At 43.2% G+C, this 139,605-nt stretch overlaps 2 protein-coding genes and 1 long non-coding RNA gene across 16 annotated transcripts in view; 1 reads left to right on the top strand and 2 right to left on the bottom strand.

The window, feature by feature from the left end:
- The window catches only part of LOC138067536 (uncharacterized), a 19,802-nt gene extending 16,689 nt beyond the window's left edge, over positions 1-3,113 (bottom strand). The window contains exons 1-2 of the long non-coding RNA XR_011141679.1: positions 2,919-3,113; positions 906-1,180 (exon numbers count right to left, since the gene is read on the bottom strand). This is a non-coding gene — a long non-coding RNA (uncharacterized lncRNA). The remainder of the gene's footprint in view (positions 1-905; positions 1,181-2,918) is intronic.
- Positions 3,114-14,185: 11,072 nt separating this feature from the next.
- On the bottom strand, positions 14,186-20,689 carry ZBTB42 (zinc finger and BTB domain containing 42). 3 transcript variants are annotated; one of them, XM_068947247.1, is made up of 2 exons: positions 20,622-20,689; positions 14,186-19,157 (listed from the first exon to the last, which is right to left on the bottom strand). In XM_068947247.1, exon 2 carries the CDS (start codon positions 19,141-19,143, stop codon positions 17,713-17,715), a length of 1,431 nt encoding a protein of 476 aa, XP_068803348.1. In that variant the 5' UTR covers positions 19,144-19,157; positions 20,622-20,689; the 3' UTR covers positions 14,186-17,712. The 3 variants fall into 3 exon arrangements, with proteins under 3 accessions (XP_068803348.1, XP_068803352.1, XP_068803351.1); XM_068947251.1 differs by lacking the exon at positions 20,622-20,689 and adding an exon at positions 20,376-20,500; XM_068947250.1 differs by lacking the exon at positions 20,622-20,689 and adding an exon at positions 19,945-20,003.
- Positions 20,690-52,483: 31,794 nt separating this feature from the next.
- Positions 52,484-128,652, top strand: AKT1 (AKT serine/threonine kinase 1). Of its 12 annotated transcripts, none has more exons than XM_068947270.1 (15): positions 52,952-52,972; positions 54,466-54,540; positions 59,730-59,910; positions 92,512-92,640; positions 99,396-99,507; positions 102,601-102,748; positions 104,551-104,682; positions 104,848-104,913; positions 106,618-106,686; positions 107,361-107,486; positions 108,723-108,851; positions 113,243-113,457; positions 121,275-121,362; positions 126,240-126,342; positions 127,034-128,652. In XM_068947270.1, exons 3-15 carry the CDS (start codon positions 59,865-59,867, stop codon positions 127,111-127,113), a joined length of 1,443 nt encoding a protein of 480 aa, XP_068803371.1. In that variant the 5' UTR covers positions 52,952-52,972; positions 54,466-54,540; positions 59,730-59,864; the 3' UTR covers positions 127,114-128,652. The 12 variants fall into 12 exon arrangements, with proteins under 12 accessions (XP_068803373.1, XP_068803370.1, XP_068803371.1 ...); XM_068947265.1 differs by lacking the exon at positions 52,952-52,972 and adding an exon at positions 53,184-53,305; XM_068947266.1 differs by lacking the exon at positions 52,952-52,972 and adding an exon at positions 53,227-53,340.
- Positions 128,653-139,605: the final 10,953 nt, after the last annotated feature.

The following is a 139,605-nucleotide window of genomic DNA, read 5'->3' as shown; positions in this document are numbered from 1 at the left end:
GAGCTGGTGAAAGGTAGAAGTGGAGCAAGGCATCGAACGCTTGAAAACAGTCCAGGGACAATTTTATACTGAGAAGGGAGCTGTTCTAGCCTAAAGGAGCAGAAAAAGAAATTGAAAACACTAGCAGAAGTGCAGGCAGATGCGAAGGCAGCCTTTGAATACAGAGGGGGAGACGAGGGAGGAAACTGAACTGCAGGTTCTGCTTGTTGTCAGCTAAAAACAGCTAAAAACAGACAGGCAATTTTCCCATCCCATTTTATTTCCCTTTCTTTATGCTTATGATGCAAGTACATATTAGCACGATTTTAAACAAAACTCAAATTGTTGCATAAACGCAAGTTCTGCACATAGTCCAGAGGAAAAAAAAGGGGGGGAAAGGAGTATATGAAAATCCAATATTTATACAACTGGTTTGTTTAGGAGTATAGAGGTGATTTTGCTACCTTTCTCTCTAACAAACAGCTGAAAAGATATTATTCCCTCATACCTCAAAGGGTAAAAACTTGACCAGAATTAGCTCGAGGATGAGAGAAGAATCTACATTCTGTGAACATTCATTTCAAAGATATCTTCGAACTAATTTTCCATCTATTTTCCCATCCTTTTTTCCCAACTTCCGTGTATAAAGATGGCTGTGGTGATGGTACCCCGATACTTGGGCAGGAGGGTTCATCTTGGCTTGCTAATAACCAGCTGTCCTTTCTACGCTGGAGGAACAGCTTTTAGTTTTAGTTCAGCTTGTTGCATAGCTTTACACACGCACAAATACACAAGGTTTCAGGAACTGCACAGTAGGCCTAGTTTGATTTTTAAGGGGTAGGAGACGATATGGAAAACAGCACATCAAGAACCTTACGCGACCCAAGTTTCCTCTTCCCACATCCCACGCGACAAATGTTTCATACCCTCAATTTGGTTTCTGGGTCGTTCTGGCCTCAGTTTCAACAATGGGAGAAACGGTGAGGGCTGGCGAGGAGTTTTGCAGCTTGACGATCTAGACCCTGATCCACACCACTTCGGCCCCCTTAACACCCACACGGTGCCTGATTTGAGGTGAGCCGACCTCACGCAGGAAACGCATCCACCCCGCCTCCAGTTGCTCGCAGCAGCTTTCGGTACAGAGCCAAAGCACTTCCCAGCTGGGTCGGCAGGGTGAGATGCTGCAAGGCGACATCCCATCCTGTTGAAAGAAACAGCAAAATTCTCCTTAATTTCACCATTTCACCCAAATATTTTCCATTGTTTGTTGTTCTAGAGAGAGGGGGCTTTATATAGGAGATCACAGCATTACCGAAATAAATTTATTGCTATTGGCACTATCACAGTCAAGAGACAAACACTTTCTGTTATTTACCCTTCAAACTCCAGTCAATATTTACTGCATTGTCTTCATTGCATTAGTGATGATGTTCAGCTCTGCTGCCTGCCAAAAAGCAAGTTAATTTAGCTCGCTGATACAACTGAAAGCAGTTTGAACTCATCTACATCCCTGTCTATCGGTGTCCAAGCAGACACCACATCCATCCTCACATGCATTAATAAAGACTTTAAAAAAAAAAAAAAAGAAAAGAAAAAGACCATCAGTTCCTTCAGACCTGAAATAACATGCATCTGATCCCCTGAAAGCAAAGGGACAGATAGGAACGACCTCGGCTGAGGAGGCACAACGCAGAGCATCTTCCCAACGGATCCCCAGGTCGTGACAGAGTCCTCGCGCTCCCCTGGAGCTGGGCCGGGGGCAGCAGGAGACACCGGAGACTTTACTCCAGCAGTTCCCGCACAGCCCTCTCTGGCAAACTTACGTGCTGAAGAGAGGTGGATCAATTATTCATAAGTTCAAATGCACACTTTTATTACACCAGATGTTTCTCCGAATGTTTGACACTGCCCATTAACTCACCCTTTAATTTTAATTGCTTAACTAATGGCTATATCCAAGGTTAAATGAGTTTAAATCTTCATTCTTTTCTTATGTCATTTAATATAAAGATGCTCTCTGACATAATGGGAGAAGGAACTGAACCAAGTATAATTTCTGACAGAGTACAAACAAGTGGCCAGTTAATCCTCCCTGGGCCTGCCCAGGGGCAGATGCACCACACGGATGGGATTTTCTCTACAAACAGCCAACGCTGCTTGGCTGGGCGCAACGCGGGGCCTCGCGCTGCCAGGAAGCGGCGTGGCGCGAGCGCCGTTCCCGCGGTCGGTCCGTAGGCACGACGCGCTGCGGAAGCGCTCGCTGAACGCGGTAGGAAGCGTTTCTTTCCAGCAAACTCTATCGGTAGCTTCCAAACCGAGAACTCGAGTTACATGAGTAATTCGTGTTTATACGTTAAAGTGATGCTCGCCCGGCACGGTGCTCCTATCCTTCCTGTTATAAATATTTATAACATCAGAAAAACAGAGCCCACGGGCCGACCGGGGAAGGAGTTCCTGTGGAACAAGTGAGTTTCATTTTTCTATTTGAGATAGCGGGGAGAAATTCATCTCTGGGAGGATGCTACTCCGAAGACGTGCCGGGCTGCAGGGCAGGAAAGCGCCCAGCGCTCCCTTGCTGCTGGGATCACATTTTTCCAGCTGATTTCTCCACTTGTTTTATACCAGGCAGGGCTATTAGCCGGTGCCCAGCGTCTCAGCGCTCGTACTAGTTTCTGTGGCGCACGTAGCTGGGCTCCTGCTCTCTGCCAAGCCCGTACACGCCAGGCTCGCTAGCTCCACGAGCTGGGATCCCCCAGGCATTAGCAACACAGGTGCCACTAAGGCTGCCGAAAGGAGCGTGCCCCTTGCCCCTCACCCCGATTCACTCGCTTAGTCGCAGCGGTTTGCCACCAGGATCGCCCCCTCAGCTCGCATGGCACCCGGCAGGAGACAAGACCAAGACTTTTCTGCAGCACGGAGAGGCATAAGATAGCGCTCACCATCACATGGGTAAGTCACGGCCACGTTCCACCGTTCTTCTAGCAGAGACGAGATCTTAATGGAATTAGTCTAAGTAGTTCAGTCCTGATCTGCCCAAAGGAAAAAAAATACGAGTACCAGTGGGATTAGCAGAGAAGATCTAGAGGCGGAGACATCCCTTCCCTGCCACCAGGAACTGCGAGCGCCTCGGCACATCTGTCCCCCAAGAGCCCGCGAGGCAGACACCTTTTCTTCAGCATCTCACCGCAATAACGGCATGAGGGAAGGAAAGGGGAAGCAGGCAGAAAAATAAGTGACTTTTTGCCAACGCAGAGGAGAAAAGGAAGCATGTATCTTTCCTTTCTGGCTTTCTTGCCTTCCTCTTTCAAGAAGTAAGAGAGCATAGACTAACGTATACCATGCTCAGTCCAGATGCCAAATGTCTCTGTTGATGCACTCTGTGGAGACTGCGAGGTGAACACAAGTGCAAGGGCTACAGGAGGCTAATCTCAGCTTAACAATCTGGTCCCCCTGTTGAACTATGGCCAGCCATGATCTCAACGTACCTTCGTGGAAAGAGCTACTGCATCTTCCCTGTCAAAGTCTACTCCACCCCAAAATGGCACCAAGGAGAGACGGCTAAAAACTTGTGACCTTCCAATTTTGCATGCGTCAGGTATGTTTCCTAGCCCCAACACTTCTTACCAGCTGAACAAGTCTACAGGAAACAGAGCTCTTTCATTTCTAAGCTGAAAAAAAAGTTCTTAAGTTTCTTTCTTTTCTTTTCTTTCTTTCTCTTTTTCTTTCTTTCTTTTTTTTTTTTTTTTTTGTGCAAACAGGCTCACGAGGACTTCCACTCATTTGGATTTGGCTCTGGTTCAGCAGCGTTCGGTAGTGACAACCATCAATCCTGCCAGACAGCCGATGGCACAGACTGCTAGGAGTGGGCGATCTCAATTTTGCAGCTACACTGCAATTTGCGTGCGTTTCAACGATAGCTGGCAGGCAGCCAGGCGTTTAACATCGTCCTCCCACCCAGAAAGGTGTCTCTACAGAACAAGGTGCCGGGATACGCGAAGGCTGCCAAGACCACGGTGCGAACCGTGCCAGTCCTGCAAATAGATGCAGGATCTCAGAGCTGTTAATCCTACACATTTCGGTGTCACAGAGTTCACTGGTGAGATTTTTCCCACCCACCAAGTTCAGCCTGAGTGGTATTAAGTTTAATTTTACGGATGGTTCAGTTCATCCCAATTTTTGGCAGAAAAGGGAAAGGTTGCATGAAGTATTCCCTTCCCTTCAGCCTGCAATTTCAAGGTCCGGCTGAGGACAGGCTACCAGCTAGCCCATACCCTTTTGTGAATATCAGATTTCTGAGCACAGAACTGAGGATTTCATTCTTTGTTCTTGAACTCATTCTTTCCATCACAGGGTCCAGAGGAATGTAATCTCTCCAGATGCCAGCACCTCTTAGGAAATTGTAATATAGCAGCTATGCACTTTAAGTGGCTTATTCATACACAGAGAAAAGAATAGTACTATCCTAGGGGGAAGGTTTTGAAATGGTGCACGGCGACACAGTCCCCAGGACAGGCAGGATTTACTTCAGCTGAGGATCTGTCCCCAAACACGCTCATTTTCAAGAGGAGCAGCAGAGCTTGCATTGATATTTCACTCTCGGTTTGTTTAAAGTCTTTTCTTGCTGTTTAAAACAACCGGTGCTTCCTTCCTGGGGAGGGAGGCAATGCTTTTAGGGTTACTGTAAATAACCTGAGGCAGAACAATTGGCTGAGTAAATTATCCTGTCTGCTCACACTAACAGACTCCACTGAGCTACTAGGAACTTGATCATCTCTTTTTCTTCTTACTGCTGTTAAAATGAAATAAAGATTTGCCCAAATGCCCTGTTTGGGACAAACCCAAATAAATGCCTCAGAGAGAGCAATTCCAAGGAGCATTTTCAAAAATCTCATTTAACAACGCAGAATTAAGAGGTTTGTCGAGAAGAGAAAAGCACGCAGGAGAACAAGGGAGCCCAGAGAGCCGACTGACAGATTACCACCCGACAAAGCTAACAGGCAACTCCGAACGCTGCCAACGCAACTGCCCGCCGAGCCTGCCAAGAGCCAGATGCTGCTGCCGGCTTAATATCCTCTGGCGCTCGGTAACCAGGCCTCCACACCGGTCAGCCTACGAAGATGGAAAAAAGGGGATGCAGGGGTAGTCGGGCCCCTGAGAGGCGACCACCAGACCTCGTGTTGGGCATGGCATGCAATGACAAGAAAAGGCCTAGAGAGAAGCATGGGCAGTTCTCTTTGGCAAAGAAAGAAAACACAGCGTGTCTACTTCTTATCCCGAAAGTCCTCCGGAATCACCTCCAACAATTTCTGAGTCTGTTGGGGAAGCGTCTTCCCTCAGTATGCAACACAAACAGCAACTCTCAATGGGGGGATAGCAAATAGGTCAGACGGGAAGAAGTTACACCTAAGCAAGGGGGTAAAGCAGCGCATTTTGCGGCATTAGGAACCAAACCGCGTGTAGTCAAGAGCTCACCGCTCACCTCCCCCAAACCAGAATTTGATTAGTATCTAGCTCCAGCGCTCTGACTGCTCTGCAGCCCCCATTACGCTGAGAAAAGGGCGAGTTAACACAAAAGCACCGATGTTAACATTACCCTGGAATGGAAGTAGCATAAATACAAAATATTTGTTTCACTGCTACTGTGCAACATCTGTTCTCAGCAACTTAGTCATTTTCCTCTCTGCCTCCCTCGGGGTTTCAAAGTACATAAGGAAGTGGGAGAGACTCGCAGGTAGCCAAGGCTGCTGCGCCCGCCTGAAAGTTGTGCAATAGCAGAGCCCATTCAGCAGCCTTTACATAGGCAAAAGTCTTTGCTAGGGCAATGCCGTTTGCCTTATCAGCTTCGCAGGATGCTACGAATTAACCAGACATGAACCAGCTCAACTGTGTGCAGGCATGAAAAAGCTCAGGGGATGGCAAACCCAAAGAGTTTCACGTAAAAGGGTGCGAATCTAAAACTGTGCTTAGATTTCTTTTTTTTTTTAACGCCATGAACCAGACAGTTTTGGCTACAATGCGGAAACCCAGCAGTACAGTGAGAACACTTGTTCACTACATCTATTTTCCTTCCACAAAACCCGTCAACACAATGCAGTTGTAAAAGGTAAGTGAGTTTGTGCCAGGTCGTGATGTGGAGACAGGCTCTCCAAGGAAAATTCCCAGCACTGCCATTTTAGCAACAAGACTTATAGATATGTCAGCTTGAGATGGCTATTAAGAGATCCAGATAGCATGACTGTGCACAGCACCATCCTGTGGGACACATTCAGGGTTTTTTTCCTTCATTCTTGATATCCCTCTTCCCTGCCTTCCATCAAGTACATACAGCCACGCTGCATATCCTGAAGACCTAGTAAACAGATACACACACACACAGAGAAAAGTCATATTCTGAAGAACAATTTATCAAGACAGATCTCTTAGGCTTCCTATTCTGAAAGCAGTTGATATTTGTGTTGGGTCTGGAAAAAAGGAAGAAATAAAGAGCTATCACCTTTTATTTGAAGGTGAATAATAAAGTTTTGCAAGAACCCGCAAGGATGCTACTGGAGGCATAGTGAAACGCCACAAGAAAGTTTGCTGTGCTCATACTGTACTTCAGAGCAGCATTCAGTACGTTTTGGCATTTGTCAATGTTTGCAAATACTGTAGAATAAAGCGTTGTCTGATTTTTTAAATTCTAGTTCTAAAAGCAGCAAGGCTTAAAAAAAAAAAAAAAAAAAAGAAGCCCCCAAAACAGGTGGCTTTTGTTGCTGAAAGTCTCAGGCGACTTTTTAGAGGTAACAAGAGTTTCTGACTCTGCCGATCATGAGGAGTTAAGTTCAGCGCTCAGGAAGTATCGCAGTTTCTCTGCCGTGCTGGAACACAGTGCTACCGAGAGCCAGAGTACCTCGTGCCCTGTCACTACCAGGAACAATAGGAAGCAGTGCTATTATCTTCGTTTTATGGCGAGATCAAGGCCCAGAGCCTTGCACTCTGCTCCAAAGCCCAATTGCTCCTTTTGTGTTTGAGCCTGGAAAAAGGACTCTTCCTTTCCAGAAGCTGTCCTTGTGCCCTGGGTGCAGCACCGGGCTCCTGTGGACCTGCCAGCTTTGGTCTTCTAGCTGCACCAGGGCTGCTGACAGCAGGACAGGATGCGTGCAAATATTGCTGGCTTGGGCCTCAGCAAATCAGGCATCCTTCGAAGTTGGGAAGAGCAAGTTCAAATCCTGGCAGGCGGTGAAAGGCCTAAAGCTCTGGCTTCCTCCCTTCTGGACAATAACTCACTGGCGCTGAGTTATTGCGCCAAATGGTACTGCAGACCACAGCTCCTTTCGTTCCCCAGCTGTGACAAGGTATAGACGAAGCAAGGTCTGATGCATAAGGCAGCACCACCTCTGGACATGTGGAGCTGGAGAGCTTTTGGCCCTCAAGTCTTGTGGTAGGAACTAGGATCAGGCAGCAGCTGAGCTCCCAGGCAGTGCTCCATCAGACCTGCTTATCAGCTAGAGTGAAACTCAAACTCAGATTTACCCAGGGTTTTAAGTAAACTTGCCATGCTCATTCTGAGTCAAGGAGCTGCAACTTGTCTCCCTGGGTGTAGGAGATGCACCAGGAAACAAAGCCCTGCCCAGACTTGGCAATGACAGTGCACAAGTAATAGTGTCATAGTCACATGCCACCTCTCCATCAGCCTGCGGTACAGTGGCAATAAGGGTCCTTGCAGTGGTAGGCAGACCAGTTCTTGCAGACCAGGTGCTTCCTGTAACCCCTTCTTAGAGTCACTGGATCCATCCCTCTCCAGCAGTGAGTTTTTCCATCAAGCACTCAACATACATCAGCTGAAGCACCCAGACACTGCAAAGCAGACTGCAGGAGGGACTATAACATTCACTGACCAACTTCAGCACACCAGTGTCCTGCACTGGCACTGCTGCAGTCTTACAGGGTTAGTAACCGCTGGAGGAGTTTGCTTCCACCCAGCTCTCCATTTTCCTTGCATGGTATATTTCAACACCCTCCCTCAGATTTGCTGCAAGAAAAACGAGTTTCATTAGTTGGAGGCTAAGTGGGTTATTTCCAAAGTCAGAATTTGAAAATTCAGTTTGAAAGTTACAGAGAGGAAGGAGGAGGCTACCGCGTTTGGCTGCCCCCTTGAAAAACGTCAGTGGTATTCATTAAAAAGAGACAAGTAACAAGAGAACACAACCTACTTTTGGTCAAGTAAAACTAGGCTCATAAAAGTTTCCTGGAGAACAAACACATCGTTAAGGTCTTAACCTTGCAAATTTTACAGAAAGGCAAATCACTTTTGCATGTATTGACTCAACAGCTCATTTCTCATTTTGTCCACCTACAGCCAGTGCTTATGTCCCAGGGCCTTCTGTATCTTTGCTGGCTGTGAAATAAAACACTCAAAGGCACTTTAGAATAAATTCGTTCCACAGTTTGGCTGCTTTGCTCAAGACTCTGCATCAGAGTCTTTCTATTCAAAAGAAAGTTTGGTCAGTTCCCCAAATAAGCTCCTTTTTACAGCTGAGTCATCACACTGTCAGTAGAGCCTCCTTTCTTAGCCACATAGGAAGACAAGAGTATCAGAGTTTATTATCTGAGCTAGATGCTAGGGGAAGGGGGAAAAAAAAAGAAAAAAAAAAGCACCCTTCAGGCTAAGGGACAGGGGTAGACTCTGCAACAGACTGCCTGAGGAGGTTCTCACAAACAGGTTAGTCACACATCTGTCAGGAACAACTTATGCCAAGTTGAGCCTGCCCAGAACTAGGAGGACAGAGTAGATGCCCGGACAAGGTGTCTCTCAGTCCTATTCCAAGGATTTTGCGTATGCTTTTTGAAAGTACCAGTCTGAAAGGGCTTGCTTGCAAGACATTTCCAGAAACAAAACTGTTAAACATGTAAGAGCATCTCTAAGGAAATGATTAAAAGGAAGCCAGCTTCTTCTGACATCTCGTTAGACAGCAGAAGCGTTGAGCTCCTAGGCATTGTGACTACTCCTGGTCTACAAAGACTAAGATGTTTTATCTAGTTTACAAAGTGGGAGAAGAAGCTTCTGCTCCCTCCAAATGTCATTGGTCCTCCATAAAACATAGCTTCTGGTACATGAAAAATGTAGGCACCCATTCCTGTTTCTTGTTCAGTTTATTGCCTTAGCCTGTTGCACAGATGTGATGTTTTTTTTGAACACAGGATCTATTATGTTTCTTGCCAGAGGCTCAGATCTGTACAGGCTTTCAAAACACCTTGCCAGGTAGTTACTTTTTATACTGACTCAGTATTTGCCAGCAGTCACTGCCAAGCATTAGTTTGAGTCTTACCAATAGGATGGGAAGTCAGTACTGCTAATGAAATTCTTTATACCACCTGAAAGATCATCCTTCCCCGCCCCTCCCATCCTGGAGCAAAACTCAAGCGATTCTCACCCAGGAGTACCTACCTAAGGAAATTAACCGGAAGTCATGATATCTAACCCCTGTTGCATTACCCTTTCTCCCTCTTGCAAGCACGTTCCTACCTACAGTTCCACTCTGTATTGAATTTGTTTTGGTCGCATTCCAGTGGGTGCAAAACATACTGGACTAGAGCTGACTTACTGTTCTATACAGGCATTCAGTGTCTTATTTCCTTCACCTTGGGACCATGCATTTATAGACTTGTGCTTCTGAGTCAAAGCTCTTTTAGTATGACCTTGGGTACCAGACAACGCAAAGCTTGGAAGATGGCACTGTCTAGTTCACTTCTTGTACCATCCAGCAAGACCACCAAGCGTGCCAAGTACTGGACAGACACTGAAGAACATTACAAAGTGCAACGGAGGCTCTTTACTTGTATGGCAGAAGCCAAGACAGCCATTTGATAATTAACCACTTGGACTAAGCCAGACAAGCCATGATGATTAAGTTGAAGACAGCTGTATTCCACTGCCAGTCTCCATGGACTTGGCTCGCTTTGCTTTACACTCCAGAAGTGGACACCAGGCAGCAGACATTCCACATCAGTGTTTTTTCTGCACATTGAGCAGCCCACATGGTAGCTGAGAAGAGGCATGGGGCTGAATGGTTGACCCCAAACCTCATTCGCAGATACTGCAACAGATGTGCTGGGCTTCCCCCCAATCTCCCCCTTGCCTAGCAGATGCTGGCCTCTCTGGAAGAGTGCTAAATGGATTCTGCTGAATCACTGCACCAGATGGTTCATAACACCACCTGGATAGGATAGAAAAAAAAAGAGAGAGATAAGGAAGACTGTCGGGGAACAGAGAGTACCTAGTGCATGGGCTGAGTTATCCCGAGGGAGAAGCAACCTGTGGATAAGGTTGTCATTTGAACCTTTGTTCCCCTAAAACTCCTATGTTATTGAGTCTGATATCATCACTTTCCTGGGCAATTTTGTCCCGAGGTCTACAACATACATTGCTTCAGAAGCACTTGGGAAGAGTCTGCTCCCAGACTGTCTCCCAAAGAATTTGAGCAAATCAGCTGTGTGTGGGACCTCTGGGAAGACAACAATTTTTCCCCACAAATACTCCTATAAACTGCAGGACTGAATGAGGCCACGGCATTAACCAGTTTCCAGAAGGGATTAGATGCTTATACGGACATCAAGACAAACTCATTACCAGAGTGAGCTCCTAGTTACTGGGCTGAGATGTTAACTGCTGTCCCCCAACCTTAACTTCCAAGTCCCACCTTCCTCTCCGTTGTAGCTGGTTTACTTTGAGCTCTGAGCATCAGCTGGAGAGAGTACGCAGCATTAAACGAGACTCTCCTTTGGGTCAGTCCAGTAACCCTCGTACTCCCCTGTCAGCTGCCACAGACCCTGCCCCACCGTGAAGTTACCATCGTGTCAGCAGATGCCTGGGGTGGAAGAGAGAGCGGGCACACCTCGCCGCACGAACACAACGCCGCGGCCGGGAGGAGAAGTTTCACTCTCACAAACCGTTCGACTCGGTCTGCCACACCAGCACGAGTTACTAAAACCAAAACCGGGAAGAGGGTGGGCGAAGGCGCAAAGGCCCAGCAGGGAGAGCTCGGGGCGGCGACTCAAGTGGGTGGCTGGATGCTGGCTCGCCAGGGCCGACCCTCTGCCTCTGGGAAACGCTGGCAGCGCCGCCCGGCGCGGACTGCTTTGGCTGGCAGCCTGCGGCCGCGCCAGCCTTCGCCCCTGCCAAACTCCTCTTACTCAGATAGCGCAGGACTGTCGCTTTGATGCATATAAAAGCCCCAAGAATATTAAGGGTTTTTGTGTGTGTGGCTTTTTTTTTTTTTTTTCGGCCAGGTTGGCAAGTACTTTTATTTTCTGTGACAGATTGTTTGAAAGGGCACAAGAGCCAGCTGTGTGCAGAAGCATGCAGCTGTATGAAAGAGCACAACAAACAGGAAAAGGTAACAATAACCAAATTGTTTGCTCTCTCTCCTCCCATTAAACAAATTTTTTTTCCCCCCCCCTCTAATTGGGATGAAAAGAGCTAGTCAAGAAGATCTCGGCAGCGCGCACGTGGAGAGTGCAAGTCTGGGGAGAGCTCTGCATTCCTCTGCTGCGGCTCATCCCCACTTTGTCCGCACTTAGAACAAGCGAGTAGGAAACCAGGATCCCTCGGTCACGTTATTATGAAAGACACCTCTCTGCACAAAGTTGCTCAATCCGCGACATTTCCAGCCAGGTCCTCCCCAGCACAAAACATCAGTAATTTGAGACAAAAATGTTCTTTGAGCAGGTCGCTTGCAGCCCTGCTCATAATTCCTCCTCCTTCCCGTACAAGGCGTTTTCACACACCAACTGCACTGTGCACTTGACTCCATTTTGCTTGAGCCCAGCTTTGTCCTACATACGCTGTTTTTGCTGGGTCACACCTGCCATTGATTTCCTTAGATAACAGCTGCTGTTTCACATTCGGCTGCGTGCGTTCCTCGGCAGAGAGGCACACAAAAACGCTCACCCGCAACGGTAGCTCGAGGTGGCAGGATCTAAACCTGACAAGCAGTCAAAGTTGGAGGACAACAGTGCCCCGCTTGGCGATACAAAGACGCCCTCAACTCTCCTTCCCCCAGCTTCTTCCCATGGGGGACTTCCCTCAGCACAGACTTGGATGCTCATTTCACCTGAAGAAAAATCTGTTTTAAACAACACGGCCTGTTAACACCACGTGTCTCACAAGGAGGATCCCAGAGCACCAGGGACCTCGCTGGGCGCCATCCAAAAGAGCCTGTATGTTTTCCTCCGTGATTTGGAGGCGCTCAGTCCAAACCCATGCCCCGCCATCCAACCGAGGACACTAGGTTTACCCAGTGGCATTAAGTGCCATTAAGATACTTACTGCTTCAAAACCAAAGCCGAAAAAAAAACCCACAAACTTTTTACAGCGCTCGCCCCCAAGAGAACCAGGCTTTTGGAGAGGAGCAGGAATCCAGGCCACTTGGATTTACACCATTCACCCTTTCTCACTTTAAGGGACCTGGTACATATCTTAACCATGAAGGACCAAGACGTGCGCGCACCCCTTGCCGCCCAGTCGAGATGTGGTTGGGACAGCGGATGCCCGTGGCTGACCGCCCTCTCTCGTGCAGTGAAGACGAGCGGCTCCCCCAGCGTACCTGTAAGCCAGCAAGCGGGAAAGCCTGCCCAGAGCGATCCCATTCCTTATTCAGTCTGTACACCCCCTCCCCCCTTTGCAGTACCCATTCAGCAGCTTGGTTTCTTCTCCAAGCTTTTTATATTTTGCATTCCTAAGATTTAATTATGCTATCAAAACAACAGGCATCAAGACCTGGAGTGCCGGAATTCACATTAGCAATTGTTATCAACAAAGAAAACGGGCACAGCATGCCCATGCCAGAGGAGATGTGGGCTGCTCTCCTCAAGCTACAAATGGTTATTTATAGCCTCTTTGCAAACCATCTAGCCCACAGGTCTAGCTTCGAGCTCACTTCTTCCTGAGTGCATGAGCCCTTGAAGGAAAGCTTTCCAGTGTGTGTCCCCCCCCAGCTCCCCCAAGCATAGCACAGCACTGAGATTTAGATATGTTTAGCTGGCTCCTGGGGAACCTCTGAGGCTCCTTCCATGTATCCAGAACAGTAGAAGGGAGTGAGAGCAGAGCGCGACAGAGATAAGCAGCTGCAGAAGAGCCCCCCCTCCTCCTCCAACAGGAGACACACTACAGAAAAGAATATATGTATTATTGTTTCCAACACTTCACTGCATCGGAGCCGGACGCTGCAGGAACGTCGCGTGTCTCCAGCAGCTTTCCAGCCTCCCTGCAGCAGCGGATGGAGGCACAAGCTCTGCAAGGCAGGCAGCATGCTTGGGTGCAATACATACATACACTTCTTGAGATCATCGCAATGAAGCAACTACGTGGTAGCAGGAGGGGGAAAAATAACCATGCCTCCACACCAACGTTAAATATTTGTCCTTGCCTAAAACAGCACCATTTCCAGACATCCTGACTCCGCCAGGATCCTTTGCCTCGCAACAATCAAGAAATACTTACAGCCGATGCAGCGTGCATAGTACAGCTGCAAAACCATACACCAGGACACTTATTTTCCACCCTCCGAGCAGCAGCTGGCGCACACTGCTTTGCACGTCCCCCTTCCTAATCCCAGCCCCTGCTAAACTCAACAGAGGTTTTAGCATAGGCTCTAGCGGGAGTTGGGTCGGAGTCGGTGAACGTCGAGGCGCTTAGCAAGACCCCGTTCACACAAGTTAGTCGCCCGAGCTTCAGCGGGGCTTTGCCGGACCATTCTCGCACGTTGAGTCACTTCAGCGCTCAGAGGCTTGTGACCCGGTCCCGGCACGCGCTTCTGTATGAGGTGGGGTTTTTTGTTTTGTTTTTTGTTTGCAAGCGTAAAGCAGGATTGCTCATACCAAGCCTGAGCCAAAGCTCGTTCGAGTCAGCGGAGAGATGCTCGAGCCCATTCAAACCTGCCTGATACCACGGTTAAAATACAGAAGTGGGGCAGTTTAAGTCCTGTCCAGGGACTACGGAAATGCTCTTTCTGCACTGAGATACGGTTACTCCTCAGATGTCTACACTTCCAAGGGGCCCTGAAAGAGAGAGAGAGATGTCAGACTGCATTTATTTTTTTCTAATTTAGAGAGAGAAGGGGGGGAAAAAAGGCAAAAGAAACCCCCCCCCCAACCACCTGTGGGTAATCCCTGCACACTGCACCGCAGGGGGACAAGGGCGGGGAAGAGGAGGCTCAAGTTTACAACTCTAGCACGTTTTATTTTGTGTAAATTTATAAAGACAACAATCCTAGTCACGATTGTCACATTTTACAGCACATACCAATACAGTTGCAAACAGAACTCCACGCAAAACTAAGCGCTAACAATACCTTAAATCACTCTTTCTGCGATTGTCATATCTAGACTAACAGTATTACGCTAACACTGAAGGAAAAAAATAGTTCACTATAAAACAGTGATAGAACATTTTTATAAAATATATTCCATTCCAATAGCTTTTCTACATACTGTATACTATAAAACTCTCCCACAAAAATTAGTGTCTTTAAATATACATATTTAATCTGAACTGCACCAAGATTAAAAACAATTAAAAATATCAATGATTTTTTTTTTTTTACATTAACTTCACAGTATTTGTTTGTAGTAGAAGACAAATCCAGTGTTTAAAATGCAGAGCAGGACTATCCCCTACAGAGACAGTAACTGCCCCACAGTGAAATAGTTTATGAAAAGACAAGCTTAAGTGTGCAATGTTTTTAGTACTTCTCTGTAGAGTCATGAACCATTTTGAAGACACGCTCAGAGCTATTGCAACTTAAAAATAAAGAGACACAGAGAGATAGCCAAAAAAAGTCACCTTAAGAACAAAAATAAGTGCAAACATCTTTACTTTAGAAATTCAAGCTATGAGGAGTGGGAACACAAATACCAGACTATGAAAAGAGAACAGTGTTTTTATGATGTAGCAAAGAATAAAAAAAACTTTGAACTTTTGCCCCATATTCACTGCAGTACAGAGCATGCTCATAGCATCAGTTTAATGAATTATTTCTATACTAGTATCAGACACAAACTTGTTTAAACTTCTCCTTGCTCCATACACTAATGATGTCTTACGGCACATCCTATTTTATGATCTTCTTAAAAAAAAGTAACTGAAGACTGAAATGCAAAAGAAAGTGTCACAAGAAAGCAAAATTAAAATATTACCAGCTTCAGTAATGCCTGACTCTACATTAAACTGTTTACATGTTGAACAACATGCAAAACCATTGCTATAAAATTTAAAGTGAAGTGTAAATTAACTAGTTTTGAAATAGATTAACAGTAATAATTCCACTTCAAAAAAAAAATCTAATAAATACTATATCAAGTATCTTCAGGAGAAAAAAATAACTTAATTTTAGTAGAAAGAAAAATAACTTAATTTTAGTAGATTTTGTTCAGTGCTATTTCCAATCACAGCAAAAAGAAAGAGGAAAAAAAGTGATTAAGTAGAATAAGACCACAGTACCAAAGCCACTTATGTTCAAGATACAGTACTCTCCCACAACTTTCATATGTAACAGGTTCAGCAAAAATATTTTACAGTAGAGAAATTAAACTAAAAAAACTATAAATAAAAATTCACATTACATGTACATTCATAGTTTAAGAGATGAATAATAAGAGGAGGCTGTAACAAGTATATCCTGATTTTTTTTTTTTTTTAAGAAGTAGTAGTACTTAAAAAAAAAAAAGTCTATATTATCTATGTAGGTAGTGCTCAGTTTTTGGACCAGAGGGGGAAGGCATTGGACAACTCTTTCTTAAGATGAAATGCAGTATTTTAAGCACAACTGAAAAAGAATTTAACTTAGTGTTTTACATTCATTTAAAGAAAAATAAAATAAAGGCATATGTTTTGAGAAACAATTCCAGGAGTGTCAGGAAAGCTAGTGAAGTAACGCTAGTGCTAGCGCAGCACAACATCATCTAAAACCCTCAGCTATTATTATTGTAATTCAGCCTTGTGTACATGTACCTTAAATAGATAATCCAACTGGAAAGGAAGAGTCTGATATTCACTGCCATGCGCAAACCAAAAGATGCTCTACTAGGCAGGTAACTGAGTTACTGCATTTGGGATGAAACTAGCTATAACTGCAGGCAGCCTCAGTTAAAAAAAAAAAAGAAGAAGGAAAAGAGAGAGAGAGAGAGAGAGAGAGAGAGAGAGAGAGAGAGAGAGAGAGAAAGGAAAAAAAGAGGTCTGAAAATGGTTGGTAAGTAACTTGGCAGGAGAAAGTTAGTCAGGCCAAATTTTCCCCAATTGGTTTATCCTCACACAACCCCTTCGAAATGAAGGGGAGGGCACAGAATTTGGCCCAGAGGGATCACCAACTTCAAAACCAGAGAGAGAGAGAGAGAGAGAGAGAGAGAGAGAGAGAGAGAGAGAGAGAGAGAAAATTCCAGGCTGCTCATTTTCGAAAAAGCAGCAAACTTCTCCAAGGAGACAGCAGTGCATCTCCCAACCTACTCGGTATCAATTACCTTGAACTCGGAAATCCCAGTAGCCCGATATCAAGAAAATAAATCGATTAACCACTTATCACAATGCTGACCCGTTTCCTCGGAAGGAACCGGATCAGTTCCTACGCAGCTGTGCATCCCATCCGCTTCCTTCAGCGGCATCTGCACTTTTGGTACATCCCCTTTCCAAGCGTCGCACGCTCCGGAGCCCGTCTCACACCCCATCATACGTTGACTCACTAAAGCAATTTTTCCAAGGCAAACGGGATTAGTCTTCGCATGTTGGCGTGGGAATGAAAATATTCACAGATCATATGATTTTTGTCCTACATACTAGCACACGTCCCTCAACATTTAAGGAGGGAACACGCTGCAGACAGAAATATTTTTTCTATCCACGCTTGAAGCTCAAAAGCCGTTCAGAGCTTTTCAGTAGGTTAGTCCAAGGAGGAGGATGGGTGGGAGAGGAAAAATTTAAGTACACTCAGACGGAAAACTCGTCTTTAGGCAAAAAACCTTTCATTCAGATTTTAGGACTGACTGTAAACTATTCCAATATAATAATTTTTTTTTTTTTTTCTAAATACCAGTACCCAAGACATATCCAGGAATTCTCAACTGCCTTTGTGATTCGGGCCAATTTAAGGTCTCTTCTAGTTCTGTAAAATAAGAGTACAGCCTGTTACTCTGGGATACACAGACAAGTTTTTCTACACTGAAATGTATTTAAATCATAGTTCATCTCTTTGAATGTTTGTATGCAACATGCAGATGGCACTAGGGGGGCTTAACAGAACCCAAGTATTTCTCCAGGATTCACTTGCAATCAATCTTTTTTCAAACTACCAAAAACAAAACAAAAAGAACAAACAGGAAAAAAAAACCCTGACCACAAAGCAAGTACTTCCAGCATGAAAACAGAAGCTAAATCATTGCAGAATTACTTAGATCATTTCACATTAATAATGTAACACGAGTGCACATGAAAAGACCTAAAGGACAGGGCTGGGAAAGGGAAGGCGGCAGGGAAAAGGTGGGGGAGATGGAGAGGTCGACGGATTGCATTAAAAGGCCTCTGGAGTGTATACCTCTGCATCTTTTAAAGATCATATACCTGAAGTGAATATCACCAAAATAAATGAAGGAAAAAAGAAGGGGGGGGGGGAAAGAGATGCTGCCTTTTTTTTTCCTGTTTTGTTTTAAAAGGGGTGAGAGGGGAAAAAAAATTAAGAATAAGAGACAAGGTAATAAGAATGCGTCTCAGACAACCAAGGACTTTACAAGGCCACAATGAAATTTGCGGATATGTCTGTACAAATCCCCCGACTGCGTAAACCGTCTCTCACACCACTTGCACCCATGGGGCTTCTCCCTGGTGTGCACGACCGCGTGACGGCTCAGATTGTGGGAATACTGGAAGCTCTTTCCGCACTGGCCGCACGTATAGGGCTTCTCGCCCGAGTGGGTCCTTTCGTGTCTCTTTAAGGTATACATGCAGGAAAATGTCTTTCCGCAGAGCGTGCAAGTGGGCACCGACCCGTCCGGCGACAGCCTGGTCCGTGAGCCGTCCTTATCTCGGAAGTGGGAGCTCAGGTGCAGCTGCAGGATGTGCGGGCTCGGAAACACTTTGCTACAGAGGGGGCAAATGCAGATATGCCCCGGCGGCACGAGCACACCTGAGGAGGAGATGTCCGACGAATCCATGTCGTCCTCGCTCTCGTCTCGCTCTTGATCTAGATCCTCCTCCCGCGCATGAGAACTGCCATTCCCCGCGAACATGTGTCCTAACCCTGTCACTAAGCTTCTGGCTGAATTCCCAAAATGCTGACTCTCCGGACTCCTGGCTTCGCCGTCCTCCTGATCTGACAGCAAGTCTTGTTCATCTTTAACAAGTGGCTCGGTACCCTGCTGCTGGCTGTCGGAAGCCAGCTGTCCAAAGACATAGGAGGGGTGTAAGGAATCTCTCCCAGGCACAGGCTTGAAAGACAAATCCAGAGCACAGTCCACATCGCTCGGAGCCAGGCTATGGTTAACAGACCTTTGGGACAAAGGTCCTGCAGAACTATTGACATTAGCCTTTGTTTTTCCAGCTGCTGCGGCGCACGATTCTGCCTCTGTCGGCACAGAGCTGACACTTAGATGATCGGAGGACCAGGCGGGGTGACTGCTGACCTTTTCTTTGCCTGCCGCTCTGTCGTATTCTGCGACGCCGAATTTCTGTTTGTTTCCCGGGTCGAACTCGCGGACCAGGGGCACCCCCACGTCTAGGAAATGCTCTGCTTTCTCCAAAGTAGCCACCTCATCGCTCATCTTCTCCTCCGGACATAATTCTTTATCTTTCAACTTGCCCTTGCAGACTTTCACAATGTCATACATGTGAAGGTAGCTCGCCGCAGCCAGCACATCTTCGACCGGGAGGCTGTTGAATTCCAGCTTTCCCTCGTACATGAATTCGAGCAGCAGGCTGAAGGCAGGGGCTGTGACAATGTCACTGTTCAGATGCACAATATCCCTTTTGTCTAACTGGTCCCTGTAGAAAAGATGGAAGTACATACTGCAAGAGGCAAGAACGGCTCTGTGAGCTCTGAATTGAGCTTCTCCAACTAAAACAGTACAGTCACACAGGAAGCCCTGGTGACGCTGCTGACTCAGACACTGCAGCAACTGGCGGCTATGGTCTGGAAACTCCATTCTTCCTTCATAACCTGTTCAAAACAGGAAAAACTTGAATGCTACTGTAAACTAAAGCCTCCTAGCAGCTGTAACAAACAGATCAGCTTTTTGGTAACACAAGCCAAAGAAACAGCCTTGGAGATAACGTTTACTGTTAATTGTCTGTAATAGTTTTATTAAAGGAGGGGGGGGAAGGGGAAAAAAAAAAAAACACCCAACAAAAAACACAACATGCTTCTCATCTTTTCGCACCTGCTCCGAACAGGAAAAACTTGATTGTAAGTAAACAAAAGCTAGTAAAGCAGCAGCCCCTCCAACCTTTGTTTCTCCCACTAAGAGCTTTAATAAAATTAAGACAAGAAAAGGAGGAAAGAAAAAAAAAAGAGAAAAGCGTAAACTCCTAGGTTGTCTTCTCAGCAACGCTAACTCGAGGCATCTCTTAATAAAGCACATAACCCACGTCACACACACACACACGCATTTAAACTTTATCCTCAGTCGTTCTGCACGGAACCACAACAAAACACTCACAGCTCGTGCTGGGAAAGCGGCATTTTCACGGCTACGGAGGAGGGCTGGGGAGGGAGGGAGAGCGAGCAGCAGGACCCACGACCCCAGGAGACGCATGCAAAAAAAAAAAAAGAAAAAAGAGAGAAAAAAAGAAAAGAGGAGGAAGAAAGGAACAAAAAAAATGAAAGAAAGTTTCCCTCTAAGTTATAACAGGCGGAGGAGGAAAATAAGAGGCATAAAGGCAGCGCGGGCAGGGCCGGGGCTGCAGCCGGCTACCTGCCGGCGGGGCGCGGCGCGGCGGGCGCTTACCTGGCCGCGGGGCCGGGGCCGGGGCGCGGCGGGCGGCCGCGGCCGCGGAGCCGGGCGGGCGGGCGGGCGGCAGCGCGGCGCGGCGCGGGTGCGTGCGCGAGTGCGAGCCAGGCGAGGAGGGAGGCGGGCAGGCAGGCAGGCGGGGAGAGAGGGAGGGAGGGAGGGAAGGAGGAGTGCTCGGTTTGCTAATTACACCGCAAGCTGGAGAGTCAGCTGCTCTGACTTCACCGCGATGGAAATGCTACCTCCAGCTGTGCTCCTTTTAATGCCATATGTTCCTCCAAATCTCGCTACCAGCCAACCACAGCTTGCTGCCTTTTAAAGTTCCAGCAGCCCCATTTATAGCCAGCGATTAAATCCTACAAACTTGCCCCGAGCCCGCCCCCCCCACCCTCACTCCCCCCCCCAACCTTCCCCGGCTCCGACCCCACCTCCCGCCGCAAAGTTGCTCCCCGCAGCCCGGTGGCCGCGCAGCGCCGCCGTGACCTTCGCCGGCTCCGCGGCGGGGGCGGGGGGGGGAACCCGCGGAGCGGCTCCGCGCTGCTTCCCCCCGGCCCCCGCTGCCCAACTTTGCAGGGAGGAGTTTCCCCGAAGGGGAGGGGAGGGGAGGGGGGGGCGGCGGCGGCGGACACCCCCCCCCTCCCGCCCCTCTCCGCCGGGGGCTGCGCGGTACTCACCGGCGGGCGGCGGCGCGGCGCGGCGTGGGCATGTGCGCGCTGCGCGCCCCTGCGCGGCCGCGGCGCGGGTGCGGGCGCGGCGCGGGGCCGGCGGCGCGGCGGTGTGCCGGAGCAGGTTGTTGGCCGGCCGCTCTCGCGATACTTTCTCTCCGAGCCGTGTGCGTGTGCGGGGTGTGTGTGTGTGTGTAGTGTGAGTGTGAGAGTGTGTGTGTAGTGAGAGTGTGAGTGTGTGTGTGTGTCCCCGTCTGGTGCACACAATAGCCCCCGCCGCCCTGGCCAGCCCCGGTGCCGATTGCGCGCTGCCTCCTCCCCACTGCTCCTTCCTCCTCCTCCTCCCGTCCCGCTCCCAACTCCGCGCCGGGGCTGCGCCGCCGCGCAGCGGGCGCGCACAGCCGCGGGGCGCTGCAGCCGGACGTGCCGCCGCCGGAGGAGGAGGAGGAGGAGGAGGAAGGCGCCGGGCTCCGCTGCCCTCAAGCGAACCGCTCGCCCCGGCAGCGCGCCCGGGGCCGGGGTGCAGCGCTGCGCGCCCGCGGAAGTCGCCCCGCGCGGGCGTCCCCCTCCCCGCGCGGCTTTCGGCGGGGATGGAGTGAAAGGCGACACTGGGAAAGGTGGCATGCTTCCTCGGATTTATCTTTAGTTGTGTGTCAGCTGATAAATACCAGATGCCTACGGATTTTCAAGATGACCTTTTCGATAGTTAATTTGAATTTTAAATTTTAATTAGCTGTAATCCCATCAAAAGTGAACTCCTTTAGAGTAAAAAGTGTTGTAGCACGCTCCGCTCCGGGCCTGCTGGGGCCCATCCACAGTTCCCACCGGAGCACGCAGGGTGAAATCTGGGCGCCGCTGAAATCCGTGGCAAAACTCCCACTGGCTTCGCTGGAGCGCAGGATTTCTCCCTTACGCTGCTGAAAGTTGGACTTGGGCCGACAGGGAATTAATATCCCTGTTGTGAATTGTCCTCGGAGCCTGTGGGCTACGAACATGTGTAACAGTGGGGATCGGAGGTAAAGATGGCCTCAGATCTGCAGCACTGCGTTAGGATACCCGATCTAGATTGGTTTTACATATATATTTTGCTATGCTTAAGAACAAAAGGGATGAGTTGTACAATATTGTTAGGTCTGAGCAAGCGGAGAGAGGACCCGAACGTGTAAGGTCACTTCAGAGCTCTGCTGCAAGCACCCTGTGTGATTTCGGTCAGGAATCTGGTCCATGCTTTAGCTTCCAGCAAGTGAAGCAGAGAAAGTCCTTTCTTTTCCTTCGTTTAGGTTGTCTGGATTATGGCATCTGCAGGACAGGAACTTTTTTATGTACATACATCTCTTACAGTGCACAATGGTAGCATTAGCACCTTAAAACGTCAGTTTTATTGATTGAAATATTTATTGCTAATTCAATCCACTTTGATATTTTACCTGTAGGCTCTTTTCACAGAAGCGTGGATCTATATCGCTGGCAACCGCTTTTCTCTTACGAACCGGATTCACCTCGATTAGTTAACTGAATTGGCACTAATTGCCAAGACATTTGGCAACTGGGTGGTTTTTGAGTATTAATGATGGCATCCTCATAAGGCTCTTCTCTGGTGTTTGGTAATATTGTTTTCCGTGCTGTTAAACTGGGAAACTTGGGCCTAAGAACGTGGAGGTGCCCTACTCCAGCAAGAGAATTAGAGGTCCTGGGGTTAAATTTGTCCCTGCTCAGGAAAGCCGAGAGCTTTATCTGTTTGTCCACAGTCACAGACACAATCTGGGAATGGGAACTCTCAGTGCTTTTTAAAGACAAGTCTTATTCCTTAGTCACAGCCTGATAACACAGACTCTTCCAAAAGTGAAGTGTTTTCTTCCCAGAAGTGCGAGCACAGTTCCCCTGAAGTTATTCTGCGTGGATGTGTTGACTCGCAGAGTTTCTCTGTCTTTGTACACTGGCAGTATTAATTAGTCTCTTGTATTTATAAGAGCTATGACGCTCGGCATAAATCCCTTATTTTGTGTAAATCGTTGTTCTTTCCCCCCCCTCTTCTTTAATAATACAGGGAGGAAAAAGAAAATGAAAAAAGAACCAAGGATTTAATTCCTATTTGCTTTCTAAAAGCTAGTAATAATCATCTACAATCCAACAGTATTTTATTTTTAGTAAACCAATTACAATTTTACAGTAACTATAGTTGTTGCCGAGTATGAAATGTCACAAAAAATGCAACAGCATTCCCGTTTTCTTTAGGTCTCTATTTTGCACGTTGTTTGCTTGCTTTTTGTAAGGGCTCCAGAAACCCTGCACTCGCCTTCACGCCAAGGTAACGATAGATACAATACAATTGTTGTACTGATTTAACTACAGTTGTATAAAATACTGGTAGTGCGACTCTAATGTAAACAAGCCCTCAATGATTACTGGAGGCAAGGCAACAGGAAGAACTACCCCAGAAACTTTACTCTGAAAGCACCTGCGTTTCTGAAGGCCCTCATGAAAGCACGAAATCATAACCAAACGATCCCCTTTCATCTCTGCCCTCTGAACCCTTGGCCGTCTGCAGATTCTCCTAGTATTAAGCTGAGAAGGAGGCTCCGTTTTCAGTCCTTCCCCGAGGGAAAGGTGCCAGGCGGCAGCTGCCTGACTGCTCCAGCCAACACGAAACTCTCTGGCCGGCGTCCGCGCGCGAGGGGGAGACGGCGACCACCCCGTCACCGAGCGTGGGGATGGCTCTCGCCGCTACGTGAACGGGTACCGCGAGAGAAAACGTCGGGGGCGACCGTGTCCGGGGTCGTCGCGCGGTGACGTGCTTAGCTGTCCAGCCAAAACCCTCCTAGGTGCCAGCGAGCGTTTTAGGGCTGAGGAAAGAATACAAGTTTAGGAGAGCAGATTGAGGGCAGAAATCGGTGGTGATGGCAGGGCTTTTATTTGCCACGCAAGGCTAGCCGTGGACTGGGTTGGTTGTGCTGCCTGGATGCTAGCCAAAGCCCACAGAAATTAGTCGAAAAACCAACTGGATCAGCTCCATGCAGCCTGAGGACTCGCTTCCATTCTTACCCCTTTGATCCAACAAGAGTATATGTTTACCAAGTGGGGCCTCTCTATCCCTCTTTGCTGGCCAAATGCAGAAGTGGCAGCAACAGGTTTTTCATGTGATTTAATCGTTTTTTCTCTCACCTCATTGGGTAGAAGCCTCCTTGTGTTTGCTTCCACGTGGTTTCAGTGCTTTAATGTTCTTTTTTTGTATGGCTTCAACTTTGTGGTAGTCCAGTCGCGTTTCAGAGGGAGAGGCAGGGACTGAGATGGTTTATGACTTGCGGGAATTGAAGTTTTATTAAGCGTATTGGTCACAGCAAGGTTTATTTGCAGAAGTTCTTCCAAACTTTCTCAAAGGTTCATTTCTCCCATGCAGAGTGCAGCACACCTTAGAAGGACTGAATGCTTCATTCCCCACTCAGAAACAGGGAGGAATTTAACCCCAAAGGACGCTGAACCACATGGGGCCAAGTGAAGGAGCTGCCACCGGCATCTGTGGAGCTATCCCAATTTGAAGTCTATTCCAGTACTTACATTCCAGTCACATCCGAGGTCAGCGTGCAGTCAAGCCATAAAGCTTGGGCATGACCTTCCCAAAGATCCTTTGCAAGCCCATCATACAAGGCTCAAGGAAGCAATACCTTGCACTGTTGCAATTCCACGCGTTACTCGGAGCATACATTGCAGCCATCCGCCTAAGCAGCGTGCCTAGGAGAGTGCTATTTGTTTTAGGCCTGTCCTGGTGATTTCTCCCTGATCACGAGACCCTGCATGCACTGGTCTATTCGTGAGCACATACTGTGTCAGCCAGGAGCTTACATCTCCACTGTCGAATCATCCTGTTGTTGTCAAATGGACAGGCTCCCTGTATTACATATTATGTATTTACTTGTTGTATTTTCTCCACCATGGCTATCAGTCAGGACACACCAATCTAGAAGCATGTGTCAGGGGCACAAAGGACTCTGTAGAGGTACCGCTGGCGTAGGTCATGTTCTGCTACCCAATAAGGTCTAGCAACATCCATACCCGAACCAGGCAGGCATTCCTGTCACATCTGTACCGTATCTCTCTTGCTAACACTGGAAGACGGGTACCTCTTAGCCATCCTTCGTAGTTTCACTCTCAGCTTACCTCACCCTCAACTTCTGGTTGCTTTGGTTACATGCAAACTGCTGTGTTTCGGAGTTCTAGAAATTGTAAATGAAGGTACTTTTTCCGCCTTTAAAAATGTATTGTTTTTTCCTTAGAGGGCACACACTTCTTGGCTTGTAGCGGTAAAGGAAATTTGCATGGCATTGATAAGGCACACTCTCCTCTTTGGGAGTTTTTTTCCTCTTTCACCCTTGCTCATCATCCTGGCCGCCATGTTTTAATGTTGCTGTGGTTTCATTGCTTGCATTCCAAATATCATGTACATTTACTGTAAAAACATCTAATACAGTTAGGCAAATTGTTTCCTTTTTAATATTCAATTTATTTATTTATCCATCCATCCACCCCCAGGAAGGAAATATAGGAGCCTATGTTATAAAGAAACAAGTGGATGGAAGTTTGTAGTAGAGTATATAGAAAATGACAATGAAAAACCGTAAGTAACAGTGAATAGTAAAAGATAAAATTGGTGTCTGTTTTGGGACCAGGCACAAAATTTATCAGGCCCAGACAAAACTCTTTAAATCAGAAACTGATGTATTCTCCGATAAGCTAAGTAGCACAGCTAGGGTCCAGGCTATTTACAATCAATCTGCCAAGGAGTTGCAGATATATTATTAAGAAGTTTTTAACTGGCATTGTTCTATTTGCGAGCAAATAATATATTGTGTCAACAAGGCACTTTATTTTAGTAACTGCCCAAAGAAAACAGGGCTAAATATTGCAGAAGTGTTTTGCTATGTTAGAATCGGGAAATCTTACAATGGAAATACTTGCTAGGCAAAAATATAACCTATAATAAGAAGGTTTAGTCCTAGTGACCTTCTGGTGCCAACTTAGCTTTAGCAGCAATTGCTCAGAAAATGTTTTGTCCCGGGATAAGTCAACATTACCTCCAACTATTACCCTGGGTTTTGTAAGGCAGAGAGGTGATACACCTATCTTGCCGTCCATAAAAGGTCTCTTAGGTGGGATCAGTTCCTCTCTTGTGACTTGCAGGGCTGGCCACACATTTGCTTAGAGTACTGGCTGTGATCCTTGTTAGATAAATCTGCAGTCCCTCGGGTCATAAAGACTCCATCTTTCCACATGTGGGGTCTGAGAAGTGGCACATAATAATCTCTGGTCCTCCCTTGATTTTTGCTTTTCCACAGGGGCTCCAAATCAACCTAGCTGAGCAAATATAAATATACATAAGCACCTAGATGCAAGTCAAAAAAAAAAAAAAACCAAACATCTCACTTTCTCCATTCCCCATGCAAAAACTTTCACTCACATGCTACACAGTTCACACCATGGGTGCTACAGTCTCTTCATAGATGGCTTTAATGAAGCACACGTTTACTCTCTCTAATCCATCCAGATGGCTGCAGCAATCACCTTTACTACTACTTCATACTTTTGTCTTTTCCTGAATCAAATCCAAGCTCCTTGCTTCCACCTTCAAGACCCTCAGTAATTTGGAGGGCTCCCCATGGCACTGTCTCCCCCAAATCTCCCTGGACCTTTTCTTCTTCCCCCCCTTTTCTTCTTCCCCCCCCCTTCTTCTTTTTCTTCGCACCATCCCTTGGGACTAGACCTTCCTCCTTGGCTCATGGAGCCACGCTTCTTCCATTAAAAAGCTGATTTCTCTGTCCGGATAGGTAAGCTGCCAGTTTTTAAACATACTTAGCTGCTTCAGCCCAGGCATCTGTCCTTTTCACCATACATCTCAACCTTTCTTTGCGGCCACCCCGCTCAGTTTAGTCAGAGGAGGTGGGAGGAAGATTTGGGGGAAGCAGCACAGGATGGGAATGATTTTGGGGTGGTTGTGGGAGCTCTGTGCAGAGAGGAGCTGGCCTCTCACCCAGCCTCTGCTTGACGTCCGTAGGAGCCTGGGTGCCAAACGTGCACTTCTGAGAGAAGTTCAGCATCTGGGCAGCGAAGAGAGAAACAGGAGGCTGGGAATGGGGAGAGCAAGACAGACTGTTTTTCTAGGCACAAAGAGCTGCTGTTGTCTTAGGCCTGTGTAGTAGCCATCACACTGGTCTCTTTACTTTCCTCTAATGTATTCCAGGTGGAGGGAAAGTCCTAAGAAATGCAAATAAAAATATCTTTCTAGACTTCCTTCTCTTACGCACTGCCTGCCAAAGCTCTTGTTCTCCTCCTTCACTGTTTTGCCTGTGGATGTGTTTTATGCTTTTATCTTGTTTTTCTGGTAAAAGAAGAAGTACTTGCTGTGAGTTTACATAACTTGCCTTTTACTGCTCTGGAAATGAATGTGGAACTTGGGTCTCAATTAGACTCTCAGTATTAAGTCCTGGTCTAATGAATCACTAAAATATATGAACAGCATTAAGCCTAGGAGTATGTCTGCTGAGTTGCTGCTCTGCTGAGTCCACCAGTGTTGGATACTCAGAGCTGATTGTATTGCTGGGCCTATGGGGAGTTGAATACTTAGCACCCAGGTAAAGGGGCGGTAACAGGGAAGGGACCCTATGAAGCTATGGAGTAGGTTTAAATTTAGTTGTAGGTAGACCCTCCACCTGTGGAAGACAAAGAGCTTTGATCTGAGGTCCTGTACTTGTTGTATACTGGACACTTTGCTCCTGCATCGAGACTTCACCGCTTAGCTAAGTGACAGACCTCAGGGCATCAGGGGTTCAGGCTGCAATTTAAGATCTAGTGAATTCCTTGTGTTACTGAGCTTCTCCTGCAACATGTTGGAGAGCCTTAACCCTACCAGCTTCTGTGGAGGAGAAGGTTTTTAGTAGTTTGCCCTTGGAAACCAAATGCCTCAAAATATGGGATCGTAGAGATGTTAGGAAATGTGTGAAACCTTTTGGAAAAATATCGGTTCATTAAGAAGTACTCTTCATGCTTTTGTGAAGCGTCAGTCTTGTCTGGCAAACCTGGTAACACTTCTTAAAGAGCATTTGGAAAAAGGGTTTCCAAAAGACATTCAACACTGTGCTTAACTGGAGGTCAGCCTCTAATAGTTAATCAGTGAAAGGAAATGACCTGGAATACTAATCACCTGTTGGGGACCTGCAGACTTTACTGGTAGGATGTTACCCAGTCAAAGGAGGAAGGGATGAATGGATCATTGTCATGGAAATGGTGCTGGTGACAATATTTTTCATTCTGTATACAAAGGGTTTTCACAGCAGTTGACACTAATGCGGAGAGTTCATTGCAGAAAACTAAAAATGGATTGAACTAAAAATAAATCTAAATGCACTAGGAAATTTTGTGGAAGAAATAGCAGTGGGCCAAAACCCCATGGTTTTTACATCTCTGCTAGTTGGACTAACCTTCAGGTCCTGGACTTGAGGATGGGCCTAGCCAGTCCATGCGCTAGCACGAGTATAGGACCTTAGTTTCTGTAGCCAGCAGCATACACAAGAATGATGTGCTGCTCTTCGTAAAGGCACCTGGTTTTAATTCCATAGTCCAAATGGCTAAGTACTCATTTTCAGCTGGGTGAAGCAGAGGCAGCCTCCAGCTCAAGTCCGGAGCAGTGTTCAAACTACATCTTTGTAACTAAGACCCTCCTGAGCTCTGGGCTGTGTCTTAGCAGTGAATAGGGAGAAGGATTTGTGCCTACTTGCATTTAGACTAAACTTGTGAGAACGCAGTGAAAGGAAAGAAAAGCAGATGTCCTTTTGAGATCAGCTAGTTTTTGTTTGGATATTGTGAGTTACATCTGAACTTTCCTCTTCTGATGCTGCATTTGATTCAGAATCAATACAGGGAAGACAGGTCCTGATGCAGAAACAGAAATCCAAACAATCTCTGTCTGCCTCCCAGCTGGGAGATCAGCCTGGTGATTTAACTCCTCTCTACAAGTGAGGTGGACAAATGTAGAGAGATTTAGATTGAGGAGAGATTGGACAGAAAAAAATTGCAAGTTAAACGGTGCTTGAAGCGATAGGGAACTCTGGGGATATAGACAACATCTAGAAGAGCAGCAAAAGGATAAAAATGGTGACGTTCTGTAGAGGCTGAAAAAAGTACATTTTATTTACTGGAAAAATAAGATGGGTAAAAGCTAAATCCCGCAATCCCTTACTCATGCAAGGAATCCTGTTGACTTGAATACTTGTCTAAAAGTATTTCTGTGGGTAAAGATTTGTTGGACTGCATCCAGAAATGGGTTAAGGTTGATGTTTTCACAGAGACGGCAGTCTTCCGTAATGCCACCCCGGGGTAGTAAATGACAATCATGGGACAGATTTTAGTGGAAGAACAAAATAAATAAAAAACCCCTTGCCTAAGTGTGTGGGAGGTTTAGGGTAGCAGAGGGATAACAGGAAGGTGACTCAATGAGCTGGGAGGCAGGGTAGGTAGTTATGACTCTTCAGCCCTGCTGAACGCAGACCCTCTGCCTGAGAACACTGTTGCCAGCACAAACTTGCACAAGTTGTTTTGGCTTGTGGCCTAGAACAACACGGGGCTGTTTTTTCCCTTTTGTGCTAGACTCTGTTGCTCTGGGACAATGTGGGGTTTTTAATTTTATGGGCAGAAGGAAGAAAGAATACAACTTTTTTTTTTTTTTCCTCTGCTATTCTTATTTTGGTGCATGGCGGTGTTACAAAGTCAAGTCAGCAAATATTTTATTCACATTTTATTCTGGCAACAAGTTTTTGTGTAAAGGGCAAAAGAGACAGCTGTGAGTGACCAGGGCACCTGTAATGGTCATGGACAAAAGAGAAAATCCATGGTGCGCTGACACCAACTTTAACTTTGTGCAACGAGTTCTTCCTAAAAAGGTGCCAGAGCCAGCTGCATGCTGCAAGGTTCAGCTGAGGCAAAACGAACGAGCGCACAGCAAGCGGAGCAGGAGGATGGGTTTTTTAGGTGCTTGAAGTCTGATAAATGAGATATTAAATTCCTGTCTGCCCCACACACTGCTTGTAGCACCAAGTATTCAGGAAGCAGAGCTGCAATCCTTGACTTGTTCAGGTGCGTCTGCATGGATATGAGTAAATCTGGCCGTGCACAAACTTTTCCACATCTTAAACACAGCCAATGGAGTGACCCATGTGCGTAACCACCCACCAGGAGCAGGAAGAGGCTCCACTCCGCCTGGAGGAGCCCAGCCCATTTCCCAGGGGAAGGATTGGTGGGAAGCAGCCCACAGCGCCAGGCCCTAATGCTCCTCGGACACTTTGCAGAAGGTGCCGTGAACGTGTGCAGCCCCAGTGTCACTGAGGCTACTCACGTGCTTAACACCAAGCAGGTGCCTGCTGGATCGGGACCTAAATGGTTAATTTTCAAGTGGCTTCTTAGAGCAGATGTTCCCATGTGTATCCCCTCCTTCCCTCTTCTGACACATTTCCTACACAAACAGCAGATTGCGTTGCTGCTGTCCTTTTGATCTGCGGGAGGGGGAGGAAAATCCCACACAAATGATATTAGTTCTCTTTTCAGGCAGCTTGGTGACGGTGCGTACGGGCATGTGCCTCCCTCCCACCTCTCACTGCCCAGATGTCTTTTCTGGGACTTTCTTCCTCAGTCCCCACACACTTCTGGAGCTTCTTTTAAGGTCGCTTACGTTAACGCCTGTAATGAGCAGGTTATGGGGGGCAATTTGTGGAAAAATTGTTGTTGCGAAACATTACTGTCTTTGTAAATACATGCAGAGTGGTGGTGTAAGGGCTGATCTGTCTGCCTGATACACTGCTGGCGTTCATGTGGTGCCTAGCTCTTGCGTATCTGAGCTCCTCACGGGCTCTGAGGAGTTAAACCAGACTGACTGGGTGAGGCTCACGACTATAACAAACAGGAGGCTGTTCTTAAGTTTGTGTCCTGGACCATGCCAGATCCAAGACCTAGTGTCCAAACTCATAGGCTGTAGACCTGCACGCTGACATAGCCTCCAGGGGATCGCACAGCAGCAGCTCTTAGAGCCTCAGCGCGAGGGGGCTCAGGGAGATAGCTACAGGATTGGGATCAGGGTGGGGAGTTCAATCCTCTCCTCTCTCTTCCGGTAGAAGGAAGGACCAGGGACATCAGATAAATTTAGCAAGGCAGCAGGTTCAAGATTTATGAAAGGAGGCAGTCCTTTAGAGAACCATTGCTAAGCTGTGGCTCTCCTTGCCACAGGACCTTCTGAGTGCTGAAACTATGCATGGTCTTGTAGGGCCACTAGAAAATATCATGGTCAATAAGTTCACCAAAGGTTGTTAAAATACGATGCAACGTTTTTGGCTTAGAAAGCCACAAAGTGCTGGCCATGTGAAGAATATTCAAGTATCAAGTATCACTGTTTGCTTGCCCTCTTATATTCATCCCTCCCTGTCCCCATTGTTTTTGTTGAGATAAAATATTGGATGAGGTGAACCTTTCGTCTGACCCAGGATGGCCCTTTTTTATATTCTTATCTCTACATCGTGATAGGGGAGAGAGCTTGCTTTGTGTCTTCTTCTGGTGGCAGTTCCAGAAGCTCTCTACGTGTATGGTGGAGATCATGGAGACAGGTGTGGTAGCCACTGATTTTTCTAGCGTCTTCCTCATAATGCCTTGCTGTGACTTAACTGGTCTGGAAAAAGGAAACAATTCTTCCTAGGCTTTTTCCTAGAAAGACCAGTCACCTTTCTTTGGGAGGAGACTTTGGCATTGCTGGGATGCTTAAAGTTGCCTGTGTTGTTGGCTTTGCTACAGCAGCCATGTGGCTGCACCGACATGGGGCAGGAAGCATGTGTGAACTAGCCTAACATAGGGCTGGCCACCACTGAGAAATCTAAACACAACCAGTGGAGCTTCAGAAATCGGATCTTTTTCTTCATTTAATTTTTGACATCTAACCCTGCTCTGGTATCATCCTGATTTCTAACCCCCAGCAGTAGGTTTATAGCGTCAGAGTTCTCTCCTGTTGTCTTTGGAGGTTTCTGTAGAAAACACCTGATTATTGTAAGAACGATATTTCTCAAGGCAGGGGATGGAGAGGCTCAGACGTGACATTGTGACCAGCCAAAGCAGCAAACGAGGGTGTGACTTATTGAAATACTGTAAATAACGAATTCTTTCAAACCAAAAACAATTCCAAAGACTCTCAGTGTATTTGCAGATGTTATTCATATAGAAGGAGAGTCAAATATCATCAAATAACCCATTAAGTCTGAATTGCTCTCTTGCTTAGGGAGGATACGCTAAGCCTCGCTTTCTTGAGCTTATAACTAGAACCTGACAAGCTGCAGCAGTCAGCTCGTGTGTCCAATTTAGCTCTTTCTTCTGTAGTTAAAATTGTTAAAATTGCTCAAGCATATGTAATGAAACCATATTTGTGTGGTTGTTCACCAGCATTTGTACAGTGGCATAAATACGTATTTAAGTAAATACGTAAATAGAGCAGCGTGTGTCGCTGGGAAGCTGCGTGCAGCACGGGCGCTGGAAAAGGGCAGTGCCGGGGCCTCCACCCTCCCAGCGCCAGTACGTCTGTCCCTGGGACGTGAAGCCCACCTCGAGCCGATCTGTTCTCCCACTGGAGGAGTCTGGACCTTTGCATCAGTTGTGAAAAAATATGCTTAGCAGCAACAGACAGCAGTGGAAAAAGGAAAGTACACACTTTTCGCACTTCTGAAAAGCAATGCGCAGGTTGTTTTCCTCTCCTGGCGTTTCAAACGCAGCAGCTTTTCCAGCACTGTTTGTGACATTTCTTAAATTGTAATTTTCTGATATTGTTGCGTTTCCTGAATTTCTGATGTTTAGTGTTTCCTTCACTCCTGGGAAAAAAAAGAGAGTTGCCTAGTTCTCTGTTTCCCCCATTTACATTTTCTCATTATTTTTCTATTCTAACTCATCAAGCCAACTCTTATTTCAAAATGTGCAAGGGTAGAAAAGCTAGAATTCTGCTGTGCTTTCATCTCCCTGTAACTTTTCCAAAGTTGATGAAATGCTGAGAAGTTAGAGGGTGAAAAGAAAAGCAAGCAGTAGGGAAGACGGGGACAAATGAGTCCTTCCCGCCCTGGTATTTCCCCGACATCTTTCATTTCGTGTTGTTTGGCATTAAGAACAATAGGAAACAGAATTAATTTTCAGGTAATCAAATGTCCTTTGTGAATGCTTAAAAAAGCTCATTTTGAGCTAGTTTCCACAAGTATTGGGTTTAATTGCTACTATATTGTTAGGACCATTAAAAATGGGGTAGAGTGCCGCTGAGACCCGGGGACCGTACAATGCAGCCCACCGTGTTTTGGCTTTGCCCTTTGGGTCGACGTACCCTGCCGTGCACGTGTTACGCAGCCACAGAGCCAAAAGCAAGGAGGTGCTTCTCTGCTGGTAGAACAAGCGTGGCTGCCCCATGTGTAAGGAAGTGTTTCTACCTCGGCCTGAAAAGATAATGCTATCAGGCTCACTGCATTGTTTGTAATATGCATTTATGCAGTGGGTGTCCATATAATTTCTACCTTTTCTGAGCTTATAACCCTGTGGCAGCCCTTAGGCTTAGTAAACTTACATGCAGCAAGACTCAAATTCTTTCCCTTTAACATCAAATCATTCGTTACTGTGTGATTTATTCAAAGGCTGTAGCATGGAAAGTAAGAAATGCCTGCTGTTGCCAATAATATAATCACGTGTGGGGCTTAATCCTGTAAACATGTAAAAGCGAAGTTACTTACCTATCTCAGTCTTTGCTGCAGACAGCCATTTGAATGTAAACTCTCAGCCTGAACGTGCATCTGTACAGTGTTTAATGCAAAGGGTTTGATCCAGCCTGGGGTCTTTCTGCTAAATATATAATCATTATTATAATGAGGGTATTAATGATTTGTTTGTGTGCTGTTCTTACATCTAGTGCCAAATGCTGTATGGAATGTGTATCTGGGAAGAATTTAGCCCTCAGTATTTTATATCTGTAATAATCCATGACTGAGTTGCTGGATTCCATCTCATTTGTATATGCCATATTTTTTTCCAGAACATCTGTTTAAACCCACACTGGATAGCTGCCAGATTAGTGGAAAGGATATGGTATAAAGAAGACTTTTGTTTCCTCTGAGCAAAGAGGAAAAATAAGTTACAAGTCGGTGCATATTGCTGAGAAGAAGCAACTTTTTCTCTCCAGAAGCAGATGTCCTGTAGTGTTTGAAAATGAAATGTTTTTGTATCTCGCAGGCAAAGGTTCTGCGTTTCAACAATATTGATTGTCAGTTAGTACAGGCTGCCAGCCTGCCGTGGTTAACCTACCAGTTGTTTGAGAGACAATCATGAGCAATTAAGAATCACATTTCGCAGTTTCAAATGCATCCATATTGCCACTTTATTCAAAATCCTTTCTTTCATGTTAGAAAGTGCACTGGTGAGAGAGAAGGAGTTTTCTTTTTTTCTCCCTGCCAACCATATTTTCATTGCTGGACAAATTAAGAGAGATATATACTGCTCATAAACTTGCTGCAGTTTCCTGATTAGAATCTTACATGGAGCACTCCTTTCACCATCAATCTATAATAATAAGGAGGGAGCATGTTGCATTCCATTTCTGGGTATTGCGCCTGAGATGCGAAGCGCTAGGCAAACATCAGGGCAAGACTCAGCTGCAGAACAAGCAGTAGCACAGTGAGAAAAAGACTGTCCTTCGCGAGGACAAAACTTTGTGATTTGAAACAGGGAAGAGAATAGAAAAATTAAAAACAAGAAGAGCCAAGCGCTTGACAGCTGAAGCTAAAAGAGTGCTGGCTATGCAGGGAATATGACAACAGATGACAGTAGCAAGGTAATGGAGTTAAGTGCTGAAATCAGCCCGTTACACCAAAAGGCTTTGCTAGCTGGTGGCCTGTTGGAGGGGAAGATCAGTGACGCTGAGTCTGGGTATTCTCCCATGGGTAAATCCATGTGTTACAGTGCCTATGCCAGGCACTGCACAGAAGCGGTCACAAACACCTTGACTGGTGGTTTCAGTCCAAATGCCCAGGAGCCATCTCAGCCTCGTGAGCCGACGTGAGTTAGAAGGACTTTAGACAAAGATGAATCCTGCTTTCTTTGCTAGAACTTTTCCAAACAAAAAAATTTTTTCAAAAAGACAACAAAATCCATCCATTCCTACGAGGGAGCACACCACTGACAGCCTCGGAAGAGATTTTCGTGGCCGTATGCAACTCTGCACCATCTGATGATGGCTCCCTCCAGAGGGTTTCTCGGAGGGGAAAGCCTTCCTACACACCTCTGCCAGCCACATCCCCGTGCAATCCGGGCATGGTCTGGGTCCAAAAGGCTGGTAGGAACGGGACCTGGAGCAATGCAGGGTTATTGCTGGGCATACACACTTTGCAGAACCCATTGAATTCTGCTTTATACACAGAGAAGGTTAAAAAGCATAAACACCGAAGCAAAACAATATAAATCAATCAGAAAGTGTCAGATTTTCTACAAGAGCAACTAGTAGAAAAGGTCTACACAAATCTCAGAGCTCAGTTTAAGAGAATCAGCAGGGTTCCTGGGTGCAACACGTGGGCTACCTGTGACCCTGTCTACAGAAGCAGTTTCTTTCCCACTCTGCGTTCCCCTCTGTCCTGTCATCATTTTTAAAAAGCCCTGGACAACATCAAAACAGAACAAACCAGCAATGTGACAGTCAGCTCAGACAGGAATATTTGCTGTTGGAGTCTAACAGCTGAGCTAATTAAGTGGAGTGATTTGAATGTTCCAAACAATACCCAAAAAAGAGAGAAACCAGAGGTTCTCTCCTCAAAAGACCAGCTCACTTTTCCAATGTTTAAAACAGAAAATGGTGTCTTAAGTGAAAGCGGTTGGTCTTAGCACTGTTCCCAATGATCCGCACAACCTTACAGCACTTCCTTGATGAGCTTGTTGGCAACCAAAGGACTGAAAGGTGCACTGACTATGGGCCTTGAAGCGACTGGACTATGGCCAACCTCTCTAAGTCATCACCGAAAGAGATTGGTCGCGTATTTTGGAGGAGCTTGCCTTACCACTGCTAGTTCGGTCCTCTGGAGAAAGACACAACCTAATTCTGTAACGCCACCGACCCGGTGTCTCCCAGAGGCTTTGCTGCTTTCCACTTCCACCCCTCAACCAATTCCTTCCCTCTTTTGTCTCACTGACATTTTGCACAGGTGTGGCCTCTATGGTTCAAATCACTGCTCCATGCTAGGGCACATCATGGGTAAAGCCCCTTAACAGCTTTTGTTTCAGGTGCTTTCAGCATGAAGAAGATACAGTGAGGAGACAGGAGCGTTATCCATGTTGCTCATGAACCAGCAAAAATTGGTAGCTGCAGGACTCGATGTTTTTGTTACAACAGAAAGTTATTTCTATCCCGGCATTGCAGCATTGGAGAATTAATAAAGTGAAATCTTCCTGGTTTAGGATCTCACCAGAAGTACTTCAGAAATGATCAACAATTCTGGGCAGCAATACCAGGAAATGAAAGGTGATGAAAATGGGGAATCACAAGAAAAAATAGAAATTATGCAGCTGAATAATATTGAGAAACCAACTCACACGCTCAAATATGTACGTGTTATGATACAGAGATTGGTATGACTATAAAAGTGAAGAGTTTCATCTTTGGTAAGATTTTGTCAATTCAAAACTTAGATTAAAGGGATTGCTGTGCAGCACCTCTCTCTGACCCTCCTCACCTCTCCTCTGCACAAAACACGAGTTTGTGGTTTCACAATCACATTTTCCTATTTTTAAAACATGTTTTCTCTGCCGTCTTGCTTCGCGAGAAAGACACTGAAACTGCAAGAGAAACTAGCTGTCTTGACAGAGGAGACTGAAATGGCTTTACATATGACATGTGAGCAACGGAGCAAAGTAAACACCAACAAGAATAGAAAGTAGTATTTTATTTGCTCTTGGATCTTTCATTTTTAGGTGATATTTGTGATTAAGCGGAGCTTCCAACATTTCAGAGAGAAAGAGGATTTTTAACCAACTGATGTATTAGACTTCAGGAATTAGCATGCAATGAAACAATCTCTTACTCTTCCTGACAGCAGGATATGAAGATTTGTTGTATTTCGGACTCTACCCCGAAACAAGCAAGGACTATGGATAAATGCCTTTGTTGAAATGGACTGCAGAAGATCTTTGCACATGCTCGATAGCTAAATGTTCTACCTCTTGGAAACTGATTCTTCTGAGATTAAACACTCAGGAAAACAAAATATTGCTTTTTTGCCCCCTCTCCTGTTTTTGTCTTTGACTTGAAAAGCTTTCTATCAAGTGATTTAAGCTGTGGGAAATGTCAAATAACCCGAGAACATTACTATAATGTATGATCCCTAAAATCTTGATTCTGGTATCAGACACAAAACACTTAGGTCTGTTTCCAGAAAATGGCTTGGTCTCGTGCTAATCTCAATCAAAATGTTGACGCTGACTTTAAGCAAACATACTAGGGTATAATTACATTTTACACTGATCTATAAAATATTCATGTAATAATAATGACTACATACATGCAATCATACAATATCATCATAATAAACTGCGGTCAAATATGTACAATATTTGCAATGCTTATACCTTGTGCATATAAATAAACATTCATTAGAGCTGGACGTAATTGCGACATAGTCTACGACAGCTGAGAATATTAAGGGCCACTACTGAATTATGCCTTCAAAGACAATTTTTAAATGACATTCGTTTTCAAACTGTGGGTCAGCTTATTTGTCCAGCTATGATAATATTTTTTCCCCATGAAAAGAATAATGTTTATACTAATTGTCATGAGACTGTCTAAGCATTTTCTGTGACTAGTAATCAAATTAGGGAGTTGAAAGTGTTTTTAGCTATACCAATGTTAGTCTATTTTCATATTTGAAATTGGCCTTTCCCACAGCTCATTCAAGTTTATGTTCTAGCCACATGTCCCACAGATAAATAAACAGATGCTCTGTATAAAGAGTTAGATCATATTCTGAATGAGTGAGGAACATATGTCATCATTAAGGAAAGTTTCAGCGCCAGTGCTGGCATTAAGGTAGCGGAAAGAAAACAAGGAAGAACTTGAAACAGAGCAACACAATCCCAAGGAAATTGTCAAAAACTGAAGGGAGGTTATTTTCATAAGAATTGGCAAGAAAAAGTTGTTTGGCAATTTTTTTCTGAGAAATAGAAGAATAGCAAGAGACATTTTTTATTTTTATTAAAAAAATGTCCTCTGTGGTTGGCAGTTTTAGTCTGAAACCAAAATCAATATTTTTCACCTCAACCTGCCAAAACTCTAAGTTTTGTTTTGAAAAGAGGTTTTTGTGAGGGATTTTAGGTGCCTAGTTTTCCAGTTAAAACACTGACAAAATGGGTAAAACTGAAAATTCCCCAGAATATCTTTCTATGTTGAAAATCCAATTCTTTTAAGTAAAATTTTCCATGGACTTTTTTTCACCCACCATTGAGGAAAGAAGGATATCCAGATATAGCTGGTAATAGATATTTGCTGTCTGAATAAAACTAGATGACATTGTTTTTATTGTTACTATTGTGATGTGTTTCATATATATAGAATAGACAGACAGTTGAGGCCCAAGAGATCATTGTAATCCAAATATAAGTCTAGGGATTTTATTTATAAAACGTATAGCATCAGGGTTTTTTTTAACTAAATGCAGAGATGTTTTTTTCGGAGAAAAATACTGTACAGACATCGAAAAGAACATTAGTTCCCAGGATTTAAGCAAAACCATAAATGAAAAATCATGCTGTAAGTGAAAAAACAAAAAAGTTATCTGCAAATGCCTTGATGAATTTTTCTGGTGATTTAATCGTAGCAGATGAGCAAAGGAGTCATACAGAAAGTGTGGCAAAGAGATCTCTGAAACAGCAGAAGAAGGAAAGATTCTGTGATGGACAGAGCGAAGATCCCGGACTCCGTTAGCAGGTTTAGGTAGGAAACTGTTTCGGGGTGACAGCTGACCTCCTAACTCACGAACCTCCTAGGATACGGCTGAAGGTGCAGTGAGTTATATTGATGAGCAAAGCCCTGCAAGGTCAGCCGTCTTTGAGAGAGATGCCGTAACCAAGTTTTTTACCTTTAAATTCTCTAAAATAGGGTTTATATCTTGGATGAAGATATAAAGAAGATACGAAGAACTGGCGGATCCCAGGGTAGGGTGGAAGAAAATGTCCCAGGAAAGGAGAAGACTCATTTCTCTGCTATTGGCGCAGTATAGTAAGATCAGGAAATCTGGCTGCCGGGCTGGGGAGTTTTCTGGCCGCTTGCTACCGCGACGAGGTGAGCGGTTCTGTGCCTGTGGGTCCTGCGCTGGCTCCGGAGGAGGCTACCGAATTCAGCTTGCCCCTTCCGTCTGCCGGTTGCGTTGGTCAGCGGCAACGCGCAACGATTCGGCAGTGCGTAGCCAGACCTGCGTGAGACTTAGCTACCTTGTAGAGAGGTTTTCTGTATTTGATTTGAAAAACGAATACACGATAGAGATTTCTGGTGACCTGATACAATAGAAAATATCTAGCGCGCTCTAAGCAGAACAGGTCCTGCATAGCCCCAGATTCAAGTGTAGTCTTATCTAAGGGAAATACCAGACTGGCACTCCCGATTTAGGAGAGAAGCTTTGCAGCGGAAGTTGTAGGAAGGGTTTCTGGAGCAGGATCATTCATACCAGCGAGTTCTGGGCTGTTTCTTGCCAGCGATTGTGCAACCGCCCAGGCCCTGTCCTCCGTTCTGCGCCGAGTGAGGCTGCTGTCTTGCTAAAAGATCCCCCCCATGGACCAGTCCCTGCCTATGGGTCATGAACGCTTGGGCTTGAAGGAAAGAGGAAAAAGTACAGCCTCTTCTAGTGGGAACTACGAGACTCCCGTGCTGCCCTGCGCGTTGCCAGGTGGCTGCCTACTTCCTCTGGCCTCGCAAATGATCCACAAGGATCAGTCCCGAGGAGCAGAGAGAGAAACGGGCAGCTAGGTAGGATGTGCAGTGGTCTGATTCTGCTGTCTCCCAGCTCCAAAACACCGCGAGGTTGCCTGCAAGCAGGGGAGAGCCTCGCTTGGTCGAAGGCAGCCAGCGAGCGCTGGCAGCGGCTCTGCAATTGGGTACGTTCCTACCTCGCTCAGACTCCTTCGTTTATGTGACAGTTTGTGGGAAACATCTGGCACGGCATGCGACTGACGTGTCTCCAGCTATAGAAAACTGAGAACTATCAAAGCAGGGATAACAAAATGCTTTTTTAGATATCGCCAAGCCTCATTCTCTTCTCTCAGCTACTAGACCCGAGTGAGGAGCAATTTCAGTTAAAGCTAATGAAAGTCAGGCTAAAGATAGTATAAAAGCTGGTAAAAAAGATCACTGCCTCAAGACAAGATCAGCGAACCAGGCCTCTGGCAATTCACCTCTTCACTCCATCACTGCTTTTGCCTGTGACTCTGGGCAAAGTTATTTTTCTTGCCTTTGCCTCAGTTTCTCTCGGCAGAAGAGAGGAACAGTACACTGCTTTGGTCGTGCATTTTGATATCTGTCAATACAGTCTAGAAGAGCTAAACATAATTATGGACATTCTGGCTCTGATGACCATATGTAACTGTTGATGATAATACAATAGCCAAAATTAAAGCAAGACCAGAATTTGGAAATGGAAACTTGCCCGGTTCAGGCTAGAAGTATTGATTATGATTTTAAGGGCAGATGACAAACCACTGCAACAACTTACCAGTGACCATGGTGGATTCTCCATAGCAAAATATCTGCAGGAGGTCTGAGTGATTTTCCGACACAAAAAGTACAGGTTCTAGAGGACTAAAGCTGTATCTTAATATTTGATTTTCCTTCATCCAACTCCTGACCCTTTGCCACTATGAAATAAAGGTAATACTATTAGGTGAGGGAGAATCTGGTCTTTGTAGGGATCAGATACACGATCCAGTTCCTGGAGGTGAACAAGCTACCTCATGTCAGGTGAGATGTGGTAACTATGTGGGTACTCGCTCTTACAAGCAGTGACAATAGCTGCCTACAGCAAGTGTGAGCGATTGCAGCCTCGCTTTCCCCGCCACAAGAAGTGCCATACCATTGCAGTTGCCAGGGACAAAGTGTGCACGCGGCGGTGACTGTTACACGGCTCGGCTCAGCCAACAAGTTCTAGCTTGTCCAACGGCAGTAACTCGATCGAATGTCTGAGCACTAATAGTGAAACTCTGCTGAAAATGAAAAGGCCTTTTTGGAGATGCGCTCATTCTTAAGACGTGGTAAAAGTGGATGTGGTTGTAAGCCAAAGAAGCTGTAGCAGGGAGCCTACAATGTTCTCCCCAAGTCTACGTGAAGGGCTGCAGCCTCATAACCAGCAACGAACGCTGCTGCTATCCAAACTCGCTGCTTAAAATCCTCCCTGCTGCTGGAATACACCAGGAGAAGAGCTCTCCTCCCACATGCAGAACGGTCTAAGAGTTAAAGAAATGACAAAAAGAGTGATTTTGGAAATAATTAGGTCAATTAAAATGTAACAAGGAGAGTGGTCTAGACAGCATTTAAATTAGCAACAAACTGCTCTGTTTGGGCTCTTCAGTTTGCTCGCCTGTTCAATCATCAATTCATCTACACGAATTCCTAGCAAATTAGAAAATTTACTAAATTAACGTACCCTGAAGGTGGTGACTAAATTATGTATCAATGTCACCAGTGCCTGTTTTGTCTAAAACGTAAGAGAAACTTAACCAAGGCTGTTCAGAGAAGGGTCTCCTGGAAGTCAGCTGAGCTTTGCTGTTACATGCTTCCCAAGAATCACACAAAATGCTGCATTTTAGAAAGGTCTGTAAGGTAAGGAAAATCACTTTCATTCTATCTAGCCAATTGGATTTTGATTTAAAAATTCCTAGGCCAAACCTGAAGCGCGTGTACAAAGCCACTGATAAAGGAGAGGGAACTGAAATACATGTCATTCTCAGTGTGTACTCCAAAACTGCCGATGGCCGTTATGATGCCAAAGGTAATGAATGGTTTTCTAAGTGATAGAATATTAGCAGATCTAAAAGTGGGAGATGATGGAGGAAACCACGGTGTCCTCTTATACGATATTCTGACTGTGTATGAAACGAGTCCTTTGGCTTGTAGAGTAGCTCCCTGCTGCCATGCAAGATGCCATCAGTTTCTCCTAGTGGGGCCAGTTCTTACCTGGAGGGAAACCGGCCCCACGGAAAGCTTGCACAAGGATTATCCTTCACTTAAGTTGCTCCTCCCAGTAAGAGATAAAATAGAATTGCAAGTGGCGCTTAAAAAATACTGTTCTGGCTTTTTAATTGATGCCCTGCCAGAAGCCAGTGTCCTGTCCCTAGGGTGCAAACATGATTCACTTGTGTCCTTCTTCACATCTCACGCTGACTTCAGGAGGATGGAAATCAGGCTCTGAAAACAAGTATATGGTGCTTCTGCAAAAGGAATCTTTGAAGAAAACATGGGTGGAGAGGGAATGGAAGATGAGGAAGTGGGGCGGGGAGCAAATTTTAGAGGAAAACAAACCTGGAAGCAAAGCTATATTTGAAAACTTTAATTTTATGCCGCACAACCTGCACCTTGTTCTCTAGCTCGCTTTCATTTCAGCCTCTGCAGCTTGAGGAAGTCCTTACTATGTAGTCAGTAACAGATTGCATATTCAGTCTCAGGCTGTGCCTAAAGCAAAAAAGATTATATTCCTTTGTCACATACAGTAGCTGTGCTTAAACCTCCCCTAGAAAAAGCATGCTCCTCTCTGACGGGACCGGGCTGACGGTCCAAGAAACCCTGTCAGGTATTGTGGACGGCGTAGTACCTCTACAGGTAAGAGGCAGCATCGTTCCAAAGCGATGTGCATTTTATGAGTGAACCGTCATCTTTAATGGGCAAATGATAGTTCCTGATTCGTTACATGGAGACTTGAAAAGAGGCTTAGTGTCAAAGAGTTCAGATACAACTCGAGTCGTATTCAAATGCCTAAAGATACAGGGATGGGCGCAGCCTTGGCAAGATTTTAAAAGCAAGATAAGGAGAAAGGCGTAATTAGGCATCTGAGTCGAGCTGAAAATTCACATCTCTCCTCAGGATTGGTGAACTGCGTTGGCTAAAGCAAGATGCAATTTGAATCTTTGCCAGTTGCCTGTATTAAACTGAAGCATTTTTTTTTTCCTTAAGATCAGAGATTGCTTTGTTCAGTGTTGGAGCACGTCAGAAATTCTTCTGTGATCCTTGGAAGTATAAGTGTGGGGGGGGGGAGGTAGAGAAGAAGGAGTTACCATATTGCTGGATTTGGCACGGGTGCAACTGAATGAATGCTGCCTCCAGCTCTGGGTCTGTGATTCAGCGTGAATTTTTGACATACTAAAGTGGCTGCCGGTATGCAGGTACCTACCTAGGTACCCATCTGTGCCTGTTTCAGGGCATTCGGCTTGACTAAGTAACAGTCCTAAAGACAGGGTGCCTCTGCTTACCTAACCAGGGCTGACCGTTCCCAGAGAGGTTTGCCCTTGGGACTGACTGCAGGACCTTTCGTAGAGACCGGCTTTCTTCCTTAACCGCTTGCTGGCTTTAAAATTACGTGCTCCCTTCGCAGATGGGTCCGATAACGCCGCAGAGCCGGTTGGCCCCGGGCTTTAAAAGGCCAAGCCACACTCTTACAGCACAGAGGAGAACCAGGAGACTGGTTAAAAGAAAGGCTCCCTTTAACTGCAGCAGAGAGCTTATTTGGGCAATAAACTGTATACAGCAAGTATATGCCATACCGGCCAAATCTAAAATGAAAATAGAGGCAATTTTAGCATTCCTTTACTTTACAATGCCTGATTGAAGAATTTGGTCACATGGCAGGAAAGAAGGTCATTTAAGAGAGCTGTTTCAACAGAAGCTCATTCGTGTTTTAAACCGGTCACATGCCTTTTCATTTGTGCTTGCTCTGATGTGAATCTCTTCTTCCTTCATCTTTATTTACATTGATCTATTTTCATATTTTGCTTTGAATTGTAACCAGACTTTTATCTAATAGCCGGTTTGAAAGGGTGGCTGGGGCATCCCCGTTCACCTACTGTTTGCGCTGTCTACAAGAGGAATCATTTTTCCTAATGAGAGAGCATTATGGCAATCGCATTGACATGGTGCATTTTATGCTGACTGGTCAAGATCAATTTTATAAAGAAACTGTAGCATGCAAGTGTTTCTATGTTTTCATTTGTCTCTGCAGTCAGGCACACAATAAATACATCCCATGTCACATTTCAGACCAGAACAAAGGGTTATCTCTAAAACAGTAGGACTCATTAGACAACATTAGCAGAAGTACTGCAGAGCGATGCAACTGTACGGAAATACTCATTTCAATCAGAGGCTGAGAAACATATATCCTGCTCATAAAAACAGCAGTGTTTGTAAAAGCATGCAGTACATAGCAAGGAGAATTTCATCATGCAGAGCAGGGAGATGTGTTGGCTGCTTCAAAGAAAGAGATTTAATTCATACCTGGAAACAATGTGATCTTCAGTTTTCCTCCACGCTACTTACTATGTCCAAACAGCGCATATGAGCTATTGGCAGGCAGAAATTGTCAGGGAGTTATGGCTTTTTAAGATCTGACTTTCTCAGCAGTTGCAAATACGAGACCGGAATGCAGATTAGCTCTAAGATGACATGTGAATGAAAAAAAGGACCTCAAGAACATACTAATTCAGGGCTACTTAAAATGAAATGTGTTTTTGTAAACATTACGCAAACAGTGATTTGGGGAATCTGAGTCCCAAGCAGACAGCCAGGCTGAATACGTTTTCAGAGAATATATCTCCAGTGCGGCAAGATTACGGTGAGGGTTTTTGACTATTGCAAACTCCCAACAGAAATTTGAGTGTGGGTCAACGTGGTGACTCAGCAACCGAAGTTACTTAGTCTTCCTGCAGGCAGAGGACGGCAGCTGGGTTTCCAGCACCGCGTTTGTGATTTCCAGGGGGAGCAGGAGATGAGTCAGGGAATCGGAACAACCTTGCGTCGCTGAACCAGCGCTCGTGGCTTGATCGATGGCACTGGGAGGGCGCTGCCGTAGGGAGCCCCTGCAACAGTGTCGCAGTGAGCTCGCGGGTACGGCGCGCTGGGGAGGCTGCCGCCGCTCTCCAACGTGCTGGGAGCGAAAGAAGCGGGGTGGGGAGGGGGAGGAAAAAAAAAACGTGGGAGAGAAATAGCGTGAGAATTCCCTGTGGCGTCACGTGGCAGGTAATATTTATGCTGTTGCGCATGAACCAGCACATGCTGTATCCCAGCTGTGATGCAGGTAGACACAAAACTTGATATCTCGTAGCTCAGAAATAACGTTATTTTCAAGGTGCAGCCAATCGGTGGCAAACTGGAAGGCAGACGAGAAGCACTACGTTCCTAGGGCAGGAGCGTGTCCTCCCCAGTCAGCTGCAGCATCAGGCAGGTAATCAATGAGCGCCTGGATAAGATGAGCGAGGTCTTGTTTATCAATCAACATGGTATTAATTATCTCGTGTGTCAATTTTAATTGAAATAATTTGTATTAATAAAGGTGGTTCGCGCAACTCGTATGGCATACCTGCAGGGATATGGGTTTGCTCTTAGGCATAGCTTTTGGCAAATATTTGAACCTAGCAAATAGCTTCGCAATTTCAAAGTATAAATTTTTTTTAGAGATAACTAGCTATGTAATTAGTGGCTATTTATTAACAGAACTTATACTTGGAAACCCCCCATCTAACAACACCTATGTCTAAAACAAAAAAAAGAATAACACTATTGTGTAAGAAGCTGTCTAACTGAAGACTTGTCATAAAAAAGCTCCAATGGCACACATAAAGGGGGTAACATTATTTGAAAATTATAATAATAGCTTTCCACATCTGTTCTCATCAAGAGGAAAAGCTGTGTGGCTGATGGCATTTTATTCAAGGTTTGAATCCAACCATATTGCGTTGCGTTTTTTAAAAATTCTATAACTCTCTTTATTTGACTTTTTCTTACTTCATTAGAGGAACTGTTGTAGTTCAGGTTCCTCTGTGACTGTCATACTCCTAGCATCACGTTGAGCCTACTCTGGGACTAGAGTCTGCTTTCAGTCTAAAAGTGACTCTACGAGGAGAAATATTAAGGTAATCACAGCTGTTTCAGTGCTACTGAACATTATTCTTATTTTAGCATTTATAGTGTTGCCACAGCTCCCTTGTGCTAGGTGGTGTCCAGGCACCTCACAAGAGATGATATCTGCCCCAAAGATCCTATAATCCAGAGACACAAAAGAGAGAATGGGCTGGGGGAAGGGCATTAATCAGTTATTGACTTTCCTTGTATTTAATTCAGGTATCTGAGATACAGAGATTAAATGACTTGGCTAGGTTATGCAGAGGGTCTATAGAAGAACTGGGAATTGAAAGTTGCCATCTTCCATCTAAATGCAGACGTGTTGAGTCATCAGTCAATAACAAGACTGATTTCCATGGCAGTAGTGTTTGGAGGCTTTAATCAGGTTTCACATCCTATTATGCTGGGTACTATGTAAACAAAATAACAGACGGTCTCTGCAGGCATGTGCTTAAACGGATCCCCACTGACTTCAGGGGACCTCTACACGTTCAGAAGGGTACCGTGGGGTAGGTCTGACTTTCTTAAGAGGGACAAGGTGCAGAAGGTGGTGCAGGATTTATGGGGAACAGATTAGAAGTGAGAGGATCACAGGAATGCCTGCATAAGGTCTGAAGTGTGGAGACTTTGATGATTACTTATTTTATTTTGAAAGAGGGTAAATGAAATAAGGAAAACCATAAACTTTTTTCAGTGGGACTCTGGTACCTACGTGCTTTGAAGTATCTGAGTCCTGCTGTTCTACTAAACTGGACTGTTTTCCTGCTCAAGAATAACTCAGAAACGTTTAAAACAACTGCAGCAAAGCTCTTTCCCATCCATTTTTTCACATAAATAGTCTTTAGCAAAGAGCAGCCTCTTTGCTAACTTAAAAGCTGGAAGGCTGAAGGGTAAAGGGAAAACAAAGATGCTATGAAGGGAAGAACCACGAGCACATTCGGAGGACATCTGCTGAGATGTTATGGGCGGCAAAGAAGCCCTGACGAGCCGGTGACATAATTTTCTACAACTTCCAGCTTGTCCTGGCAGGCTCAGGGGCTGCAGCGGGAACACTGCACAAAAGCCAGGCTGGATGCAGCAGGAGAATACAGGGGGCCCAATTGCCCACAGCCTGGCAATGAGTGTTGGCTGAAGAGCTTCAATGCAGTCCTCCATCCAAATGCAGATGACAAGCCGGAGGGCCGGAAATACTGCAAGGCAGGTCAAGGCAGGTTGCTTTCTTTTGCAGTTACCTTTATTGTTTTGATATTCAGCACGCATGTCGCGAGGCACTTTGAAGCTCCTTCTGAGCCTGTGCTAGGTGCTGTACCTAGGTGTGTTAGAGGCAGTTCTTGTCCCAAACAATCCTGTGCTGCACATGCTCTTAGCGCTCCCAGCTTTACTGTGTGAGCTGCTCCGTTCAGGGCTTGAACAGGAAATTAAGCAGACAGGGAATATTTGCAGACTCAGAGTCTGAGAAAACCGGTGTTACGCGCAGAATATAGTGGGGATGAGGCATCATCTGAATAGACACTTTCGGAATAAGTACGCGTGCAGGTTTTTTAGCCTGGATTTTGCAGTGTTTGTGTGTGTGCCTGTTTCTCACTCCTGATATTTTTTTAAACTTCTGGACACTTTCATTTGACAGCAGGGTTTTCAATGGCTGTGTCTACACAGCATTTTAGGCTAGATCAGGAATGTGTTTTTGAAGCTAATCTCCTGATCCTGCCGACTCACTGTGCTTTGATTCATATCATGGACCAGTCTTGGAGTCCATGAACTGGACTCCTTTCCAGTCGATCTAAATCAGAAGCTGCCCTCTGGAGTAGTTCATGCGGACTCCAGGTACTGCTCGGCATTTAGCCCGTGGGACATAATTACAGCTCAGCTGAAGCTTTCCTACTTCACTGGGACAAAGATGGGGTCCTCAGCACCATCTGAATTGCTCAAGAAATCCACTCCCCTTGGGAAACTCACTTGCCAATGCAGACAGAGCGCATCTCGGTCAGCTTGTTGTCCACATGAAACTTCAGGCGAGGAAGAGAGAGGAAGAGGACTCGTGCTTGGAGTGGAGCCCTGCCCCTAAAAGCAGCGTGGACTTAACTGGTTCTGGCCACAGGGCAGAACAGCCACAAACCCACATGTAGTCACAGCCGACAGAAACAGTGTAGATGTGACCAAAGACTAGTAAAAGCACTCCAAAAAGTTCTGTGACACCAGAAAGTCAGGCTGAAGAGCAGATATCAATGATTCCCCTGAAGGCAAGTGGTAGCACGAGCTCAAACCCGGTTAGACACCGGAGAAGCACATGAGATGCCCAAACTGCAGAGAAAGCTTTGAACAGCATTTGTGCTCATTAGACACCCACAAATGCAACCAACGCAACACAGTTGCATAGGGAATTGTATTATCAGGGTTCTTTCACAGGACAACTTGTATTATAAATAAAGCAGAAACTATACTCTGCTGTCGCTCCCCAAGCTGTTGGTTTTTGGCAGGTTTCTGACTGGCATGACTGCAGAACTGAGGCTGCAGCTGAGCACTGAAGTAAAGAAAACACTGAAGATATGAATTTGACTTTCCTCTCCCTTCCCCTTTGCCTGCTTTTATTCGGTTCATGGTAGTGTCATCTCTTTTACATATGAGGTGTGAATACAGATGATGACATGACTAAATGCAATTTTATGGCTGCAGTATCCAGGGGGTCAGACCAGAATGATATTGGAACGGTCACTTCTGGCTTTAAAAGTTTCCAAACTATAAAATTTTGATGAGGTGATTCAAATGCTAGCAGATTTTTGTGTGCATGCAGATGCCATTAAAAATGCACTGAAGAAATTAAAAGCAATCCCTTCTCTGCTAGCATTCATGCACAAATAATAAAAAAATCTGTCAGTGCAGTGGTTAAATGTCATGTGTAGATATATTTTAAAGGATTTAGGAAGCCTCTGTCATCATAATACCGGAAATCTTAACAGCTAGATTAAGGCTCTTGATCTCAAGGAAATTGTAAAGATCATGAGAAAGACTGCGTTTTTCTGTACTGGCTTCCACCTGGAGCTCAGTTCATCTAGACTGCAGCGCTCCGAAAGATCTACTGCTGTGCCTATGCCTGGCAGCAGAGCTGCTGCTCCTTCCACTTTTCCATAGGGAGATTTGCAAGGGCAGTCACTAATACTGCACTCAAGTTCATTTGCCCACCTTGTGCTTAACCATATAATTTTAGATCAATATAGCATAATGAGCATTGGGTGTGTGAGTTGAGAATGCAAGAGACCTGATTTTGTTTTTAATGGGTATAGAACATGTGTATACAACTTCATTATTTCAGTGTCAGAGGATTTTCCTTTTCGAATATAGTTAAGATTGTGATGTTTCTTTAAGCAGGTTATTGCAGTTTCAGCATTTTCAGGTATCTTCCCAGAACTAAGAACTCACGAAATGTTGTTTTACAAACAAGGAGGGGAAAAAATCAGCAATTTGGAGTAGACTTTGCTTCCTTAAGATCAAAGACTGTTTCTTCTGCTGTGTCTGTGCAGTGCCTAACATTTCCTGGTCCAAAATGGGACTTGTGGTTACTACTGTAACAACAAAAACAGCCGTGGTTGGCGTATGCGACAGAACTGATATATTTGCTATTTTTGTACATTCTATATCTAACTAGTGCATTTTCTGTGCAAACCAATTCAGTTCCTGTTTATTTACTGAATTCCCCCTAGCGTGTTTGCTGCCCTGTGGCTATCATTATTCCAGAGGAAGAGAACTGCATGGTTCTCGCTTTGGAGTTTGTCAGCACCATTCATTACGGAGCCAGAAAAGCTCTTGGAAGGACTGTGAAGTATGCCCTCTTCCTCCTTTTCCAGCTGGAGAAGGCACACTGCCACCCCAGCGCTGCCCAGCCTGAGCATGCTGGCAGCTGGGAAACAGAAGCTCCTGTAGGTCTCCTGTCTGACCTCTGGGAGGGTCTGTAATAAACCCTGAAGAAGAGCTCCCAAAAGATGTTTTAGCAAACAGGGACAACTCAGATCTCTGGTCTTCCAGTTATCAATTTAGCTAACACTTGAATAGTCTTTCATCGAATTCAGCACAGAAGTACAAACTAAATCATACATGTATTTATTCACAGTATAACTTTCTAAAAAGCAGAATGACAATGTTTCAGTATGATTACATTTATTCTTTTTTTTTCCAGATAGCCTACCTTTGTTTTGCTCTTGAGAAAACGTCTTCAATCATTGGATTTTTTTTCAATTTTAGAAGTGCAGCTATGTTTATTATATTTGGCAGCATGAAATGAATGCACTTTTAAAAAAGTTTGTATTTTTATTAAACTAGACTTTCATCTTAGACCAAACATGAGCTGTTTCTTTAAAAGTTACAAATGCCTAGACTGAGACACTAGTGCCACAACTCTAATAGGACTTCGCATAGCTTTTTTTTTTTTTGAGCCCTGTTTGAGTAGAGCCCACCTTTCAAAAAGGGAGGAATAAATTCACTGTTAGCACCAAAAGGCACTGTCAGCACTTGCAGTCATGGAGCACAACTTGTTCTACTGGGGTGAACTCAGTAATTCCACTCCATCTTACCATACTAGTCTTTCCTTTTATGCCTGACTGAATAAAAACGTTTTTTATCCAAAGCTGCATAATTTCAGTGTTTTAAAATAAAGTCTTAAAAGTTAGATCAGATTATTTGTTACTTCCATATTTGTTAAAAATGGGTGAGAACATGAGTGTCTGTTCTTCCGGTACAGTATTGATATATTGTCTGGCAATCGACCATTCTTTGCCTCCAACCCCTACGTTCAGTATTTTATGGTAACATAATACCAAGGAACAGTTGATGCACCTTATCCCATATCAGTTACTAAATTAGAGTAAACAGATGTGAAATTTGAGGAAGCGCTTAGGGAAATCTAGGGACTTCCCTGAAAATTAGGGTTTATAGACTATAATCCCATTGATGATAACTGAATGACAAAACCCCCATTGTTTGCATTTATAACAATTCTTGAGTGATTTCATTGTTCTCAGAGGAAAAAAAGGCCTGCTTTTGTTCATTGTTGTTACAAAGTCACCCTTGCTGTTGCAGACCAGGCACTTCCTACTTTACCTGGGTATTTTTATCCACATGACTTTTCTGTGTTTCGGAGATAAGCCTTATTCCAAACCCCAAATCTAAGTGTTGTCCCCCCCCTCCCCTCCCCTCCTGCCCACCATTTGGGGAATGTCAGATCTGGATCCAAACTTTCTAGTTTGGGCCTGTCGTTCATCATTGTAAATCAACAGTTTGCAAATCTAAACAATGTGCTCGTGTTGATTTTGGGTTTTTTTACTGTATTTCCTTTTTAGCAAACAATGGAGGTTTATTTTCTTCTCTTTGGGACTGAAAACTATGCTTGCTGTATGACCTTATTTTTTAAACTGCTGCTTCATTTGCAGGGGAAGTCCTAATGACCTTGCTCACGATGACAACCCGGGAGCTTATCAATCAGAACAAGGTTTGGCAGAGAGGCAAGAAAGCTCTCCTGCAATCAGATCTATTACCAGAGATCCCTCTGCCTATACAGAAGTTTCCTACAGCCAGTGAAGTCCTCTGCTTACACATGCTCTTTATTGCTCGGTGTAATCACAGGCTCAAGAGTCAAAATTAGTTTCTAAATGAATTTTCTTCTTTATTTTTGGTTAGTTTCTACACATGTCCCCTCAATATGCTGCAAGCCTCTCACACTGATGACTAATTTCCTTCGAAAGATATCTTTACTACCTAAATGCATTTTAATCTATGCTAAATATTCTGGACTTAATGTACAGTATGTAGAAATGGGACGACAGTCCCAGAGAGTCTGTTGCAGGTTTCTCTTTTCCTTTTTTTTTGCCCTTGTACATCAGCATGGGAACAGTTCTCCTGCCCGTTTCATTCTCCTCTTGTATAAACCGAAATTTTTCCACTGCATCACTAGGTGAGGATCTAACCCTAAACTAGGTACTCCTGTAACACAGGGTACGCTTCTTCTCCTAACTTGGCTGGTAGTATATTTTTAAACCCGCTTAAAGGCCCCAGTACTCCTAAAGGAGAGCCATAGAAATACAATACCGGCTTAGCACTTCCACGGGGAGGAACTGGCCTGCCCAGTGATGGAAAAGGAGGTCTCGTTCTCCCTCCCTCCATCCTGAGCGAATGTGAACCCTTTCCTCCTCGTTCCCATTCCTGCCTCCTCCAGAGCACTGATGTACACAAAACCCAATGATCCGTTTGACACCTGGGCACCCAAGAGGCAGTCAGAATTATTTAGACAGACCTAGATGCTCAGAATGGAAGAGGAAAGTATATAAGCCGTGAATTTTGGTAAACGTGTACAGTCATTCAAAGGACATGGTAGAAATGCCTCTTACTACCCAACAAAATAGATTTGTTACCAGCGTGAATGCAAGGTCATATTCCCCGGCTTTACTGCTGTAAATGCACTTCATGCACCGTGAGTCTATTAACACTGCAAAGCTATGGGAAGGTTTTCCAACTTCTAACCAGCTTCCGGTTACAGAAACGTGACCATCCGCCGCTGTCGGCTTCCGAACAGACCAAATCACTTCTTGCAGCCCGGTCAGAGCTGCCGGCACTGTCAATGAGAAAACAAACAAAATCCTTAAATTAGCAAAGAGGGCAAAACTAGCTACTGGGAGCGCCGAGAAACACCAACTCCGTCAAAGGCACTTCCACAACACGGTTGTCCAGAGCGCAGCGGCCCTCAAACCCTGAGGAAGCGGGGCGAGGCGGCGGGCGGCCGCGCTCCGCGCCTCACGGCCTCCCCGCTCCGGACAGGGCCGCCGAGGTGTTCTCACAGGCACCGTCGCGCCCAAGTATTTAAGCAGCCGGTCGCGGGGAGGTGTGAGGGAGGTCCGTGGCCGTGGGGCTCTGCCTGCCTCGACGGCTTTGGGGCGGCTCGCTCCCGCCGAAGGCGCCCAACGGCTTCCTCAGGTACTTCCGAGCGGTGCGGCGCGGCCTGCGCCCTGCCGCCGGGCGGGACGGCGGTTCCGCGGGAGCCGGGCGACGCGGTCCTCCCCCGCCTCCCGCCGCCGAGGGGGGCCGCGGCGGGGCTGCGCGGGGCGGGCGGCGCTGACAGGGCCCGGCGGGCGCTGCCTGCCCTCCCCGCTGCCGGAGGGGCGGCGGCGAGCGGCGCTAGGACCCGGCGGCGGCGGAGGATGTGAGCGAGCGCGGCGGCGGCGGCGCGTGTGGGGCGAGCGCGGCGGCGGCGGGAGCGCGGCCCCGTGGCGTGGCGGGGGGAGGCGGCGGCGGCGGCGCGGGCATCCGCCGCCTCGGCGGCTGCCGGCAGGGGGGCGGCTCGATCGCGCGGCGGGCAGGCGGGCAGCCTCCGCCTCCCGGCCGGAGGCAGGGCGGCAGCGGCGGGAGCGAGGCGGAGCGGAGCGGCGGGCGGGCGAAGGCAGGCCGGCAGCCGGAGCGGGTGTGGGAGCCCCATGGGCCGAGCGCCCGCCAGAGGGGGAGGAGGAGCCGCCCCACCGCCAGCCGCCCGGCGACGGTGAGGAGGAGGCGGCGGCGGCTGCCGTGAGCCCGGTTAGGCCTTAGCTCGGGAGCGTCCGCCTCGCACCCCCCCCCTCCACCTCCCTTCCTCCCGCCCTCTTCCCTTCCCCGGCAGCCGCCACCCTCTCCCATCACCTCCTCTCCCCGGGCTCCAGGCACGTAAGTGACCCGGTCCCCGGCTGGCAAGGGCTGCGGGAAGGAAGCGCCGGGGCCTGCTCCGCCGCGCCGCGCCGTGCGGGGCCGGGAGGGCAGCGCGGGGCCCGGGCGGCGGCCGCCGGTTCGCCCGCTGACCCGCCTAGGCCGCGGCCGGCGGGGGTGGTGGTGGTGGTAGTGGGGGGGGGCTCCCCCGCCGCGCCCCCCCCCCCCAACGCGGCCGGGCTGCGGCGCCCCCCGGGCCGAGGAGGAAGGTGGGGTGGGGGGGAGAGGCGGGCTGCGGCCGGCCCCCGGCGGGCGTCCTGCCGGGCGAGCGGGCTCGGGGCGAGCAGGAAGCTGTTGGCTTCCCCGGGATGCGGTAAATGGAAAGTGCTGCGGGCGGGGGGGGGGGGGGGGTGTCCGGCCTCCCGGCCCCCGCGGGGGGCGCGGGCTGGTGTGAACACCGTGCGGCAAACGAAGTAGCCGAGGCAGCTTTCCCCGTCTTCCCCCCCTTCTTCATCTTCTGCCGCCGCGTTGCGGAGCCCTTTCTGGCTGGCGGAGCAGCGAGGGTTTGCTGCGGGGGGTGTGCTGCTGCGCGGGGGCGTCTGCCGTGCGGAGGCTGCTGCGCAGCGTCGGCGGACTTGGTCTGTGCAGTCGTGCTTCGCAGACCGCTGTCTGTCTGCAGATGCCCCCTTCTCCCCCCCTTTCCTCCCCCCCGGGTGAAATTCTGCAACTGTTGAAATGTTCTTGGGGGGGGGGGGCTTCTAGCACTTTTGCTTCTGTTTCTTTGTAAAAACACGTAGTGTAATCCAGGATGTGAAGATACTGGGACTTCTTTTTTAATATATGTCTTACTGGCAATACGGTATTGATGCTAGTGTGTTTGTACCTTATCAGTATTCCCCTCCCCCCCCCCTTGGGGAAAGTGTTTAACTGTTTTCTTTTTGCTTTGTTTTTCTGCCATCCCTAATATATAATGAGAAGCAAATCCCTGATTTGCCCTTGTTTGTTTTATTTATACCACAGGAGGGATGTACATTTCAAAATACAGTTATAAAGGGGAGTTACTAACACTTAATTCAGAAGAATATTTGTTTACAGGTAAATAAATTTGACGTACTGCATGACTAGTAATTACTTTTATGTAGGAATTAATTTCCTTATGACAGCCACAACATTTGTCTGAGTTAATAGATTTAAAGACACTGTGGAGCTAGCTTTCATTTTTTTTAAATAGGAGGGTTTTCATTGTGTACAGTGTTTATAGAACTGCTTTTTGATGTGCAGCAATGGTAAATCAAATTGACCTAATGTCTGCATGTAACCTGTAGCTCCAGCATTCACTTTCTGGCTTATATAATGCCCTTATTACAGTAAGAATTAAATAGGATCATGACTGACTTCGTTTGTTTGGTGGACAGAGCAAAACTTTTGTTATGAGCACTTTAAAATGGAATTTGATTAAAATGCTTCTTAAATTAGTACAAAAATTCTGTGCAGCACAGTTCTTATGTGAGCGTAAACTGCAGAAGGACTTGTTCTTGTTTGGGAGCATAAAGAGGATTTTGTCTAGCCTGTGTCTCTGACACAGTATGAAGAAGTTGTCTCTTTTCTACCGTCACTCCGTTTTGAAATAAGTAGCTTAGTTTGTCCTATCAAACTTTAGCTGTGGTTGCAGCTTGGACAGCTGAATGTTGTAATCCGGGCCCCTCACCTGAACAAAATTAACCTCCTGTCTATTGATCAGTAGAGACACAAGAGCACAAGGCATTTCAAACTGCTGTTTTGTAAACCGAGGTTACGCCCATAGACTGAAAGAAGGTGGGCCTGGTTTTAGAGATTTGTCTTTTACCCTCAAATTACGGTTTTTCCGATCGCTCTCAGTATTAGGGAAGTGTTTCCATTCCTGGTGATAAGCCGCATGTGCCGTCATGAAATACCTGTTTAGATGTGGTGTTATTCTTAATCGAACATCACATGGGCCAATAGCAGATGTTAGTGGCCTGTCTCAAGGCCCACAATGCATTTTGTAAAGTAAGCGAAGATGCTGGAACAGACTGGTCTTCCTATGCTTTTGTGAAAGTTTTCTGCCTGGATGTGGCGAGCGGGTCATGCTGCAAAGCTACCAGGGGTTTGTACTGGAACCACTGCTTCTCCTGTGAAACACTGAAGGTAGGATTTGCATATTGCAGGAGATGTGCTTCACTGGTCAAAGCCTGGTGGGGAAACCTATCTATACACTCTACTTAAAATGTTGGCTGGAGCCCAACTTTGTTGTGTCCATGCTGTTTACGTGCAATTGGCTGTCAGCTGTGAGCTTAAAATGAGATCTGGGATGTACTGCAGAAAGAGAGCTTAGGTTGGTCATGATATCCCTTGTCATGGGCCCAAGCGCACGTGTTTCTGCTTCCAGTTGGCTATTTATCTTGTCTGCGCTTGTGACGCTGTCATGTGACCCAGGTAGGAAACAAAGGGCTGCTAGGCCCTTTTTGGAGGGGTCCTGGTGTTGTGCGTTATAAGAACGTGTAGGACGTTAGGGCGCAGGGTGCCCTGGGAACGTTATGACCGTGCCACACCAGAGCAGTGGGTGTGCACTGACGGGCACGGTGATGGGGCAACGTGTTAGTCCAGGAACACGCTTTGCTTTAAACTGCTTTCTGATCCAGGCTAACTGGTACGGTCTAGACACAGCCTAACATGCCAGGTGAGGCAGGGACAGGACTGAAGTTGGGGGATGTGTTACTCATAAAATCTCTTGCTCACCTTCCCTCATGAAGGTGAGGTGGTAGTCATAGATGCTTCTGCATCCTGTAAGCTAAAGTTTCAGCTTCGGTGTTATGGAAGAATTCATTTTCTTCCTGCTCCGCTTTAGAGTGCGCATAGAAGCGAATATAAAATTTCACCTTGGAAAGAGGGCAAAGAGGACAGATTCCTCTCTTGATTTTTTTTTTGTTCGGGTTTGGAGACAGAAGAAGGTGAGCGTATTAGGAAGAAGAAGGTAAGATAAAGTACTCTAATGTGGCTATCCCAAATACGGAAAAGACAGTTCTGGTCCACCTTTTATTGGAAGGTCAGTTTGGTGGATTCTTTAAGGTGAGTTTCAGTGGTGCAGTGCATAGGGAAGTGAGTTACCTATTATTTATAAAGTATTTAATAACCTTTAAGGAAGTAATATATGCATAATGATTTATTGCACTTTAGCCTTATAAGGAATATTTTGTTATTGGAAAGGGTATTACAGAAATGCATACTGAAAAACAAGCAAGCAAATGGGTTTGAATGCTAAGAGAAAGACAGAGTTGTTTAGCTTTTGACAGCGTTCAGTCATGTGCAGAGACAAGCTGGAGCAGTCAGGTCATACTTACCTCAGATGCCCTCTGTTCACTGGGAACCATTCCTAGATGGCCATAAATGAGGACTGTAATCATTCCTTCTTCCCCCCCCCCCCCCTTCAGGATTTTGTGCAAAAAGAACTTTCTCTGGTTTACCCATCTTCAGTAATACATTGACCTGTAGTTATTTTTCCATTACAAGAAATTACTGTTACTTGCTGCCACTGTATTCAACACTATCCTTTATTAAAATACATATTCAAATTGTGCCTAATATATTTTAAAATATACCAGATAGAGTGGGTTTGCTGCTGTTGGAGCTGTGTGTATGGACATCTTATTGCACAGTGAGAAGAGGTTTCTGGCCCTTCGTACTGTGAAGGAAAACTACCTTAAGAAAAGTCCTCCCTCATGAAATAACACTCCCGCATAGCTGACTGCAGGACCACGCAGGAGCCCGTATTGTGGGTTGGCGTTAGGGCATGTTTAGGGTTTCCCCGCTTAGGTGTGCACAGCGCAATCATCTGCTGTGCGCGACTGCTTCGTTGCATCCCCTTTGCCTCCCCTTTCCCCCCTGAAGGAGGTGAGCAGGTAAAGATGCATCCCTGGTAGCAGGGTTACAGCAGTAAATTGGGGGAATACTTGTTGCATAGAAATTGCACAGAGAAGTCAGGCCAAACTTATTGGGACACCACAAAGGCTAGAAAAAGTAGTTCCTCTGAACTTGGGTTTTCTTTGCTGATCTACTTTCTGGGCTATGTTGTTGTTCTAATTCAGATTATGAGATGACAGTTTAGCCTGTGACAAGCGAGAGGTTGCTAAGTGAAAGTCTAGGCCAATGTTACCTCAGAGCTGGAGAAATTTAGCTTGTGATTCCAGAATTTTGTGCTCCCTCCCTTTTTTCTGTTTTTAATAGTGGGATTGTCCTTTCTTCTACAAATCAGTTTTGCTCATAGCTTTCTTTTTTTACATGTGATTATTGAAAAGGATCTTGACTGTTTAATGCAGTTAAGTTGTTGAAGTCAAAACACAAAGGTAGGTTACACAGTCCCCATGTTCTGTTATGGCACAACGTTATAAGCGTTAACTTTCACACCGTGGTGTTTCATTTTCAGACTCGAGCTGTGATAATCTTAAGGGGGGGGGGGTTGTTCAACACTTTACAAGTTGCTCGATGCTTAAGAGAAGCCTTTAAATGAGGCCTAGTCTCCTGTTGACGTGAACAAGTAAGCCTAGCTAGCATGACCATTGCGCTTGCATTTCTGAAGGGAGAATGAAAGCCTGCCATGTTTTTCAAGTTGTATTTTAGTTGCTCATCTGAAAGAGTTTGTTCTGAGGCAACTCTGGTAGCTGTAGGTTAATGATCTCCCTTCTGCAACATATGGTATTCTCCAGTTTGGTTGTGAAATTAAAGCATTCTTACGTGCCTGTTCCAATGCTATTGTGTGTGTGTGTGTGTGTTTTCCCTTCCTCAGGCAAACCTTTTATCTGTTCTGTGGAGCTGATAATTTTAAGCAGTAAGACATGGCAGACTCTAACTTGGAAAAAACCAGCCTATTTCTGGGGAAAAAAGAGGAAAAAAAAAAAAGAAAAATATTTATCTTCTTCGCTTGGAAGGCTTTCTCTTTTAGACCACTGGCAATGAAATGTGCAGCCCCCTCTCCCTCTCTGCTGGAGGTTCAGTTTTAGGCTGGAGTCATTGTGGCCACCTGTTGCTTCCATCCGAGGTTGTCTTAGTGAGTTACGTGGGATTAGGTGCTTTCAATCTCGTTTCTGATGGATGGATATCAACTGTGTACTTACAGATAATTGATGCACGTGTGCCAAATCCATGCAGAGATGGCATATATTTGTTGGGGGAAACATGGTCTCTCCGTGTTTGGAGAGAGACCCCAATAGAAGCTAGGGGTTTGGCTGAGGGAGGGAAGGGTGTTACGATTGCTGTTAGGGTCATTTATATAAACTTCTTAATTGCTTACAACAATTAACTGAAACAACTTGGCACCAATTGCATTTTTTGATCACGCAAGTAATTCCAAATGGAATGGAGGTATGGGCACTTCTGAGAGCACAGAAGTCATTTAAAAAAACAAGCAAACAAAAATTTACACTGCAGGCAGAAAAATGATCAGATTCAATTTAGAAAAATAATAAAAGCTAATGCATTGGGGAAGAAATTACTTTCATTGAGGGAAGAGAAATGTGAAGAACGTTTCTGTGGTAGTCAGCCACAAACTAAAGTAAGATGCAACAATTTTGAGCTGTTTAAACAGGGACTTCATCTCATAAAGCAGAGTGGTAAAAATCTTAAGTTGTGTTGAGGTGCATGCATTTCATTGCAGTTTGCTGTTGTCTTTCTAGCATTGTGCTCAGAGAAGAGCAGTAAAATTGATGTAGGTGCTGATTTTTGACAAGAAGGTTACATGAGCTTATCTGAAGTTCTTTGTATATGTTTAAGACAGATGGAAGTTATAATATCAAAGACAATTTTTGTGGGAAGTCCGGGAGATTTGAGCGGGGTTAACAGGATGAGACTGAAGCTAGGAAAATTTGAAGCAGAGTATTGGGAATTCTTACTGTCAGAAGTGTATCTCTAAGGTGCGCTGTGTATTAGTTGTTTTTTTTTTGATTTTGGAAAGAATTTGATGTTGCTAGAGGGATGGAAAAAATCTACTGGGTAAAGTCTCGCATCCACCTCTGATCTAGTGTGAGCGATACTGTGAGCGTGTCTACGATCAACCTGTTTGGGGAAGAAGCAAGACTTTAGCAGGCACTTATTTCAGCACCTCCGCCCTCTGAGATATAAAAATCCTTGTGAAGAGCAAGGCCCTCATTTAGTATTTGTAATAATAATAATAATAAAAAAAAAGCAATGAAAGCTACTCCCTGTTGTATCCATTACTGTAAGTATGTGACAAGCTTCAAAATGTTGATGCGCTCTTCTTTTCATCCTTTTAGAAATAGCTGAGGAGCAGAAAAAGGAAAAAAAAAAAAAGCTCATCCTTTTGGTGGACCCTTCTGCTGGAGTTCTGAAATTTCAACAGAGTGATCTTTTTGACGTAAACTGATATTTCAAGAGACATTCCTGTCATTATGAATGAAGTAGCAATAGTGAAGGAAGGGTGGCTTCACAAACGAGGTAAGTGTTTGTCCCTCGTGGGAATACTGGGTGTTTGGTCATTCAGGAAATTAGCTTTCTGTGCGATCTCTCATTTAGTAACGTATCCTTAAGGAGTGCGTTCTTATTTTCCTGTTCACCGTAATTGGAAACTGTACGTAAGGAACGTGCATGACTTTCTCTCAAGTTTGGGAAAACACAGATATAAGGGGTTTTCTCTGGGTACGTGCATGTGCACAGAAAACTGTGCCAACTCTTTAGTTTGAAAATGATTTCAAAGACAGCAGCTGAAGGAGTTGCTATGTGGAGAGTTGAACTGTAGCAAACTATTTTGATTTAAATGGAGGTTTGTAACTTTTCTGTTTGCGTGCATACACACTGCTAGAAGGTAGAATTGTCTTGAGGTAAATCCTAGTTTGAACAGGGAGAAATATGCCTGTATTTTGTGAGCGGTGCTGTGCTCTTGCAGAGACATGCTAGAGAATGCGTTGTTTTGTTTGTGACTGAGCCACTCTTGGTACCAGTGTCCCAGACGTGAAGAATAGCTTTGAGTTTGTGCACTCTGTGCATTTCTGTTTTACTGCTAATGAAATCTGATTTTTATAAAAAGTCTTTATTCTTGGCTTGGCAGGAAAACTGAAATAAGGTAGTCACATGTATCGTTATGCTTTTTGCATTCTTAGATGTTTTATTACCAAAACACTGGGTGGGTTTGTTTGAGGGTTTTTTTTTTTCCAGTTTGTTTCGAGTGCTATTACACTGCTTCTATAGGGTACTTGGCTTACCTGTTTCTTTATATTGTACTATCACTCCTTGGAAACGAGAGCGCGATGTTAGGTACTTTCCATAATCTCATCATTTTTTTGGACCAAAAACAGAATTTGTGTGCTCCAACAGTATGGAAGCTTGCTGGTTTCGCAGACTCAGGATTTTTCTAGAGGGTTTGCAACAGCTTGCCTGAAGGTGCAAAGGTACAGCATGATTATTTTTGGAAGAAAATGGAAGTATGTTATCCTAACCTTGATAAAGGCTGAAGGTTCTTCTGCAAGAAGAATAAAATTGATAATCTAGGTTTTAAAAGGGTGGAAGTGCATATTTCTGGCAGTTGGGTATACAGTTTAGTTTTGCAAATTGTCTCATGCTCCATTTTAAAAACATTTTGATATCATTGCTGAAGTTTTTTTCAGTTTTCTTCTTCTGATCTGTTTCAGGCAGAAACTAGGATAGGCATGTCCATTTCCATTGGTTATTCTAAATAACTCGTTGGATAATTCTGGTAAAGCCAGGCTACCTTATTCTGATAATGTATTTGATGAAATTGCACTATGTTTGGATAAAACAGGAGAAAGAAACATAGAACTGTTTCCCGTTTAAAATTCTAGAAACTCTTTAAATCAAAGAGAGATTTTAGATTTAAATCATGTTTTTGGCCTGGAGTTTTTTTAACCTTCTATGGTTATAATTCTTTCCATATTTATCTGTAACTGAAAGATAGGAGGGACGTTTTAGATTATTTTGTTATTTTGAGCAGCACTGTACATAATTTTGGGGGAGATGTTTATTTTAAAAAGCATGAAAATAGAACTGGAAAGCCACATATATTGTCAGTATGATTCAGAGGCAGATGTGTCTGAACAATTTAAAACAGTCTTGTTATATTTCAAACTTGTTTGCATTTCCTCTTGAGACTTCTAATTTTCTGTGTTTCTAGGATTACCATGTAACTGTTTTCAAGTAAAGAGATCTCTGGAAGAGGTTTTTGTAAAAGTTGCCTGATCTCCGTGTGTGTGGTTGTTTGTGTGTGTTTTTTTAAATTACCTTGAAGAAATGTATGATCTATGATGGCTTGCTGATAGTATTATGACAAGATTATCTGCTGACCATATTTCCATTTCTGTCATCCAACATGGTACCGTGCATGTTCTGCCTATTTGAGATTGAAAATTTGTACTCAAAATCATTAATTGCATCTTGGTGTTTTTTGGATGCCAGTAAGCCCTGTCTTTTCAGCCTGTTCCCCAAAGCTTGTCCCTTTTCTGCCTTCTTGACACATGCGGTAACACCTATTTCGTTCCACTGCATTGATTTTTTTTTTTTTTTTTTTTTTTTTGCAACTGTTAATTTGATATTGCCCATGTGAGGTTTCAGAAAGCGATGCTGTTTCTCCTTCTCGGCTTGCCCGAGACTATCCGTGTCAGCTCTGTCACCCTCTTTAGTTTTCTTAGCTGTTTTCAGATTAGGTGGGAAATTCCATCCTCTTGCTTGAGGTGTGGGGGGGAGACCGATCCACTTGTGTGTGTTTATCTGCTTTGTAAAGGATTTTTTTTCTTTTGTCATCTGTATTTATTGTTGGATAGATCCGCACTTGAAAAAGACCCTATCAGTTTGCTAGCCCTGCAAGATTAAGTGCTTCAACCACAGGATGTTTCTAAAACTGATGCCTGATACTGTGCGCTTCTGAAGTAAGGCATAAACAATAATTACTACAAGGAGGGACTGCTGAAGGAGGATTTCAGAGCTTGGAAATGTGTATTGTTTTTCGTTTGGATAACTTATAAAACTGAGGATTAGATTGCTTGTGGCCTTTAAAGATCCTAGGGCTTTCCACAGGCAAATGTTTTAAGTAGTGACTGGCCAAAATCCAGATTGGACGATTACGTTCTGTCTACCTAAAATTCCCCCTGTAGCTTCAGTTGGATACGATATCTGTTAGTTCCTGTCCTGAGCAGCTGAACGGTGTGAATGCGCGCAGTTAGACATTTGCTACATCTCACCTCAGCAGTGGCTTAATTTTGGTGATTTTAATGATTTGTGTACATTTAAATGAGCTTGCAAAGTGCTCTGGAGCCCTTCTGGATGGCAAGTGTATATAAGCATAAAGCCATCATTATCAAGAGCAGGTGTTTTGGCCTAGCAGGGAAATAGCAGGGCTTTCTAGAGTTCTGGGTTGTTTTCTTCTATCAGCTTGCTTTAGATTTGTTGTTGTTTCCAAGATTAAAAATACAAATGGAGAAATGAAATTAAACATCTCTGCCTGGCCGACAGTTCTTGGCAGTCCTGTAAGTCGATCGCTTAAAGGAAGTTCTACTTCCAGTAGCACAGATGTTTGTTTGTGCAGAGGCCAGAGTCATCTCCATGACATGTCTAACCTCAAGCAGGCAGAAATGTAAGAATTCATGAATGAACTTTTTTTTTTTCTTTTCCCAGTTGGCAGCACTTGGTGCTGTTACTCTAATCACAGTGAGGCGATAGACTCTTACATGCAGACAAAAGCAGCAGTTAAAATCCTAACTGCTTTTTTTCAGAACTGCATAGCTGAAGTGGTTACACAAACCCACTGAAAACTTGGGGTGAGGGAACTCCGTTTTGGGGTTGGTGTACCGTATATGTGTGACTGGCCTTTGTAGTCCCTGTGTTACGTTGGAAGATTGTTGGGAATGTGGGGGGGAAGAGGGGTAGCTGCAGAGATGCCATAATCGTGATTGAACCTGAAGCGAGGAGAAAATTATTTGTTCTAATTGCTGCTTTTCGAAAGTCTGAGGTTATTGATTTTTCTCTGTGTCTGTCCTGAGCATCCTGACTTCTGGGCCTCTGATACCTTTTTTAATCTAAAAAAAATCAGTAAATTAAAATACATTCAGGTATACGGATTCATTTTAAAGGTCTCTTTGGATTTCTCACATCTTTCTGCTCTGATCCCAGTTCTATAAAGGTCCTTCTATTGTCTTCAGTCTTCATCCTGTTTTTTTTTTTTTTTTTTTGCCTTTCTGCAAGGCTAACAAAGAGTGGGATTGTGCATTTTGATACTCTGTCATCTCTGTCTTCTCTAGTACGTCCGGTTTTCTTATTAGGGCATAAACTCTTATAGAAAGAAGAGTCTTTTGGGAGGGAGAGAGCGAGGGGGAGGGAAAAATGTATGCTGACCTTTTAAAAAAAGGAAATGGAAATCTAGATTTCTGACTCCGAGAACTCTGAAGCAATTACGAGCAACGGAAGGGACCTGTATGTTCATCCATTGATATTTAGCAGCAAATGTGGAACTGCTTGGGGGAGCAGAGTTGTTTTGTTTTAATTCTTTTTTTTTTAAGTAGTATGTAAACACTGCACAGTAATTTAAACCGTGAAAACCAGAACATGCCCTCCACATGTCCCTTAGTGTGGACTTTAGGCAGATATAGTTATTTACCTTATTTGAAGTCTAGCTGCCTGACAGATGAAAATTGCTAGAAGTTTTTACATGAGAAATTTATATAAAAGATAGTTATTCCACTGCTGGAAAAAACACTAATTTTTGTTCAAGAATTATGTCTGTAATGAAATGGAGTTATACAGATGTTCTAATACACAACTGGTAGTCCTTGGTGATTGCAACGATCCAGACTTCTTTTGTCTTCTGTAGCTTCATTGCGTAAAATGAATGCAGGATCCATATATAAAATACAAGTGAAGAATTAAATGCTGATTGCTGCTCTTCTAACTTTCTCTAGCAGAATAACATAGACTGTGAACTTTAGTTTTGTTATTTTGAGCACTGGTTCATATTTTCAGTATTCTGTTAGTATGGATCAAAACAGGGTTGTATGATATATGACAAGGAGTTAACATTTGAGGTTTTTTCCCAAGTCAGTGGGTCTCTTGTGTTGCTGTTTTCTTTCACCTCTTCTTTCTTTTCTGTTCTGACCATGTCCCCTACCTCTCTTTGTGTGTATATTTGTTTTATTTGGGGGTTGGTGGGTGGGTGTGTTTTTTTTTTTTTAAGTTTGTCTTCTGGCTGTCCCTGGGATGTAGCAATGCACTTTCTTGATGACCTATGTAACCAGAACCTTCAAGGTTCAGATTAGCTCAAGGATTGTCTGGCTTTCATGGTATTTCAAAGGAGTGACTGTGGCATTTGATACAAAGGATCCTAAGACACATCTGAACTCTGAAGATGCCAGCAATAGAGGACACAGCTACTTCAGAGGAAAAACTAGGGGGAAGAGGAAAGGTAAGAAAACAAGATAGGGGCTAGGCAAAGAATGGGAGGGAAGTCTGTCATGGAGGAAAAGAAGTTGATGCTACTTCCGAAGTTGAAGGTTTGGGTTTACAGGGAAATCTGTTGCTGTTCTGATTGAAAGTAAAAGAAACTCTTGTGCGTCTCTTTTTCAACGCAAGGGGCAATAGTTTTGCAATGCTAGCTCTGGATTGCTTTCATTTTGCTTGTCCTGTTCTGGGAAAAGGGAATTGGGGAGGAACCAGGAAATCATAGACCAATAAATCTGACCTTGGTGGTAGGCAAGATGCTAGAGACATTAAGAAAGGATGAGATCACAAAACATCTGGAGAAATGTGAGCTGATAATGGCTAGTCAGCTAGACTGTTTTGGAGGGTAAATCTCATCTGATGGAATTGTTTGTGAAGAGATCATAGGAAATAGGCTGGATACAGTGTACTGTAGAAAATCTGCTGCCGACAACAAGGGAATGCTGAGAAATACCTAGTACAATATTACTGTACTGTACTACATCTCTGAATGCTGAAAAAGCAAGTTTAGACTAGAAATTGCTCATCTTCCTTCCAGTGAGCAGACTACTGAAGTTTTTGCCTCTCTGCTACTTTCCAGTGTCCTTCCTGAAAAGTCTTTCTGACCAGAGCATTTTTTGTGAATGAAAACTTTTCCTTTAAGCTGCAGGTTCACATTTTTCAAGGATGAAGTCCTCATGTGTTTTTTTCAGTAAAAATTACAAAAAAAAAAAAAAGGTATTCTAACTTTTTTCCTAACTTTTTTTGTAAAATACTTTAATCAATTCTTTAGAGAAGTCGTGCTAGGTTACATAGTTTTCTCTCTGTTTATAAACAGATTATCTGGAAGTGATACTTGAGCGATACCAAACACGTTCTCTGTTTGAATGACAAAGAGGAAGAGCTCAGATGTAGATGCCCAGATTGGTTATGTCAGATCTGGAAGTTTACTTTCATATTCTGTTTTATTGTACATCACAAGCCAAACAAAGTAGGTCTCAAATTTATCTTTAAAAGTGATTTAACATCATAAATGACTCTGTTACTTGTTGTTTAAAAGAGATTTGGCAATGAGGGATCCTAGGACATTGCAAACCTTGTTTAAAGTGAGCTGGCAATGCTTTATACAGTGGATTATGCAGAATCTGCCTGTGTTGTCTTTGAGCCTCTCTTTCATGGTTCCTTCATTTTAGAAGAGAAGGGGAAAAAATAGGCCTGTATAAGTCCTCCCCCCCCTTCCCCCCCCCCCCCCAAAAGGTTGTCCTTATGTGTTGTTTGTGGTTTTCTGTCCCCCCGGCCGCCCCCCCTCCCCCCCCCTCCCCCCCCCGGGTAAGCTTATTGAGAAGTCATCAGATTAAGATTTAGGAAGAAACATGTATTATGTTTGTGAGCACGTTATCTCGAGATAAACAGACAAACCTATGCTTGTTGTTCTGGCAGGAACGTTTTTGAGCGAGGTGCTGTGCTGCGCCTTTTACGTTTGGCGCCTTGTCCTCACTTTAAAACTTCTTCCCCTGCAGCCCCTAGGTGAATGCCAGAAGCTTCTTTCCCATCCACCGTTTCGGTTGCGCTCCCTCCCTGTGCCCCAGGCTTCCCCTGCCTAAACTTGCTTTGGTTTAGCACCAGTAGCGCTAGACCTCGCCATCTGAAAAAGCTGGCAAGGACTTTGACACTTAGAGCAGCGCATGGTGACATGTAGTAGATCTCCTTTTAACCCACAGAGTTTGTCGTAGTGGCCAGTTCCCTTAAAAGTTGCTAGGGTGTTTGGCGGTCTTTGAAACGTTCAGGAAACAAACCTTAACACGTGCTGGGAAGGCAGGATTGTGTACCGTTTGAACATACCATCTGACTGCACTTTTAAGTAACAGAGCGTTGTTGAAAAAATAATTCTCAGCCTTGTGTTCTTTTTCCTTTTGCATGTACGCTGCAGTAACCGATTTACTGAGGGGGGAAAATGAATTAAGTCTTATTTTTTAAAAAAAGATCATCTCTCAGGGTTGGGGGGGGGAGACAGAGGAGGGATTATTATTTTAAAATGCATTATATTGCAGGTACAATGTGCTCCTTAAAGAGGGAACAAAAACCAGGAAACTATGTGAGGAAAGAGGAAGAAAAAGAATGGAGAAAGAAAAGCACCATATTAGGTGTGAAGTAGTCGGCTTCTGTGAGAAATACTTAGCTGCAACTGAAAGGGGGAAATACGAAAGACTGACTTTTAGAGTGCTGCTGGAAAAAATGCCCTGCAACTCTTGGATTATTCTCCCACCTCTCCAAGTTGAGCCAAAAATGTAAAAAGATAGCTGGTCAAACAATATTGTGAAATTTGTCAATTTATTCAGAAGCGCGCGGTCGTATTTGAGGACAGCTGAGGTAAACAGTCGTCAGAGACCGCGGGCAAAGGAAGCGAGCTGGCAGTTGCTGTTTTCCCGAGCCTCTTGGGTAAGTTAGGAGAGCGTCTTTTGAAGTGCTGTCCAAAGCCCAGGCCTTTGGTGAACTGCGTGTGGAAACGCACCTGGGAGTCAGCGGTTCTGTGCGTGACTGCAGTGGTATGTCGTGTTCTTGGCCACGGAGTGCAGCATCTGAATCCTTTGCAGGGCTATCGAATCAATCTGGCTTTGGGCTTTATTGAAGTATTCTTAATGACGATTACAGAACACGCGTGCCAGGGAAGCGGGTTTCGTAGCGGTCGTGAACCGCGGCCTTCGGGGAAATACCTGTTTTGGGAGTGCTTTAAGACAAGCATTATTTTTTTGGATGCTGGAGTCTCACTCATGAGGTTGACGCTGCTGTTTGAATGGACTTCAGGTGCTGGTAGGGGTTGTGGCTGCTTGCACTGTTTGTCGCACTTAAAATTTGAGCGTTAGCCTTGTGTCTGTTGTGGCTTCCTAAGTCAGTTCCCACCTGTGAAAGCTGCAGGATTTGACAATTTCATCCTCTGTCCTTCTTGAAACAGAGGAGTTCGCTAATCCTGACCATGCAGAAGGAAAACTGGAAAACGCAACCAGAGTGTTTTTTTAACGCTTCAGAGTAAGAGGAAGAAAAAGGACTGTTTGTTAATGAAAAAAATCTCAAAAAATTACATAAATTAAAATAATTTAGATGTGATTTTTATTTTTGATTTTTCTGAATTCTTAGACCTAGCAGTATACCTCAACATTTCTGCAATTCAGTGAGAGCACCTGGAGATCGAGAAGTGTATCCAGATTACGCTTCGGAAAGCTAGTATTATGGAAGAGTAGCTTTTGCATTTCCTGCAAGAGGCTTGAGTGGTCTAATGAATAACAGAAACAGATAATGAAAGTTTGTATATATATGAAATAGTTTGAAAATATATATATAAAATCCGTCAAACTCCAGTTAAATTAAGCCTCAATATTTGATGGGGGGAAAAAAAAAATTATTTTCAAAGTTTTGCCCTGTGTTTTCCATGTGAGCCTTTGTACATGCAGTGTTACATCAGCCAACATAATGCCGCTCCATACAGGTGCAGTTATATTGATATGAAGGTATTTACACTAAGTAGCGCTTATACCCTGAAACACAGGGATGCACAGTATTTTATATATTCATGCTGCTGTGCCTGAGTTGGAGTTTCGTAGTTCTAATGTCAGTAAAAAGTTACACCCTTGAACAAAGTAGTTAAACAGTTCAAAATCTATGGCTTTTTAGGCCTTTTCACATCTGCAGGTGGGAATGCCACCTTATATTTTGCCTGCTGCATTTTGAGACCCTCCAGGCATGGGTTGTCTGGATTGTTTCTTTGTGTGTCATGTACAGAGTCCCAGGTCCTGCCTGTGTTCTGTAAGCCTTCCAGTAATTTAAATAACAGTCAGATACATAAATAAAAATGTTGTTATTGTATTGCTGTATTTTTTTTTCTTTAAACTTGCCATCAGGTAATTGCCTTCCTTTCCCCCCACCTAATGGAAATGAGACTTTGGTAACACCAAGACAAACAATCACTTTCAACTGAAGACATTTTATTTCTTAATTCAAGACTTGACTAAATGTGTGTTTGTATATTTTAGCTATGTTATATCCCTCTAACTCTACTGCAAGTTTATGCATGGGCCAGACTAGAATCTAGCTGTGATAATTTATGATGACAATGTTGGTTGTGAGGCTTGGGAGTAGTTTTATAGGTTGAAATTGATTTCTGGATATAGGATATGAATTGTTTGCCACTATGAATTCAGTAATCAAGTCATTCTGTGATAAATGTTCTTTGTGCTGTTGGTACTTTGGCAGTATCTCAAGAAGACTGTTTTAGAGTAGTAGGTTAAGCACCCCGAATCATTGTGGTTATTCCATCAATAAAAGTTAATTTTTAAGAAACCTTGCCTTTTAAAGAGACCTTTAGCAGAAAAATTGTTTCACTGATTTACTACTGCTTTTATTAATACATTTCAGAGATTGAAGGAGTAGGATGATAGTTGATTTTCAACCTGGAATTTTCTTTGCAGCAGAGAGATTTGTAGTTCTCGGTCTAGTTTCACTGGTACAGATAATTTTTTACTATAATGTGAACGTATGAAGATATAAAACTGATTTATCTTCTGCTCTGGAAGTTTAGGTTGCCTTGTTCCTTGTGTGATAGGAAGAGTATTTATTTTAAATGAGAACTGGGAAAAATAGTTTTTCATAGATGGAAAATCACTGAAAACTTGTCAGTAACAGCCTTCAGTTGACTTGCAGAGAGAGAGATGCTGCCTATTGAACACTATTGTGACAGCTTGTTTCTGTTGCTTTCGGTAAAGTTTAGGCTGTAAAGTCAAGATATCTTGATCCAAGAGAAGGGGAGAGGTGGGGAGATAGTTAAATTACATCATCATGGAAGAATACCAGAATACTTAGCTTTAAAGCCATTCAAGACTACATTGGCACCCCTTTGTTATACAGTGTAGCTGAAAACGAACTGCAGCAATAATGAACCAATCCATCTAAATCACAGCAGCTGAACAACTGACTGTTCTATCTCAAAATGCAAATGTGTTGTGCAGAATGGATTTAATTGTAAATGTTTGCTTAGTAGGGAATATGAGCCTTTTAGTTTGCGACAATAATCATGAATACAAAGACTGACAGAATTTTAGGGTTTACATAGCTCGTCCCTGTTCTCATAAACGATATTTCAAAGTCAATTTTTTTTTTTAAAGTACCATTTGGCTTTCTTCTAGCTGGTGAATAGAACTCTAAATGCCCAATCGCTAAGCAGTGCTTTGAAAACTGAGAGATGAATTTAGCTACGTGTGTTTAGATCAGGCAGGACTTTCTGTAGTATTTCTTTTGAATCTATGTTAGTGCTTTTTAATAGCTTAAGATAAAAAGAGGAAAAAGTGCTGACTCTCAAAGCTTAGATTTGTTTTTACAGTGCAGTAATACTAAGTGTTACTGAGAGTATTAGCATTTTCTTCTGGGTTCTAGCAAGGTGCCTCTTGAACAATTGAAAAATTACTGTTAAAAATTTCTACTCAGCTTGAAACATCTCTCTGTTAAAATCTATTTTCCTCTGTTAAAATTCTTGGAACCTGACTGCTGAATGCAACTCCCGAGAATGAATCTTTGTCACTGATTTGAATTTTTGATTAAAATAAAATAGCATTGCAGTCTTTTGGGGAAAGGGAAAGCTTTCACTAGTAAAAAGAGAGGAAGCAGAAATATTTGCCTCCTGACTGTTACTAGGTATCTTTCTTTGTAGGAAAAGACAGATATAACTTTGAAAATACCAAAAAAAAGTGCATGCATGTTTGTGCTTCTGCTGACATCTTGTATTTGTGTTCTTTAGTAATATACTTCACATGCAGATTAGTCCCTCTGAAAAAGAGGCAACAAACCCCCCTGAAGAATAGGCCTTTGTGACACTAGAAAAGTTTACTGTGCCAAAGTTATGGTAAGAATTTGTAAATTTTGGCTGCTGGAGTACTTCCTTCCCCTGCTATGTTTTTAATGTTGGAAACTTAAGTGTGGAATAGGGTGGGTTTTTTGTTGTTTTTTAACTGACAATGCAAACATTCATTTCACAAACTAAACCATCCGTTCACATGACACTGCTGGCGGTATATAAACACCCTGTTGATCTTGTTCTGCAGAAGTCGTCTTTGGACTTCCTGAGTTATACAGAAATGGTCGTCTGCTGTTTTCTGGGCTGTAGTGTGGACTTTGAGTATCTCTGCTCAGGTTTAGTTTTGCCAAATTAGTGTTCCTGTAAGAAATGTTGTTACTTGGAAGAGAGCCTTCAAAGCCTGGGTGTTTTTCTGTCTCTTTTTCTCTGTGTGTTTAAAATATTTCATTTGTGGTATCTTGAGATTTGTTTCGTTTTGCCAGTATTGCTTGGATGAAGCTGAACCTACTGGGGAGATGTCTAGTATTTCTTAGTTGGAAAACGATCTTCCTCTTAAAGATGATGTTGTTTCTTTGTGGGGTGTATGTGTGTGGTGTGTGGGGGGGGTTGTTTTGTTTTTTATTTTTGTGGGTTGTTTTTTTTTTAAGCGTTTTAGTTTGAGTGGCGAAATGACTTGGGATCAAACAGAACTTGCAGGGCTGAGAGGATGCAGATATTTGCCCTGAAAGGCGAACCTTCCTGAAGGCCCGAGAACTCGTAGGTGTGAGCTGTGCAACACAATTGACTGCACGGGTTTCATGGAGTAACCAAGGGCAGAATTCAAGTCCAAGGTTGGACTGTCATGGTGACAAAATATTTAGAAAACATTTTCTTGCCTGAAACAAAAGCTTGGATTGTGCAACATAAAGTACAGTCCCAGTATAATAAATGACTTTGTGTATTTTTAAAGGGTTCTGAGTGTTCCATGACTGTCAGCTGTTTCCAGATTCACTGTTTGCAGTCTGCAGGTAAAATGAGACATTTTTCCCCTGTCTTTGCAAGCTGGGTTAATTCTCTCCCTTTACACCGTGGGACTGCAAAGATGTAGCAGCCGGACTTGGCCTGACGTTTTGAACACAGTGGACAGTCCTGTTGAGCACAGATGCAACAGAGCAGCTCATTCTCTTCAGCCGTGGTGGCTCTGCTGCATTAAGAGGAGTTGCTTAAAACTTTAACCTCGTCATTGACATAAACAGGTCTGTTCTGCATAAACTGTAGACCTGGTAAATTCTTTTACTGGGTCAGAATATGCTGTCCTTGCTGGAGTAGGAGCCCTTTGTTCTGCAAGTGTTTCATCCTTTCATAATAAGTAGTATTACTTTTTTTTTAATGCTTGCAATTCTGAGATGTTCCACCTTTTCTGATATGCGCTCCCTGACTTCAAAGAGAGCCAAAGGTCTAAAATGCAGTAGATCGTTCATCAGGAATAATATTAAAAATATGTTAAGATAGGCAAAATGCGTGACAAAGACAGGAAGACTATTAGCCAGCCATGTGCAATTCGATTCATGATCACAGCTGCACCGTTTGGAGTTTATGCACTTTGCCCAGTCTGGTCGGCCTTCCTGTGTAGTATCAGCTGTAATTTCAGAGGAAGGCATGATTTTTCCCTGTATCACCTTCTCTGCTCAGAAGAGGAGGTGGCCCAATTTATTTCTGGATAGTGGCTTCTCTCAGTTGTACAGCAACTTTAACCAGTTTGTCTGCAGAGCAGGTATTTTTTGATCTTCAAAGAAAATGATGGTTTCAAAGTTGCTGTAGTTGAAATACGCTGTTATTCATGGAAATGAAAACCAAAAGGAAACCATGGGTTTTGCAGGGGGATTATACTTTTCTTAGGTTTGCATTATCTTGCATTTTTATGTGCTCGAGAAGTAACCTTGCCCTGCTCTGAGTGCTGCTGCGAAGCTCATTTTCTTGGGCTCCTGCTTTGTTGCCATCCGCTAGTTCCTCTATAGCACTGAATGTGAGCAGCTGCTTTGCTTTCCATACCTATTTTTACCATCTCTAATTTGCTATTAAGATGTTAACTTCTGCCATCAGTTACCCTAGGAAGTTTCTCTATACTGGGACTATAATGTGGGCAAGCAAGTACCTCTGGGCCTTCCTCTTGTGCTGCCCTTACACACTTGGGAAATGTTCGCTGTAAACATCTGCAGTACCACCTTATTGTCCTCTCTGAAAGCTCTCGCTTCTTGTGTTGCTTACAAAAGGCCTTGACGAGCTTTCACTGTGTATGCGCTGAGACTGCGGTTCACTGGGATGCCTGGGATTTGTCCCCCCTTTTTTTCTTGTCTGTCTAGCCTTCCATTGTCCCTGTCTTATGATCAGTAAACTCTGCAGAACAGGGACTGTCTCTTTGTTTTATTTGTACAGCAGGTGGCTCAACTCCAGATGTGCACCTGAAATTGCAGTGTACTGCAGTGATACAAATGATTATGTTATAGAAAGCTTTAGAATAGGATTAAAAAAAATAGATTTACTGTTTTATTTTTGTTTGCGTGTGTGAAGGTTTTCATCTGTTGAGCATTAATGTTCTGGCTAACAGGTGACTGGCAAGAATGTGCAAAAATCACTGTATTGGAAGTTTCCCTCCCACTTGAGGGGAATGCTCTACTCTAAAGCTAGAGTAAAGCTCTCGTCTTGGCACCAGCTCCAGGCTATTAGGAGCGGGCTATTTCAGAACAGTACTTTTTGGTTTCTTGAAGTTTGTTTACTCCCTCGGCTAGACTGGGTGTGATTGTGGCAAAACCTCATGTTTCTGGAGACTTTTCTCTTTTCAGACACCATTTTAGAAGTGGAATGACACACAACAGGATGTGTGGTTGTAGATGTATGTATTCACACTTCAGAGGCTGTGCATGCCTTTTGCACCATGTACTATCCTGTGCTATTTCTCTCACGATTCATGTGGTGAAATAAAACATGGGAGAACACAGAACTCATTTCTCTTTTTTTTATGTCCACTACACACAGGGAGTATTTATGGATGTTCATCTTTCTGCTGACTCTCGCAGTCCTCAAACCAGTTAGTTACTGGAGGCAAAAAGATTAAAATGTGGGCAAATGGCCAAGCAGACTTGAGGTTTTGTTGCTTAAATTTGATTTGAACATTGGAGTTCGATAAAGTTTTTTTTTTTTCCCCTCCTTGTAATTTTATGGTTCCCCTGGATTGCCTACGTGTAGTATTAGTGCTGAGGTTTTTTGCAGCATTTTGTATGGCTCTGCTTTGAGTGATAGTTTAGACCAGATCACCTAAATTATTCTGTGATTCTATGATTTTTTTGGCCCCATTGGAACTAGAGATCTCTTGCAAAGCTGAGTCTGATTTTTGAAGGAGAATAAGAATTGTTTTCTGGATGAGAGCTATTTGGTGTTAGTTTTGATGTTTCCTGTGATGTTCATCAAACAGAAAATAAATAGCAGTTCCTCTGTTGTCAACAGACCTTATTCTTTGTCAGTTTTGTCTGATCTGGGAAGTTGAGATTTTTAAAGGAAAAAGGTTCAAACCATGTAATAATAAACACACCTCATTAGTTCACTACTTGTTATTAGTGAACTACTAGGTTTGTGCTTTGGATACAAAAATTGCTTTTTGCTTTAATTACTGGCGTGTCTCATTGACTAAGTATGCTAGGTAGCTTTAAAGCTGCTGGGATTTCTACACTAGTGTTGTTGTGAGGCTCGGTGGTTAGAAAGTAGAAATGTTTCTAACCTCATGCTGTATTTTCTCTCTCTCCTTTCTGTAGCCCTGGTGTGAAAGAAGAGGGAGAAGCGTTTTCCCAGGGTGAAATACAGGGAGTGAGATGTATGATTGGGCCAGCTCAGTTCTTTCTGATCCTCTCCAAGCTTGACTTCAATTATTTTATGTCACTGGTGGAAGTTAAATTAGGTGCCTTTATCACCACCTTCAGCTATAGCTGGTTGGCTGCAGCTCCTTGAGTCTCCGACCATGGCTGAAGCAAGCAGAGGAGGTGTGGTCTAGGTTCACGTTGTGTTGACGGTGGTTGAAGTTTACAACAACGACCTGTTATAAAAGTAGAAGCCTGAGCCGTAAGGTCCAGTTTATCAGCAAAGATTGACAGGCTAGTTTACTGATAGCAGAGGTGACCTGGAAGTTGGGCATGGCTGATACTGATGACTCGCACCCTGTGCCCTCAGATAATATCGACCTAAGAATTTCCTCCTTTGCCCCAACCAGAACAGTGTCGATGTCCTTCATCAAGGCCTGTTGGTGACAGTGCAGTAGCAGTCTGTGTTCCTTTGGCTGCTCCTCCTGTGCTGAGGAGCCCCCTTTTGGAGTGAGACTTGATAAGCTAGATGATCCGCAGGGTCCTATGTCCCTGCTGTTTATACCAGGATAATAGTGACCTCAGTTGTTGTTAAACGGCATTCTGTGAATTCGTTTATGTTGTAGAAGTTCGTTTCACAACTGGTGCTCTGGATGACTGCAACTGGAGTCCCAAAGCACAGAGTAAATGTTGGACCTGAGGTGCCACTTCACTTGGAAAAGAGAGCCTTTTGAGGGCAAGGTTGAAGGCTGACTGTGCCAAAAATAAGAAACCTTGAGTAGTCTGCAGCTTCTGCAATCTGTTTTATCTGAGACAAGATTGTAGGGTGAAGCCAGGCTCTCTGTATGGAGTTACATCAGATCTGCATTTAGATCTGTGTCTGAAAAGAGATAGCTCTAGTCCCAAAGGGGATTTTTTTTTCATTTCTTATTGTTTTATGATCTGCAGAGCAGGGAGGTGCTTGAAGCATGCACGTGTAATATCAGCTTCCTATTAAAACTTTCACTAATTATTTTAAAATTGTTCTTATGACCTGCCATGGATTATTTTATTTTTCTGCTTTGAAAACTTGATGCCTCTTCCTTCCTTTTCCCACAATACCAGGATAGTGCTGACTATTTTGGAAATGGTTTTCTTTGTTCAGGTTTGGACTCCTGAATGCAAACAGTGCCTGCATCTGTTACCCCTTCTATTTATGCTGGAGTGGAAATGTTGTTTAACAAAATAAGCAGGCTTTCCCCGTGCCTTCTTGCCCAGGGAAGATAGGTAGGCCAAACTGAAGGCAGAGCATCTCGTAGCTGAATAGGTGCCTGGTGTTTTTGAGTACTGTCCTGGAACTAACAATCAAAGCCAGTCATCCCCTGATCTGCCACAAACTTCCTCCTTAAGGTTTTTTTTTTTTTTTTTTTAAGTCTCTGTGCCCCAGTTCCCTCTCTGTAACATGGTGATAAGAGCACTTCCCTGCTTCACAGGGCTGTTGGGAGGACAAATGCAGTTAAGACGGTGGGGCTCTTGGATACTGTGGTAACTGGGACGCAGATGGAAGAAGGGAAATGTTCTGCATAAAAGGGTGGGTGTTTTTTTAAGCCCAGCTGTAGGTTACAGCACTGATGTGACTGACACTTCTATTTGTGCCATGACTTGACTGGTACCATGTCTCTTCCCCGAACGTGTTTCCTTTCCCATGCTTCGTTGCTTGAATACCATGTGCATACCGACGCAGCAATTAACGTCCTTACTAAATGTTAATGTTTGCATCGCTGGCTGCAGGATCTGAGAGCCCAAGAGCCTGTGTAAGACTGACTACTCATGTTTGCCCATCAGGGCTACTCACGGTGACTGAACAGATAACCGCTTCTGGTAACGTCCACCCAGTGCATTTCACAGACTAGCTCAGACGCTGAAAGGAGTTAAAAATGTGCGAGAATGGTTTTTTACTTGTGGAATTCAGACTAATCTAGCAGCTCCTCTGGGCAAGGCATGGACTGCAGCCTGACCAGAATAAAGCAATTGTCCTTGGCAATAACTGGTTAAATTTCATAGAAACAACATCCTTTGTGTTGCCACTGACAACATAACATTCCTTAACGTTTGATTTCAAGTGGGGCTTTATTACCCAGATGTACATGCAAACATTTTCTTCTGAAGAGTTTCTGACCGATGACACCACAGAAGGTGCAAAACTTTTTCCATTTTTACATGGGCTTCATAGTGCCTATTTATATATATATAGTACAAGCAGGTAAGAGACAGGAAACCTGTCTGCTTACCACTTATACTGTCACATGTCCAAAGGGAAGGCTGCAGCAAGTTGAGCATTAGTTCAATCAAATCTTGCACAAGCAAAAAGGAAATGTGTTTTTGGGGGGGATATGTGGGCTGGGAAGTAGGAGGGTGCTTCATTTATTGCCTGCTTGTTGAAACCTGTGGCTCGTGTCATCTTTCTTGTTCACCTGCTTTGGTGAATTCTATATTTAGTTGTCTCTGCCTATCCACTTGAACAAGATAAAAATAACTTTAATGTAATCCTGCCTCTCTGTCCTTTCCTCTCCACCCCTTCCCTCCCCTCTCCTTTCCTGCTGCTGGGTTTAGGGCATTCAGTTGTTTGGGAAGTGGTAGTGGTGGGGGGTTGTTCTGTTTGGTTGTGTGTTGTTGTTTTTTTTTTTTTTTTTTTTTTTTACAAGAAGAGAGTGGGGGTGAGAGAAAACATTTATATCCTGCAATAAAATTGTCGTGAAGAGTATGCAAACTCTCAGAAACACTTCCTCCTCTATTATAACATTTGCTGCGAGGTCAGAGTGTGTGCAGAGTGCGTGGAGGGAGGTGGAGCGGCGAGGTTGGGAAATGACTTGCATGCGGCATGCATCTGTCTGACAAAGAGCCAACCGTGCCAGGGGATTAATGGACAAACAAATAGCATTTCAGTTCTGAACTCGGAGGTTGAACCTAACATTTGCACAGGAGCAAGTCTTCAGATAAGTTTCCGATGGACCTTGACTCCTGTTGTGCAAGTGCTGTGTAGTATTTAGCAGAGAGGGGAATGTTCCTGTAGATCCCTGCTCAGGAGGGAGCCTGCACATGGTCTGTGCTTTATGCTGCTTCTCCTCTGTCCCAGCATCGCCGCGTTTCATCGTAACGTCTGTGACAAATTAACATTGGCCAAAATCCTCAGAAGCGTTCAAGCACCTAACCCGTTGACTTTAGCATGAGTTCAGCACCGAAGTGCATTTGTTAATCTGACTTTGGATGTTGACTGGGTTTTTTAATCTGCAAACTGAGTAAAGAGTGTCCACTGAACTTGCCGAAGCGTTTGCTGCCTATGTTACCGGAAATATTGTTGTCTTCCACAATTAAGGTGATAGTGATTTGAGGGAAACTGTATTGTTTTGATGAAGCTGCTTTGAGATGCAGCCTGCCAAGTTTTTTGTATCTTGAGCGGAGCGTTCGGTATGCTGTTATTCCGAACAGACACGTTGTCTAGAGTTGGGGGGGAAGTGTTTGTTCCCACAAAAAAAAAAAAATCAGTTTTTTTACCTTAAGCAATTTTTAGGTTGTACTTAAAGGTGGTGATGGGGAACAGAGAGACTGAGGAGGGGAGAAAACCCTTAATTGTTGCCTAACGTAGAATTGAAATTGTCTTGCGAAAGGAAACTTTTCTTCCAGAATCTGCTTTTTGAAAGAAAGTAGAATGTTTATAGTTGCCTTTTTTTTTAGCATTGATAGAATTATTACCGGGCAGGAGGTAGGAAGGATTGTTTTTCATTACCGATCAGTTTTACATATTGCTTTCTTCCCTTTCCTTTGCGTACGCGCCGCTGAAGAGCGAGCCTGGGCGCTTGTGGCGGTGGCTCCCGGCTTCCCCGGGCAGCGCCGGCGGAGCCGCCCCGCCGCGACTCGCAGCGTGCTCGCTAGCGCGGGCTTGGGAGCCAGCTAGCGAGAGGAGGCCAGTTGTCAGACCACGCAGCGGCTTCTCTGATGCGTGCAGTCTGTTGGACAGTAAAGTGAAACCAGTGACCGAGCGCGGCTTTCACTTGGGAACCTAAATCCGGATCTGAACCCCCAGGCTACAGGTTTTTAAAAGGACTTGCTACCCCGGCCTGCTTTACCGCCGCCCTTCTGCGGCGCCGGATCCGATTGCGCCGGATCCGATCCGCTCCGCGCGGCTTTTAAATCGAAGGTGGCTGTAGTTTGAGGAATGTGAATTCCTTACTCTGTAAACACAAACGTGCGTTCTGAGCGTTTTAAGAGGAGCGGGCCCTGAACTGAAGGTGCGCCTCTTACGCTTCAAGGCGTAGCGTAATCCTTTTAGTAGTTTGGATTGCCAAGATTGTGCGGGGCAGGCCAGGATGCCTCACAGACATCTGCTTTTCTGTCTATTCAGTCAAGTCCATATCCTCCAAACTGTAATTTTCACTGTAATGATGGATTACGCCTGTCACAGTTTATAGAATTTTGTCTGGTGTGTTTAATAAAGGAAAACAGCCTCTAATGCTTATTATTTCTGAAGTCAAACGCATCTGAACTAAAGCTCAGCGTACGCAAGACAAACTACGCTTTAATTTTACAATTGTCTGATGGGACTTTGCGATTTATTTGTTGTTACTTCCTTAATGATGTTGCAGTCAGAGGCACTGTTTTGCTAAATGTTGTGTAAAAAGTAAATTGTAGCGCAGCAGATGTTGGTATTTGGATGGATGTCGGTGCAATGGGGGGACAGCAACAGTCATCTCTGTCAGCTGTCTTCAGGCTCCACAGGCCTGCTGTGTGGTTACTTTGGTGTGTAAAAACAGCTCGTTTTGCAACTGGGAAGTTTGGCATTACATTTGGCGCTGAGCCATTTCGCTGGGTTAACACAAGTGTTTATCCAGCGATTTTCTTAAAATTGGTAACTCGGAGAAAATGTTTATTAAACTTCAGCACAAAGGAAGAGGATGTAGCTGGATCTCTTCTTTTTAAAAGAAACTAACACTTGTAATGCTGCAATCTTTTTTTATTATTATTTTTATGTCTTCCCCCCCCCCCTCTTTTTTTCTTTGGCTGCTGTTTTATCATCAATCATTTTGCAACTTACTGTTTAGAATTCCCTTCCTGCAGATTGGAAGGGGAAGCCTACCTTGTAGGGTATATAGCGAGTGCTGTGACTACCTTTCTGTTCCTTCTGTGCTTTATCACAAAGTAGGTGCAAAGAGGGCTGCAAACGTAGCTGTTGAATTACCCTCCCTTCTGCAGAAATTGCAGCTAAAGCACCGAACTTGAGCCCTAATCTGCAAAGCAGCTGATTTTTTTTTTTTTTTTAATGATAAATTACTGTAGATTTTACCTTTTGGCTAAGTACAAGAGTCCCTGCAGGCTGTCAAGAATTTTTCATAAGACTTCTGTCAATATTGGAGATATTTCTTTATGGAAATAGCAATTTGGATTGCCTTTTTAATAAGGAGGGGCCGGGAAGAGAGGTAGTTTTCACAAAGCAACCGCGGTTTTAATCAGACTTTACACTGGGAATCTTTTGATTTAAGCTTCATTAGGAAACTTCATCATATTGGAGACATTTAGTTTGGATTAATCTTTGTAATCCATTTTAATCTTTTATTGCCCCTGTGATTAAATAATTAAATGTCTTCATTGTTTGAAAAAGCTCCCGTTTCTTCTGGAAAAGGGAAGACGATTAAACAAGGAGGAAAAGTATGTAAAGAAGTATAGTTTCAAGCTAATGACAGTGACCCAGAAGCAGACTGTGTGCTCAGTTGATTGTTTAGTTGAACTGCAGTTTTATTACCAAGTAGAATATCAATATAAATTTTCATGCGAGTCCTTTATCCTTTTTTAAATAAAAAAAAAGGGGGGGGAGGGAGGGGGCAAAAAAGGAAGTGTTCAGTGTTACCTGTACATCCAACTTCTGTGCCTAAGTGTAGCTTAATTTGGAAAACTAATTTGTAAGGTCTGCTCACTACAAAAATTAACTTGGTGTGCTGTAGATAAGTGAGCATTGCAGATGAGCTCCCACAAGTGTGCAGTGAGTGCTTTTCAGGAAAACTTTTTTTGTCTCTTGGTGTGATCCTGATCTAAAAATGCTCTGCCTGCAGAATGGAGGAGGAGGAAATAAATGCAATAAAGCATTGATTTGGGAATAATCTAAACCGAAGCTCCCCCAAACAAGAGGGTGGGCTGAGGCCTCGTGGCCAACCCGCCCTTTGGAAGATTTCACAGCGAGCGTTGGCTCTGCTTGCCTGGGGGGGGGGGGGGGTTAGGTCAGCGCAGCAACGTCGTGTGCTCACGCGCAGGCTGTGCGCTCGCTTATTTACGTATGTATTTTTTTTGAACTTGTGCTTGTGTGTTCAAAGAACGTAGCTTTGCTGTTTCAAGTTCTTTGTCAGGTTTTGCTACGTTCCAAGGGACGAGGTCCTGAATGCAGAGCGATACCGTCCCCGTCGGCGGGGCAAAACCAGCCCTTCCCTCCGCCCCGTTGCAAGGGCGACAGGCGCAGCCGGCATCGTGGGGCGCGCGGGTCCCTCCTGGCCCTGCCGCTGCTCCAGCAACCCAGCGCCACCCTCTCCTGAGCAGCAGAGACCCGGCTCCAGGGACAGCCCCAGCTCGTCCTTTTGTCAGCAGCATCCTCTCCGACGCAGCGGATGGCAGCCGGCATTGCCGCAGCCGGATCGTTGGGGCTGATCTGTGCCACGCTTCCCCTCGCACCTTCCCTCTGTCCCCACCACCCCCTCACTTCCCTCCCACCTTGCTGGCAGCAGAGGATTTTCAGGGTGGCCTTTCTTGGCTTTGACCCCTGCGGCAGCAGAGAAACTCCTGGCAGCTGCTGCATGAGATGATAGTATCAGATCAGGGACTAGTGGAAGAAAATGCCGCATCTAGAGCGCATGCTAAGCAGTGAACTGCAAAGTGGGGTTTGCACGTGGGGTTTTCTGTATGCGTGCGTGCTCCTCCCCTTGCAGAAGTCCTTGAGGCATGAACGTAGCCCCAGATGACCACCTTCAGGAGTGTTGCCCCAGGTGACCTTCAGTTTTAAGAAAACACAAACAGGAGGAGGGGGAAGTGGGCAAAGAAAATGAGTTTTGAGCTTTATTTAGGGCTCTCTGGTGTTTTCACACTTACAGTATGGGTATCAAACTCCCCTGGACAGCTGGTATAGTTATTACAGGTTCTGCTACCAACCTGAATAGTGGCTATAACCTTGTTAGGCAAGGGATGCGTTTCGGTGTTTGTTTTGCTCCCATGTTTTGGGGACATGTTACAATTCTTACAAGGAGCAGGCAAGGGAGCTAGAGGAACTGGACTCTGGTGAGGGGTAGGAAGAAGCTCTTTGGACAGAGGCCGGTGGCAGAGGGACGTGTGCAGTGAGGAGCAGTCCTGCGTGGTGCACTGCGCTTGGAAAATCAGGCGCTAGCGAAAGGTGGAGCTGATGCAGCAGTCCCTGACCTCTGAAAATCCCATGGGGGACATGCCTGGTCTGATACCCACTGAAACTGGTGTGAGCTTAGGGGATGACTGGTGGTGGGGATGATGTATGTTTGTTTGTTTTTCTGGCAATATGAACAATGTTGAGAGGAGCCTGGCGTTTTTGCCACATATCCGTAAAATAACAGGATAGGACACTGCAGTCTGGAGGTATAATTCTCATACCCATCTTCCTGTGCCCATCTGCTTTTGCTTCTGTGTGTACAACTTTCGTTAATTAAAAGCATCAAAAATACAAAGTGGCTTTGGCATACTAAGATGCTGCTGTATCATGCGAATTAATTCATGATAACAGTATTAAGATAGGTGGGTCTTTGTTCAGTTGCATCAGGTATTTTTTATTTCTCCTTGTGTAAGAAACAAATTCCATTCAGTCTCATGAGAACTTACCTCTCCTGGAGCTTGGAGCCCTTAGGGAGAAGTATGAGCCTGTCTATTAGCCATCTATTAGAACAGATGATTTTGAGGTTAAAAACATGCTTGTATTATGTGTATGTGCTACTAAAAATATGCTGTTGCCTTATTACAAGGCTAAGTTCTGGTACCGTTGTAATCCAGTAGGAATTTTGCTGTTTGGTAATAGCGAGAGTCAATATTTTTGCTGCATGTTGTAAAGTAAATTAATTTTAATAGCGTTTAAGGTGGTAAAGTGCATCTGCCTTAGCCTGCGACCCTGATGCAGCAGCAGCATGGATTCTGCCCCGCTCTACAGCGACGACACACCTCAGCCCCAGCTGCAGAACGGGCCTTAGCAGATACTCCGTGTCCTTTCGTTCCTTGATTTCTCTCATCAATTTGGCGACAAAGCTGTGAAGGAGTAGTGAGGATTGTTTAAAAATACATGTTATTCAAGCAGAACGCTGTTAATTTACCAAAAAAAAAAAAAAGTGAAATGATAAATTTTCTGTGCCAGTACCTTCTGAATGCGGCTCTACTGAGTTTGGAGGAGTCGTGGAGCAACTCCTCTGTTCGCCGGTGCTGCTGGGCAGGCTGTGCCCTGCTGTCCCGCTCAGGAGGTGGGCTCCAGGTAGGGCTGCTTCAGCCTGGGCTACTCGGCTGAGCTTAGCGCCAAAGTGAGGGTGTCTGTTTGGTCTCGTATCATCCGGTAACAAACTCGCTTTAATAAAATCTCTGCATGCAGTTAAGTTGCTTCGCAAAATTCCTCCAAAATGAGCAAGGCGCTGCTGTGGCTTATCTGAAGGAGACTTTCATTGCTGAGTTTGGGGTAGTGACTCAATAGAGGTTATCTGTAGAGTACTAAATTTGGAGGCAAAACAGGAGGGTTGCCACGATAGCAAATGTTAGAACTCACTCTTTTTTGGAATGTGCTTGTAACTTTCCAGTGATGGCCATTAAATGGCTAAAGTTAACTGAAACTGGGTTAGGGCTAACGTGGTCTCCGTGTGGTGCTTTTCCAGGATTTTGCAGACTTCCTAGTGAGCGAATGGAGAGGGGGAATCTAAATTAGCCTTGACCATCTACACAGCTACCCCTTTTTAATGTTGCTTCTTATTTTGCATCATTGAAATATTTGTCGAACTTGACTTTTATGTATCTTTCTATGAAGTATTTAGTCTGTAACTGTTCTGTTTGCATAAACAAGTTTAAACTTCTGCATTGGTTTTTTTTCCCCCTTAATTCTTTAAAGAAATTTTCTGATGCACAACATAGTCAGACAATTACTGGCAGAGTTTTTACTGTTAGAGGCTTGAAACAACTCTATGTATTGATAGTGAAAATTAGTACTCAAACACAGAAGCTAAAGGATAACAGTCCGATGTGTTAATAAGCAATTTATGGAGGGTAAGAAATTTATACAAGTCTACCCCTCTGCAGTCTAGTTTTTAGAAATACAACTTATTTTCTGTAAGACTGTGAAGTTTGCCTATATCATCTGTTTTAGGGAAGCTGTTGTTTCCATAAATCTCTTCTAACATCCTTTTAGGGTGTGTTGTGTGTGGTGGTGTGTGTGTGTTTTTTTTTTTTTATTTTTACTATTTCTTTGCAATTCCCCAAGGTTTGGATTTGCTTTGTGAGTGACACAATGATCTAGTGATGCGAGCCTAGGAGAGCGAGCCAGGGACTCGTGAGTCCTTGCTGTGGTGGTTTCGTGTGTGGCTGCATCCTTCCTTGTGCCTTCCTGGCCTTGCTTTCCCGTACACGCGCACCTCGGTGCTAACAAATCGCCCCGCTCAGCTTCGCTAACTTTGGGAGTCTAATGGTGTGCCTCTGTGCAGCAGTTTCCAGGTTTAATGTTCACAAAGCAAATAAATGCATCGTCAAATCACTCTCACCCGAGTCTTTGACTCCCCTAATCTTTTTTTAATGGGGCGGGGGGGGGGGGGGAAGAAGAGACCAGAATCAATTTTTATTCAATTAATGTTGCTTTTCTTGCACATCCTTCATGTGTTATGTGTAGACAGTCTTAGAAACGCAAGCTAAAATTGTGCCTTTTGAGTTTGTTCTGTTTAATTTATGGAAAAGGCTTTGGTTTTTGTGTGTTTCTTTTTGCTTTGTCACCTCTTTCACTGTCTGTTAAGTCTCTAGACAGGATTTTGCTGAAGAACAAAACTGGATATGCCATGTTCACATAGGTGCAAGAGTCACGGCTAAGGGTGCTTCTGCTGGTATGTTATTCTAAGGAGTAAAATAATTAGGTCAACTTTTAGATGATATCTGGAAAAGCCCTTTCTTGTTCAACTATACCAGGGCATGGTGTATATGTTGTTGTTGTGTTTTTTTTTTTAACTTTATATTTTTTAATATAGATCATGAAGTCTTTTGGAAGACTATATCACACCCTTAATGTAAAAAATATCCAGTGTATTTAAGAGCCTGATTTGCGAAAATAGTGATTATATTAACTTCAGATTAAGCCCAGGGAAGAATGGTAGGTATGCCTTTCCTCGAAGGGGGGATACTTAAGCTAATAAGCTTCCTTAACTTTTTAAGTGCCTTGTTAGCTGCTTGTGCTATTGTCCATCATAGTGTCAAGGTAAACATTACTTGGGGAACAGTAATTGTTCTAAATGTGTTTTAATTCAGTTTAGTCATTCTAACATAGCTTCTGTCATTTTTATTGTATCAATAAGGGAGAGTGGGGCACCTGTCAACAGCGGAGGAATACATGCTAGTGTTTTCTGTTTGTTACTGGAACGTTTTATTTTGCTAAAATGCTGTATCTGCTTGTAAGCATGTTAGAGAAAAGATTTCTCAAATTGTGTTGGACACCTCATGGTAGTTTTAGGTCCTTTTGCTCCCACCATGAGGTAATGGAGATGAAGTTCACTTTGGGATTGCTTGCAGCATAGCTTAAGAAATCATTTTATACTTTCCCATAACTTAGGTAGCTATCCTTAAAACTGCTGTTTTTAATGAAACTTCATTTACATCTTCTCCCACTGGAGACAGCTGTAGGTTAGGACTAGCCTGACTAAGCTGTGCCAAAGGTAGGAGTAAGGGGTTTTTTATATGCTGATTAATTCTCTTTCACCCCTCTGGGAATATCTGGTATTGCTTAAATTGATTGCGCTAAGCAATATGGCAACACTTTTGACCTTCTAAACCGAAATTCAGCAAAAAAAAAAAGGGGGGGGGGAGGGGAGGAGAAAAGCCTCCATGTCCGAGTTTTACATAACCGTGCCGTTGAAATACAGTGATATGAAATAGAGGTGTCGTCTTCTGTAGTGATGGTATTGGCTGCTGATCTCAACAGCTTTGAAGGAGGTGAAATCGGGGACCGGGCAAGTTGTCCATCCCCTGCATGGAGAAGGTGTTAGGTGAGAATCCGTTTCTCTTTCTCCATGATCGGGCTTTTGATCTCCCATGCTTTGTGAATCAAGGCATCCGTTTCTTGCCTTCACTAAACGTTTTATGTCTGTGCTGTTGCATAGCTAAAGACTGTAGTAGCTTCTGATACCTTTACTTCTGTACAAAATGCCTGTATGGTTTTTGTGGGAAGCGATAAGTCAGTGTTACATGTTGTTTTCTGAAGTTAATTTACAGATGCGCGGTGCCAGGTGAACGTAAGCCGCAGCTTGCTTGCTCTGAAGGAGCTCCTGTTTGGATACAGCGTGAGGATCTTTCTTTGTCGCTCTGAACACGCGACCATTTAATCATTCCCCTTTGCCCCACCTCCAGCTTCCCTCTTCCTCCCCTCCCTCCCCAAATTCCCTGAAGATATGATAATTAAGCAGGTGCCGTATATCGTAGCTTTGTGCGAGCGTGAGAAACGGCAGTCGGTTCAGAATAGCCGGAGCCGCGCGCGAGGAGGCGGCATTTCTTCTTAACCTGTTGGCAGTAACGTCCATCATTGTCACGCGGGCCGCCGTGGGCCTTTAAATGCAACGTACCACTATCCAGCTGCATGGAAAGCGAGCGAGAATAAAGCCGGGAGCGGATTTGCCGGGCACTGAATTAGCTTGTTGTGACAGCGGGGTCCATATATGGGCCGTGAAAGGCGCCGAGGCGGGCGAAGCCGCCGCGCGCCGGCCTGGCGCAGACAGGCTGCTGACTCAGGCTTGACCTCCCCGTTGGGGAGCCCCCCGGGCCGCGGTGGGAGCCGCCTCATTGAGATGCAGGGCACGGGCGCCCTGGCCGCAGCTGTATGCTGGAGGCGCAGGCTGCGAGCACATCCAGAGCCGCACCGAAAACATAATCAAAGAGCTGGCCCCCTTCTGTACTCCGCTGAATAGACAGGCAAACCAGAGGTCCTCCTCTCTCAGCCGGCGCGTTGGGAGAGACATTAGCATAGTCTTTTCTTTTTCTTTTTCCTTTCCCCAAGCTACCTAAAACCTGGCACTGGTTTGAAATAGCTTGCTTTGACTGTTTGAGGGACGAGAAGGGTCCTGCATCAACCCCGTAGATGTCTGTGCAGCTGCTAGAAAAAAAATACTTGAACTCAGATTTTTTTTTTCTTTTTTTCATTCGGGTCACCTAGGCTCGTTCCATGGTTTAGTATCAAGTATTTTTGATACGGAATTAGCTCGCTGTGTTTGGAAAGGGCTTATGAGAAATGCAAAGATGACTTTCAAACCTTCCTCCCTCTCTATATATATATATATATATTTTTTTTTTCAAATCTGTTTTGCTCTCGGCTGGTTTCTGAGTGAGTGGACAGTAACAGTATTTACTCGAGCAGCAGGAACCAACCGCAAATGCACGTTGCGTTCTCCAGGCGCGCCAACGCGCTTGAGATGGCAGCTTTTAAAAAGCTTCGCGTCTTTGGGGAAGCTGGCGTCTGTTTTGCCGAAACCTTATTAGGCAGACAGGACGCAGACCGCTTTTCGCTGCCATTGGAGTCCGAGAGATGAGTCGCTCGGCGCCGGCCCTGCGATGGGCAGAGCTGTCGTGTTGCGCTCGGATGGTGAAGTGCCGCACCGTCGGAGCGCCGCGCGCTTTCCGAGCCTGTGGGAACGCGAGGTGAAGCCTTGCGTACCTGCGGAGCTCCGCTACTTTGAGCGGTAACTTCAGCTGTAATTAGCGATGCTACTTTTGATGCTCGGAGCTGAAAGCAGAATACTTTATTTATCCATAGATCTGTGGTAGCTGCTTGAGCACATTTAATACAACCGCGACCTTGTTTTCACTCAGTGCTCCTGCGCTTGTTCTAGCTGCTTTGGGGCATAAACTTAAGAGCTGGACCAGTCCTTTGGCAAAGCATCAGGGAGATCACTGGAAGCTTCCTTGGTTAACCTAATGGTTTTTTGTTGTTGTCTTTGTTTTAAACCGTTGGTGTATATATGAGTTGATATAAAAAAAATAAGCAAAGTCGTCTTAAATATAGTCTGTTCTGAATCAGAGGGTGGGGTGTTGGCTTTGAATGAGCTTGATGCAGCAACAAGCATGCAGCAGTTGGTAAATAAAGATGGATTTTCTTTTGTTCTGCTGGTGCTTGCTGCTCATTATTCTCCACTTACCCCGTAAGCTTCCCAGGGAGTGGCAGCTGTTTCTGATGTTAGACACTCTATCAGCGGTAGACAGCTCCAGATTCGGTGAGACGCTGTTGTGGAGAGGAGAGGAAAATAACCTAACCCTGCACTATTGTCAGTCCTTGGTAGAATTAACTTCTCATGAACCGAAAGAGTTTTGTGTTTAACTTTCTGAAATATTCAGCTGTAAGTACGCTTTGCAGCACATCTTACTGTGGAAAGCTTTTTTTGGCATGAGATGGATTTACATCCGAAGTGGATATCAAGTATTGTAATGTGCAGTGTGGGGGCAGACACAAGGCAATAAAGTGAAATCGATCTGTAACAGTCTTCACATACGTTTGCAGATACGTACAGTTTGGGAGTTTTTGCAATTTGAAAATTCTTTTGGGTAAACATAAATGGTACATAAAGATTTTAAATAATACAGCTAGCAAGTTTAGAGGAGTCTATTTGAAGCTAGAGTTTTATATGTAGGATTTATAACCCCTGCTCTTGCCGTTTTGTCTCTGCAGTGTTAGCATTCTGTTACTGAAAACAAAGAAGGCTCTGCCAGGGCATTACACAAGCAATGAATCACAGAGGAAAAAATGTTTTGCTTTGTAAATTGTTCAGTTTTCCATGGTGCATCATCATCATTATCATTATTATTATTATTTTTACTCTTGTCTAATAGAATCATCGCACATGCTTGCGTTTATTGTACTTTGAATTTCTTATAGTGGGGCTACCTAACTAATGTTATCAGTGACTCCAGCTAACTTGCTTAGGAGCCTTGAAAACAATAACGCACACATCAAGAACAAAAACCAGGGCAAAATCAAAACAGTTCAGTTGACTCTTCAGATATGACAGCTTACAGAGGAAGGAAAAGGTGTTAATGTTCTTTCAGTCAGCGTTGTTCCAGCAGTTCCACGTAGTTATATTTTTGTCTGTGTTGACAAATGTCTTTTCTGTCTAAAAGACTCGGCTTTGCTATCATGATCAATTTGGTACTCCTCGCAGGTTGTAGAAAGTTTATAGTGTTTCAGTAGTTGATAGTGCCAATCACACGAATACGTACTGGGTACATTTTCCTGATGACTCTATTGGCAAATCTGTGTTTCGGGCCCTTCTGTTAGAGGGGTGATAGTTTGCTTAGGCTTGAATATAAAGATACACCTGCAGATTATCTGATCAGGCAGTCACAGTCAAGGCAGTGTCATGCCAGTTAGCCGCAAGATGTGAAGCGTAACCTCAGTGTGTGTTATATAATACATTTATACCGTAGATGCTATGGTGTTCCTTGTACTGCTGCAGGCCACTGAATCACGGGTACTGATGTCCTTTGTAAGAGCAATAATCAATAATATTTAGATTTACCATGCTTCAGCATTCGTTAAGTTCCAGACATGTAGAAAAAGACGTTTAAAACTTTGTTACGGATGTGCAGTTTCAGAGTGGATCAGGAACCAGGACCAGCTAACGCAGTGAATAGGTAAAGGTGCAAGTAAAACGGTCCATGTAAGATGTTTGACAGTAATGAAGTCATTACTGGCCCTCCCCTCCCTCCCCATGTAGAAAGAGTGGATGGTAAATGATGGCAAGTGGGGAGTAGGATGCCATATATATATGGAATACACCATTTGAAGACTCTGTGATTAATCCTGTTAGAAGATGTAGAAGTAACAGAAGCAGATCAGTGGAATAAAGCTGTAAGAAAATGGGAGCCAAAGGTGTGCATCTAATAAAATAGGGTAAGGGAGAAGAAGAGTTTCTTGGGACAATTCAGTGTAATTTTGCATGAAATCATGCATGATTCACTGAAAACAATAATCAGATAGTAATTTCAGATTGCGTAAATAAATAAAAATAAACGTCTCCCCTACAAATACCATTTGGGAAGACTTGTAGCATACATAAGGGAGCAAGGACAACTGAAACCGCAACTGCCTACCTTAGCCATCTTGAGATTTTTCTCTCTTCCCATCCAGTCTGGATTTAGGCACAAATACAGGTGCAAGGAGGAGTGCAAGGTGTTTGCTAGCTGAGTTAATTTTACGCTCCGTTTGTGAGATAAGGTGGTTTGTTCACCCTCTGAAGGTGTTTTCAGGTTCTGCTGGTATAGATTAGCTGTTGGTATGTTTGTTTTGTGAAAGAGAAGAAAAGTGCCAGAGTATTGGGTATGTAACACACATGTTTGAAAATCGCAGTAGTCAGGATAGCTCCTGCCTTGGGCTATGTGCCTAGCAAACCTCCCCAGTAAGAGCTAGACTGAGTCCGCTATGTAATTTTTTTTTATCCCTGTAGTTACAACTGTGGTGTACTGAGATTGGAATAACTTTACTTATTTGGGCTGAGTTGGACTGACAACTTAAATGTGGAAGACTTCACAGTCTGCTCCTGAGCCCAGAAAATTTTCAGCTTTTAATTAAAAGTCAGAATCAAAAAGAAAAAAGACAACAAAACCTTCTTGATTTACTGCCAGGTCTGTGAATGTAAAGTCATGGCAGCTATAGGCGAGTTCTTCTGAAATCCCTGAAGCGTTTATGTTGTGTTTGTAAATGTCTTGCAGGTTATTGCAACCCTTGACCTGCAGCTGGAGCAGACTTATTTAAAACAAAATCTGTGCAATTTGTGTGCATCCTTTTCTTCTCATCTTTCTTTTCCTATGTAGTAACACTTGTCTATCAGTGCAAATAGATGTTTTCTGCCTACATGGCCTCTGCTTGATGTATACCAATTCAGCCTTGATGTGAATCTCCCCTCTGTTTCCCTTACTCTTAGTTTCTTTCTTCAGAATAGAAAGCTAAAAGCCTAGCAAGAGCTAAACAGGGGAAAGCAACAGTTAAGGGTGCGTGCACACATGGGCGTGTGGAGTGGATGTCGGTCGGGGTTGTGTGCGTTCCTGTTTACACGGGAGAAAAGTACGAGTCTGAACAGAGGGAAGAGATGCGCCGAGCAGGTCGAAGCCGCACCGCAGAAGGAGGGGAGGTCTGCGAGCAGCGGCGAGAGGCGCAGCAGCTGCAGGGGAGTTCCTGGGGCAGGGGCCATGTCGCTGGCAGAAAAATTACCCCCCAGAGTAAAGCGGAGCAGTGGGAGAGGGGGCGCCAACGTGGCGCCCCGGAGAACGGAGGGAGCCCCAGAAGGCTGCCTTAGCCTGTAAATTGTGGGTGTCGTCATCTCGCGGCTCTTGCCTGTCGCTGAAGAGCTCGCCGCCAGACCGAGCCAGCACCAGCGCTGGGTGCCAGACCCTTCAGCAGCGCTCCCGGGTGGGTGCTGGGGCCTGCCCTTCCCATACGGAGCTGAAGGCAGTGCGGTTCCTAGGCTGGCTCTCGCCTGCTCCCTCGTCCTCTCTCTGATGGAGATCAAACAAGAAAAGCAAACATGAAACCCTGTTGGAGAGTACAGCTCCTGCCCAGATTTGGGTATTTTGTAGAGATCTCTTCATCTTATTATTTTTTATTTATAGATAGATATGTAGATACAATATTTTAATCAGTTGTTGCTGGGTAGGAGCAAAGCTCTGAGAAGCAAGGCTGATACCTTGACCTGAGTTGCCCCTGGCTGTGGCCTTTGTGGTGCAGCACAGCAGAAGTGTTACTTTTGGTCAGACCTAGAGGCCCGACTTTGCATCGTGTGAAGCTAATTGAGGTTCTAGAGACTGGCTAAAAATATGATAACGTGGGCGAAGAGCAAGGGAGAAACTGAGGCACAGCAACCTATGCAAAGTTGCCCAGAAAAGCCCTAAGTTAGACCACTGTCTTCTATCCCTGATGAGTAAATCCAGTGAATAACTGAGGTTTTGATCTACTCTTTTTGTTCTACTGCTGGAGATTTTGAAGGTGGCTGTAATCTAGTTATGACTGTTATCTGCACAGAATTACTCAGATGAGCATAGCATGGTGTGATCAATGGATGTTTGCTTCGAAAAGAAAGGTATTTTTCAGATTAGATGGTTGGTTTTATCTTTCTGGTGGCTCTACATCATCCAGTATTTTCGCCTTTGTATTGTGATATATCGTCTCATATCTCATGCTTGAGATGTTGTGAGAGGAGTGAGTGATGTTATGTAACTTAAGCAGAGAATTATCTTTTTGTGTTCTAAAAGTGACTACTGGTTTGATAAAGCAGTTGACTAATTAGTAAATTACCCATTGTTGTTTAAAATACTTGCGCTGCAAAATGTAAATGAAAAAAATTTCTCCACTTGTCAGTATGAAAAATGACAATAGCAAAAATAATACATAGGACATCTGCTCTGATTTTTTTTTTTAAATTTTAAAATGCATTTGAGGCAGATGTTGCAGAATTGGAATGGAAATAGGAATAGATAGAAAAACAAAACATAGCTGTTTACCTTTCATGAAGCTCCATTTTAACATCACTAGCAATATCTGCCTCAGTATATGTATTTTTCTGTTGTTCATATCAGAATGGACTGAACGTTCTTAAAACCACTGCTAAGATAGCATGACATATAGTTTCAATATTTAAAAGAGCCCTTATTGGCAAGTCTTTATTTTGGGATGCTTTCTGATGATCCCCTTTGCCTGTTCTCTTTTTCCAGGAGAATACATAAAGACGTGGAGGCCGCGTTATTTTCTTTTAAAGAACGATGGCACTTTCATTGGCTACAAAGAACGACCGCAGGATGTTGACCAACGGGAATCGCCTTTAAATAACTTCTCAGTAGCTCGTAAGTGTTGTTATGTGCTCCCTCATCTGGTTTGGGGGTTGATGTCTTTTTATAATTGTAGCACTGGTAAGCAACATCAGTAGTTTTCAGATCTGCCCCAAACAGGTAATGTATCTAAATGCATTTTTTTGAGATGATTAAAAGGAGGAAAAAAAAAAAAAAGCCTGTGTCTCAGTAATGAATGTGATGGTTTGATGTATGGGTACTCAGTCCATGTCTGTTTTTTTTTTCTTTTTTGTTTGTTTTGCAGTTTGCTACTGATTTACTGTTTCTGGTTATAGAATAAGATGGGTTTGTTTGTTAATATGTTGTATGTCTGTTATTCAACAAGTTGCTTTAAACTGAAAACTGTCTCAGTTTAAAGTGTTTCAGCCTCTGTTCTGCCATCAGGTCTGGATTCAAGTGGCACTGACATGGATCAGAGTCATTTTTTTCATTTGCTCTAAGAGAACATGAATTGAGCACTGGATTTAATGAAGTGCACTCAGTTTTTCTTAATTTTGAAAGCACAACCATTTTTCTTCTCCTAGAGCCAACAAAAGGTTTGGAAGTAATAAACTCTCCTAACCTCTGCACTGTATCTTATGCAGACATTTCTGACTTTGCTCAGGTGCCACAGCACAGCAAGTGATAGAAGAACCTGAAGAGAATTTCCCTTTCTTGCTCAGATTTTTAACCTTTCCCTGTATTCTTCAAGCTTTCATTTTCTCCTATTTTTAATCCTTCCTGTCTCATAATCTGCCTGTGTCTTGTCCCACCACTGAAAAATAGATCATTGTGGCACCTGTTATTAGCAATGATCTGTTTCATGCTCCTAAGGACTAGTGGAAGGGAAGTTCTGCAATGAGAAGTGTAGAGGGCTTTCCCTCTTCATGACAGGGTAATTTTGAGATATACGGGGTTCATCTTCACATTTGACCTCTAAACAATTATATTTCAGAACACCTCTCCCCTTTAAAAGGGGAGGGCAGCCTGAGGAATTAATGCCGATCTTCACTTTTACCTGGTGGCTTCAATACCTGCTCATTCCAATGTATACTTTTTTTTTCTTTATCAAGTTTTATACTGACTGATAATGAGAATAAATAATGGGCGTGCTGTTGCCTGGTGCTTTAGTACAGAATGCCAAGAGCGCTTTTGGGATTTTGTCTCATTGAATTATTTTAGAAAGAAAAGTGATTTAATGACACCTCAGTAATGACATGGTACTTTCCTGTTTAGACTCTTATCTCCTTACGGGTCAAGAAAGTAAAAAAAGGCAACAGAAAGCCATTAATTCATAGACCGTCTTTTAAAGGACTTGGTCTGTAGCCAGAGGCTTTTAACAAATGCACTTTTTGCAGGACACTTTCATTCCATTGCCGCTAACTGCATTACTTAGAGTAATTATTTACTGCAGCTCAGCGCTAAGGAGTAAAAAAAATAAAAAAATAAAAAGAGGGTGTGTTCCCCTTTCTTTGTCCAGGCTGCTTCCAGCAAGGGTTAACTTACATTGGTTTTCACAACAGGAATATGTTGCTTTTTGGCCAACTGAGACTGCAGCCTTGGCGTTCCTATATAAACAAGTTGTTGCCATGGTATCAGAGCCTCGTCAAAAGAGACGAGAGGCATGCCGCCGCAGTAAGGTGCAGCCCCCGTAAGTGGGACTGCGGGCAAGGCCGTGGGTGGGAGGGTCGTCTTCGTTAGCGGTGGCCCTCACCTGGTAATCCAGTAGCAGTGGCGGGACTGGAAGGCCTCCTCGCTAGAAGTCACTGTAGTGGTTTTGGTCTCACCGAAGCGGCTATTGCCGCACCAGCATTGAGTTTTTCATGTCGGCACTAGCGTGCGGTGCTGTTTGTGGCTGAGGTGTGGTTCCCTTCTAGTTACCCTCCACACCTGTATCATTTGGATTTGTTTTGCACGACAGCTTTTCCCTTTGAACCTGCTTGCCTTGTGGTTTCACTTGAGCTGACTTGTGGAGTTAGCATGAGTTAAGTTGAGCATCTCTGAAGGAACGGGCCAGGATACGGTTTTCACACTGTAGACGAAGCCTGCAGAAGGTAGCTGCTAGCAAAAGTGGGGGTGGATTTGGCTTAAATGCTTTGTAAAAATTCGTCACTCTTTTCATGTGACCATGGAAGCCCTGAGTTTTTTGTTAATTAGTGAACTAGTTTTTTGTTTTTGTTTTTTTTTTTTTTTTAATGAGATGACAGGCTGTCTCTGTCAGTCTATTCTTTGGAAGTGGTCCCATGTTTCGGTGTAAAATCTTAACCCTCTTCTACTGTAAAACAATGTAGGTTTTCCTTATTGTTGCAAGTAGAAGGGTGTGTGTTTTTTGTTTTTTGTTTTTTCCATGACTAGTGGACTATGCTCACTTGTAATGTTGCATTCGTTAAGTGTCTTTGTCAACTAATGAGAGGTAGAAGTACCCATTTGAGGAGAAAACAGTGAAAGAAGGTAATATTAGCTAATGATGATTTGTCTTCTCCCTTAACAGATATGAAGAAAGCATTAGCAGTAAATACAGAGTGTGCTTTCCTTTTATAGGACTTTTTTCATGTTCTTGACAATCAGTTAGTCTCCTCTTTATCTGAAACCAGCTTCTTTCAATCTGTGTTGGTTTGGATCATGTCTGTGAAAACTTATTTGGAGAGCTCCCATGGTAAAGAAGGGCTCAGCTTATTTTTTAATTTTTTAACCTAATTTCCTGTTCAAAATAGCCATATATCTATGTCTGTAGTCCAGTGATATGTTTAAGGGGTTTATCTTCCCCAGAAGTTACCTGTTGGTGATTTTTTAACTTCCAAAAGACAGTGCCTAAACCTACTGAGTATCTAACTGATGTTTCTGAGTCATGATTGTGTGCATGTTCTTTACTGCACCGCTAAGATAGAAGGAATAAAAGCCTGTACCCAAATAGTCATTTATGCTCCAGAGACCTTGCAGATAAATAACCAATAGAGCTTGTGTTGTAAATCTGTTAGATAAGTAGCCTTCATACACTTGATACTCTGAGATTACAATCAGTATCTGCCTATTAGGTTATAAGCCCTTAAAACTATATAGCTGAAGAGTAGTGTATTGTGAAAAGTGACATGCAAAGAGAGCTCATCCCTGATAGAAAGAAGGGATTTTTTCTCTCACTGTCAAAAAAAGAAGGTGGACTGTGGTGGTTGGGTTGTACAGCAGAAAACATAACTGCTCAGCAACGTAAGCGCTGTGTTTGGGACAGGTCCGTGTACTTGCAGCCAAGCATTTATCAGGGCACAGGATGGAGAGATCATAGCAGACACACTTCCTGTGTCTGCTGCTACAAGGGGTCACCTTAGCCTCAGTCTCTAAGTCTGAGCTCCCGTGTCCTCCCTTGTACCGTGCTGAGATGTTTGGGGGGGGGGGGGGGGGGGGGATCTGTCTGACGGTGCGGAGAGACATGCAGCGTCTCTATGTAATATTCCTGTTTGCCATTCCAAAGTTTTATTTATTCATCGTTCTTCTGTTCTGACTTGCCTCTTTTTTCTCACCCATCCTTAAAGAAACCAAAGCAGGAATGGGAACGATTCTTCCCTGACATTATTGGTTTAAAGGGTGATGTCGTTATGTAGGGAGCAGTTTGACACTTTCATCGCAAGTAATCTGCCTTTTAGCTTAAGTGCTGGGGGAGCAAATATTGTGACATTTTAGAAAGTCACTGGGATAATACTAAGTGTCTTTCAAATACAAAATGGTAATTTACATTTGAATGCCTTGGTGTCTATTCCTGTTAGGAACAATTTCTCTGTCCTACTTACTTTAAAAGACCAAAGGCCAGGAAAGAATCAAGAGGTTCTTTAGAGCAATTTAAATCATTTTTAACAGGCTGCTGTTTATAGTACTTAAGTTATTGCAAGTGGGGAATACTTATGTTGGCATTTTGACAGGAAAGATTGTCTTCAAAGTGGGTAAGCGACCCTCAACCTGTATTTGAAACGTGAGTGTTTCTATAGCAGAACCCCCCCCCCCCCCCACCATGAATCCAGCCTAATGTTATACAGAGTCTGTGTTTGCACTTTGTTTTAGTGGTGCATGTTACTGTACATGGCTATAAAAGCCGAGTTTAGTGCCTTCTCTGGCTTGCCAACTGAAACAGCAAACAACACAATTTTAAAAGGAAGAGAAAAACCCTAATGCTTCATAGTTTCGTTGATTAAAAATCCATGAGATTAGATTATATATAGGGAGAACTTTGTGATAGCCTCCAACTTTTTGAAACCTGTGTGGTGCAGCGCTTCGGTAAGGCAAGTTACAGAGAAAGCCGCCTATATTTCTTGATATGTGCTGTTATGATTGAGAAGGGTAATTAGACAGCATATTGTTCACTAAACAAAACACTTCTATGTGACATACTTGAATTATAGTGGTTATTAACTGACAAATCTCTATTATTCATCTTGCTGTATGCCTTAAAGATTGCTGGATCAGCAAGCTTAACAAATATCAATGGACAGTGCTGATTTAGGGGAAAAGTGGTGATACTTAATTGGTCCCCTTCTATGACAGAAAACGCCTACTGTGGTTTATTATGCGAAATTAAATAGTTAAAGTTTAGAGTTCAAGGTTAGCTTAAATACCTGTACTGCTACCTCAAAATACTTATTCTGAGAGACTAAATGTGAATCTAAAGGTTGTTTTAAGAAAGCAAACACCTCTTTATTTTTTTCATCTTGTTGCACCTCTTGCGAAGTGCAGAACAGCTCTGGATCTGCAGGAGATTAGAAATAGCCTAATTTTCTTCTTTGAAGCTTCAGCCGGAATCAGGATCTGTTGTGGCTGCGCTGGGCAGACTCATAGAGGACAGTCAGAGCCTTAGCCTAACCGTGGTAGGCAGACCAAAAAGGCAGAGATAGCAGTCAGGGGGAAAGAACAGCAGCTAAGGTGGCAGATCTGAGAGCAGGACTTGGATCTCTCGAGTTAAATTTCTCAGGGCCCAGCTAACTGGGCTGTGCCAGCTCACGCTGCTGTGTTCAGCATTAATTGCCATTCTGCAAAAGATGATGGAGGTTGCTGGAGCACAGACTGTGGCATGCTGAAAGCATGGCTGCATCTTTTTGTCGAAGTTCTTTAATTTTGGTGAATAAAGGAGTGCCGTTTATCACGCTAGAACCTTCTCATGACTCATTAATAAACTTTCTCTTATCTAATTGCAGTGTTTTAGGAGGATGCAGTACAACCTCAGCGTGCTACTAAAGAAAAATTAGATGTTCTTGTCATGAAAAATGCAAAGTTACTCACTGAAAAGCTTATAATTCCAGCAGCAAATGAGGCATGAAATATATTACCAAAAATACAGCACCCAAAAACCCTGGCGGTAAATATTTTATCTTGGTGCTAATTAAGAACCTGAGTTTAAAAATGAGCACTCTAAACTTCCACAATAATAAAATTAACCTAACAATACTAGCGTAGCCTTAGTAATGTGTGCTGTTATTTGGCTACGTTCTGTTTTCAACTTGTACGTTACTGAAAGCGGAGCATGTTTATAGCTCTAGCAGTAAGCAGAAATTTCTCCTTGTCTTTATAGTGCCTATTTACTTGGCATTTACTTGCATCTATTTGCTTGGAAGTTGATTTAGAACTTTAAGACCAAAATAATACTGAGCTCGCGGTTTCATTAACTGCGAGGAAAACATCTTAATGTAATAAAAAGAACATCTATTTATATCTTATTTTTTATTTTTCTCTTCCCCAGTTGCTTTGTTTCTTATTTTGATTCTCCTTTAATAGGAGCTGTTTAATTAGTATTAGAGTTTCCATTCGTGTAATTCTGAAAAACGTGGTGTTTTGGCCTCTCGGTTATGATTTCACTGACTTTCTTCTGTTTTTCAGTTGCTCTACCTCAGTATGGCTAGTGGACCCTTGATCAGGTGCCTGTTGCAGGCTCAGATTTGAAGGCTGAACACTCCTGATATGCTGTGAAGCTTAAAATAATGCATGTGACTGTAAAAATTAAAGTAATGCTCAGTTCCCAAGAGAGAGAGCATTTTTATGAAGAAACTTATATTTTTGAATGTAGCCATGGGACGTTCAGGGTGTGATTTCTCTGATGAAATGATCTATATTTCTGTAAAATTTGTAGGCTGTGTTTAAGTACTGGCAGCGATGTAAACGGTCGGCTGCATGTATCCAGTGTCTAGCTGCTCGATGGCAGCTATCCAGGACGCTGTGTGAACGGGGTCTTTTTTGGGGTGTGCCTCTGCAGTTTGATGTTCCCTCTAGCGTCTGAGGACTGGAAATGCTTTCCTCTAGAGGCTGATCTTTGTCAGGGCACTGCAAAATGACCAAATATACTCTCCATCGACTCCTGCAAAGCCAAGGACGGGGCTTTATGTCAGTGAAATCCAAGGGAAGGAAGTTGGAGGGTTGGCTTTAATTTCAGTGGGTGTTATTGCCTTGTTATCAGCTGACTTTGTCCAGGCGCTCTACTTGGGATGACCTTTGGAGTGTAGGACCTGCGTCTGAATGGCTCCTGTATCATCACCTCACATTTCTACTTACCTTTCCGGGCCGATCAACTGGGAGCCTTCCTAAGCAGAATTTGATTGGAGTGCTGCTTAGATGACTGTTTACTGAGCTATTTATTGTTTTCATCAACATAGTAAATTGTCTCAAGTCTCCTAAAGAAGTACTTATGGAGATTTCTGTGGCTGATTAATAGCAACTGTTTGCTAGATAAGAATAAAGACAAATGATTATTTAAACCTGCTTATGTACCATGACTCTTTCTTCCTTGATTGTGGTAGAGTGCCAGCTGATGAAGACAGAACGACCTAAACCAAACACATTTATCATTAGATGCCTCCAGTGGACCACAGTAATTGAAAGAACATTTCATGTGGAGACTCCAGAGGAGCGGTATGTTGCATTCATATTTAATACATAAACTAGTTGAAAAAGCAGCTGCAAGTGTTCACCATTGATAGCAAGTCCGTTCCTGAAGCTCTTGTTTATCAGGTGATGGAGGTCTAGACTGAAAAGTGACAAATAATTTGAGCATCTTAGTTTTGGTGCGTGTTCTAGTAGAAAAGGCACGTTATAAAGGGGGTTGGCTTTTCACAGCATGGGGTGTAAGTGGTATTTGGAAGTTAAATGTTGTTAGGTTGGGTATCCAAGAAGTACAGGCGCATCTGTGCGCCAGCAACCAGGTAGTTATTTCTGGAAACTCTAGGGTTTATTTCTCATTGGAAACTTTACAGTATGTGAAGTGAAGGGTTTCTGACCTGAGAATTCCTGGAAGGATCATCACAAGTGGGAAAAATAGATTCAGGCAAAGTTGAGTTGTATCAAAATACTGACCTCTTAAAGTATTTTTTTTCTTTTGATATCTTGTGTGTGGGTTGTGTTTTTTTGTTTTTTTGTTTTTTTTTTAGGGAAAAGTTAGTTGTATCATTGCTGATTGCTAATATTTTATGCAAAGTAGATAATAAAGGTGATAGTTATCTGCTACAGGTGCAGACTTCTATTTCAGTTGTTAGGAAACAAAGCTAAGAGCATACATCCTGTGCTCTCATCATTGGAGAATTGATCTCTTTCCTCCCGAGAGAAGAGTTCTCTAGCACAGCTATTCTACAACTACAGCCTATTTAAATATTTACTTGCTCTTCAGGAACTGCACTTAAATTATTCCTGTATCACTGTCCTAGGGGAAGGGGTATTTAAAATCCTTGTCCTCCATACATACGATACTGGCACATATTATCAGCAAATTTTACCTAGTGTTCTTTGTGTTTTTTTTGCCTTGCCTTTTCATGGACTGATTTAAAGAAGGTTCCTTTTATTGCTTTTGATTCTGTTACAATCTTCAGAAGAAGATGAAATCAAGTTAAAAGGAAAGAAAAATAAACTGGTTCTTGTTTCATTTAGTAGCTTTGTGGTCAGTGACCCTAAAATGACTGAATAACAATTTCCACTTGGGAAGATTGTATTTCAGTCTTGTTTTGTTCCCTCCTAGCCAATTAAGTCAGCTCCATGACACTTTAGGGCTTGGAGGGTTAGTGACCTCCGTTGTGTACATGTGGGACGTAAACTCTGAGGGTGAAATACTCGTCCCTGAGAAATCAAACATATTGACTTCCAGGGAGTCAAGATCTCAGCCAAGTCAGTAACGAATCTAAAAATAGATGCGAAGGTAAATACATGCTTTAGCTTTCCCTGTGCCTTTAAAACCAACGTTTGTTTTCTCAGAGAAACAGAGAAATATAAATACAGAAGAAAAAATTCTGAATATTAAAAATGGCTAGAACACGAAGGAATGTGTTCGCGATGCTTAATGGAAAGGTCTCTGCTGGGAGCTTAGGGAGGATGTTCAGAACCGCTATTAGGTTTTCAGACGTGATCTGCATTCCCTTGCTGCGCTAGACAGGTCTGTGTAGTGTATGTTGACCAGCCTTCTCCAAGCAGATCATGCAGGTGAGCTGAAGAAAATGAATAGGTTGAATGTGTTCTCCTAACCCAAGACGGGTAATTCTGTATTGTTGACTTTCTCCCCTTTAAGCTGGATAGCATAGATATCTTCTATGTCTGTAACAGAAGTGAATAGTGCGTTATTCGGACAACAGTGAAAATAAAAAATGCGTAGGACATGAAAGGCCATCCATATAATTGGTGTATTTTTTTATTGGAGTCTTGTATGAGGTGGTACTTCCCCTGGACTTTGCTTCCTCTGTGGAAGGAATACTTTACTTCCACCCATCCCAAACCGAAATTCAGATAGTCAGATATGATTTTATTGTTGTTTTAATCTAGTATTTCGATGGGATGTGTCCCCCGATTTATACATCTGTGACAATTGTTTACTACATGGTATACTTTCATAGACCCATTGAAAAATTTGTCATTGATTACAGTGGCGTGGCTTCTGCCACGCTTTGCGGATTGTGCTTGGAGTTGTTCAGTATTGACTACTTCTATTCCTGCTGTAGTCAAAGTAATTTACCTGGGATGTCCGTGGGAGCAGAGTTTAGCCAGTGTCCGAATCTATTACTGAAACCGTAGTATTCTGTTCCCTGCAGATATCAAAGACAGTAAAACATGTTAAATTGGCATAGTCCGCAGAACACCCATTCAGCCTCTGTATGCCATAAAGCTCTTCCCAAAGCCCTGTAAGCCTTTGTGAGTTGGGTGGTAGTTTTGTGTGATAGGTTTGCAGTGAAATGAAGTGAATGCCGAGATCTTTCACTTCAGTAGTTTCCGAAGGAAGTGGTTTCCATAGGAGTAGAAGGGGGTCAGTATTAGAGCACCCATTGCTGAAACAGTTATAGAAACTTTCTTGTAACCAAGGCCTGTGCTTAAGATAAAAAGTCACTGAAAAGTAGTGAAAGGAGAGTAATGAACAAATTGCCTCTGCTTTTGCTGACGTCTTGCTAAACTTTACACAGGTACTACTGTACTTCTGTCATCATCTCTGTAACAGCGGAGTAACCTAAGAATCCTGGGCATTAATACCATATCCTGGAATACCCCTTACCATTAAAATTTGGGATGTGTGTGTGATGAGGTGGCATAGTGCCCCCAGCAGTTGGCTGTTTGTGTTTCATCCCATAAAGAACGGGAGAAGCTGTGTTTCACTGCTTCGTGTTGTTGGGGATACCCAGTTGCTTTTTGGTTTTGGCAAGTCTGCTTTTGTTACGTAAATCTCCGTATCACCAGGTCATATCATGACCTGAAGACTGACTGCATATCAGAAATTCCATTTACTGAAGAGCCTTATATTGTATTCAGGCTGTGAAGACTTCAGTTGTCTCTTGTTTCTGGTATGATTAATCAAGATATATGTTAAAAGTGCTCTCAAACATGCATTTTTACAATGCTTCAAAATGCACGGAATTCAGTGTTGGTTGGACTGGTGTCTGAGAACATTGGTTGTTCTCTATTCCTTGGTGACCCTTGCCATGGCAGATGGTAATCTGAAGTCACAAGTAACAAATGCCATTGCTTATATTTTCCCAGGGAAGAATGGACAAAAGCCATCCAAACTGTAGCAGACAGCCTCAAAAAACAGGAGGAAGAGATGATGGATTTTAGATCTGGCTCTCCCAGTGATAATTCAGGTGCTGAAGAAATGGAAGTTTCTATGACAAAACCAAAACACAAAGTGGTAAGTGAGCAGAGCAGGAATAACAATAATTTTCAGCTCCTCTTGAATGTAGACAGGAAGAGCCATCAAGACATCTCTATTCCCATAACAGTTATACAGTTGGTTGTAGACGCAAAAGGTGTAGCAATCGGCCAAGCAGGGAGCGTGCAAAGCCTGACTGGGTCCACCACTGTTTGAGCTCAGATGCGCTCTGGGTAGGGGTTTCTAGGCCTCAGGTCTGGAAATGATTTTTCTGTTTCTCTGTGGTACGATGCCTGAAATTGCAGCTCCTGCTGGACTGTGTGACTGTGTAAGCTCTTGTTCTGTGTGCTGTGCTCTCGCAGGCTGGTGCAAAGACTTTTCAGTGGATTTGCAGAACTTGAGGTGGGTCCAGTAGATTTAACCACTCTGGATTAAAGGCCTGAGTTGGCTCCTAGACAGCCGTTGGGGTGCTTATCCATCATTTCCCTAGAGCTTGGGTGATTGCATCAGGTGCTGCACTGGCTGAATGCACAGAGGCAGCTCAGCAATGGCCTTGTGTGCAAGTAGTATGTGTCGGAACGGATCTCTGCTCCACGGAGCCCTTTTAGGTATTTCTCTTCAACCTCCCTTCCCTTCTCTCTGCTCTGTCAGTGAAAATCTATTCCGATTTTCTTCATTTGCTCTTCTAATAGACAATTGATCATATATGCCTGGGAGAAGTTTCTGGGTCTATGAATTATACCAAGGCATTTCTCACCATTTGTTTTACTGTTATCAACCCCATTTACTTCCACAAGTTTGCTTCAGTTTTGGGAAAATCAACGAAGTTTTTAAAGAAAAAAAGAACTGTCCACAAGTGTCATCACTAAGCACGTGTGCCAGCCTTTAGACTTATGTGGGTGGCTGCTTACATGTCACTTAGAATTGCAGCAGCCATTAGCTGTTTGTGTCCTTGGCTGAACAGATAGCTCTAATCTCACTGGGTGGCTCTTGATAGAAATGCAAGAACCACCTCTCCGGGTTGGTCAGATCTGGAAGTTCCTCTGAGACAATGAGTGTCTCACTCTGGACGTGTGAGTGAGGATAACTGAGATGATTGTTGTGATCTTGAAATCAACTGTATTGAACAATTAGCAGAAGGTCTCCTCAGTCACCTCTAGGGAAGAACATGGAGAAAGTTTGCTACTGGAAGCATCTTTTAATTCTTCCTAAACAGAGGCTAGAGTCCTAGCCTTTGGCTGTATAAGGCTTGCTGTTACCGTGCTGGCAATGATTGTTAGTATTGTAACACAGACTTTCCTCAACCTTCAGTACATTCTAATTTTTTCCCTGTTGTTTTTCCTAATGGAGAAACAACGAGATGGCTCGTCTATGAGGCAGTTTGGCTTCTCTGTGGTTTTTGGTGCTATTCAGTGAAGCACAAGAAAGCTGACCTCTAGAGAAGTGGGGAACATCAAAAAATACAGCTTTAATTCCATAGAACCAGAGCAACATGTGCCTTCTAGTGAGCCTATGCACTGACAAAGCGGTCAAAACATCTGCAGATTAATAATAATATGTTGAGTGGTATTTGCACACAAAGCACTGAGTAACGTGAAGGAGTTTCCAGTTAATGGACAGTTTATGTATTTTTTTCTAATAGGTTTAATTGGTTATCTTTGGGAAGCATACTAATATTCATTTTTATGGAGGAATTATTTCTGTTTCTGAATAGCACAAAGCAAAAGTATTAAACACACATGCCACATTCTCACATGAATGAGAAATTTTAGTCTGATGATGGTGATATATTTACTGTTAGTTCATCTAATTCAGTTCTTGTTTATCTGTATCGTTAACAGACCATGAATGAGTTTGAATACCTGAAGTTACTGGGAAAAGGCACTTTTGGAAAGGTCATTCTAGTTAAAGAAAAAGCAACTGGACGGTATTATGCTATGAAAATTTTGAAGAAAGAAGTTATTGTAGCAAAGGTGAGTAGATGGGAAAGTTGGGAATGTGGTTAACCCTTGATACTGCTTTATGGGAATTCATAGCAAGGATGCCTTGAACACTTGAAAATAATTACTCAGTGTTTGAAATGGGACCTCTAATCTGGGGGGGGTCACACTGCTGATTTCCTGCTGCTTGTGTTGCAGGATGAAGTAGCGCACACGCTGACAGAAAACCGTGTTTTACAGAATTCACGGCACCCGTTCTTAACAGTAAGTATTTCTCCCTCTTGGATACTTCTGCTAAGTGCAACTTGACATCATGACAACCAAGACACTCCTCCTTTTGGTGTTATTTATATAATACCTCTCAGATCTTTGTTTTCAGAGTGGCTGTTTATTTTTGTATCCTTCCATTTTTGGGAAGCATAAATTAAAATGCTTTTTTGAGTCTCTGGATTTTTTGCAGAGTGGGACCTCTTGAAATCAGATTTTTCCATAGCATCGCAGAGTGTGCTTTGACTTTACAGCTCGTCCATTTGATGGCTTGCTATCTCTGAGAGAAATATCTGCTTTCTGTGACCTCCAAATGCTTGGTTTCCTCTTTCTGGCAGAAGCAAGGGTGACCCTGACCTTGTGGCAAACTAGTTCAAGAAGATACTATGCAAAAAATCTTTTAATTTGTTCTTTTTTTTTTTTCCTCCATCTTTAAAGCTCCTAGAAGGACTGCCCGCCATGGAGTCATAGTGCTGGTACTGCCAGCCCAAAGATAAGGATAGCAGTGAGAGCATGTGTGATGGGAGAAGGGAAAGCAGGAACATGCTTTACCTTTTGCTTTCCTACTAGCTCAGCTTTGCTGTAAAATCAAACCAGACTCTCAGTTTGGACCTCCAGTACCAGCAGGCACTCTGGGTTTAGTTCAGATACCTAAGTTCCACCTGAAAATTTTGTTTCTAGTATGTATTATAAGTTGGCTCTAAATTGTTTCCAACAACAATAAAGCCCTCTAAATTGCTCTTCAGAGACCTAGTGGTTTCCTTTGTCCAGGTACACAAGGTTTTAATTGGAATTTAGACCTTTAAATGTGGCCTGTGGAAGTAAATACTGGCTATATTGGGTACAATCAGTAGATGTTTGTTGACACATCTAAAACCTGATCCTCCCTCTCTCTGCAAAAGTATGACTGGTTTGAAAATGTCTCCCCTAGTAATGAAGATCCCGTGTGTGGTATTTTCTTGTTAATGTTTTCATAAAGCCAAAGCAAGAGCTGTCCTGAGAAGCCGGCTATGACACTGGGTTATCACCAACAAATTTAAGACCACGACAAACAAGTTGATGTTACTCTTGCTGCAAGAGCACACATGACATGACTGCACAAAAGCACCTTGTGACACTTCGTCACACCCTCTGTCTGGTCTGTTTTTGTGAATTGCTAGCAAATTGATATTGGCAGCGTTGCTCAATGCTCTGGCAGGCCGTCAACACGGAGCAGCACAGTCGGCAGGGCAGTGACTGGGGGCTGACGTGTGTAAATGCACTTGTTTCGTATAAGCAGGCTTGTAGCCAGTGCGGTGAACCTTGTGCTCTTGGGTTTGGTTGTGTCCTCTTGCCTCTGTGCCTCTGAGGTGGAGTTGTAGGAGTCTGTGGCCTGGACAGGATGCTTCTGTGTTGCTATGAGTAGGTTTTTGCATCGTCGTTAACAGGCAAGTGTTTTGTTCCACAGCACTATAGGCAGCGCTGCTAACCTCCATGAGGGAATGTTTTAATGCTTTATTAAAATATATTTAGTAAGATAAGTTGGCAGTGCATCAGTACTCAGCTGCCACAGTAAGGGATAAGCGTTATATAAGAGCGAAGGACAAAATCCACTAAAATACAACATTTTGGTTTTGTCTGTCTTTCTGAAAATTTATTCAAAATGGTCTTACAATTGTCAGTGTGTTCTTTCCTCTAAGTTTTGGCTTAAATCTGTTTCAGGCTTTGAAGTATTCCTTTCAGACACATGATCGCTTGTGTTTTGTTATGGAGTATGCTAACGGAGGAGAGGTAAGGGAAACGTGAAAATGTTTAGTGCATTAGGATTTTTCCTGTATGACTACTCATTCTGCTTGGCATTATGCAGCTAGGGTCCATGTCTGTGCTGCTAGTTACAAATTCAGACTGCAAACAGCTCTGTTTATTAAGACTCTAAATTTTCTTGACTCCATTTTTAGAGAATACAGTTTTTGGGCGTAGGCTCATATCACACCCAAGACAGCGACATACTGTAATCTGACGTTTAGCAGTTCAAAAAGACAAGGTTGCTTTCTCGTTGTTCTTCAGACATCTTGAACTTTTTAATTCTAGTTCTCTCTAGTTCTAGAGAACTAGAAACGTAGGAAAGTAGTGTTAGACGTTTAAGAAGAAATCAGTATCAATGTATGTCTGCAGTTGTGCATTAAACTGTAGTTTCAATAATTGTTCAATTACTATGGATTTTTATCATTTTATATACATATAAGAATATGCAGCGCACAATCACGTGTGCAACTGTGAATATGAGATATAATTGTCATTTAATTTGTAGTGCTTTTTAAAGCATTTGGGAACATAGCTAGGCTAGGATGGGAAGGAGGTTTTCTCTTGGGCAATAACAGATACATAGCAAGATGGCCTGCAAAGTGTTATACCTAACTCAGAAGCATATATGATATAAATGTAACAAATTACTGCTCTTGTAGTTGTTTTTCCATCTGTCAAGAGAGCGTGTCTTTTCTGAAGACCGGGCTCGCTTTTATGGAGCTGAGATTGTTTCAGCCCTGGATTACCTGCATTCAGAGAAGAATGTGGTTTACAGAGATTTGAAGGTACACAGAAAATTTAATTTCATAGGATTTTGGGGTCTGGGCTTTTTGTTTCTTAGTCACAAAAGCAACTGATCCTTAACCGTAAGAAAACTTTTTTGACTGAATTTTTATACAACAGTTGTTGCAGCTGTTGAACTTGACTTTACAGGAACTCTGAGCACTGTAATAATCAAACCGCTGCGTAGAATGCATTTATCAGGACACTGACAGTATTTCAGAGACTTATGAAGAGGTACACGGGTTGTATTTTCAACTGGCTGCTTATGTTCCAAGGGAAACTGCATGGCATTTCTGAATGGTGGCATATAACCCTGGGCTCTTCATGCTGTGTCGTATCAGATAAAAACGTGAATATATACTGCGCGGATGTTGTGCTTCCCTGCAATGTCCTGTGAAGCACCATCCTCATAGTAGTTGCTTGCAGTTAGAAAACTGGATAAGCTTGAAGTTGCTAATTTGCTTGGTAAGCAAAGAGGAAAAAAAACAAGGAAACTCTGGCAAACAAATGGGAAATGCCTCAGGAAAATGCAACTGCAAAATCCCTTTCCTGTTAAGGGGAGGATGAGGGGATACTAGTAGTTCATTTAGGAGCAATCTGAAGTGGAGGGTAGTACATAATATTTTCAGGCTACTTCAAAGTGCCTTGGGAGATTCCTGCTGGGATTTTGTCTCCCACATCACCTTGATTCCTCTGAAAGTGCAGCTGATTTCAGAAATAGTTGAAACTCTGCTGATGGCTGGATTGCTTTGTCAGAACTTAGGGGTGCAGACTAGGATGAATATCAAGTGTTCAATATGAAGTGATTCTCATGTACAAGGTCTCTTTGGCAAATGTCTCTGTTGATGTCTTGCTCTAGTACAGAATATTTTTTAAAATCATGTAGTAAAAGCAGGGATGAAATTCTGTGTGGGGATACTTAAAATATGGTTAAAAGAATCTGGTAATCTGTTGGCGATAATGTTTTAGAAGCATAAATGCAATATTTACTTTTTGCGTTCTTGCTGCATATATGGTGGTTTCGCAAAGACGGCAACTTACAAACCTGAAGTTCCCTAAAGAACAAAGGAAAGTGATATTAAATGTGTATTTACGTTATCCTTTGGCCGCCGCCGTGGTTCTGAACCCAGTGAGAACCAAGTTGTAAACTGATCTGTAGAAATTCAAGTCTTACCGACTTGCTCAGAAACAATGTATGTTGTATCTAATAGTGCCTTTCATTTGGATTTTCATCTCAGTTGGAAAATCTTATGCTGGATAAAGATGGACATATAAAAATAACAGACTTTGGACTATGTAAAGAAGGTATAAAGGATGGAGCAACAATGAAGACTTTCTGTGGCACTCCAGAGTATCTTGCACCAGAGGTATGTTTGTGCTGGCTGTTGTACTAAATTATCTTTTCAAATGCCGTCCGTGATAAGAGTATTGATACAGAATAATTCCTGTTCTGTGATATGTTCATATAGTAACTAATGTTTTATAACAATTCATACTAAAAATCTTATATTCATCGTGTTCTGGGGCGTTTCTTAAGTATAAAGCTGTGTGATAATTTTCAGACAGGGTAGCATTTACTTTCCACTTTGGGGAATATTTGCACTTTACAGGAATGATACTTGCTTCTTGTATCAGAAATCTAATTCAAAAATCTTTTACATCACTTAAAATACTACTTGAAGAATATGTAATTGGCAATTTATGTTTGCAATATGTTGGCCTCATTGGAAGCTATTGACAGGACTTGGTTAAGAAGTAAACCTCTTTGAAGACAGCGTAAAGCGGTATGCCTTTCAGGAGGTCAGAAACAGGCTCTCTCTTTTTTTTTTTTTTTTTTTTTTTTCCTTTTTCCGGTAGTTAGCACTGTGCACATTAAAAATGCTGATAGCTTCATGACTGTAAAACCATGAGACCTTCCTCATTGTTGACCTTTTCTGTTGCAATGCAAATAATTCCAAGCAGGGGACTTAAAATCCCCAAATTGTACCTTTCTTGTTGCACTGAAACCTTTTTGCAAAGCGTAAAATGCAAACGTGCGTTTGTAACTTTTATCCTCGAACTATTCCTTCTGAAAGTTGTGCAGCGTAGGTGGTGGCATAGCAGAGAGTGAGTTAAGGGCAGATCAAAAGTGAAATTATGTGATAGAGGACGTGTATACATGGTATTTTGCAGGCAGACGCTATAGTTGACTCAGCCCACGCTCCGAGCTGTCTGGAGGCAGAGCTGCTGTATCGGTAGGGCGCCGTGCCTTGCAGAAGGGCCGCTCGCCTCGGAGCGGGCGCTTTGCTACGAGGTTCCCATCCAGCTCGGAGCGCAGGCAGGAGCAAGTCTTGGGCTGCTGGCAGAATATGTGTTATAGGCACACCCAGAACGTATCCTTTGCCTTGGTGGGAGAACTGTGCGTTGCAAACCTGCCTTCGGTTAGGGTATGTAGAAGTACAAAGCGTGGAAAACCAAAGTGGAGGAGGTGCGTTTCTACTGAGAGCTGCTGTCTTTGCTGATCAGTGCTTTTGAGCTCTTCGCTTGCTCAGCGGTGGCTGTGGAGGCAGTTGTGTGCTTTGGTTTTGTTTGTTTGGGGGTTTTATGTTTTGTTTTTTTAAACTCGCAGCTGCTTTCAAGGGCCTCCAGTCTCTTCATAGTGAAGAAGAATGTGGGCACCTGTCAAAGTAGCTTGCAGCAAGGAGGTGGAGCCAGTCTCGCGATAGCTGCCAGCTCTCCGTGGATCACCAGAAATCTTCAGGGGATCTACATTGGGGTCCGTGCACCACAACTGGAGATTCACTGATGCAGGGAGTAGTTAGCCGCGTGAGAAAGGGTGTTTATTGTCCACAAACATGGCTTTTATTTGGTAGCTCCCCTTGTCAAAACCAGTAGCTGAACTTTAGCTTCTCATGAAAGGTTTTGTGAGGTGATTAAAAATAGTGTTGCTTTGGTTTTGGTTTTCCTTGAGTTGGAATGTGGGGATTCCCTGTACAGACATTGGGTTGTTCTTTCAGTCATATTATTTGCTATTATTTTTCTTTTTAATACTTATAATGAAGTGACTTATCCAAAACCCTGAAGGACAAATCCTTTTGATTACCCCAGCTCTTTCTCTTACTTGCAAATCCCATCTGCAGGTTGGAGTGTTAAATTCTGAAGTCTTTTCTCATCTGGTTGATAGCATGCAAAAAATCTGGAAATTGTGTGCGAGTGAGTACTGTGTGTGTTTAAGGTCATACATCCTTAAAAGTAGGGGTCTCGTTCTTGTTGTGTGTATCTGTAACTTGAATCCAGCGTAGCAGCGTGTTTGCACAGTTGTTGCATAGTTGTTCGTAGGTTCATACTGGAATTTTGTGCAGGGATGACAGTGACTGAATTATGTCAACTTTGATGTGTCAGCTACATCAGCGACTGTGGTGTTTACAGCTGTTGTGCCTTCTCCTTCAAATTCCACCTCACAGCCCTCTAGAGCTGCTTGTTATGAACTAATCCTCCTTTAACGTGGGGGAAACGACCTTGTTACTTTACTGCTTCCCAGCTATCATGCATGTTGCAATAAATCATGGATATGTGTAATACTCCCCCCCCCCGTTTTTTTTTTTTTTAAACGGTATTTTTTAACACTAACCCCATTGTTCTGTTTTGTGCAATCGCTAATATGAGCACGTGCAATTTGTGAGAAAGCGCTGTTTCCTTTGAAGACGTAAGCATTTCATATTGTGTTTAGTGGTGTGATGGAGGCGAGGGACACGGAGTTCTAGCTGTTAATCTGATTTGTGGCGCGGAGCGTCGCTATCCTGACTCGGGTGGCGTTAGAAGTTTACTTGCTGCGTTTTGGAAGCACCTGCAGCGCTCGTTACATTCAGAAACGAGACTTCTGCGGCGTTTTTCTTCCAGTTCTTTCCTCCTGTATCTCCTGCAGAGGTTAAAAATTAAAAAAAAAAAAAAAAAGGGGGGGGGGTTGAAGACAACGTATCTGTTTTATTTTAGGTAACCCAAGTGCAGGGTAGCGCGGACAGGAACTGCTTCTCGAACGGGGGCGACTCAGAAGTCGGGCTGACGGCATCATCGCGCGGTCTCGCCTGGCGCTGCAGGGCTGCGACTGCTCCGAGAGGACGAGGCTGGCTCCGGCCATGCTGGCGGCCCCGCAGCTGTGTCCGTCTTACACATATATGGGGCAGCTGTAGAGCCAGCTGTCGTTTGGTGTGAATCATACGGCAGGGGATGCTGTAAATAGACCTATGTGGGGTAATCTAATACCTGGCAGCCTTTTGATTTTTTTTTTTTTTTTTTTACTGCAGGCCCTTTCCCTCGTTCAGATAATTAAGGAGACTAATTAGTGAGTAAAGGGAGGCAGAGTGCAAACAGTTGTTACGCAGAGTATCTCGGTACTACTTTTTTTGTGCGTGAGACCTTTATAACGGTTTGTAAGGGGTTCAGGTCCTGCTTTTGTTAAAGAGGAAATTTGCATTGCGCTGTCAGTTAGCTCTTTCAGTCTTTTAATTTTGAGCATAAATATTCTGAATTATATCAACGTAAAGTGAGCTTATACAGGCACCATACGACAAGCAAGATCCGTGGTAGTGCAGTGGTGGCTTTAAAGCCTGTCAGTACTAAGCAGGTGACTGCAGACGTGTAAAAAGAGTAAAGATGACAACTAAAACCTGAGGACAGAATCTGGAATATGAGACCATATCAGCTACAGACAGCTGCGGAGGAGACATTAAGTCTAGAGAGGTCCTCGTAACATCAGCTCCGCGGAGACACCCACAAGCCACAAAACACTCCTGACTCTCTTCCGCAGCCCTCGGATGATCAGGAGTGCAGCGTTAAAGCGCTTCTGCCGAGCGAGCAGGGGAGAGCGGGGCACTGCTGGAGTCCCGAGTCCCTGCAATCGTTGGGGTCGGTTAGGTAGAAATGCCCCGGGGAAGGCCAAAGCGAAGGGTGCTGAACTCCTTCCACCGTGCAAACGGAAAGGCGTTCACCTTGGTGGCAGTTTCTGCCTCGGGTTAGAGGGCTGCAAACTAAGACGTGGTGGAGACAGCGTGCAAGTGCTGAGCGTTTGCGGGGAGGGAGCTGGAGGAAGGGAAACTTTCCGAGACAATTTGGCTGCTGTTTTACAGCCTTGCGCTCGGTGAAATGTTAGGAGCGGCATTGTGGCTCTTGATCTTTAATTTGGAATAGTGATTTGTTTTGATATTTGCAGGTGATCTTTCATGGTGTGCAGTGTGACCCATTGGGTGGGCTCAGGTTAATACAGAGATGACTCCATATGTGATGTACAGTTTGTTGCTTCAGAAGTATTACGTTGATAGTTGCATCTCCTCTCTCCAAAATGGTGTGTGTGTTTGGGTTTTGTTTTTTTTTTTTTTGTTTGTTTAATGGGAACCCTTTTGGAGCAGTTTATAATGAATAAGTGAGAATTTAACAGCTGGCTTTGTAATGTGAGAACAGTTCTTAGCCTTTAGGCCTCAGAAGGTTGTGCTTATCATGGAGGTAATATGGGAGGAGGCGAAAGGAAGAGGAGAGGGAAGCTGCCATAACATACTCGTTCCTTCTCCTTTTCCCCCTCTTGCTCACCTGCAGTGGGCTCCCTTGATCAGTGAACATGGTTGCCAGTTGCTTTCAAAGGGATCGTCTGCAAATGCTTGCGCTGAAAGATGCAGCTGTGAAACGCAAGAACGTGAATTTACTGGTGTAAATTTTGCCTGCGGACTTTCATGGTCATTCCTAATTGAGGAATGTTTTCTAAAGCCCTTTCCTTACATTTCTGCAGGTGCTGGAAGATAACGACTACGGTCGTGCAGTGGACTGGTGGGGTTTAGGAGTTGTGATGTATGAAATGATGTGTGGCCGGCTTCCTTTCTACAATCAGGACCACGAAAAGCTCTTTGAACTCATCCTCATGGAGGAGATTAGATTTCCACGAACTTTGTCACCTGAAGCAAAATCTCTTTTGTCAGGTTTGCTGAAGAAAGATCCTAAGCAGAGGTAGGTGAGACAGTTGTTTTAATATTTGAGTTTTAAACAGTTGTGTCCTCAGAAATACCAAAATCAAAAAAACCTCTGAACAAAAAAAAGTTCCGCGGGAGTCTTTGCAAAAAATTATCAGTTGTGCTATTTAGAGGCGTGTCAGTGAAAGGGAACTGTTCTCAAGGCCAGTGGCTTAAAAACAGTTTGTTTCTATGCTGCTATATGAAAGACCCATAGCAACATTACTAAAAAAAAAATTGGAAATGGTGCTGCGCAAAGGGCTATTGAACGCACGCATGCCAGTCTTGTTTTCTTTGTTTGAAGTTGAGGAAGATATTTCAGGAAAAATCCTGGTTTTGTTTCTAAGCACTTCAAAATTACCACGTACCGAGAATAACTGAGAAATGTAGCCAACAGACCTATTTGTTTTTGTTTTAACTTTTGACACAAGCTGACGCTGCAGATAGCAACACGGAGCAAATTTGGTAATCAGAAGGCTGAGTTTTAGTATACGATGGCTCCCCTCAACACAAAACTGTAGCTCTGGACAAAGCAAGTCGGCCCTGCTTTAGGTTATAACTACGTAAATGATGACTGTGCGTTGTAAAGTACTCTGCAGTGACTGCTTTCACCTTCTATCTGCTGCTTTCTGTTTTCTGAATTTTCTATTAAATCTATGCCGTTGATTTAGCATCCAGCTTTGGACAGTAGGTGGTGATGTTTATACCATCTTTGTGATGGAGTGTGTACCATGCTTAATCTACTTTTCTTATTTTCTCCTTGTTGTTTTTTTGTTATGCTTTCTTATTTAAAAAGTAATCCTTAATTTAAAAAACAAAACAAAAACCAAAACAAAACAACGAACCAAACTCTTAATGGCTCACAAAGAAGAAATAGAACAAGATCCAGAAATAATGTAGACCTTCCCACTAAACTAAACACTGGTTTAAAAACTTGCCATCTTATCAACCCGGAAAGTTTTTAAAAGATGATATCATGACTCTGCCTGTCGCCCGTCCTGAACCTTTCCTTAAAGAACGGGCCCTGGTGAGGAGATCTTTCATGTGAGGTGCAAGTAGGATGCTCTGGTTCGCTTTTTGGTATGCGGGCCCACATGCTATGAAAATTGTTTTGGCCACTTCTCACAAAGTTACAGCAAGGGATTTTTGTCATCACTACAGACTATTTCCATCACTATTTTTAATAGAAAATACTACTGAAAGGTCTTGTGATGCAAACCTGCAGTTTGTACTGCCAGACGGTTTGGCGACACGGGGAACCAGGAACGGTCGTAGACGTGACCACCGCCAGACTTGTGCTAGGTTGGGAACAGCTTTACATCCCTCTTGAACCGGGCAGGAGTTGCAAAGGGACTTCCAGGAAAAGGTTGTGTAGTTGATTAGCAACCCCCCCCCAGGCACTGGGCTCTGCAAATGTGGTTGCAGCCCATGCCAACAGGATTACTGTCCGGGAACGCGCTGGGTTAAATAGAATCCTGACCCTTTTGTAGCTTATTCAGGTGGGGCCTTTCAATCACTGGAAATACAAGCAGCATCTGCTGTAATCTGTTCTTAAAGGAGCATCTCTGATGAACCAAAATGCAATTTGTTTACAAACAAAGAACGCCCACTTGTTTCTAATTACAAGGCTTCTCCGATGCCAATAATTACTCCACAATATGCTCATTCTATACAAATAGCCACTTCTTCACATGCATCTTCAGCAGGCTTGGAACCAATGATGCTCCGATCTGTTGGACAGATGATTTCCATGCTGTTGATAGAAATAACTATAGACAAGAGAAGCATGCACACGCGCCTGCAGCTTACTAATTACACGGGTGCGTCCCAAGCTTTTTGGGTTATGGGACCATTCTTAAATACTGGTTTCTCACCGATCACCGTTCACCCAACTTTTTAACCAAAGATATGACTTTGCAAATCCACTGCACTTCACGGTGTTTCAGGCAACACTGGAAACAATGAGGCAGAAGTGCTAGGGGTAGAACTCGTGAATCCTGGTCTGGCAGTTTTATGTTTTTTTCATTAAGTCAGCGCCTCTCCAGTGTGGTCTGCGTGCTGGGCGGGGGCTGGAGTGCTTGGCAGTTGCCTCAGAGGGAGTTCATGGAGCCACGTTGAAGAAAAACAGCCTTAAAAATGTATTCAATGAAAAGTTAAATGGTAAGCGTGTGCGACAGTCCAGTTGACGTAAGCCTTTAGGTGACACTTTGGGGAGCCACGGTGCAATACCACAGAAATCTCCTCCTTCATAAAGCCAAGTGCTTGACGAAAGTTGGTGTTGTCATAATGTTGCCTGCAGCCAAAAACATCAGAATTGGCAGCATTTACTTACTGCTAGTAAGCTTAAGTGGGACAGAGGAGACAGCCAAAAGAACCAGGAAAATGAACCCAAGGGGATGTTCTCCCTTCCAGTAAAATGTTTTGTGTGTGTGTATATGCACATATATATATATATATATACATATACATACACACACACACGCATGCATATAGATATATATAAAAAAGAGAGAGAGAGAGATGGTATAATGAAGCTCAGTGATGAGGAAGCTTTAAGTTAGATACTCAAGAACTAGTGAATCTTGACCTGGAACAGTGAATTAAATCTTAAAAGCTAGCTGTTGTACCTGATATGGTAATATTGGAGCAGTCTTGGTATACACAGCAATTCAGTTTCAAGCTTGCAGGCATATGGAGAAAATATGAAGAACAATAGATTGCATTCTGCTTTTAATCATGACTGTTTTCTAAATTTGGTCATATAAAATCCCTTTTGTAACAGTAAAGGAATTTTGAAGTTTCTTTTGGGATTGATATAAATGTATTAATCTTGTAACGTGAGCCTTCATTTTCCCAAGAAGGAAAAAGCTATTCTACAAACATTTCCTTTTAACGTGACCTGAAATTCTCCTTTGGGGCTTTGTAGCATGTATCAAAGAGGAGGAGAAGGTAATTATAGCTTATTTCTGTATGTAAAGCAACAAAGTTTTTAAGTACTTCTATTGTTTTTTCTCTGACTATGGAAACGGGAGCGTGTGACAGTGGGCATGGATCAGAATGCTCCATGTAAACTGCCTGAATTTGGATGGCTGGGGGTGTAATCAGCAAAGCGTGTCTAGGAAACTGTGAATCTTAGCCCGTTTTAAACTTGAAGGAACTTCAGGATATTTTCTCTGAGTTCTAATCATATCTGATTTAATTCTGTGCCTTAGAGCTCCCTGTCTTAGGTAAAGGTGGCTCCCAGTGTTCTGACGTTAACTCTTTACTTTTATGGTGCTTTTGCATCTTGCCATTCAAGGAGAATGAGAGAAAGGAGATGCAGCATTTCACAAGCCTTTTCTAAAAGACGCAATAGCTCTTTCTCTGCACAAAATCATAGTTATTGCTTTGCTTTGGAGTGCCAAAACTGGCCTCTGGTACCTGTGATCAGTTCATGCAGCAATACAGAGATACTGCACTTTGTTCTTTCTAGTGATGGTGACTGTTTCCACATCAAGAAGGCAACTTTGTGGCTGCAGATGTTCAGGAAGATCAGGGTCAAGCCTTTACTTGCTTGAAAACCAACCTTTTCCTTTCTGAAGGAAGGTGATTTGTAGCAGAGGCATGTGTCCGAGTTCTCTGCTGGCTGTGCTCTGCTACGTGAAGGGTAGGCGGCTTGAACAAATTATTGCTCTCGAACACGGCCAGGTTTGCAGCCACTGTTGCTGCTGCTGGAGTTGGAAGAGGTTGAGGTGACAGTCACAGCAACTTAATGGGGCCTGGATGTAGTCCCAGCCTGGCTGGGTGGTGGGCAGGAGGAAGCGATGGGCTGCCCGCGCAGCGTTACGCCTCACCTGTGACAGACTTCATGCCTGCAGGGCAGAGATCTGATCCCGAGTTTTGCAATCACACGTGGCAACCAGCATTTCGTGTTTGTGCCAAAACCTGTGTGTCTTGAGAACAAAGATGTTTCTCTCTCTGGAGAACTGTGGTGTTTCTGGGTATCGCTTGAGCCCTGCAGAATGCTCCTCACGTCTTTATACAGGTTTCACCAGGTGCTGTTGAGGTAGACTGAGTTTCAGCCATTTTATATAATAGTTTACTCTAAACCATTTCATGTCAAGCTATTCAGGACCAGCAGGAGTTTGGACAACGTGAAGCAGTTCACCCAATAGAAAACTGAACTGAAGCTGAGGAAAAATATGAAAGGCAAATCTATAGAGATTTATTTCCAGCTTTCTAGAAATCGGTCGCTCAGAAACTTCGAGAGCCTCAGCTTCCCAAAACATGACTCTTCTGTGGTTACCACTGTTGGCTGGGTAGGTGGGAGCTCTTCCAGTGTTGCAGGATCATTACTTCTGTTTCACATACAACTTGTGCTAAAGAAGTGGGGAGGTAATGCTCCACATGAGGCTGGGAATTACATTAAGTTTTCCAAAAGTCTTAATCTCTGAACAGGAAACCCCCAAAGGCTGTGTATGTGTGGGTTTTCGTAGAATACAGCTATTTCTTTCCAAATTGGCATTTAACAAATTGTTGTGTTACAGAACCCACCCAGAGCGTCTTTCTCCGTGCTGCTAATAGTGGTCACAGAAAAGCAATGTAGATGCAATTCCTAACTACTGGCATGTTGCTAGTAGAGGCCTTTGAGGGTAAAAGCCGTAGTAAAACAAGTTACTAGTTTCCTTCCTGATTGTATAAGAGAAGGTGAATTATGCATCTGCGTACTCTGTCCTGGTGAGCACAAACAGCTTTTGTAGCGCTGGTTTTCTTGAGCCCGATGGGTATGTTTAAATTGCTGTGGAACCAAGTTTGGGGGCAAGGGGTGTCAGAGGGGATCACGTTAAGACCTTGTAATGAGATAGGCCTAAGCCCATGCTGATTTTGGACATGCGAGTGGAAGGTGCCCATGACGCAGTGAGTTTCAGCAGCCTCACCAGCAGGGAGCAGGAGGAATTCCAGTCCTTGTGTCCCGCGATGAACTGCGAGGCTGCAGCCAGGGCAGAGCAGGTCTCTGCAACACTTTTGGAAAGTGAAGAATTCCTAACTTAAGGCCTGAATGAACTATTAGACGGTCTGGTCTTTTTTCATACCTTATTTGCTTGCATAAATCTGGGAAAGAAGGTAGAACCTAACTGTTTTCCTTGAAAATTTGGGTGTGTGGCCATTACTTTTTTTTTTTTTTAATAATCAGCTGTTACCAGTCAAGAGAACCAGAGAGAAGTTTTTCTTACTGCTGCTTAGCTTCTTCACTTTCTGTAATGTTTCCTTGTATATGGTAAGCTTCAGTGGTCTCTTCTTAAATCCTATTTATGCTATTCTTGGTTCTGTCCGAAGACGTACGTGCAGTAACTTTATTGTACGATAACTTTTCCAGACTTTATTCATGCTGTATTTTTCTTCAGTTGTTACATGTCCTTGCAAGAGCCCAATTTGTTGCTCTTTTCAGTACCCAGCGTTTCTTGGAGATGATTTGTTGTATTAGGGACTGACTGAATTTAGTTCACCTTGAAAGGGTCCTTTTGTAATAATTCTCTGAAAAACAAGTGTAATTCAAAATAAATTCACCTGCAGAACATTGGTCTTCTATTGTAGTTTTCCCATTTGATCTGAATGGATTTGTTTAATGGTATGAATTTTTAAAAGGCAAGTACAACGTCAGGGGTGTCTGTCGGCATTTCCCTGAGTATGTATTTGCCCTTCATGGAGTGAAGGCTCATATTAGATAGCATATTCTCCAGAGCACTTGTATATGGCTGCAGTGAGCGAGCCTTTCTGCATACTTGTGCAAAACACTGTGTGGGTTGTTCTTAGCTTATATTCACTTCCAAACTCCCAACCTTCAATGCAGAAGTGCAGTATGGTGGCATCTGTGAATAGGGAGGATAGGATTAATTGACTCCCCCCTCTCCTTCACTGAAGATCTTCATCTTTACTGGGGAAGCAAGGAGGAGCCTGATACAGACTTGGCAGAGCCTCTAGACCTGTGGGGAACCAGCCGAAGGATGACTGCTTGCAGAGTTTGTGCCTGTTCCCAGGCTGCCCTGGAGCTTGTCTCTGTTCCAGGCTACTCTGCAGTCACGTAACATGCTATCAGGCAGATGGTGGAGCCATCCGCCAGCTTGTTTTGGCCTGCAAGGCTCAAGGGTGAACTTAGGCTTGGTCTTAGATTTGACCTGAGGAAGGGAAGTGTGACTTCCCAGGGCTTTGCGACTTAAAGCCTTGGCATCGGTTCCCTGTTCCGCTACATATTTTCTGAATGAATGTGAGAAAAACCCTTAAGTTACTGCTTTTAAAAAAAAAAAAAAAAAAAAAAAAAAAAAAAAAAAGGACCAGGAAGCACGCATGAACCCTGAACTACCGGTCACCTCTGTTGCCTAGCTTCTGTGGTACAGTTGTGGCCTGTGTTGACTTGTACTCTCTGAAAATAGTGCTCAGACATGATTTAGAAGACTGCATACACCAGGATCCATTCCTAACAGGCAGTATGGACAAAACTTCACCATATTTGACTCCCTCCACACTAAACAGTTGCCCAATGCTGTCCCTAAAGGCACTGTGCTTTCAAGCATACTTGCATTCAGGTTATTCTTCTAGGCTCAAGCTGTAAAAATGTCACTCTAACAGGCTATAGGACAGCCTTCACATTACTTCTGATACTTTTGAACTGAACCCCTTCCCTCCACCGCCAAATAACAATATATTAGGGCCATAGTCTTTGCCATGTGGTGTGGAGGAAATTCAGGGCCAAGCGCTGTGTAAGCATATAGATGAGGCCAGGTTGCTTGGCTTCAGGTTCAGAGAACGGTCCTTGGCCCTCTCTTTGTTTAGCAGTATAGTTAATCTCTGAGCCACAATTCTAAGTATTAAAATAGGGATAATTTCCCAGTTGGCTAGTGTAATTTGAGGAAAATACACCAAGAATCAGTGAACATTCAAATACTACCTGTCAGTCTGGATGAATGTGATAGTACCTCTTGCCTTTAAAATCCTGAGAGTTTCTTAACCTTGTTACCTGAAAGTAAGTGTCCTGCTGATTACTCAGTATGTGTTTTGTTCTCTTGGCGCATGTCTTTGCGTGCAGATGTGATGCAGCCTTCTAGAAAACGTTTTAACCTCCACAGCAAAATTCAAGCATTTGTTAACTCAAGACTGCAGCTAAACTGATTGCATCTCTAAGCTGTATGGACAATTTTATTTTGGAATAAAAGTGCTTTATCTTGATATACCTTAAGTCAATAGAACACCCTTTGTACTTCCTTGAAACCAAGGAGGATGAAAGATTTGCATACAATGTGATATTATCACTGCAGTTGTCAGCTGTTTTCTTTAATGGAAATTTAAATCAGATTACATAAATCAGATTGTCTTCAAAATCTTTGCCTCTCTTATTCTTCAAAATCAAATTCAGTTTTACTGCTGGCATCACTCTAGAAAATTGTAAGAGGTGGGCACTTTTTAATTTAGAAGGAGAGAAGGCTGGTTGGCTAAGACCTCTTACTTGCTGTCCTAGGGACTGGAGCAGACCCTGCATCATTTCTGAAGGCCAGATCTTTTAAAGTGTTGTGTTTTGTTAAGAGAAACCTTAATTCTATAGCACTAAAGACTACTTCTTATCATGTTTTCAAATCTTACAGTGGTACTGTGTTAAAGTCTAAAATAGATTATCAAAACTTGTGGTTCCTGCAGCCCATGTACAAGAAATGCATGCAAAGCACAAATGCCATAACTCTCAAATGTGTTATGTAAACTCAGAACCTCTTCACCACTATTTTATAAAAATTGTGTGAGGAAAAATAGCTATACTTAAACATTTACTTATTTTACCCCAAACAGGTTAGGTGGTGGTCCTGATGATGCAAAGGAGATTATGCAACACAAATTCTTTGCTGGCATTGTTTGGCAAGATGTATACGAGAAAAAGGTACTTGTATAACTGTTCTCCCACAGTGAATTCTGTTTGTGGATATATTGAATATTTCAATTTTATTGCCCTTTGTAAGGTACACAGAAGACCTCCATGAAAGAGGTTTGCAGTTGCTTTTTAACAGAGCTAAATTACTTCGTTTCTTAAGTACTGTAGTTGGGTTACTTCTGAACCAAAGCTTTTTATTTCCTCAACGAGAGAAGTATCTCTCAATGAGATACTTGTTTCTGTGACTGAGTAAATAGGATGTGACCTAAATTGCTTCTGAATTTGGACAGAATATAAACTTATCAAATGGCTTTCCCTGTGAATTCTTGTTTCCATTTTTCACTATCAGTTGAATTATCCTCTGCAATTTCTGGAGCCCAGAAGTGAGTTGTTACTGGTTTCTGAGCATGTGGAAGTAAAAATAACTAGAAGCAGTAGTGGAACAGTAGCTGTTCCCTTTCTGTAGTCTTAGCTTGAATAATAAAATTAGATTGAATTAGGCAAGCACAGAGAAGTGTAGGCTTTTATATCAGTTCAAGTCTAATTTTTTTCCATGACAGAGGGATGATGTGAAGTATTCATGATTTTTTTTTTTTCCTCCATCAGTGTTCTTTGAGACCCTTTGAGTTTGCAGGCTTTCCAGTGGGAGTCACTGAAATCAAAGAGACTGACCCAATCAGTATGGATATATTTCATCAGTTGTCTCTTTGCCTTATTCATCCACATATAACTTACTCTGCTCATCCAAGATGTCCTGCTCACCCCTTTCAGGGTGATCTGCTGTTGTCCTCTTCCTTTTGCTTCTCACCAGCCCCGTTCTCCATAACACTCATGTGAAATGCAGCCACCTAGAACTTGGGTCTGGTGATCCAAGGTTTCTATCTGCTGAAGCCACGTGGTCTTGTTCTGCCTCAGCCTTCCCTGATTTCGCTCCTTCCCTCTGCAGCTCCTTGTGACATCAGATCGAGTTTAATTTTTAAATAAGGTTTAGTTCTCCCTCCAGTTGGTAGGAGCAGCTAAGAAACTCCTGTGCCTCATTAGGTATGCTGCTTTTTAAAATTACAAAGGCTTTTTAATAAACACAGCATTTAATCTGCTCCGAGTTTAAATTCTTTGGATTCTTCTGGTAAAACTATTGCTGTGGTCTATTAGCAATTCCCATTCCCAATTAGCAATTCCCTAAAACATAGAGAATAATACTGCTGGTTTCCATATTGTATTGGGAGAATTGTCAAGTGCTTATATACAATTATAGAGAGTGCTCTGTTTCCTTCTCCTTTCTTCAATTCTTCACAGATATGCATGGCTCAAGGGAACTGAAAAATTAAAAAATAATTAGTTCTTTGTGCCCTTTAAATTGTACTTAGAGCTTAGACCCCTGGCCTTTCCAAGCGTTCCTTGAAAGAGAGATAGGTGCAACCACAAAGTGAGTAGGGCAGAAGGGAATCGCATGGAGTTTATCCAGCATAATGTAAAGAGTATGTCTGAATTACTGTTCTAAACTCGTGGTTACCCTCTTTTGACTCAATTGGCAAACTAAATACTTGGGGTTTTGCTAATTTTCTGTAATTTAAGATTAAAAGTTGATAACGGGGCTCAAATATCTTTTGATTTGTTAACAAGTATGATGGTAGTTCTCCTTCCCTGAACAGAGGAGAAATCAAACAAGCTGGGGCAGCTGATTTATCCATGAGACTGAAAGCCTTCATAAAATGTTCCTTAGTAATTCTGTGAAGATTTTCCTGAAGGGTACATGCCGTGCTGACTCAGATTGTTGTGGAAACTACCAGAAAACTCCAGATGTTAAGTATTTTGGAGAAGATAGTGTGCCAGTCAAGACTCTTTCTGTCTTTGGCTTATGCAAGCAGGTTAGCTTCTGGTTTTGCTCCTGTCCAGTTAGTTTACATCCAATTTCAGACATACCTACTATTAACTATTGTAGAAATAACCATGCTGTGCAAATGAAGAGATTTTGGAAAGCCTGTGAGTAATTGCTGGCAGTTGTTCTGGGTGATCCAGAGAGGATCTTGTAGCATTTGCCTGAAACTTAGTCTCACAGAGAAAAGCTGATTTTTTTTTCAGCTACCTAGCGGTGTTTATGTGCTAAGCTTGGTTACCCACTCTCTCCAGATAATGGCAAATATGTTTATGAATATAGGCTTGGGGTGATCAAGAGCACTTACTTTGTAATTAAGCTTTTTGGAAACATAGCTTTGCTTTGAATTATAAGGAGTTTTGAAGAACTAGGGTTGTCCCAAGAATTTAAAATCTTCATTAGACTATCGTGGAAAACTGGTGCTATTTGTCTCTGGTGTTTTTTTGTTTTTTTTTTTTTAAAAAAAATTGCACTATATTGTTCATCCACCAGCAAAACATATGCAGTGAGATTTTAATCGTATGTTTTTTTTTCTCCTGGTCTTTTTTTGCCTCTTAAATCAACATACGCCTACAGGTCTCATGCTGGTGTGCAGCAGCGGGAGACTTCAGGTGGCACCTCTCTGCCAGCTGCGCCGCAGAGCTATTGCAGTGCGAGCTTTCCAATGAAACAACGTGTTTGCTTGGTAGAACTAGCGTTACAGCTTTCTGCTGCTTCCCCTCTGTTTTCCAATTTAATGTTCTGAATTTGACAGTTAGGAAAAAAACTGTCTTGTGGGTGCATCTTAGTCTATCTCCAATTGTTTTAACAGATATTCAAAAAGAAAAAAATTATGTAGGCAGCACTTGCCCGTTACGCATGTGTTCTGACTTATGAGTGCTGTTGCAAGTCACACTGATGTGCGTAGTTCAGGTATCTGCTGCAGTGCCCAAGTCCTAAATCGCTGTGTTGTACACAGCCAGTTAGAGCAACTGGGAGCAGTACAAGTGCCAAAAACACCATTAGCTGAAAGGGCAGGATAGAGCTTCATATGCATGCATATGTTGTCAAAAACCAAAGCAAGGTTTGCTTTAAGGACTAGGCAGAAAACTGCTACAGGGAAAAAGAGAGGAGAGTTTTAAAATGGGGGAGAAAGAATACCCATCCTCAACAAGGTTTTCATACATAGCATACTGATATGGCTTAATTGAGAACATCCTAATGGGAAGCATTGCCTGCGTGATGGCTTAAGGAGGAATGTAAGGCCAGATGACTTATGGCTTTGGGATAGCCTTTCTTATTTTCGTTTTTAAGTTCAGGGCATAAGCCCACTTACAAAGACATGATTTCTTTTGACAGGAACATTTGTCAGGCAACTTCAAGACATCCACGGGCACATAGAATCATTAGTCTTTTTAAAAAGGATGATAACTGTGCTGTCTTATAAGCACTTAACATTTTTATATCCCTTAATGTTTAAACATTGGTTTTTAAATTGTGGACTGTTTCTTTGTATTTGGAAATACCACCATATGTGTAGATTACACTTCTTAAAATATTTACATTGAAAATAAAGGAGCTTTATTGTAGTCCTTTTTGTTTGCGAGGCAGGATAACACTCTTAAGTGTTCTCGGAACAGATGAGAAAGGTGATCCCGGTGATAGGGAGCTTGAAGCTAGTACTTTTCTTATTAACCAATTGACTTGTCAAGCAAATGGCTCTTTGAATCTACATTAGGGGGAAAAAATGGGGGAGGAAGAGAGGTGTTTTGTACCTTCAAGATTTGCGGATGTTTTCTAGGTAGTAACTTCTCTCGGTGTGGTGCTTGCTGCTTTAAGAGCAAGGAGTGCAAGTCTCGGGGTCACTGCTTAATTCCATTTGGAACAATTTACCATTTGCCTAGAACAACTTTTCCCTGCAGCTTCAGTTTGGAAGCCATATACTTCCTCAATCACGCTCCTAAATTGTTGCCTGGTGTGGCTCTGTGCTATTAAAAGATGGCCATGTTTGACCCCAGTAGTGGGCGAACCGAAGCCCAGCATTGAGAGCTATTACATGTCCTCCGTGGCAGGGCTGAAAGCAGTGTTTACGTTCCGTTTCTGCTGTGTCGTGCAGCGGGGAGGTGAGCAAGGTCTGAATCCCAGCTACGTTGCCCTCCAAAACTGTACGTGTTCCAACTCTGTGCATCTGTATACAACCAGCTCTGCTGTGCTACTTCCCAGGCTTTCTCCTCCTCCAGCCCCAGTCAAGCAGCTCAGCTCCATCTGGAGTTCGTGTTGCCAGCGCTTGCCTCCATACACATGGATGATTTCTAGCCCTCCTGCCCGAGTGAGTTTCAAGATTAGGACCCAGAGAGTGCAACTTGTGGTTTAACAAGAGGAGGATGTTTTCTGCTGAGCATCCCCGTTTGTTGTAACCACTCCAAATTTCTGAAGTTCAGAGTTGATATCAAACTGCTTTTGGGGATCTGGAGTATAATGCTTAAGGTTGCTACCTTGTCCTGAATTACCCCACGTTGGTCAGATCTGCTGCACAGTTGCACGCTGAGCTATGTAATAAACGCAGTGACTCTAGTTGTAGTTTTTTTTGTGAAGTTGAAACCTTCAGGATGATATGCAAGTCTAGCTGATTGATTTGGTATCACTAAGCATGTTTCTTCCCCCCCCCCCCCCTTAAATCAGACAAGATGCAGTCTGCAATTTGCATATAATTAAGTGGGGAAACAGCATATACTATTAATTTTTAGCATTTATAAGCACATAGTTTATTACTTGAAGGAACTGTAGGAGCCTAGGATTTTCTTTGTGCAAATAGCTTCTAGGGGAAAAACTCCTTACATGTCCCACAAACAGCACATGCACACCTAAGTAAATATACTAGATACTGTTAATTTTATATGAACCAGTGTGTTTATTTGGTTTAGTAGTATAAGAATAGCCATAGTAGCTTATAAGACTACTTCAGATCCTACCTGTTTCAAACTGTACTTTAAGAACCTGTAAATGGACGGTATTTTTCTACCTTTTTTAGCTTGTACCTCCGTTTAAGCCACAAGTTACATCTGAAACGGACACACGATATTTTGATGAAGAATTTACAGCACAGATGATTACAATCACTCCTCCTGACCAAGGTAAATTTTCCCAGCTGTTTCCCACTATCTTCCTTAAACAACCAAAAGTAATTTGCTGTAATGCTGTCCAGTCTCTTTAGAACATGTGGACAAAACTTCAGTTTAAGCTTGTGTGTTTTTCCATATATGCATTTGAACAAGAAATGGTAAATTGATGTGAAACTTTCCACATCAATCTTTTCCAAACTTGGGAAATGAAAAAAAATATTTTAGAAGATGTCGTGATTACTTGTGCAGTGTCTTCAAAATCTGCGTACTCCCACTGGAAAATAATCTGAGTTTGGCACATGTATATGTGTACCCACATTGTGTATATATCCAACCAGTCAACTGAGTGTGGTCACTATTCAGTCAAAATATATTTTATTGTCATTAATTGAGCATGTTTGATGTTCTGAGTTGGTGACTACCAAAAATTCAGAGCAGTGAATACAGATGTAAGCAGTGCAACTCCTAGTGATATTAAATGGGCATCAGAACAACTATTTTCAGAACATACACAAAAATCAGTATCTTCTGCAGTGCCCATTTGATGAGGTGAGATTTACGATTTCCTGTTTTTTGTCTTGTCAAGCTGTGGAAGAAAAAAGCGACGGTGAATTTGTTGAAAGAACTTAGTGCATTACCTTACTGTTTGCGTATTTAAAATGGAAAAAGTACTAAGTGTTGCCTAACGTTTTTGTGTTCTCAGATGACAGCATGGATTGTGTAGATAACGAGAGAAGACCTCATTTTCCTCAGTTCTCCTATTCAGCCAGTGGAACCGCTTAATGTTTTGCAATGTTTTCCCATTCAGAAACAAAACAGACTGCATTTTGGGGACCTTACTTCAATGGACACTAGAGAACTTTCTATATTATCTGAATTACAAACTGTGTTTGTATTACAATTTAGATAAATTTGTAGGAAGCCTCACAGATTCTGTATTTAAAACAATTCTTTGATGCATTTTTGAGAAGGAAACAAATCCATTCTTAAAGTATTAAGCCAAGGCTTTTATGCTGAATGACCATAGGTTTTTAAGAATATACACCAAAACTGTTTACTTTAGAATTAAGGTATTCAACATATCAGCAACTCTGACCAGAAAATCCCCTTGTTTTATTTATTTCATACAGTTCATTATCTAAATATAGAATCTGCACTCTGAACAATTAGATTTATATAGGAAGATATAAGACTTTAGTAGCTAGTGCAATAATATAAGCAACAAAGTGAACAAACTCTGGAGGTTTAGGGTTCAAACTCATTTTGGACAGCAGTGAAGTGTCATCCGACTCCAGAAAACCAACTATAGGAACAGCATTAATGGCCTCAGTGAGGTAAATCAAAAAGCAAAAGTTATTTTTGTTATAACATCTGCTGCAAGACATTACATATCAAATTGAATTCAGTGGAATCTAGTCCATTACTACATCGTACAGATGAGAGTTCCATTCAGGACAGTGCATTTAATTATTCCATTTGCGTAGAGTTTGGGAATACTTAATAGGATTGGCTTCTCAGAACATAGCACACATTGATTTACCAGTCTAATCCACAGTGCAACAGTGCAAAATCACCCACTTTCAGCAGTGTATAAAAATGCCATACAGGTCTAAGTGAGAAATCATCTTAATGAGTGAGTCAGCCAGACAAAAGTACATTTTGGCACTGAAGTAATGACTTGTTGCCGCTTTTTTTTTATGAAAAGATATATGAATATATATAAACACTTAAAGATTTTTTTTGCATCATGCCAGATCATTTCCTTTCTTGAGTGTGCATTAAAGGTATCAGCTGAAAGTTCATGGTGCCTTCTCACTCTTGAAGATTCACTTTAACAGTGTTTCCCATGTGTAGGAAAAAAGCTAGGTTGAAACTTCATGTGTGTTTGAATAATAATGGTGTTCAAAAAGTGAATTTTTTTTGTTTTCATTTTTAATCTTAGTGAAAAATTCCCAACACCCTATTTTTTGTTGTATCATGTTTCTTTGTAAGTTTCATAAAAGCAGTCTTATTCTGTCTCTGCTGCGAATGAACTTATTCCAGTGTAGGTTGCGTCCTCTTAAATTGCTTTTTTTTTGTTTTCCATTCTCTTGACTGTATAAAAATGATGACATGTACTGCAGTTAACTAGCATTTAATTTTTTTTATTTGAAAGGGAGTACGTTATGGAAACCCTCACTTTCCCTTTCCAGCAGAAACTGCTGTTTGCACAGAGAGCCCATCACCTTGATTTTTTTTTTTTTTAACAACGTTGAACTCTAGTATTTTTACTTATGATATGAAAGTTTCCCTCAGCATACTAAATAAAATTTGCTTTAACAAGCTAGGTTCTTATTTCTTGTGGTAGGAGCTCTCTGGATTTGTAGAGATGCAACAACTGCTCTTCAGTGCATGCACCTCTGTTGAGGGACTTAGCCTTTTCTGTCCTTCACCAGTTGTTTCATCTCTGGGCTGATCATTATTCAAAGATAATTTTGGAAAAAGTTTAAGTAATACACCCTGTGCCAGAAATACTTTGTGTGTTGAGGTGAATGAGGACAGGCCTCATTTTGCTGTCCTCCTGATGCCAATGAGATTGTGTTACTGAGGCCCTAATCTTCAGAGTTGTTTCTATTCCAGTCACTTGGGTCTGGGTGCAATATATAATACTACATCTCATTTCTAGAGGCTAGTATTTATTGTTTCTAGGAGGTAGCCTTGTGAGGCTTGGAATGTCCTTTTAGGAAGAGAATACAGAAAAAAAGAAATGCAAGAAAATACAAGAATTACAGTATGCTTCAAACAAAGCACAGACCTTGCAACTGCAGTAAGATGTTAAACGTCCAAAATATTTTTTGGCTCAAAAAATAAACTGTAATTCCTAGCAGAGTTTACTGCACGTTTTATGCAAGAATGGAAGGTGGAAGGAGGGATCCATCTCCTGAAGAGGATACCTTAAATTGATGCCAGATAGCCCATCCTGTTCTGCAAGTCTGATCTCGTAACTCTCCTACTGTTCCATTGCTTCTAAACCTGCATCAGAGTTTGCAGCCAGCCAGAACGCTAAGTCCAAAGAACTCTTCTGCCACTCTACAAGCTGTGACAAGTTCTGAGCTAACGTACGTCATGCATCCAAATATAGGCCACACAAATGAGCAAAAGTTACCATCATCTCCCCCAAGGAAAATCTGGTCTCCCAAGTGCAGATATGGATCAGATTGTTCTGGTAAGGCTGATTGTCTCAGAAGGGTATTTTTTTGCTAGTTGTTGCTATTGGATTTTGTTCTAACTCCCATATATAAGGTGGAACAACAATAACACAAATGCTGTCAGAATCTAATAAACTTAGCAGTTAGCAGTAGTGAAACTGGGAGGGCAACACCTGCAGTGTCTTACAGATATTTTTCCCCGTTTCACCAGGGATTATTCAGAACACCTTGCTTGTCATCTGTGATTGAATGATTATCCCCATTACAGCTGTCTACCTGGAAAGGTAAAGTATGTTCTTTAAATTCTGATTTAGCAGTGAAAATGAGCAGCAGCATTATCCATCACTGTTAACATACTGCTGTCCTTCTCCATCAAGAAAAAGTCTGAGACCGGAGTGTCGTCTTCACCTCGGATTACTTTCATACCTTATATGCAGAGACTGCTTAAAGCTTGCAGATTCTTTTAGATCATATGTTCAAAAGTACTTCTCTAACTATCTGTGCAGCCAAAACTTCCTCGTTCTTCCCGCTGGCGTTTGTAAATGTCATCCTTACTCTGGTTTTATCCATTGCGGCAAAGGTCATTTTACTAGCCGATTGGTTTGACAATTTGTTTGACTTTATTCCTCTTGTCTGTGTGTTTTCCTATATTGACTACTGTTTCTCTGTTGGACCAGGCTACTGGTCGTCTTTTTTCTCCTGTGCTGTCTGTCACTTTTTGTACACTGCTGCTGAAATACTGGTATCAGTGCTCACTGTTCCATGTTTCTGCACAGCTGTTTTTGTCTTCATGTTGGTCTTTGTACTTCAGTGTCCCCAAACACCTATCAGACTATTGCCTTCCTTGAAATCATGCTTAAAACTCTTCTTGCTGTGATGTCAGCTCAGGTATTGCTGCTGGTTAAACTGACCCGTGCTGTCTCCTTGCTTTTCCCTGTTGCTTTTTGCCTTGTTCTTAGTCCTCTCATCTGAAGTGTGCGCAAAGCTTAGCGCAGTGGAGTCCCGGTTTGTGGTGAAGATGATGTATCTGAAGTGCTACAGTAAAGCTAACGGTAAAACAGCTATCTGCAGACCACTGGTAGTACACATGTTACAGCCCAGGAACTCAGTTATAAGCTAAGGTTGGAAGAGGGGGGAAAAAAAACTTTGCAGCTGTAAACAAGTACACTCAGTCTTATGTTTAGCACTGACTGCAGTCAGGAGACGACAAGGTCAACTGAACGTTGGTATAAACAGAGATACAGTGCTGCTTGTGCTATTTGGGGTTAAGAGACTTTGGCAGAAGCCAGGTGATTGTGCAAATTCCTTTTCATACCTTCCTGACGAACTAAAGCATCCAATACAATCCCATTAGGATATGTCAGACTGCTGTCCTGTCGAACTGGGAAAAGATCACTGTGGTTTATAGCACTCAAGACTCCGTACAAGCTATGACCTCTCACTCCCACAGTAAAACAAACTGCTATTTCTTCATTTTTCTTTCTGCATCATCATCATCATCTTTCTAAAGGTAAGCTCTACATGGTCCCCAGCTGCTGTACCACTCTCATCCAGGCCTAAAGCTGCTTTTCTGCTATTTGAATTTAATCCCAGTTTTCCACTTAAGGAACTAATTACCATAGTTTTCAGATGTTTGAGGTTAAAACTTTTTTTAAAGAATTTAGTGATCTTTTTTTTCTTTTGTGACAATTTTCTTTTCTGACAGTTAGAATGTTTACATGCATTTAAGTGATCAATGCAAGACTGCTGTATCCTTAATACGTAGAAGACGCTCCGCTTTGCAGAGAACATACCCCACATCAGATTTTTGCCTCCAGTAGTAGGATTTAGGATGGTGGTCCAAAACTAGAGGTCACAATCTATAGTAGGGATGGAAACCCAAAGTAGACTGAGTTGCAGAAGAGAAGCTTACTAACTTAAGTGTCTGTGGGAGTTGTATGGAGCTTCTTCCTGAGAAGTTTGGGAATTGATATTAGGAGGAAGGTTTCATTTGCTTCGCTATATCTAGAAGAACCTTGTAGAGATAAAAACACATTTGAAGAAATGAGCCTACGTGAAAGGGATCTTGTTTCTTCACTGCTATATATTGCAAATAAGGGTGTTTGTCTTCCACTTTTAGCTCAATTTTCTTAATAACAGGGAGGTTAATTGCCACTAGAAGTAAGACTAAAAGAACACACAGTGCCTATAGCAAATGAGCGCTTATTATCCCCAATGCAGCTGAGTGTACAGACGCTTTTTTAGCTCTGTCTAATGGAACACATGTTGCATTCTAATCAGGTGATGACTAGTTGCTCTGTGCCTGAAATCACTTTAAACAAAACCATTTTACTTCAGTACCCCCTTCCTGCGTGCACTGTACATACTTCTGTGGTTCTTCAGAGTGCTTATAGCCCAGTTGTCAGCTTTTCCTTCACTGAAACATTGCTTCATGTCGTCTTCTGCCTCTTACTGCTCACTGCCTTTTTCCCTAAACCTGGGCTTTGTGAACTTCTTCCTCTGCTAAATGTAACTGCACTCTGTTAAGATTCTATTTTTGTGAAATATTCGCATCGTTTCTTCATGTCTTGTCTCATGTAGCAACACTTGCTTGTACTTTGCATCTTCATCAGGCCTTTGAGTTTGTCTGAAGAAGATTATGACCTCGTAGACTGTGGCTGCTCTGTTTTCAGAATTCTGAGGATCTTCATGATTCTGCATAAATGACACACATTTTCCTGCCACAGAAGATGCTATAAATATTTTGAATACAAGACTACAAATTCTTCACAGAAACAAAACCCACAATCACTACCCCAAATGCGATGATCTTCAGTTATTTGTAAACTCTTTATATCATCTTTATTTCCTTGCATCATTGTTTATTTTCTTACAGTACTGATGCTATCAGTCAGACAACTCTGTTGTGCAGTACCAAGAAAACTCACCTCAGAAAAAATAGTGATTGTGCTTTTCAATGCCATATCTGGGAATTCATTGAAATTTGATTGAAATGAACAAAAAGTATGTTCTTAAACTTTATTTTGCTTTGGAAAAAGCTAAAATGGTAATTACTGTTCTTCATTCAGCTTATTGATGTAGAGCAATTGAAACAAATTGGACTTCTTTTAGGAAGTCAATTTGGGCAACACATTGAAATACAAGAAATCCTGTTTAAACAGAAGAAAAAAAACTTTTAACTGTAAGGGTGATTGAACACTGGAATGGGATGCCCACAGAGGTTGTGGTGTCTCTGTCCTGGGAGGTGCTCAAAACCCACCTGGACAAATGTCCTAAGTGACCTGCTCTAACTTACCCTGCTTTGAGCAGGGGGGTTAGACTAGATGATCTGCAGAGAGCCCTTCCAACCTCAGCCATTTGGTGATGCTGTGATTCTGTGAAATGGTTTAGGCCCTGATTTTGAGTGAGGGAGGTTCTTATTTTCCCATCTCTGGTGTGTGTTTATACCTTAACACTGACAAGACCAGTATAGAACTTTGGGGAATATTTTATGGGGTGGATGTGAAAATGTAGTTGATTAAAAGCATCACACGATCAGTGGGAATCAGCACCATCCTTGCTTTGATAGCTTCTGGCAGTACAAACCACATTTTTCTCAATCTGTTTTATATCATTGGCCCTGATCATCCCTAGTTCACTGTATTTATTGTTCTAAGCAAAACACATGTCTGGCTTTGTAGAATTCTACACTCTTAGTTGTATTATAGTTGGAGTTCTTTCCTGTAAGTAATTTTCTAAGTGATATAAACAGTATATTGTATTCTAGTATATTGTTACTTATTTGAACTACAGGCTGTCAGATCATACATACCTCTTAAAGCAGGAAGACTGGCTTTGCCCTTGGGTTGTTTGAGATGGGAGCAGGCTGGCTGGGTAGTCTAGAGTTGATTCTGACATGACTGTGAGAGAAAACGCTAAGTGATATTTGCTCTTTTAAGGGAAGGATTATGTCTGGCTTGCATTAGGATTTGCAACCTAAAAGGATCCTTTGGCTGTTTCTGAAAGGATGCTTTAACAGCATCACCACTAGTCACCTTCATCTCTGCTTGGTTTTGGTGGTTGCAGCTTTTCCTCTCTACAAAATGCCATGCCCAAAATAGATTCCTTTAATGTTCTTTTCACCTGTCTGATAACAGTCACTCAGAAATTGTTTCTAGTGCAGGCTGTAAGCGCTAGCTCCCTGAAGGTAGCTTGCACCTGGTGTCTTACACCTGTACCCCATGGATTTGCATATGCTTCTAGTTTTCTGACTGCAGTTGAAAATGCCTTTTTGACTTAAGTCTCTCGATGTAATCGAATCCAGCAGCTCTTCACATTTCAGCTGTGTCTCAGTCACGTGCCCCAGAATGTCTGAGGGTAGGGTGCTTGGTGCAGACGCTCCTTAGTTTGAAATCTCCTTTTTAGTTTTAATTCAGTGAAGTGCAAATCTGACTTTGAAGAACAATTGCAACATCTTTTCCCAAGCTCCAGCTTGGTATGTGGGGATGTGTGTGTGTGTGTGTGTTTGGCTTTTTAAACAATAGCTAATGAACTTTTCTAATGTATTCAATAAATTGTTCTGATGATTTTAAAGAATTTGTGGCTATACAGAAAGATCAAAACACAAGCCCTTTAATAATGAAAATGCAGAGTGTGATACTATTCTTAAGAAAGATAGATGCAGGATATAGTAGGCTTTCCATATATCTTCAGCTGCCACAGTTGTTCCTCATTCTGATATTATTGGAGGAAAGGAGACTCTAAATAGGAAAACGGGAATATTTGATGACAATCCAACAGTGAGTATAAGATGGAATTGAATGAGAACAAAGTGGAAAGAGCAAGGCCCCTTTTTGTAAATGGAGACTGAAAAGTTGCAGAGAAAGGGAAGTGTAAGAAGATATAAGTACATTTTGTACTGCTTTTTACACAGGTGGGGTTGTCATAAATTTAATGTGCAACCAAGATAAATTATGGGCTCAAACTTCGTATCACCCTTTACTTGAAACTGTAAAACCTGAAATCGTGTTATGTTTCTGAAGTATTACTTTCTGTGCTAATATGCTCCATTATCAAGGAAGTGAAGATCAAAGTTGTCTGCTTGTTATTTTAAATATCATGCCTTAAATTTGCCTTGCTTTTTCTTATTCTCGTAGACTGATCGTTGGGTGGAGATGAAGGTGATGCATTCTAGTCCTAGGTTGACCGATGAATGGGTTCCTGGATTACTTTGAGAAAGTTGTATCACATCTGTGCTGCTTATTTGTCAGTGGTAGAATAAGTATCCTAACAATACAGTAGAGTACTGACGTTGATGAAATTAATATGTAAGCGTGAAGTAGTGTTGTCTGTGATTCCTCTATGCAAAACATATCTATTGTCTTTTAAAAATCAATGCTGGAAACTCAGTTTTTGTTAGCAATCTCTAGATAATAAGACACAGGCACATGTTACAAGAAAGTAAAAGTCTGCGAGGGAACTTTTGCAGTGTGAAAACCCCCTAGATCCAAGTGCATTTACCTATTTTTCTAATAGGTTTAGCTCAGATTTACATAAAACCAAAGCGCGTGTGTGTATGTGGCATATGATACTGGTAAAGGTAGGTGAGGTGCTAAAGAGGAAGGCTGTAACAGCACAAAGCAGCTTCCAATTCCCCCTCTGGAAAAATCCCCCACAGGATTACAGGCAATGGTAATGCCATCTGTCTGTCTTCTGCAGAGTCAGTCTTCTCTCCTGGGAGCAGAAAAAGAACTGGCACATGGAGGTGGGCTTTCACTCCCCTGCTGCACTGAGATTGGATATAGAGTGCTGTGCTGATACCTGTAGAGAACAGGCTTCTCTGTTCTGTGCCCCAATTTGCCTACTGACCTTTAAGTCGATTACCTTTTTTAAACTTCTGTTCTCTTTATTTTGTGCCTGGAGTCTGTCTTTTTTCCCTTATGAGACCTTCCTCCTTTCCCTGTCTCTCTCCAGAAAATACAAAGTAATCAATGGACTTCTTCCTTTCCCTGCTTTTTCTCATTCTTATTTATGCCTTCTTAGTCTGTTTCAAATCTTCATCTGAAATCCCCTCTAGAGGGTGTGTTACAAACTTGCTGGATTCCCTTATTCGTAAAGAATTCTTTTGTGCAGGGTCCTGATGCTAGATGCTCCTTAGGTTCCTGTGGAGGCTTGAGGGGTCCAAGATGCATCTAAGCTGCCTTTTAAACATCTAAGGAAGCTGCAACACTCTGTTTCTTGGTCTCTCAGATAAGTGCAGATTTAATGGGAGAAAGGAGGCATGCCTCCTAAAGCCTATAATGTAATCCTCCTTTCTCCCATTAATAGCATCTGGTATGGCACCTGGGCTTCCGTGTCCTAGGAGAAAATCCTGACCATAGCCTAAGGGTTACCTTAGGCTGACCAATCCTAAGAGCTGCCTGTAGAATCATGACAGATGCATTTAGGGATGCAGAAGACCTAACTGAGGCAGGACTCCCTCTGAGTTTCAGTGATTTCCTGTTCCTATTTGTATTTTAAATATGTATTCTGCTGTGTAAGCACAACTGGAAATCACTAGGGTAGGAAAGGGGAGATAACTAACTGTCTAACACCTTTCATCATTCAATCTTATTTCTTTAGTAGAGTTAGATGGGATTCAGTTGTGTTAAAAACAACAACAACAAAAAAAAACAAAAAGAAGTCATTACTTTGTTCCTGTTCCAGGGCATCCCTAAACTTGTGTGTTTAGTCTTCCAGGGGGTAAATGTAAGAAATCTGTGGAAAGCAAAACAGATCAGTTCTCTGCCCTTTATCTAGTTTGTCTTTCCACTGTGGCACAAACTATAGAGTTTAAGCTGTCCAGAATTTTGTATAAAAATGCAGTTAGATTCCTAATATGAGATGACTGAAAATCTCTGATGGAACACATTTAAAGAATTTTTAGGTAGGTACCTATAAACTCTTTAAAACTCTTATAAACACTTCAGAACTTTAAAATCTGGGAAACTGACACTAACCCTTTTTCAGCTATCAAGTGCATTGCATCAGTCTGCAGTCTCTACAGCCTGAGATATATTTAATCCACTCTTCCAGTGGTGTGAAAAGCTTGCAGTCTTGTTCCAAAAAACTGGTTAAACTCTGTCTCATGTTCCAAATCATGTCATTTCCCATCCTACTTCTACTGACCCACTGAGGTACTCCATCTTTGGCACCTATCCCTCATTATCCCCTGGGTACCCACTGATCTAATTTTCCAAGAGGAATTGGGGGGGGGGGGGGGGGGGGGGAGTCCTGCCAGGCAGTTTCATGGAAATCACCCAAGACACTTCAACACCCAATTCCTGGATGATATTGTCCCATCCTGTAGTCATCCTGTTTGGCTCCAACTAGTCTGCAAACACAGCTTCAAAATAAAATCAAGACAACCTAACCTCCCTATTGTGTCTTCCCCTCCCTTATTTAGGCAGCTAAATATTGAAATACAAGCATCTGGACTCCATAAATTCTTCTGTGACCGGCCCTGTGTTTAATACGTAGCCAAACCGATGGTTATCATTAAACAAATGACAACACTAGAGCATAACAAATTGTATACAGGATCAGATCCTCATCTGCATAGTTCCATTTGCTCAGTGACACTAGGTTGATTTACACAAGCTGACAAGTCAGTCCTCTGGGCTTTGTGTTAATGCAATTGGCTAACTGCTCTGAAACCAACACGAAATCCACACCATCTTGCAACTCAAAGAAGTGCTCTTGTCTCTTGTTAAACTCTGAATGAAATGAGGTTTTTGGTAACAATTGCAAGAGCAGTAAACGATAGCAAATCTCTCAAACACAGCGCATAATCAAGAATGTAGCCACAGCTAGGCAAACCAGACTAAAACAACTGAAACAAAATACTGCTGGAGACAGGTTTAAATATAGACTCAAGCATGTGAAGAGAGGTTCTGCTGCTGGGGCAAATTGTCTCAGTAATATGAAATACCATAGGGAACATGTCAGAATAGTTTGTTATAATTAATAAAACAAACACAATCCCTACCCTACCAAAATTTTTGAGTAATTAGTAAGTCCTTATGTGGGACCTTCTGAGTATTTCCAAAGCTTTCTGAACACTAATGACACTTGCATACATTATGTTAAAATAAGCATCAAAATAATGATCTTCAATTTATGTCACATGATCCAAGGAGCTCAGGTCATAGCACCTTTGCTTGGGTGGCATACGACCAGATTGTCAAAAACCATTCTTACCGAGCGCTGCAGGGTACTATAACTTAAGTGATTCATGCATGCAGCTGTTGGAACTGCTTGCTGGGTGGTGAAAAAGCTTCTGGTGCCAAATGCTGATCTAAGAGAACTCGGATCTTCATCAGCCGTCTTGGCTCTGAGTAGTTACGGAACAACAGATGGTAGCACAAGTTAAGCAAACTAAGAAAATATTCTGAGTGGCAAAGTAAAGTTAAAAGCCCTGCAAGAACTGTATTTTCTGGAGCAATTCAGAGAACAAATGTGGAGGGTTGAACTAGTTTACATCCGCAAGTGATGTAGGCCACTAAGTAAGAACATTAAGATGTAGTCTTATCTGATAGTAAGCAGTTCTGAAGCACTCATGCAAATTTTCATTTAATTTGGGCAGAGAAGACTACCTAAGACATTTATATTACAGAAATTTCAGATGAAGCTCAAAGCCCCAACTCTTGCACATTAAGCTGTATTTGCTCTGTAAAATACAGTAACCCAAGTCAGTAGCTGGTGCTCAGGAAAAGATAAAGGAACCATAACAGATCACATCATTCTGCAGTAGATGGCAAGCAGCAGCAGCCATGAAGGGACAGCATCACGAGCTTGGATTATTTCTTCATCAGAGCAAGGGACAGCTTTTCAGCAACTAATGGAACATTTTGCAGACAAAAGTGCACAAGTGATGGTCATACCCAAATCAGTAGTATCACTACCAAAAGAAGAGAAAGTCAGGAAGAGATGAACACAGAAGAATATGGTGTTAAAGTAATAACCCTATCCCCAAGTAGGTGAATATGTGCAAGTATATGGAGTAAACAGAGTGAGAGAATTGTAATAGCAGGAAATGAAAGTCCCTCTTAATTTGGTTTCAGTACCTTCTAGTTCTTGGTTTCAGTAAGACAATGCACTCATTAGGCCATGAACAAAACAAGTCAGGAAGCGCTCAAAAGATATTTTCAGGAGTCACAGAAACTCATATTGAACAGTAGTTCCACACACACATGAATGAGTCTTCTGTAGAACTTCTTTACTCCAAAGGGTTGCTGAATAATAAAGGTGTTGCATTCACATGAAAATTTCAACCATCTAAATACACAGGTGTCTTAGACCAGCTCTGTAGGTGACGAAAAATGTAACTACCCTCAAAGTTCTCTCATTTTCAGAGAAGGGAGGACTGACTTACTTGTAGAAAAGCCTTGAGTTAAACTGCTCAGAAGAAAATGAAATGAAGAATGAAGGAAATAAATAGAGCACATTAGCTTTCTTTTAACAACCTTTTGAGGAGACCATGAAAATACTGTTCATCCAAAAGGACTAAAGTCCCAGGTTTCTTAGCTTGCTTTTACTCTGTTTAAAAATATTTTTAAATCTAATTTGTGGCAGTAAATAATGTTGGCATCATGGAAAGAGTAATCAGAACAATCAGATTATTCATTTAATAAGGTTACTCAGTGCAAAGAAGTAAGGGAGAGTCGAGCTCCTAAAATGAAACTCACTGAGTCTGAGACACATAGAAGTACGTTAATATTTGTATACAAGCTACTTGGTTACAAATTGAATTATTTCTTTAGGCTCTTGGATCTATATTCTGCAGAGTGCTGTGATCTACAGCACAACCCAGTTAAACACTTAAGGATATGCTTAAAGTTTCATCAAATGCGTAGTTCTAGCAGAGTAAACATGATGCAAGACTAGACATTCTCAGACCACATAACCATTTACCAATTCTTCAGTTCTGGCAGTGGTCAGTAGTCAGTGCTTAGGAGAACAGTAGAAGAATAGAGCAGGTCAAAAGCACTGATGAGCTTTAAGAGTACCATAAGCTCGTAAGTTCCTAAGTCTCCAAAAACAGCACAGGGAACACATGAAGATTCAGCCT

The sequence above is a fragment of the Struthio camelus genome, chromosome 5 (genome assembly GCF_040807025.1).
Source record: "Struthio camelus isolate bStrCam1 chromosome 5, bStrCam1.hap1, whole genome shotgun sequence".
Lineage (NCBI taxonomy): Eukaryota > Metazoa > Chordata > Aves > Struthioniformes > Struthionidae > Struthio > Struthio camelus.
Note: the sequence above shows the minus strand (reverse complement) of the source record. Positions and strands in the feature narration are given on the sequence as shown.

Coding starts and splice junctions, on each gene's coding strand:
- ZBTB42 (XM_068947247.1), bottom strand. CDS start 19,143: ATGGAGTTTCCAGACCATAGCCGCCAGTTGCTGCAGTGTCTGAGTCAG.
- AKT1 (XM_068947272.1), top strand. CDS start 59,865: ATGAATGAAGTAGCAATAGTGAAGGAAGGGTGGCTTCACAAACGAG. Junction 108,852..113,242: donor CAGAGTATCTTGCACCAGAG/GTATGTTTGTGC, acceptor ACATTTCTGCAG/GTGCTGGAAGATAACGACTA. Junction 113,458..121,274: donor AAGAAAGATCCTAAGCAGAG/GTAGGTGAGACA, acceptor TACCCCAAACAG/GTTAGGTGGTGGTCCTGATG.